Source organism: Gossypium hirsutum, chromosome D11 (assembly GCF_007990345.1).
Source record: "Gossypium hirsutum isolate 1008001.06 chromosome D11, Gossypium_hirsutum_v2.1, whole genome shotgun sequence".
NCBI lineage: Eukaryota > Viridiplantae > Streptophyta > Magnoliopsida > Malvales > Malvaceae > Gossypium > Gossypium hirsutum.
In genome coordinates, this window is record NC_053447.1 from 10,464,503 (window position 1) to 10,572,506 (window position 108,004).

At 35.2% G+C, this 108,004-nt stretch overlaps 4 protein-coding genes, 2 long non-coding RNA genes and 1 pseudogene across 7 annotated transcripts; 3 read left to right on the plus strand and 4 right to left on the minus strand.

Annotated features, from left to right (window-relative positions):
* Positions 1-24,984: 24,984 nt before the first annotated feature.
* On the plus strand, positions 24,985-26,551 carry LOC107912305 (transcription factor MYB108-like). The gene is made up of 3 exons (NM_001327067.3): positions 24,985-25,245; positions 25,346-25,475; positions 25,565-26,551. Exons 1-3 carry the CDS (start codon positions 25,086-25,088, stop codon positions 26,154-26,156), a joined length of 882 nt encoding a protein of 293 aa, NP_001313996.2. The 5' UTR covers positions 24,985-25,085; the 3' UTR covers positions 26,157-26,551.
* Positions 26,552-38,549: 11,998 nt separating this feature from the next.
* On the plus strand, positions 38,550-39,151 carry LOC107910930 (probable pectinesterase 56). Its single transcript, XM_016838846.1, has 2 exons — positions 38,550-38,876; positions 39,029-39,151. The coding sequence occupies exons 1-2, from the start codon at positions 38,550-38,552 to the stop codon at positions 39,149-39,151; spliced, it is 450 nt and encodes a 149-aa protein (XP_016694335.1).
* A 214-nt stretch (positions 39,152-39,365) lies between these two features.
* On the minus strand, positions 39,366-42,690 carry LOC107912306 (uncharacterized; annotated as a pseudogene).
* A 2,641-nt stretch (positions 42,691-45,331) lies between these two features.
* LOC121223738 (uncharacterized) lies at positions 45,332-46,243 on the plus strand. The gene is made up of 2 exons (XR_005921079.1): positions 45,332-45,582; positions 45,856-46,243. It is a non-coding gene; the product is annotated as an uncharacterized lncRNA (long non-coding RNA).
* Positions 46,244-64,353: 18,110 nt separating this feature from the next.
* LOC107912307 (WRKY transcription factor 23) lies at positions 64,354-66,327 on the minus strand. 2 transcript variants are annotated; one of them, XM_041106004.1, is made up of 3 exons: positions 65,662-66,327; positions 65,290-65,547; positions 64,354-65,151 (listed from the first exon to the last, which is right to left on the minus strand). In XM_041106004.1, exons 1-3 carry the CDS (start codon positions 66,048-66,050, stop codon positions 64,746-64,748), a joined length of 1,053 nt encoding a protein of 350 aa, XP_040961938.1. In that variant the 5' UTR covers positions 66,051-66,327; the 3' UTR covers positions 64,354-64,745. The 2 variants fall into 2 exon arrangements, with proteins under 2 accessions (XP_040961938.1, XP_016695902.2); XM_016840413.2 differs by having other exon boundaries at positions 64,447-65,151; positions 65,290-65,433; positions 65,662-66,315.
* Positions 66,328-81,913: 15,586 nt separating this feature from the next.
* On the minus strand, positions 81,914-83,630 carry LOC107912308 (uncharacterized). Its single transcript, XR_001688119.2, has 2 exons — positions 82,967-83,630; positions 81,914-82,877 (listed from the first exon to the last, which is right to left on the minus strand). It is a non-coding gene; the product is annotated as an uncharacterized lncRNA (long non-coding RNA).
* An 8,035-nt stretch (positions 83,631-91,665) lies between these two features.
* LOC107912309 (pentatricopeptide repeat-containing protein At2g31400, chloroplastic) lies at positions 91,666-95,413 on the minus strand. Its single transcript, XM_016840414.2, has 4 exons — positions 93,216-95,413; positions 92,436-92,652; positions 92,121-92,305; positions 91,666-92,028 (listed from the first exon to the last, which is right to left on the minus strand). The coding sequence occupies exons 1-4, from the start codon at positions 95,135-95,137 to the stop codon at positions 91,764-91,766; spliced, it is 2,589 nt and encodes an 862-aa protein (XP_016695903.2). The 5' UTR covers positions 95,138-95,413; the 3' UTR covers positions 91,666-91,763.
* Positions 95,414-108,004: the final 12,591 nt, after the last annotated feature.

Genomic DNA, 108,004 nt, shown 5'->3' on the forward strand with positions numbered 1-108,004 from the left:
CATGCATATTCATCCATGGAAAAATGCTAGTACTTTGATAACTTTACAAATTATTCCCCGAGATAGCTAGATTAAGCTATTACGATCTCGAAAATATAAAAATTACTAAAAAATGGACTTGAATACTCACCTTATTAGGCCAAATAAGTTTTCTCTTTCTTCAATTCTCCATGGCTAGGGTTTCCATATTTTATTTGGGAAAGATGATGATAAAATGATGATATTTTCTTTATTTTATTATTTTTCATCTTTCCAATTTTATCCTTTTCGTTTTCTAAGTTTCCATGGATGGATCATCAAACTTATCTACTAACTCCTCTTAATGGTCTATTTTCCATATAAGGACCTCCAATTTTGAATTCCATAGCTATTTGATCCCTTTAGTTACTAGAATTTAACTTTTCTATTTTATACAATTTGGTCCTTTTCTCAATTAAACATGAAATCGGTAAAATTTTTCTAAACGAAATTTCTATACTATATTCCTATCATAATGCAGATCATGAAATAATAATAAAATAATTTTTCTTATGGCCTCGAATTTGTGGTCCCGAAACCATTATTCTGATTTCACTGAAAACGGGTTGTTACACGACCCACCCGCATTAATTTTTTAAGATTACTTTTTTATATAAAAATAAATTTTCAAAATAAAATACATCAAATAAACAAAAAAAACATTAAAATAAATGTTTCTCAACAAATTTAAAATACATATAAAAAAGTCTTTATATTGAAATAGCACTAACATAGTTGCAACAACAAACAAATGCATTTAAAATAGTAGCAAAACTAACAATAAAACAAGAATTATACAATATCCAAATAATAACAACAAAATAATAGCAATATAATAGCGAAATGGTAGCAAAACAATAACATAATAGTAACAAAGCAGCAACATAACAACAATAAACAACATCAACAATTTTTTTTTGCCTAATTCGGGTCGGACTCATAGAAAAAAAAGTCTTGCCCGAGGCCCGATTCATTTTCTAAACTGATCTTTTTTTTTTGTCTAAGCCTTTTTTTCAGGCTTATATTTTTGTCCACGCTCTCCCACTTTTCAGGCAGGCATTCAGGCATGAACGGGTGATCTGACCCATGATTAGATCTAATTTAAATTCAATATAGTATAAAAGTTACACTTAAACTTTACTATTAAACTAAAGTCATATTTGATTTTTATCTCAATTTTTAATAAATTTATTATATAATTGTTTTATAAATGTTTTGTAAAATTTATAAGAGTTGAAAACTAAGGTTTTTAATTTTAAATGAACCAACTCTTTCAAAGTCACATAAAGGCAAAAATATTTTTTTAGCATTTTTAAAATTTCAAATCAATATAAATATAATTAATGAGTTCATTAAAAACAAAATTTTATTTCTATTTACTTAAAGTAATTTCTAATTTTGAGAAAAAATAAAGATAAATTATTTAAAAAAAAAGAAAAAAAAGTCAGACCAAACATTAATTTTTACGTAAGTCTTTTGCCACTAAACCACGAATTTGATTAATTGATTCCAAATCCCAATCATTAAAACTATTTTTTTAAAAAATATTAATAAATTATATCTTAATTTAAAAAATTGTTTGTGAATAAAAGTTGTATTGTTCTTGCGACTTTAATTAGCATGAAAATCTTGAGTAATTTTGTATAAAGATTTTGTTAATACATGTGGCCTTTTTTGGTCAAATTTTGCATTAAATTAATTCAGATTGTTTGTTGGGAAATAGGATATAGAATTGTAAACGGGAAGTGCATGCCTTAATCTTTGTATTTAAAAAACTTACCTTGTTTCCATCAGCCAGAACAAGGTCTAATAATATAATTTGTCCACTGCTGCAATTAGTATATGCTTTTAAAAAAGGATCTTTGATTAAATTAAAATCCTTCCTTATTAATTTTCTTTTCTTTTCCAATTTGTTTGAGGGTTCATTATTCTTTCTTTTACATTTTTTTATTGTTTCTTAACAGTTAAAAATGATTTTAAGTAATGTGAACATTAATATAGTTGGTAGGTGCACCTAGTTTGGTGCAATGTCCGAGCACTACCCTGACTCCTTTTTAAGTATTAATGGTAACGTGTTCCTAAAATTATGCTGTTCTGTCATGAAAGTAAGTGTTGAAGATTGATATATATATATTTTCTTTTGAAGATGATAACTTTTAAACTTATATATTAGAAAACATATGTGGAACAAAAATGCTTTAAAAAAAACGTGCTAATAATATAATGATAAATTACAGCATTGACAAAATAGTCCTTTGTGCAGGTTTTTGTTACAGAAGTAACGACAAGTGACATGGTAGATGACAGTTTGCTTGGTGTCATTAATCGTTCAGTTGGCCGGTTAGCACCAATTTAAACACCATATCAGCAACCATTTAGGGTTTGAGCAGTAGATTTAGAAGAAGAAGAAGAGAAAAAATAGAGATGTCTGGACTGATTCCAGTGTGCTATTGTGGAAACCCAACCAAATTAAACATGTCTTGGTCCAATGATAACCCAGGTAGGAAGTTTTTTGGGTGTAAGAAATCGAATTGTGTTGTTGGGTCTTCTGAAAAAAGTGAGGACATTGGAGGATGTAAGGAAGAAGGAGAGAAAAAACATGGTTTCTGGTGCTTGTATTTGTAACTGTGTTGCTATCTTTTAAACCCTAAATCAACTTACATTGTTGTTTTTAGCATTGAAAACTAAATTATTTAGGACCTCTTATTGGCCTTATGAAGTTGGAGTGAATGTCAAGCTGGGTTTGCATGTTTGTACATAGGTCTCTAGGAACTCATTTCTTAGATGAATGACAGCCAGTGCATGCATGCAAGGGATGCCAGTGAGATCCCAATTCTTGTAGGAGCAAGAATTCTCAACTAGGTCCGCTACACACACACACACACACACACACACATCTAAAAAATAATCAATGCATGCATATTAAAAATAGTCAATAGCATATGACCATCTCCACTGACAATCATACACAGAAAAATTAAAAAACACTGCATGCATGTTAAAAAATAGTCAACAACATGTGACCAGCCCCACCAACAATCATACATAAACAGATTAGAAAAAACTGCATGCATATTAAAAAACACTCACTAAAACAGTATGTGACCAGCAACATAAAGGCATCAGAAAGATTAAAAAGGGTAACTTTACCTCAATGAATCTTTGATATTGACAGCTTTTTCCTGATCTTTGGACACAACATTCCTTTCCATTTATAGCTTCTTCTTTCTTATTGGCAATCAACAACAGAATATTGGTCCTTACTATTTCCATCATGGTCAAAATAGGTTTCCCTCTTACTTCCAGTATCATCTTCCAGTAAATAACATACAGGAATAGTGAATTTCTAATGATTAGTAAGAAACATAAAAAAATAAGGGTTTACCTTGTTAAAGGATTCAAAAAGATTATTCACCAACATGTTAGAATGGCTTATAATTGGGAAGTGAGACCTTGACTAGTAAGTAGGGTTTTTTTTCCTTCAAACAATCATAAGCATGATGATTGGTTTTCTTTAGTTCATCTATGACATCCTCAAAATCCCTTGGAGTGCTTGCTCTGACAGCTTTCCAAAGTAAATATTTCAATTCCTCTGTTCGAAAACAAGCATTCTCGAAAACAACATATATATTGCTTTTAAAAGTCCATGCAAAAAGAAAAAAAATACAATTTAATTCTTTGACAAACCTTAAACCCTAAATAAAAATAACATAAAAAATAAACAAATGGAGTTTTACCTTTTGTTTGTCAGTGTAACACCCTCAAACCCCAAACTGTCGCCGGAATAGGGTTACGAGGCATTACCGGACATATCAGATAATTTACAATAATTCTTAAATAAATATCAAACATATTAAGATAAAATCATAAATTCATATAATATTTTACTAATTGACTTCATTCATGTTTTCTTTTTCTTTTTTTAATTTTTTTAAAAATATTTGGCAGCATTTCTGCTTATTTTTACATAAAACCCCCTGCAATTTAAAACCATATCATTTTCAAATATAACCAAATCAACCAATTCATTTCACATTCACATTTTCTATTCTAAATACTTCTAATCAAACTCAATCAACATAATATCAATTTAAAATTTAACAAGGTGATAAATAAATCAAAATAGATAAACTTCTTTCATTATAAATCTTAAACTTATAATACTAACATTTTTAACCATTTATAATAAAACATAATAACCTTTATACACATCCTATGTACATGCCACATTACCAAAAGAAAATATACATCACCAAAGTTATGCTGAAGCCAGGATTAATCTGGATGCTGAACCGAGACCTTTGACTTCTATCGACCTGCGCACGGAAACAACCGTACGCTGAGTATTTCATACTCAGTGGTATTACTATAATTCAAATTATAACAATAATGAACATATAATGCATAAATCGTATATACAAATTTAAATTCAAATTCCATATTTCAACAATAACAATTCATCAGTTAATATCATACATCCACAATTTGAATTTGAACATATCATGAACCTTAGGTCCATTCCTTTATCTCATATCACATTTCAATTCACAATTCAACTTTTTTTCATTTCATTTCAGTAGCTCGTTCAATCAACTCGTTCGGTTTATCATTTCATTAATTTCCCTATTAACAAAACTCAGACTTTGGCGAATACACGGATCCAACCAAACACACCAGAATGGCACCCAGTGCCTCATCGGATAGTTCAAAGCAATAGTTGACACCCAGTGTCTCATCGGCAAAGCCGAAGAAAGTTGGTACCAGTACCTCATCGAAGTTATCCGAAGAAATATAGTGACACCCAGTGTCTCATCGACTCGAGGTCGAAGTATCCCTGAACTCTTCCAATCCTATGGCATGCCAACTATATCCGACTCAGCCCAACTAGTTAATAGGGTATTTAAGTCACATATAATCCCAATTCAATCACAATTTCTCACATTTTCAATTCAATCATTTTTCCACCTTTCAATCAATAATTAATCCACAATTCACACGTTTTCACAACTCAATACATTTCCATTCAATTTAATATCAGTCACTATTCAATTTAAATTCACTTCCCGCTTTCAATCAACAAACAATTTAAATATTAATTCATATCAACTATTCAATTTAATTTCCACTCATCTTAATAAAAAAATAATAGTAATAATAATAATAATAATAATTATCTCACATTTCCTTTACCAAACACATAAATTAAAATTTAACATTTAATAATAAATAACTTGAATTATAGTAATACAAACCGTAAATCTCCCGTTTTAGTCCTCGATAGCTTTCTCCTTTCCCTTTGATGCTGGTGCCTCGGGTTCTTTGTTAGCTACAAAAATAATAATAATTTGTACTATTAAGTACAACACTAATTAAAATAAATAATTAAATTTCTAATCGATTCCTACATTGATCTCAATTTAATCCTAACTAAGTTTTCTTACTTTCCTAATTCAATTCACACTCTATTTTTATTCAAATTTCATCCAAACTCAAATTTAACTATTAAAATTTCAGCATATTTTCCTAATTTCGAATTTCTCTAATTTTAGTCCCTAAAATATAAAACTTAAGGTTTAGTTTACAATTCAATCCTTTATTCAATTCCAATTAAAATTTCTATCAAATAAACCCTCAATTCCATCATTTATTCAACATAAACCCTACTAAAAAATTTATTAACTTTCAAATTTTCAACTTAAATCCAAGAGTATTTCACTCTAGGATTCCAAAAACATCAAATTTATGAGAAAAGGACTTGATTTAACTTACCAATTAAATTTCAAGCTTCAAAAACCCTATTTTCCCTTTTTCTTTCTTTTTCTTCTTTCTCTGTTCTGTTTTCCCCTGTTTCGTCTCTTCTATTTTGTTTCTTTCCTTTCTTTTGCTTTGTTTTTATTTCCTTTTTATTTCATTTACTTTATATTATATTAATTAATTATAAGTATTACAAATGTATGTATTTTATTAGTACACTTGTATTAAATCATCACCATACACTTGTCTTCTTTTATTTTATAATATAATTATAACTATTAAATATCTTTTGCTTATTATTTAAGAAATATACAAATAGTTTACAAATGAAATTTTATGTATTTTACACATGTTTATATCACTACCAGGGCAAAACACTAAAAAAAGCCTTTTTTTTTAAATTTTCCGAAATAGGCCAGTTTTTAATTATTTACCGGAATGGGCCATTTTCCCCGAAATCGCTGCCATATAAGCGCGATGTCAGGGTACGTGACAGGTCAGCGCGTCCACGTCAGCGCGACCTGCTGACGTGGAAGGAAATCGCGCCTACGCGCTGACTTGTCACGTAGCGCGTTTCCGGAGACGTGATTTTGACGTTGATTTTACGTTGGGTTTTCTGGGTTTTAGGGTTTAGGGTGCATGTTTTTTAGGGCTTAGGGGACCCGAAAAAAATTATTTCGAGTTAACGTTTCTGGTCAAATAGTATAAAATCGCTTCTATTAGGATGCTATCAGAGAAGAAATTGTGAAATCGTGCCCTCGTGGACGCCATTTCGGCACAGTTGGTCATGGAAGAAATAATTTTTTTTTGACGTTTTCTGAGCAAATAGTATAAAATCGCTCATACTAGGATGCTATATGAGAAGAAATTGTGAAATCACGCCCTCGTGGACGGGATTTCGCTACAGTTGGTCATGTAGGAAATAATTATATTTTGACATTTTTGAGCAAATAGTGTCAAATCGTGCCCTCGTGGACGCGATTTTGCTACAGTAGCAAGTTTGGGCTGAGGCTATAAATTAGGTAGAAAATATTCTTAGAATACATAAGTTATAGCAGAAACATTTTAGAGAGGCTAAGAAAGTTAGAGTTTCAAAATGAGTGAACGTATTAGTGCTGTTATTTACTACGATGGTGAGGTTTGCCACACCAAGAATGGTGTTGTTTTTTTGTCGGAGAATACGGTGCGACTGTCATTTAGCTAAAACATAGATTTGACAGAACTTCGTAAAAGAATTAGGTGTAAAATCTTCGGAACGACGCCGATGAAAGTTCTGTCAATCATGTATCGATTTTGTTCTTCTGTTGATCCGGTGACATATGAGTCGTTCGACATAAAAGGTCCTCGTAGCTTGGAGGCAATGGTGCAAACTCATCTTGCTAGCGGAGCAACTTATATTGAGTTATATGTACAATTTACGTCGCCAACTGATGTACTTCCGTCTAGTGTTCGAGATGTATATACAACCCTTGGCCGACACTCGGTTAGCGAGTTACAAAATACGGAACAGCTCATGTTCGGTAGCGGTGTCGAATGCACATCCCCACTAAGACACTCTGTTGGTGGATGAGACATGTACGTCGGTGGCTCGACGTTTGACGCTCGAAATATGAGATGGGGAACTGCATCAAGTTCTAATGGATGGCAATCTACATCCAATTGGGGACGTTATCAAATACCCAGAAGAAGGGATGACGTACTACCTACGACATCAACCGGTGAGGGGACGTCATACGCTGCAGATGATTTTGGGTTAGAAGATGAGTCCGATGTGGATCCACCTCGAGAGTCCGGGCCGGATGGTGCAGAGGTGGGATTATTTTCTGAGCCGGAGCCTATTCCAATAGAAGGTGAAGATGGTGATAGGAGTGCAGATGATGAAGAAAATCCACGATTCAGAGCATACTCACCTCCAGCCCATATGCATAATGTCGATCTGTCAGCAGATGATGCGTTAGAGTTTCCAAATCTACCACACCAGTTGCGCGATCGTACAAGTCCGGAGGTAGATCTCGGTGAACTTGAAGTTGGTAATCAGTTTACCAATAAAGATAGTTTTATTGGTGCATTGAAACAGAATAGCATCAAAAACAGCGTTAATTACCACATCGTTAAATCAAAATCTGATAAGTTTAAGGCGAAGTGTGCGGTGCAAGACGGCAAATGTTCATGGAAAATCGTCGCCTCGTTAAAGAAGAGGACAGGGTTGTGGGAGATCAAAAAGTACAAAGGTCCACATACATGTGCTGCAGGTACAGAATTGAATGTGTCTGAATAATATTTTTATTTTCCAATGTCATCTAGTTTAATGTACTCCCTCCCTCTGTAGGTGTTTCAGAAGATCATCCGAAAATGGATTTAGCTATATTGGCTAGATTGATACTGCCTACGATAAAAACAGATCCTAGGACTTCAGTGTCGGTGATAATTGCCAATATCCGTAGCCAAATGGGGTACACGCCCTCTTACCGTAAGGCTTGGATAGCTAAGCAAAAGGCATTGGAGAAGATGCATAGTGGGTGGGACGCCTCATATAATTAAATATGGTAATGATGTCAGGTGCTAGAGATATACGTCCTAGGTGCCATCACAAACCTTGAAACGAAACATGCGTACTACAACGACCAATTGCTACGTGGATGCCAAGTGTTCAAACGCCTATTTTGGACCTTTAAGCAATGCCAAGACGCATTTCCATACTGCAAGCCGTTGGTACAAATTGACGGTACCTTCATGTTCGGTAGGTATACTCATCGGCTATTGGTTGCAGTGGCACAAGACGGCGGTGGGAGAATTCTTCCAATTGCATTTGATATAACACCGGGGGAGTCGTCTGATGGCTAGGATTTCTTTCTCTCTAGGTTAAGGAGGCATGTGTGCCCCCAACCTGATATCTGTGTTATTTCAGATCGGGGCGCCGGTATACTAGCTGCATTTGATCGAGAGGGAAGCCTGTGGCAGCGTACACACCATAGACATTGCCTGAGATACGTTGCTCCGAACTACTACAGGCAATATCCATCTAAGATCGAACGACGACAAGTGACCAACATGGGTATTTACTATATAGCTGTATTATTTCGTTTGTCATTTTGAATTAGTTTTATTGGTAGAAGTGGTATAAAATATTCGCTATGTTCTTATATTGGTAGGGTATGAAATGAATAAAGATCATTTTCACGAGATGTTGGCAATCTTACGATCCCAAAACGGAGAAGGGGCGGACTACCTTTGCAACATACGTTTCGAACAGTGGGCACAAGCATACGACGGAGGCCTACGATATGGCCATATGACGTCGATCCTGGCAGAATGCATAAATTCTATTCTTAAAGGAATGCACCATCTACCGATAACAGCGGTTGTGCGAGAGACATATTTCCGTTTGGCGGCGCTATTTCCAAAGCGAGCGACAACTTATGCAGGCCAGATGCAGGGTGGACATGTATGGTGCAGTAAGGTAGTTTAAGAAATTAACAAGGCGAACGCGAGGGCAAACACCATGCACGCAGTGTGTCACAATCGAGACAATTTATGGTTTCACGTGACGGAGTTTGACAGACCGCACCAAGGTGTTGTTGGCGGGCAATATCGTGTACACTTGCGAAACAGGACTTGTGACTGTGGGAAGTTCGACGCACTTCGTTATCCATGTGCTCATGTTATTGCAGCCTGTCAGAAACTCCGTCTGGATCCGCAGAGTTATGTGGACGAAGTGTACAAATTAGAAAACATGTACCACGTATAGAGACACGTTTTCCCACTGGTCCCAGATGAACGTAAGTGGCCGCCCGTATCTCTTGCTCCTTTTAAGCTGTTACCGGATAGAGAATTATGTCGCAAGCCGAAGGGTCGACCTTGCTCCACTAGAATACGGAACAATATGGATATTCGAGAAAATCCAGTCAACAGAAGTTGTGCGGATGGTGTAGGAACCCAGGCCATACAAGTCGATCATGCCCTAATCGCAATAGTTGAATGTAATAAGTGATGCAATTACATTTTATTCAATTATTAAATGATAATTGTATTAATTGTTAGTTAAATTATCAAATTACTACTATTTCTTAAATGTTAGTACAAGTCAAAACATTTTACGAAATCCAACATTATGTAAAACTGTGTAAAATTATTATGTTAGGGTTTAGGGTTTTTAATTAAATTAGGTTAGGGTTAGGGTTTTTAATTAAATTAGGTTAGGTTAGGGTTTTTAATTAAATTAGGTTAGGGTTAGGGTTTTTAATTAAATTAGGTTAGGGTTAGGGTTTTTAATTAAATTAGATTAGGTTAGGGTTTAGGGTTTTTAATTAAATTAAATTAGGTTAGGGTTTTTAATTAAATTAAATTAGGTTAGGTTAGGATTTTTAATTAAATTAGGTTAGGGTTAGGGTTTTTAATTAAATTAGGTTAGGGTTAGGGTTTTTAATTAAATTAGGTTAGGGTTAAGGGTTTTAATTAAATTAGATTAGGTTAGGGTTAATTAGATTAGGTTAGGGTTTAGGGTTTTTAATTAAATTAAATTAGGTTAGGGTTTAGGGTTTTAAATTAAATTAGGTTAGGCTTAGGGTTTTTAATTAAATTAGGTTAGGGTTAGGGTTTTTAATTAAATTAAATTAGGTTAGGGTTTTTAATCAAATAATATCAAAATAACTTGGAAAAATTTCTATGTGTATTACATCGTCATTACATCAAATGATAAATTTTAATACGGTAATCAATGTCTATGACCGGGGGATTCGGTTCCACATGACGGCCGTCGACGGTTACGCGTTGGATTCCTCCTTCCTCTAGCTTCCGGCGGCGGTTGTTCTTCCTCCGGTGGTGATTGTTGTTCTTCCGGTTCGGCATCTGGTTTTCGGACTTGGGACGATGATCCACCTTCAAAGAATAGTGTATGGTGAGGTGTTTGCATCATGAACAGCGACGGAGTTTGAAAGCCATGCGTTGCTGGCGATTGGTAAAAAAGAGAGCTCCCTGACAGCCCCCCTTACGACCTCTCCTGCGCCGCTGGCCTAGTTATCGGTGGTCCGCTCGGCATTACAGGAAATGGAGCTGATCCGGGCATTTGGCTCCAACCTGCCATAGGATTCGGAAAAGGATACATGTACGGGTTAGGGTACATATAAGGGATAGGAAACATACCTGGCATCATAGGGAAATGCGAATGCGTGGGTATCATCTGTTGAATTGTTGCGTCAGGTGACTGCATCGGTGCTCTCGTTGGGGACGGTGATTGCATGGCCGCTGATGATGAACCGGGTGAATGTCTGGGCCTCGATGAGGGGCTGCCCTCGTAATCTTGTCCCCTTGGATTTAGAGGCGGGCGCCTTTCCCTTCCGACACGTATTTGCCGCAGCCTCTCCTCCGGTGTAAGTAAATACGGCTTCCCATGGACCCTAAACCATGGCATGTATTCTGGAATGCACGCTAACTGAGGAACGATGATTTGTTCCCGAGTAGGTAGATATTCATTCCGATTTTACCACATTTCTATGTACTCTGACCAGTATATAGTCCAATCCGTACTTAATAGCCGAAGGTCGATTTTGTGGTGCTCGTCAAACACCTCAGGGTCCGCAGGGATCGTTTGTCTACATCCAAACTGTCGTAGGACTCTGTCTGTCTGGTGGGGCTCCACGGTTGCATAGTTGATCAACACCACTTTCACGTGCTAAGCATTCGGATTTTGTAAAAACTCTTCCGGGATTACTGCCCGGACTGCTGGATCCTCGTATGGTGTCCATTGAAACTACATGAACATGATAGAAATATTACATATATACATAATACTAAATACTAAATATCAATCCACTAGCGAATGTATGGAAATATCTATTTGCAATAATACTTACTTCTGCTTTCTACCGTTGCTCCAATAGAAGCCGTATATCTTCAAGTTCAGACGATAATCCACGATAACTTGTCGGATGGTTCCACCTAATTAAATAAATTTTTAGCATACTTTTATTCTTACAAAATCTACATAACAATTTCAAAATGTAATATAAAATTTACCTCGTTACGAGTGGGAATGTATATGGGTGGTTCACTCGAGGACGTAGAAATGGAAGGTGAAACCGTACCCATGATTGCAGTAGTGACAGGCAACCTCTGATTTTTGCTCTCCTCGGTTTGGTCGCCCCGCACATCTCCCGATATAATGTTGCCAAGACGGCAGACCCCCAACTAAATTCACTGGCTGCTCTAAAATCAACGAGTTTTAGCAGCCACCTTAGATGTACACGGCTCCGTGACGTGTTGGCCATCAGATAGCCTCCAATTATTTGAAGAATGTATGATTGGGCATATCGAATTCTTTCAATTTCTGATGAATTTGCATTCAGATTGGGGAAGGTGGCACGTAACCAGCCCATCTCCACCTTACCTCGATCCATTTTATCCGGAACAGCGCCCAAAAGCTCATAGCACACCGCCTCCCAATTGCTAGATTGGGCAGACCCGGTGACTGGGTGCCCGTCCACCGGTAATCCCAAATGCAGATGGACATCTTCTAGAGTGATAGTGCACTCTCCACATGGAAGATGAAATGTGTGCATCTCGGGTCTCCACCTCTCGATGAGCGCACTGATCAGTTTCGGCTCCAACTTGCATCCCCGGCCTACCATCGCCACGTGCCAAAATCCCGCTTCCCACAAGTAGTTCTCTACTAACGGTGATGGAGGACCATGCATATTCCGAATATTGCATTCCAATACCCGATCTTCAGACTTTTATAACAAAAAATAAATTAATATTTAACTAAAAATACATAAATAAAAATATCTTAAATAAAATTTAAAATTTAAATTTAATACTTACCATTTTCATTTGCTCCACCGATATGTGATTCCTATCAAGACGAATCAATGATTCGACCATTGTTGAAAATATTAAAAATTTTAAAATTATTTTAAAAAATAAAAATATTTAAAATTTTCTTAAAAAAAATGAAATTGAATGGAAAAAGAAATTTAATATGGAGTTGAGAGATTTTTTGAAGGAAATTGTGAGGATTTTGGAAGGAATTTGAGAGTTTAAGAGAATTTTGGAAGGAAATTGAGAGAATTTTTGAAGGAATTTGAGAGAATTTTTGAATGAAATTGAGATGAGATTTGTTTGTGAAAAAATAAGGGGTAGGGGGGTTTTATAGTAAAAAAATCTGACCGTTGGGGGGGCAACGGTCAAAAATTTGACCTGGGGAACTGTTCACGCACGCTTGTTAGCGCGTCCACGTCAGCGCGACCTGTCACGTACCCTGGCATCGCGCTTATGTGGCAGCGATTTCTGGAAAAATGGCCCATTCCGGTAAATAATTAAAAAACCGGCCTATTTCGAAAAATTTAAAAAAAGGGCTTTTTTTTAGTGTTTTCCCCTCACTACCATACATTTGTCTCAATCTAACTAATTTATCAAATAAAAATATCATAATATTATTATTTAATTAACAATTATCTTTTACTAAATTTTCAAGTAAATAAATAAATGTAGTACACTTGTATTTTATTTTTACCACACACTTGGCAAAATCATAATTTATTGTTATCCAAAAATCTTATACTAATTATTTAATTATTAAATATCTTTTAACTTAATAATAACTAATAACTAATAATAAATAATAAATATCTTATACTAATTAATAAGCAAATTAAATCTATAAACTACAAATATATACATACTTTAATTACACATGTATTATTTATCATCATACATTTGGCATATTTTGATTTATTTAATAATATAATATCATTATAATTTAATTATCATAAATTCATATAATATAAATTATATTTAAATATTATTAATTATATAATTAAACAAATAAAATCTTAAATTTTATTCCTTTATGTCGCCTCAACCATTTTAAATGGCTTAATTGCCATTTTAGCCCCTTTTACTTTCTTTCAATCTATGATTAAACTTTCACTCTTTATTCAATTTGATCATTTTCCCTAATTATTCTTAATCAGACTAAATTCACCTATCTAAAACCTATTTAAACACACAACTAGTCTAGTAAATATTTCTAATAATTATTTTTAAACTAAATTTACTAAGATGGAGGCCCAATATTATACTTTTCCGATGCCCATGAATTTTGGGTCATTACAGTCAGACATGAAAGATATCTGGTATGAGCTCACAATTTCCAAGTCTATTCCGAGCAACTCCAAGAACCAAAGCCATGATGCTTGGTTTTCACTTTCGACAACAACATATGCAATAGGATATATGCCATTATTTGCATTTATCCCAATAGCTGCAAGTAAGTAGCCACCATAGTAGCCCTTCAAGAAACATCCATCTAAACCCACTATCCTTCTACAACCACGCCTATGGCCATCTTTGCATGCCTGCAGATAGACATATATCCTTTGAAACAACCTATTATCCAAATAACAGATTGTTGTTGTTCCCTCATTTTGGGTCCTAACCTCCAACAAATACTCATAAATCTTCTCATATTGAGCCTTATGAGCTCTTTCTATTAATTCCAATACCCTAAGTTTAGCCCTCCTACATTTGGTTAGTGAGACTATGCAACATAAATCTCTTTTGACATCTTGTTGTAATGATTTTAGAGAATAATCAGGATCAGCAATGAATTTTTCTTTATCATGTTGACCTATCCAAGCTGTGGTTACATTCTTATTTTTATAAACTTTAGAAAAAAATATGGTTACGGTTTGAACTCTTAATTTGCCAAGTCTGGTCAATAGGGTTATTAGGGTTTAATCTAGCGACCCATATGAACCAAGAACATTTTTCACTGCAAACTGCCTTTAATATTTTAGATCATTTTTTGGAAACTTAATAAAATAATTATTCAACCTACCATACTACTTGGTAACTTCTTTTAGACTGTCTTTGGACTTAAATAACATTCCAACCTTAAGTCTAGAATTACTCATGTCATTTTCTGGGTTAAACTGAAGCCAATTTTGGCCATCTGAGTCAGATTCATGTGCATTATCTAACCTCCCATAATTATCACTATCACACAGTTCACCTACTTCTATATCATCCATGTTTAAACCATTTAAATTAACTTTTATCCTATTAGATACATCATTACCAGACGCATCAATTTCAAACATTTCTTCTTCACTCTCATTAAAATTGTCATCAATTAAACCTGCTAAACAAATTACTCATCAATAAAGGTAGACAACAACCAAACCATTTAATACAACATAGGCAAACACTTTAACCATTTCTATCAGAAGATAACCAATACAAAAATAATTTAATACAAACACAACCATTTCTGTCATGCACATGACAGACAATAACCAAACACTTTAACCCTACACGTAGGTAATGGCAAACAATAACCAATACAATCTAGAAGGTAAATAACAAATTTGGTATTGTCATTCATACAATATAGCAACTAGGTTACAAACAATGGCAGATATAAGCAATAAACATTAGTTTGATAATGCCATTCATACAATGGTAGATACAAACAATAAATATCAGTTTGATACAAACAATAAACATCATGCACATGGCATACTATACACATTATATGCTATTCACTTTAATAACCAAACCCTAATCTGTCATGCACATTAATAAAAAATGAAACCAAAATTGAAATAACCCTAAATTCAAAATTAAAATAACCCAAAATAACCTTACATCGAAATAACCATAAATCTAAAATCAAAATCAAAATAACCCTAAATTCAAAAAAATAAAAAAAAATAAATGTAGAAACTTACCCGTTATAGTGGATGTAACAACATTGGCAGCTTCTCTTCTATTGACCATTGTCGCTGAGAACCAAAAACACTGATAGGTTTTTGGTTTTGCCTTCTTTTCTCCCCAAACAAAAAAGACCAAACCCTATACCCTGTTAATCGATTATCGAATCAATATCTAAACCAACCTTGTTAATCGATTTTCAAATCAGTTTCAAACCCAAACCAACCCAAATCACAATCAATTTTTCCCAAATCGAATTTTTTTCCTCCTCTTCTTAATCACAACCAGTTTCTAATTTTTTGCCGTAAACCAACATATCCCTTCAATTTTTTCCCTAAACCCGCCCCAAACCAAGACCCATCAGCTGCTTCACCAACGTGGCAAGTTAACTGGCCACATCAGCTAGTTAACTTGCCACATCAGTGGTCCCATTAAGGCACTAACGGAAATTATTAACCAGTGATTATTTTGACACTTTTTTATAATGTTAGTGACTGTTTTGTCATTTTTCAAAAGTTGAGTGACTGAAATAAAACTTAAGTGACTGTTTTGTTAGCTACTCTAAAGTTGAGTGATTGTTGGTATAATTTACCCTAATCCGAATTTAACGTAAAATTAAATTTTAATGTATGAAGGATCCTTTATTTTATTAAATTAAAGAATGTGGGCAGTGGTAGAGGTAGGTGTATGTATCATTTTCTCATCCATCACGGGTTGAGAAATTTCCATCTCTGCTCTTAATTACACAATCTGAAGCACTTGCTTTCAACAAGTAGTTCCAATCGATTCACAACAAAGTTTGAATAGAACTCAGTTGTGCACGGAAACTCTTGCCTCGTGTCTAGTCCCCCCGTATTACACGCGAAACCATGGACCATTGGTGAGTGATGTGGCAGCTTATGTGTCTAGTTCATTCCATCCCACCCATCCATTTTTCCTACTTAAAAATTACAATATCCGTCTCGAAGGTTGTTGTCTCTATTTCCATATTCAACGTCTGGCTGGTCTAATGCAACGATTGACATCGGCGCTTCATTGGTTCTACTACTACTACTAGGGACGCTTATACTTGAATCATCAAATAAGTTACGGTTTGGGACATTCCATGGCGTATCGTTCTTGATATGATATTTGTATAACAACTATCCACTTTCTTGAAATTACTTTATAAACCTAGTCGCCTACCTACACTTGAGATTATTGGGAATTATCCATATTTATGGAAAATCAAAGATATGGGTATCAAATAATAGAAAGTCAAAGATGTGGGTATCAAATATTAGAAAGTCAAAGATATGGGTATCAAATATTGGAAAGTCAAAGATATGGGTATCGAGATATTGGCATAATAAAATCTGAGATATTTGCAACATATGGTCCCTAATTGTAAAGTGACTTTGCAAGTTGATCCCTGAACCTCAACTATAAATAGGCATAACCATCTCTCATTCTGTATCTCAAACTTGCCATTCTCTACTTAAGGCATTGTTTTCTCTCTCTCTTTTTGTAAATTCTCACTTGTATTTTGGAGTGAAATATATTTGGTAATGCCCGAGGACGTAGGCAAAATTTGTTGAACCTCGTTAAATTCTTGTGTTCTTTATTGTATTATTCTGCATGAATTGTGTGTGTGATTGTAGTGATTTATTGTGCTATTAAATTACGATTGAGGGATATTCTGGCTAGGAAAGACCTGGTACTTAAGCGATCCTTGTGATCCACCTCTCTTTCCTGGGAATTGAACTTAGTGTGATTTTTTAGTACAATAATTTTACTCTTTTACACGCTTCCGCACAACAATTGGTATCAAAGCTAGATTCGTACTTGGGGAATACGATCGTTCACGGCACTGTTCACGTACTGTAGTTGGGATTGAGGAGAAAAAAATGGAAAAGTCATCGTCAAAGACTACTGTGACCAATGCGAAATTTGAAGTAGAGAAATTTGATGGTACCAATAATTTTGGTATGTGGCAATGTGAGATCCTGGATGTCTTATGTCAGCAAGAGCTGGATATAGCCCTTGAAGAAAAACCTGACAAGATGGATGACAAGGAGTGGGCCAAGATCAATAGACAGGCATGTGGAACAATTCGCCTATGTTTGGCCAAAGAGCAGAAGTACTCTGTCATGAGGGAGACATCAGCGAAGAAGTTGTGGGATACACTGGAAGAAAAGTTTCTAACAAAAAGTCTTGAAAATAGGCTTTATATGAAAAAGAAACTTTATCGATTCACGTATGCACCCGGTATGTCGATGAATGACCATGTGAACTCATTCAATAAAATTTTAGCAGACTTGCTAAATTTGGATGAGAAGTTTGAAGATGAAGACAAGGCATTACTGTTGTTGAATTCTCTTCTTGATGAATATGATCATCTTACCACCACATTGCTTCATGGGAAGGATACAATCACATTTGATGCAGTCTGTAGTGCGTTGTATAGATCTGAGACTCGAAAGAAAGATAAAAAAGATCACAGAGATACAACTACAGAAGTCTTAACAGTAAGAAGTCGTTCGCGCAGCAACAAATCTGGTAGAAGGAGTAAGTCCAAAGGGAGACCTGCCAAAGATGAATGTGCTTTTTGTCGTGAGAAAGGGCATTGGAAAAAGAATTGTCCTAAGTTACAAAAGGGTAAAGCTATTTCTGATGCATGTGTAGCGGAGCATGATGAGGAGTCAGACTTTAGCTTGGTTGGCATGGCAATGGCATGTCATACAGATGAGTGGATTTTGGATTCGGGATGTACTTACCATATGTGTCCTAATAAGGACTGGTTTCTAGTCTTAAAGAACTAGAAGGTGGAGTTGTTTTTATGGGCAATGATAGCGCTTGTAAGACAATGGGAGTAGGTACAATCCAATTGAAGAATCACGACGGCTCAATTCAAGTCTTGACAGATGTTCGCTACATACCTAGCTTGAAGAAAAATCTTATCTCATTAGGGGTCCTAGAATCTAAAGGGCTCACAATCACATTGAGAGATGGATTACTAAAGGTAGTAGCTGGGGTATTGACGGTGATGAAAGGCACAAGAAGGAATAATCTGTACTATTTAAATGGAAGTACAGTTATTGGATCAACATCAACAGCTTTTACGAAAGATGCAGATTCAGAGGCTACCAGGTTATGGCATATGCGATTGGGACATGCTGGTGAAAAAGCTTTGCAGAGTTTGGCGAAGCAAGGCTTGTTGAAAGGTGCAAATTCTTGCAAATTGGAATTCTGTGAACATTGTGTTCTGGGCAAGCAGACGAGGATAAAATTTGGTTCAGCAATTCACAATACAAAAGAAATTCTGGACTACGTTCACAGTGATGTGTGGGGACCTACTAAAGTGGCTTCTTTGGGAGGTATACACTATTTTGTTACTTTTGTTGATGATTATTCAAGAAAAGTATGGGTGTATCTAATGAAAAGGAAAAATGAAGTTTTGGATGTATTTCTGAAATGGAAGAAGATGGTGGAGGCCCAGGCTGGTCGAAAAGTCAAACGACTTCGATCAGACAATGGTACTGAGTACAAGAATGATCCATTTCTACAAGTATGTCACGATGAAGGTATTGTACGACACTTCACTGTTCGAGATACACCACAACAGAATGGGGTGGTAGAACGTATGAATCGGACTATACTGGAGAAAGTTCGATGTATGTTGTCCAATGCTGGATTGGGCAAAGAATTTTGGGCTGAGGCAGTTTCATATGCGTGCCATCTAATTAATCGGTTGCAATCAGCTGCAATAAATGGAAAAACTCCTATGGAGAGGTGGGCTGGTAAACCTGCTATTGATTATGATTCTTTACATATTTTTGGTTCCACTGCATATTATCATGTAAAAGAATCTAAGTTAGACCCAAGAGCAAAGAAATCATTATTCATGGGTATAACTGGTGGAGTAAAAGGATACCGTCTCTGGTGTCCTGATACAAGGAAAATAATTTTCAGTAGAGATGTGACTTTTGATGAATCAACCATGATGAAGAACAATGATTCACAAAAGGATAACACAACCAGTGGCACTTTGCAGCAGGTGGAGCTTGAAAAGGTTAATGATGATCCAGCTAATATTGAAGGAACAAATGATGAAGAAGTTTCGACCCAAGAACTTCTACAACAACATGATTCAATTGCATATAGAAGGCCAAGAAGAGAGATTCGTATGCCTGCTCGCTTTGATGATATGGTGGCCTATGCACTTCCAATTGCAGATGATGATGTTCCTTCTACTTACACAGAAGCAATAAGTAACTCTGATAGTGTAAAGTGGAAGCAAGCTATGAATGAAGAAATGCAGTCTCTTCATAAAAATAGGACTTGGGAGTTGGTGACACTACCTAAAGGAAAGAAGGCAATTGGATGCAAATGGGTATATGCAAAGAAGGAAGGATTTCCTGATAAAAATGAAGTTCGATACAAGGCTAGATTGGTAGCAAAGGGTTACGCTCAGAAAGAAGGAATAGACTACAATGAAGTATTTTCTCCAGTTGTGAAGCATTCGTCTATTCGGATTTTGTTAGCCTTGGTTGTGCAATATGATCTTGAACTAGTTCAGCTCGATGTGAATACCGCATTTTTACACGGTGATTTGGAAGAGGAAATCTATATGACTCAGCCAGATGGATTCAAGGTTGCTGATAAAGAAAATTGGGTTTGCAAACTGACAAAGTCGTTTGATCAGTTCATGAAAGGGCAAAGGTATACAAGAAGTAAATTTGATCATTGCGTGTATTTTCAGAAGCTACAAGAAGGATTTTTCGTATACTTGCTCTTATATGTTGATGATATGTTGATAGCATCTAAGAGTAAAGTTGAAATTGAGAGATTGAAGACTCAACTCAACCTTGAGTTTGAGATGAAAGATCTAGGTGAAGCTAAGAAGATCCTTGGCATGGAAATATGTAGGGATAGAGCTCATGGCAGAGTTAGTTTATCTCAGAAGCAATATTTAAAGAAGATACTACAGAAGTTTGGCATGAACGAGCAGACTAAAGCTGTAAGTACCCCGTTGGCTTCTCATTTCAAGCTTTCTGCACAACTATCTCCTTCGACAAATACGGAACAAGAATACATGTTACAAGTTCCGTATTCTAATGCAGTAGGTAGCTTGATGTATGCAATGGTGTGTACAAGACCCGACATTTCACAGGCAGTTAGTATAGTGAGCAGGTATATGCATAATCCTGGAAAAGGACATTGGCAAGCTGTGAATGGATTCTACGGTATATTCATAAGACCATGGATATTGGATTACTGTTCAAGCAGGATACTACACTTGGTAAAGGTGTTGTTGGGTACGTTGATTCTGATTATGCCGGTGATTTGGACAAACGAAGATCAACCACTGGTTATGTGTTTACTCTTGCTGAAGGACCAATAAGTTGGAAGTCTACACTGCAGTCTACAGTTGCGTTGTCAACCACAGAAGCTGAATACATGGCTGTAACAGAGGCTGTAAAGGAAGCTATTTGGTTACAAGGTATGGTTAAAACCTTGGGATTGGTCCAGGAGCATATTAATGTGTATTGTGATAGTCAAAGTGCTATTCATTTAGCAAAGAATCAAGTCTATCATGCACGTACAAAGCATATCGATGTACGTTTCCACTTTGTGCGGGAAATTATTGATGAGGGGAAAATTCACCTTCAGAAGATTAAGACTGCAGATAATCCCGCAGATATGATGACCAAGGTGGTAACAACAACCAAGTTCGAACATTGTTTGAACTTGATCAATATTCTGCATGTTTAACAGTTGAAGAAGGCACTATCAAGTGTTGTTGACAAAGGCAGAGAGAATTGTGTGAAGATAAGATTACTCGAATCAAATCTTCAAGGTGGAGATTATTGGGAATTATCCATATTTATGGAAAATCAAAGATATGGGTATCAAATAATAGAAAGTCAAAGATATGGGTATCAAATATTGGAAAGTCAAAGATATGGGTATCAAATATTAGAAAGTCAAAGATATGGGTATCGAGATATTGGCATAATAAAATCTGAGATATTTGCAATATATGGTCCCTAATTGTAAAGTGACTTTGCAAGTTGATCCCTGAACCTCAACTATAAATAGGCATAACCATCTCTCATTTTGTATCTCAAACTTGCCATTCTCTACTTAAGGCATTGTTTTCTCTCTCTCTCTCTTTGTAAATTCTCACTTGTATTTTGGAGTGAAATATATTTGGTAGTGCCCGAGGACGTAGGCAAAATTTGCTGAACCTCGTTAAATTCTTGTGTTCTTTATTGTATTATTCTGCATGAATTGTGTGTGTGATTGTAGTGATTTATTGTGCTATTAAATTACGATTGAGGGATATCTGCCTAGGAAAGACCTGGTACTTAAGCTATCATTGTGATCCACCTCTCTTTCCTGGGAATTGAGCTTAGTGTGATTTTTTAGTACAATAATTTTACTCTTTTACACGCTTCCGCACAACAGAGATCTTGATCCCTATGTCAATTAATGAAAGATGAACAGTCCTGAGGTCCATCGAAGGCTCTGCATTTCATTCTGTATGAAAAGTTTGACCCAATTAAGGATCAAGTTCATCGCTAGCTTTCGTCTCACTGCAATGGCCTATACAGGAGTGTCCCAAAACCCAAAGTTGTAGGGGCCCCTTTTCTTGTTCTTACTTGTTGGGCTTGGGTTTATTTGTTTGAGATTGAGAATGCAGTGAATGCTGCCTGTGACCTTACTTACCTTGTTAAACTAATATTCCCCCATTTTCTTGCTTGAATTTTTTTTAAAAATATGTGATTGTAATAATATATTCAGTTTTGTTTCTCTTTTTTGCTTTTGGTAATTCAGTACTGCTATTACCATGCATTCGTTTTCTAGACTGCCTTTCACTATTGCCATGAATGCACTCAACAGGGGGGCTTAAATTATTTAATTGGAACTATTACTTAGTGCCTTTCTCCCTTACATTTGATTAAGGGAACTCTATTGTTTAATGCTTTTCTTAAGTCAAAAGGAGATAGCATTAACATTATTGTAATAACTAATGGTCTTTGTTTTCATATATTTATAGTTTTGATGACTGGTAAAATACCTTACATGTAGAACAGGAGGTTTGAAATAGAATTTTAGTGCACGAAGCAAGAAGCTTCTATTTTGACTGCCAAACTGACTAGCAGTCAACCTACACGTCCATCCCTTGTTTTTCTTCTATCTATAATCGTATCTTTAAACGCAAACTTGTATTCTTAATACATGATTTTTATACTTGTGATAGAATTTATAGTAATTTATAAAAGCGATTTTAATATTACGCGTAAGAAAAATTGAAACTGTTAATCCGGGGGTTCTTCCATCTTCCTCTTCATTTAAAAACTGCAAAAGGCTTAGGCTGGGGAGCAGATAACTGATTAGATACTGATAATTTTATATGAAATGGTAGGACAATTCATGAATATTATAGTCAATAGCACCCTTACTGGTCTGAATTTACAAAATCATCCTTCTTCTGCTGATAATGACGAGGCAAGCTTAATTCAGGATTTTCAGTACAGGGATGAGGGAGACTCCCTGTTCAAGTAGGAGTAGTTGGTGATTTGTGTTATCCTGTATCAGATGTTGAACCACACTAATTACGACCAATATCTCATGATTGTATGGTAACACCTTCAAACTACTTTACGTGTGAAGAATTGAGAAAAGTTACTGTAGATTTGGAATTGTTGAACGAAAATGATGGGTGGCAAAAACTAGAAGAACCAACCCCATCATCCATTTATCAACGTAATTTTTTTTGGGGGCAAAAACAATATTTCATTTTCAGTTTCAGTTTGAAAATGATACTTGCATGTATAAAACTTGATAATTTAAGAGAAAATCGTGGGGTTTTTTTTTGTTTTTTCTGTCAGCACACCATTCGCAGGAAAAAAAGTACACATTTTGCACCAATCTTGCTGATCCATTTCAGCTTTCAGTTCATCAGTGAAAAACAGTTTATACAAGTCACAATCCTTTACCAGCTACCAATTTGACTTCCCTTTGCTCTATCACCCTAAAATTCTTCCTACTACCCTAGCTCACCTAACTCATTTTTGTTTTAGGATTACTGGTTTCAGAAGCAAACAAAATTTCGTTTGCAAGGCCTTTGGTCATATAATTAGGATACAAAATCCTGTGTGTTTCAATTTTCGAAGAGGCTGATCAATTGGCACTTAGTTTGCTTAGTAAGATAAAAAGAAAAAAAAATGAAAAGATTGTAATTTGAGATAGAAAAAAAAAAGAATAAAAATAATTTCTTTTTCATTCAATGCTCGATTAAGTTGATAAAGAAAGAAGAGAAAAAGAAAGAAAATGGATGCAATTATTCTTCCAACACACCGTTTACTAGTTAATACCCATGCTAAGTTTCATGTTTATGGAATCAAGAACGGCATTCCCAATCCACGCAAGTCTCAATCAGACTGTTTCTTTTATCCTGTTAAGCACTTGGGTTGAGAGAAAAGGAGAGTAAAACTCTAGCTTAATTCAATTGGAAGAGGATGGATGTTTGAAATGTGATCCCAAGTTTATGTTACTACTCCAGTAGGGAGCTGTCAAACAAATAAAGATGAGGTGCATTGTCGTCTTAACTGTGGCAGAAACAGACTTCCCACTCCATGTTGCAAAGGCCTGCTATTCTTCTCACCAATCCCAGTCTGCTCCTTTTGGCATCCACGGAGTTAACCACGTTAATAACTTGGATACTGTCACTCTCAACCATTACTTTGCGTTGGCCTCAATCCCCTGTAATCCTTGGCATATATATATTTATTTAATATTAATTATTACTAATCAATATAAATATAAAATTAGGATAAATTTATTTTATTAAATATAAATATAATTTTTAATAGTTTTTATTATATATAATCATTTTAATATAATGTTGATTATTTTTACGATTAAATTCAAACACATATAAAGTAATTTGTCCTAAAATAATTAATTTCACTACTTCCTTTATTTTTAATTTTTCGTTCAACTCAACCGTTAAACTAAACAGACCAAATAGAATTAGACGTGATTGCAGTAATACTTGGCCCTTAAAAAAGGTGTAAGCAAAGTCGTCTCATCATCTTCACATGTTGCAAACCATATAAGAACAAAGTGAAGAAGACTATAGACATATGCGTAATAATAAACAAAGACAACTTGTCCCTATAAGATGACCCTTTTTTTTTTATCTATTTGCCATTAGACTGTCGTTTTGGTCTTCACAATTCATACTCGTATGATTTGTCCAATTGTGCTCGTGAAACAGATATGAAAAGTCAGACAGTCAAATGCCAAAATAAAAAATAATAAAAAAATCACAAATGGGTCCAATAAAATAGTAGTATTCTGCTATCAACTTAATCAGTTTGATTACTATGATTAATCTCGTGGATCGTCAAACATGACCTTTTTTCTTGTTTATTAGGAGAAAAAAAACTATTGTTTAGTTTCAGTCTAAACCCATGTTTGCCGCTGTCTATATAATCATCCTCCTACCTAGTATACTCGTAAGCTATCTTCATCACAAATTCAATTCTCAAATCAGCTTAGAGGTTTATCCTTGCCTCTCCGACTGTAATTAACCTGTTTTAAGTTGAGAAATGGATGTTTACAAGAGAGGTTTCATATCTGAAACTTCAAGAAGTGAAGAAGAGATGGAGCTAAGGAAAGGTCCATGGACTGAAGAAGAGGACTCCATGCTTAGGGCGTATGTCAATATCCACGGCGAAGGTCGCTGGAACGCTGTTGCTCGCTTATCAGGTTAATATATATAGCGTAGTTTCTTTCCCTGGTTATTGAAACAAATTTGGTTTTAGCTTTTATTCGTAATTTCTCACAGTATGAAATGAAATGTGCGCAGGATTGAGAAGAACCGGTAAAAGCTGCAGATTGAGATGGCTGAACTATATGCGACCAGAAATCAAACGAGGAAACATCAGCCTCGAAGAGCAGCTATTGATTCTTGAACTCCATTCTCGCTGGGGGAACAGGTTTTTTTGCTGGCTTTCCTCCTTCCTGCAATTCAATAAACATAAGAATGATCTTAGGCTAATCTTTTTGACCTTTTGAAACTGTGAAGGTGGTCGAAAATTGCACAACACTTGCCTGGAAGAACAGACAATGAAATAAAGAATTATTGGAGAACAAGAGTCCAGAAGCAGGCCAAGCAGCTTAACTGTGACGTTAACAGCAAACAATTCAAGGACGCCATGCGTTACGTTTGGATCCCCCGTTTAGTTGAACGGATCCGTGCTTCATCCGAGTCTCCCTCGAGTCAACCTTCTACCACCACCAACACCACCTACAATGATCGTATCAGCAACATAAGCAGCAGTCAAATGAGCTACGCAAATGCGAGTGGGTCGGTCCAGGTTGACCCAAGTCTTCTGCCCGAATTATCAGGCACGTCATCAGACTCCCTTGACACCCAAGTCTCTTCCGTTTCGGACCTGACCGATTGTTACAATCCACAAAGCCTTTCAAACTACTTACACAAGGGGTTAGGTTTGGAAAAGGAGGGAGCGGCCACATGGGGCAGAGATGAAGAATTCCAGGCGACAGAGGAGCATAGCAATGGTTGGTTGGTTGGTGGTGGGGAGTCATCGATGGACACTGTGTGGAATGAAGAGAATGTTTGGTTTTTACAGCAGCAGCTTCATGATGGGATCTAACCACATGAATTCGCTAGCGTGACGGTTCCACTTTTTCTATTTTAAACCATTGTCCCCATACTGTTATCGGATGATGGAGAATATGAAAAACACAAGTTTCGACTAACATCGCCAAATGCACTGCCTTTAGAATGTAAATGATTCACGCAACATTGTCCAGGTTTATATGTAGCATTAATTATTAGTGTGTTCTGAAGAAATATCTTTTGCTCTGCTCTAATCTACTTTGTTTTTTCTTTTTATCATTATTCGAGCATTCATAGTTTAATTTTTATTGAAAACAAATTTTACTAGTGTTACACAATTTGTCAATGGAAAATATTTTAAGATATGATGGTAGTATTTATAAATACGTATTTTATTATATATTTAACATGTATCATACAATAAATTAAATAAAATTAGATAAAAACACTCATAAAATAACAATAATAGTATTTGAGTAATATGGCAGTTTAATTTTTTCGAAAAAGAGTGCTAAATAATCTAGTTTCTATTATAGGCAGATGAATTGGAATTAGTTGTATGAAAGCTTGAAAAAATCTTTAGAAACTTGATAATAATTAAAGAAGAGAATTGCATAGGTGTGGAATATCCTGGAAGTACAATACATATATATCATGTATGTATGCTTGTTTTCTTGGTTTGTCTCTATATGCAAATGCATGGTTTGACAGTTTGGGTGAGAATGTGGGATGAAAACTCTCCCTCCCCAACATTGTCTGTGGAGACAGATCCCATGGATCCTTCTTTTCTTTTGGCACATTTTCTTAATGTTTATCCAAGCAAAGAATTAGATCTCGTGAGTCGTGACTGCTGCTGCAACTTGGAGATTCTAGAAGAGGAACCTTTGTCATTGGTTTATTTAATTTAAAATTGGAATCAAAAAGAAGTGGGCCTAAATATTCAGAGGGGAAAAAAGGGTTCATTTTGCATCGGATTTTCAACGGTAGCCGTAGGGTTCCAAGCACTAACTGCCGAAACCGTTGAAATCATGTCCAATTCCAAAGGTCTAACCAGTCACCCCCATTGAATCAGTAGTCAACTCTAACTCCCATCCATGCCACCCTGCCATTGAATCTATTCTTATTCAAATTTATATATCTAGACTCATTCCATGTTGGAAACAATCACACATTCTCCACGCTATGAGTCATTGCATGATGGAAAATTAAGTAACTAAATGTGAACGTGGATCGAAGAGAATGGCAAGTTGGGAAATACTATTTATCGGACAACAAAAACTCTTCAATGCATACACTAAACGAGCTGATTATTCCAAGCCAAAATTTAAACAGTAGGCAGGCACCCATTGGTGCTAGGCTTGACTCTTATAGCCTTTCCCCTAATTATAGGGTGAGATAATTATTAATCATATTGAAAATTGAAGGGAAAGCCAAGGCCTTGGTCTTTTTTCCCCCAGATGCAGTAGCCAATTGTTTTATAAGTTGCTTCCTTCCAAGTAAACGTTTTAGTGGAGTTTAGAAATTGAATTGTGGGCTGAAAATGATTCTCTCTTTCTATCACGATGCTGTCACTGCTTACCTCAGCCTGCTGCCCGCGTTTTTGTTTTAGAGATAAATGTCATATTTTATACCCATATTTTTTTAAATGTTGAATTTTCAATTTGTATACTATTTGGTACTTATGTTTTCATAAAATATTTAATATGATACATGAAATATCAATTTCTATATTATTGTGGTATCTAAAGTTAGCATTGTTAGTAAATACTAAATCAACCTATTAAAATTCAACATGTGAAAACTTTCTTCTTTTCGAATCATCAATTCTACATAGATAATATATTATTAAATAAAACAAAAAGATTAACCTATATTAAATTTTAAAAAATAACTAAACTTAAACCTTTTAAAGTTAAACCATGTTGTTTATGTTTAGTTATTTTTTAAATTTAATTTCTAACATAATATTATATTATCTATATGAAATTGATGATTTGAGAAATCAATCCATGTGTCGAATTTTCATTTAGTAAAAGTGGTAACTCCAAGGACAATGATAATACATAGATTAATAGTTCAGGCACTACATTAAACATCTTCAAAGTACAAGTATTATATTAAACATTTTATAAAAATATAAATACCAAATAATATATAAAATAATAGTTTAAGTACCACATTACGCATTTTCAAAGTGCAAATAACATTATCTTATTATATTTTTGTTATCGGCCCGTTCGCATTTGGGCGATTATTGAGATTGAGCCCATTAATCTGCCCATCAAAACGCCTGCCTTTAAATTGGGTTTCATGAGCTTGGATCATCAGACCTGACCCTGCTCATTCTCTACTCCGTTATATCACTGACTCACTTCACCAGCAATAAACTCCACTTAACTCGCCTCCATTTATATAACTAATTATATGGAAAATATTTATATATTGTATATTACTATTATTATCATTAACACGTCTAAGACCCATTATTTAATTCTGAAAATTAAACTAATTTTGATTACTAATAATAATTCAAAAGTTTTTAATAAAACATTAACATGTAGCCGTAGGGACATACAAATTAGACCTGTCCATGGGCCGGGCGGCCCAGCCCGAAGGCCCGCCCGAATTATGTGAGGGTTTTGGTAAAAATATAGGCCCGAAATATGGGCTCGGGCAAAAATTTAGGCAAGCTTAAAAAATGGGCCGGGCCTCGGGCAAGATTTTTTTGGCCTGGGCCCGGCCCGGCCCGGAAAATATTAAATATATATATTTTTATTTTTAAAATATAATAGTTTTTTATTTTAAGTTTATTTACTTTCATTTCCTTGACTAGTGTTACAAAATAATAATAATAAACCATCAAGTTTGTTTTATACAATTAATAATTTGATAAATTTACTAATCAAATGTTAGATTTTATTACAACAATTAATACAATTAACAATTAATAATTTGATAATTTTACTAATAATTAATTTTAATTTAATTAAAAACGGGCCGGGCCGGGCCGGACTCGGGCCCCATATTTTTTCTCCAGGCCGGGCCTGGGCAAAATCTCAAGCCCATGTTTTTGGGCCGGGCCTGTGCCTAGTAAACGGGCAGAAATTTTTTTTGAACCCGGCTCGACCCGGCTCATGGACAGGTCTAATGCAAATTAAGGTCCCATGGTGGCTAAGAAAGTTCATCTTTAATTTTTAAGACTTTCCAATATTTTTATTTACTTTATTTAAAACATTAATAAAATGTTTCATAATATATAAAAATCACATACCGTCAGTTTCAAAAAGAAAAATGACATGCTGTCAAATGTCAATGTAAGCTTATATAGGGACTGGGAACAACTGAATCCTAATCTAGTTATGATCAAGGGTTAGATAAAGGCTGTGTTACTTCTTTCGGGGGTCTTTGTTTATATTTCAGCTTCTTTTTTCTGTTAAAAACACATACATCAGCTACCATCTGATCTGAAATTAATTAATTTTTGTTTCCAGGTTCCTTGTTATAAATTATACAAGAATGTCATACACTTAATTCTTTACTCAGAGTAATGCAGAAAGGAGAAAAAGGAAAAAGACCAAGAAAGTAAACACCATACGTAGGGCTGGGTTGTCAAGGCCATATGCAAGGGTGATGAGCTATTTTCCAAGTGTGGGCATCCTCCTCCTTGCCCGTGGGCATCCAAATGCAGCCTTGGTGTCTCACATCATGGTTACTGTCTTCAATCTCTACCTTGTTCGACAAAAGATCATGATTTTGGCATCTGATCATAAGCGCCTTCGCTAACAAAATTAAAGAAGCCATGCTTTCCTCAATTGCGTCCCGGGCATATATAACACACTATCAACCAACGTCATTTCTAATTAGCTTCTCAGCCACTCCCCTAATATAAAATCCTTATCTCCTTAACTACTCATTTGAATTTGGCCAACCATATTAGTGCAAGCAAATCCGAATTTATTCCCAAAAGGAAAAGACTGTGAATCAAATAATTTGGTTGGCTGGTAAGAAATAGTTGGTAAACTGTTTATGTACTGCTTTGCTTTGTTTAAAATTATAAGAGAGCTACTTTTTCATAAACAAATTGTAAGTTGGACGTCAGATATATTCATGCCATTGGTGCCAGTGTCAAGGGTTCTGATCTGATCACGTAATTTACATTAGTCAATGAGCGTTGGACGACTGCCTCACACAACTTTTTGTAGTTTGAAAATATATATACAGGTGGGAATCAAAATTTATCATGGTTCGCCTACTCACAAAATTACCCTACATAAATTAAAATTAAATAAGCATATGAGTCCCATGCAAGATAATTAACATCATATTGGTGGGTATATCGTTTTTTTTTACTAAAATCAGTACGTATTAATATTGATCTATTTCGATGTTTCATTTTAATTTTATCGATATTTAAAAAATACTTAATATATAAATATATTTGTAAATATCAAATTAATGATAATAAATTTCAAATATAAAACATTATCAATTATATAAATGGCTCATTAATAAACTTAACAAATAGAAATCTATCAAATTCAAAATTAATAATAAAAATCCATCATTCAATATGAAATTTTAAGGATTTAGCTCATTTCTTTTATTTTTTTGATAAAAGAAGTGTTGGCCAATATATATTTTTTAAATTGGGTGAATAACTTTTTATTATATTTTAAATGCGAAAGAATGTTTTTTTTTTCAAAACTTTACATGCCGGTAGTATGTTATTGGCTACATCCAATTAAGTTTTTAGCATAATAGTAAATAATTAAAAAAATAATTTTTAATATTATTCATGCTTTAATAGGTACACCATATTTCAACCAATGTGATTGAAATTAACCGAAACGAGTCAATGTAATTGATTTAGACTGCAAATTTTACCAAAATAGAAAGAAATATTAATGATTTCGATTTAACACCAAAATAGTCCACAGTGATCAACAATACTAAAATCGATGTGAAACCTACCACGATGACCATAAAATCATATCATAATGGGTATGATCATAGATTTTTGTCATTTTTATTATGAAGAAAAAGAGCTAGCTGTTTGATAAGTTAACTAAGTGATATAGTCACTTAGCGAATGTCTATCAACTATATCCTCTCTCTTTTTCATGAAAAACCATCAGGGTTTTGTAGGCTTTATTATTATTATTATTATTATTATTATTATTATTATGAAATAAAAAAATTTATTTAGCAAAATAGATTGATTGAAACTATTTAGCATCATGGTTGAAATCAGCACCTGAAGTACCCGACTTCAAAATTAGAATATGCTATACAAATTTTTTGGTGCTCAAATGAAAAATGACACCCACAAAAGAAATTGATTTTGAAATCAAAATTTAATAAAAAAAATTGATTCTGTTACTGACTCGAATTTAAATTAATTATTTTTTATTCTGTTCTTGAATCGAATCTAAATTTAATAAGAGTATTTTTGAAAATACTTCAAGTTAAGGTAAAGCGATTGAGTCAGAACCCATTAGATTCAAGTCTTTTTTGCCAGTTGAATAATTTAGCTCAAATGACTTATTATCCAATCAAGCTATATGTCTAAATTAAACAATGAAATCAAAGTTTAGATCTCCTTCAATAAAATGTCCAGCAAAATTAATTTTTCTAATTTTTTTTTATCATTAGAGAAGGGATGATTAGATAAAAAAATTTTTATCAAAGTTTAGAAGATGAAGCAAGTTGATGATGGGTTATGAGCTTCGAAGTGTGGGGCACCCAACCCATAGGAGGCTATATATTCCGCCAAGCGATCTAATCGACGGTGTCTTTCCAACGGTGAACTACGCAGGCACAATGCTTTGGAGTAGATATTTTGATGATCATTATACTCCCACATATCCGCAACAACAAACATGTACTACTTTCCTCTTAATGGACCGGGTTTAGATTGAATATATTAGTTCTCTATGTATAAAATTTATTCGGTTTGTATCACTCAATTATATTCTTTTTTACGTTTTATATTAATAAAATAGAGTTCGAACCAAATTAATTTTTTATTAAATAGATTAATCTAATCTTTTTACTATTAAAAAGAGATTAATATTTATTTTTTAGTTTAAATTCAAATAAAATATTTTATTTATAAAATCATAAAAATTTTAAGAATATTAACAATTAAATAATAAATGATATATTTTAAAAATAATAAAGGTTAACTCTACAGATTGATTTCTTTTTAGTGCTAGCTGCTAGAGAAGGCTATCCTCGTAACCTTCCAAAATAGAAGTTGATGCTGAATATAAAGATCTCCTTTTCATATCATTTTACTTTGGACAGTAGGTAGCCTAATTTTCAAGTACACTTCTTACATGAAAACATATCCACTAAGCCAACCTTTACATTAATACCGCCTGTTGTCCGTCCATATAAAGATATCAGAATAGCCAGGTCTTGCCTCACATACATATATAGAGGTTAAAACATGTTGTTAGTCCTGTATTTTGATAAAATTTGAGGTTTAGTCCTTAAGCTAAAAAAGTTAAAAATTAATTACTACCTTTTTTCATTTAAAATTTCAGTCCAGTCATTAATATAATAAGTACTTTCTATCAAAATTTGTCAATTTAGAGTTTGATTTGGTTGCCCTCATATAATGTGGCATATGGTTGATAAAAAATAAATATATTAAATTGACAAAAACTACCAACGAAGATTATGATTGGACTAAGATTTTTAAATTGAAAAAGTAGGAGAATTGAACTTTTAATGTTTAAAGTATAGGGACCAAATCTCAAATCCTATACAAGTACAGGGACTAACAACATTTTTCAACCATATATATATGTATGCTTGTGTGCGAGCGATGATCAGCTTAAAAAATGGGTTTATGCTAAATACATCTAGAGGATGCCAAAACATTGAAAAAACTTGTATTAGTCATTTTATTGAATAAGTTCTCCTTTTAAATCCTTTTGACTGTTCTACTTTTTGTTAATCCTTACACAACAACTATATGGAATAAACAAATACACAACCATAGGTCTATAAATGAAGCTTTTAACTTCTGTCTCTCAATCTGATCAGTTTTTAGATGAGAAATAATTCAGCTTTAGATCAAAATTCATCCACTAGTTTTATCATTTTGTATTTGTTCTACATTATGTTAAGAAAGAAACCGACATTTTAGAAAATTATAAAAACAAAAGAACAAAAATGGATATTCCAACCTTACATTTTGAAGGTTTGAATTACTATTTCCAGGAAGGATTCTTATTAAGCTTTGGCCTGCATTGCAACAGGAAACCAGCAGCAGTTCAGCACAACACCAGCAGTAAAACTTTTTGAAGTGCAGTAATGGAGCTGAACCAAATGCAACAATATGTTTTGATCATTTTGTTCCTATGTAACTTTGGTTAGTTCATTTGTAATTTGTTCACAAAGTTAGTAGGATTAGTTTATGATTTGAGTTGATGTAATAGCTGATCAGCTATCTTTTGTGTGTAATTCAAGCAAATTTTAGTCTTGTATTAGTGGGAGCAGTTAAGTCATTAGGTAACTGCCCATTACTTTGTAACTCATATATTATTCAAATTTTGAATGAAAAATTAAGGTGAATTTTTCAGTTATCATTCTCCCAATTGTTTTCATTTTGTTTATGCTTCGATTTCTTTGCTTGGTCTGCTGCTTTTGTTTTTGTTTTATTGCTTAAGTTCCAACAAATGGTAATTAAAGCCTGTCATCTTTGAGGGCCTCTGTTGTTGGTTGCTTTTAGCCACAACAAAACTTGAAAGAGAGAGAAATCAAAGCTATTGGGTTTGTTTCAGCAGGATGAGCTTCACACCACCTCCACCACCTGTGTTCACTGGAGAGAACTACCATATTTGGGTAGTTAAGATGAGAACATACCTTCAAGCGCACGATTTGTGGAATGTGGTTGAAAATGATACTGAACCACCTCCATTGAGGGCCAATCCCACCATTGCTCAGATCAGACAACATAGTGAAGAGTGCTCCAAGAAGCATAAAGCAATGGCCTGCTTGCAGAATGGAGTATCATATGTTATCTTCACTAGGATAATGGCCTGGGACTCACCCAAGTGGGCATGAGAGAAGTTAAAGGACGAGTTCATGGGGTCAGACAAAACAAGGCAACAACAAGTAATTAATCTCAGGAGAGATTTTGAGAATTTGAATATGAAAGAGTCAGAGACTATCAAGCAGTACTCAGACAGAATAATGGCCACTGTTAACAGCATTAGGCTCATTGGAGAAGACTTCAGTGAGAGCAGAGTTGTTGAAAAGGTCATCACCACTCTCCCTGAGAAGTTTGAGTCAAAGATTTCATCACTTGAGGACTCGAGAGACTTGTCAACTATCTCATTGTCTGAGCTGATAAACTCTCTGTATGCACTTGAACAAATGAGGGCCAATAGGCAAGAAGAGCATCTTGAAGGAGCTTTCCAAGTAAAGGCCAGAGTAGGCTCAGGTTCAAATTTGAAAGGGAAGAAGCCTTGGCTCGATAAAAGGGAGAAATCAAGGAGAGATGCAGGCAAGAAAGTGTTCCCACCATGCATTCACTATAAGAAGACCACACATTTGGAGAGGTACTATTGGTACAAGCCAAACATTCAGTGCAGAAGCTGCAAACAATTTGACCATGTTGAGAAAATGTACAGAAGCAAGGGGAAGGAACCTATTCAGTAGCAAGCTCAAGCTGCTAAGGATCTTCAAGATTAAGAGGAGCATGTTTTCACAGCTTCCTGCTTTGCAAGCTCAAGCTCTAGCAAAATCAGATGTGACTAGCAAGTAGACAGTGGTTGCTCACACCATATGACAGCTGATGAAAAGCTGTTCAAGGAGCTTGATAGGAGTTTTGTTGTAAATATCAGAATTGGTAATGGCAATCTGATTTGAGCTCAAGGCAAAGAAGATGTTGTGATCAACATATGTTCAGGTAACAAAATCATTTCTAATGTGTTTTTTGTGCCTGACATAGATCAGAATATGCTTAGTGTTGGTCAGTTACCGGAAAAATGGTACTCATTGGTCTTTAAAGATGGTTCCTGCATTGTTAAAGACTCATTTGGTCAGGAGTTAGTCACAGTAGTAATGACAGATAGATGCTTTATGCTCGGTATGAATCAACTCGAGAAGAAGGCTTACACTAGTCTTGCTAATAACACTGTTCTTTGGCATAGGAGACTGGGCCATGTCAATTTTAGATCACTTGATTTGTTGCACAAGCTAAATTTGGTAGATGATTTGTCAAAATTTGAATCAAGAGACATTGTTTGTGAAGTTTGTCAGCTTAGTAAGCAGGCTAGATTGCCTTTTCCAGCTAACAATGCATGGAGAGCGCGAGAAAAGCTTGAATTAGTTCATTCTGATATTTGTGGACCAATGAAGACTCCTTCATTGAATGACAATAAGTATTTTGTTCTGTTCATAGATGACTTAACCAGGTTTTGTTAGATTTATTTCTTGAGGCAGAAATTTGAAGTGTTTCTGATAGATTTAAAGCCTTAGTTGAAAACCATACTGGCTGTAAGATCAAAGCCTTGAGAACTGATAATGGCATTGAGTATTTGTCTGATAGATTTCAGAAGCTGTGTGAGCAAGTTAGGATTCATCATCAGCTAACTACAGTTTATACTCCTCAACAGAATAGAGTATGTGAGAGGAAAAATAGAACTATGCTTGATATGGCCAGATGTTTGTTATTTCAGAGTAAGTTTCCAAGCAAATTTTGGGCTGAGGCAGTCAATACCTCAGTGTATTTGCTCAACAAGCTGCCAACTCATACTGTCAAGGACAAGACCTCCTTTGAAGCTTGGCATGGACTCAAGCCAATTGTATCACATCTGAAAGTGTTTGGCTGTGTGTGTTATGCTCATATTCTAGTAGAAAAGATGACCAAGCTTGAAAGAAGAGCTGTTCTAGGGAGCTTTGTTGGCTATAGCAGCACTAAAAAAGGCTACAAGGTATTTGATCTTTCAACAAAAAGGATTTTAGTGAGTAGAGATGTAAGGTTTGATGAAGAAAAGGTTTGGAGTTGGAATAATGCAGATGCAAGATTGATTGAAGAAGATCAGATGAACTGTGACTTTAAACCTGCTGAAGTAGAGTCAAGAAATGAAACTGTTGATGATGCTCCTGTGAGAGGTACCAGAACTATTGCTGACATCTACCAAAGATGTAATGTTGCAATAGTTAAACCCTCTGACTTTGAAGAAGCTCTCAGGGACAAGCACAGGAAGAAGGCTATAGAAGCTGAAATAGAGATGATCTACAAGAATGATACTTGGGAATTGGTGAGCAGACCTGATCATAAGAAGGTCATTGGTGTCAAGTGAGTGTTTAGAGCCAAGTACAATGCTGATGGCTCATTGAATAAACACAAGGCAAGGCTTGTGGTGAAAGGCTACAGTTAGCAATATGGCATCGATTTCATGGAAACATTTGCTCCAGTAGCTGGACACAATTAAACTTCTGTTTGCCTTGGCTACTCACAAGCAATGGAGAGTTCACCAGTTAGATGTTAAGTCAGCATTTCTAAATGGTTTCCTTAATAAGGAAATTTTCATTGAGCAACCAGATGGGTTTAAGGTCCTAGGAGAAGAGGACAAAGTCTATAAGTTGAAAAATGATCTATATGGCCTAAAGCAGGCACCAAGAGCCTAGTATGACAGGGTTGACACATACCTATCTAGGCTCGGGTTTGAGAAAAGTGTTAGTGAAGCTACACTTTATGTGAAGAGGTCAGAAAATAAGACATTGCTGATTGTTTCTCTCTATGTGGATGATTTACTTGTGATTGGAAGTAAAGATGAATTGATTAGTGATTTCAAAGTGCAAATGCAAAAAGTGTTTGAACTGACAGATTTGGGAGTCATGACATATTTTTTTGGTATGAAAGTAAATCAATCAGATCAAGACATTTTCATTAGCCAACATGCCTTTGTTTTGAAGATTATCAATAAATTTTGCATGCTAAACTGCAAGATAGTCAGTACACCTGTGGCTCAAAGGGAGAAGCTAACTAGTAGTGGGAATCAAGAAAGGGTTAATGAGAAGGAATATCGAAGCCTAGTAGGTTGCTTGCTCTATTTAACAACAACCGGGCCTTATATCATGTTTGGTGTTAGTCTTTTGTCAAGATTTATGCACTGTTGTGATGTGGTTCATTTCAAAGTAGCCAAGAGAATTCTCAGATATGTCAAGGGAACTTCAAGTTATGAAGTCAAGTTTGAGAAGGGAAAGGAGCTTAGGCTAGTAGGATACTGTGATAGTGATTGGGTTGGCTTTGTCGATGACATGATTAGCACCTCTGGTTACTTCTTTACCCTTGGATCAGGAGTTTTCTGTTGGAGTTCAAAGAAGCAACAAAGTTTACAGCTGAAGCAGAATACATTGCAGATGCTGCATCTGTTAATCAAGCCATTTGGCTTAGGAAGCTCCTATATGATCTTAATGAAGAACAAGCTGAACCAACTAAGATTAGGGTGGATAACCAATCTGCAGTTGCCATAGACAAAAATCCAGTCTTTCATGGTAAACATTTCAAGATCAAATTTCATTTTGTTCGAGAGGCTGAGCAATCAAAGGAAGTCAGTCTTGTTCATTGTAGCTCAAAAACTCAATTGGCTGATATTTTGACCAAGCCATTAGGAGCTATTAGATTTAAAACTTTGAGAAGGAAGATTGGTGTTTGTTGCATACAGTCCAAGGAGGGGTGTTAAGCTTTGGCCTGCATTGCAACAGGAGACCAACAGCAGTTCAGCACAACACCAGCAGCAAAACTGTTTGAAGTGAAGAAATGGAGCTGAACCGAATGCAACAATATGTTTTGATCATTTTGTTCCTATGTAACTTTGGTTAGTTCATTTGTAATTTGTTCACAATGTTAGTAGGATTAGTTTATGATTTAAGTTGATGTAATAGCTGATCAGCTATCTTTTGTGTGTAATTCAAGCAAATTTTAGTCTTGTAGTAGTGGAAGCATTAAGTCATTAGGTAACTGCCCATTACCTTGTAACTCATATATTATTCAAATTTTGAATGAAAAATTAAGGTGAATTTTTCAGTTATCATTCTTGCAATTGTTTTCATTCTGTTTATGCTTCAATTTCTTTTCTTGGTCTGCTGCTTTTGTTTTTGTTTTACTGCTTAAGTTCCAACAATTCTCCATGCAGAAGTAGCAATATTAATAATGGTAAATGATATTGACATGAAACTAAACAAACAATTACAGAAAAAATGTCATCATAAATAGAAATTTGTATGCCTTTTGGCCTGATTGCGGGAACAAAGTTCTTAAAATTTTGTTGTCTATCCCCCTAAAAAAAAGAACTTATGTAAGAAGTGTCTTTATAATTACACTTGCACATATGCCTGGTTTGGTTAATTAAAAGGGATTTCTTTGTCATTTCAAAAATCTTCTTCCTACACTTGAGTAAAGATGGTAACGGCAAGGAAGCATATCATGTTTATAGCTATCTTGGCAGTATGGTGGGAAGGCCAAGGTCAGTTGGCTCCACTCTTCGACATGATCATAGCACAGGATGAATCAGGAGATTTGATTACCACCACCCAAGGAATATCATCAGCTCCGAGCTTCGGTTCGAGCCGGTTCAGGATAAAATTATGTGCAGGTATTTACAATGAGAACATTGTCATTAACAAGGAAAAGACCAATCTGACAATCATTGGGGAAGGGATGGAAAGAGGTATTATCACAGGCAGCAGGAGTTATGGTGATGGCATGAAAACATTCGAGACTGCAACAGTTGGTAAGTTAAAAAATCTTTTAGTTTTAGATAGAAAATAATTAATTATATAAGTTTGGGTTTAATTTTTTGTTTTACTGCTCTTTCTTGAATCATCAAAATGATAGAGATAAATGGTGATGGCTTTGTTCCTTCGGGTATAACTTTTTAGATTACTGCTCGCCTTGAAAAAAAGCAAGCAGTGGCATTGCTAACTAAAGCCAGCTACCCGGCTTTTTACAAGTGTAGAATAATCGGGTTCCAGGATACACTTTATGCCGAAAAAGGGTACTAGTTTTTCAGGGAGTGCGAATAAAAATAAGGCATGGAGCGAATGAAACAACTCGTTTGAAAAGACTAAACAGATGCGAGTGTTTCTTCTCTCATCAACCACATTCTAATAATGGCTTGTTAAACCCCCTTAGCTTATCGATATTTTAGGAAATTAGGATTTTATATTGTCACTTTCTGCAGGAATATCCCAGTTTTGAAAGGATCAAATAATAAAATTTTGTCCCAACAAATTACATTTCTAACTAAACTTGTACTGTACAATAACTGGAGTGCTTGGCATTCAACAGCTCAGATATACAGAAATCAGCAAAGCCAGGTATCGCATCAAAATTTGTTTACTTAAAGATCAAGAAGATCAATTGTACGTGACATGCAAAATACCACAACGACTGGCAACTTCACCCATTTTTTTTGCATCATCAGTCAACTTTTCTAGTTTCTTCTCCAAGAATTGAACTAGAACCTTGCTGCTCTAACAAGCTGCATTATCAACATGTAACACTCAGAAAAACCATTCATTGCATTTTATGGTCACCATGAACAAAAATGGGCATCTCTTGAACTCATGTATTGTTGGGAATGAATTTTTTAATCCAAAAATGACGAGAGGAATTTGTACCTAGGAGGATCATGGTCATGTTTTTCAGTTGTAGGAAAGGTTTTGTAAAATTAAACAGAAATCAAGCCTTCACCAACCGCTGGTGCAGCAGATCCCTGTAACATCACAGTTGTGCCGCGTCTATGACATATACCTGCAAGCAATGTCTGAAATGCCAGAAATTCCTTCAAATGGTAGATGTTATGGATTGTGAACCTCAAATTTTCCAACAAAGAAGGGTCTGGTACATAAATGGATAACTGGAGAGCATTTCTAACATACATTAAATGCTTATCACATTCCATATGATGAAACAAGCTTCAGGTTCTATTTCTATCATGAAAGGTTTATGAAAAGAGCTAGAAGAGTTACTTCAGAAATTATACTTTGTCTAGGAATCAAATTGTCAAGCTTAATGATAATGGCTTAAAGAATTAGTAAGATGACAAAAAATGATACATGGAGGACCCAAAGAATGCCCAAAGCTCAAAAGCTGATTAGGATCTTTATAAGCAGATAGAGATCTCTCAAAATAAAGCAAGATGATGAATCGACTGATGTCAACTCACTAACCTGTTCATATAGCATTCCAAAAATAATCTGTTTACAACATTCTCCGCAATGTAAGGCTTTTCATTCTGGACAAACAATTTAATAGATAGTTGATGTAGCTCTTTTCCATTTTTCTTTTCATATTGAAGGCTTATCCAACATAAGAAGTTAGAATTTGAAATGTGCAAATACAAACTTCCTACTAGAGATGATTAACTTTACAATACTTTTGGAGGAGTTGACATTGTTCCATGTCAAGACACAATAAATTGATGCAGTTGAAACAGAGAAAGCTCGTCAACAAAGTTTAAGCTTCAAATACATGTAATTATACTGCCTAAGTTGTATTCAGCATGCTAATCTTTCTGAAAGAGTTGGAACTTGATAGATTGACTAAGTTTGTGATTGCCAAACTAACATGCTTCACCTCTGAGACTGACTTCAATCATACTTGATTGCTCATGAAAGCTTATACTAGTAGATAGTACATTTTAATTACTATTACTAAGGGCTAGTTTTTCATTGCTTTTGGAAAGTGCTGTGAAAATGTGCTTGTGAAAAGTGTTTTTGAAAAGCTTGGTTTAAAATATAGGAGCCAAAGATTTATTCTTGTTAGGAAGAGAATAATTTTTATCTCGGTTCTTTACTGGAACTCAAAAGATATCAAATACCTTGAAAGAGTATGACAAGGCAAAAGATAACTGTGATGACCATAGCAAAAAGGCTACTGCTTGATGATGGCGCAGCATTTGCAGCCTTCATCTTCTTCATTGCATTAATTCGTTTAATCCTAGCACGTTTTATCATGGAAAGTTCAGCAATCTCCCTCACCAACTGCTGGTCAGCAGCATCCAACTAAGGAGCTTTCGATGGCCGTGGAGGCTTGGGAGGCTTCCTAGAGTTTTTATTCTTACAATTATCATCTGCAAAGTTCTTCTCCACAAGCGCCATGAGATCATGATTATCTTCCCCTTCTGAACTCTTGTCCACCCAGAATTCCATATTCTCATTCTCAACTGAGCCAAACCTTGAGGAACTACTACAAGAGTTTACACCATATTTGCCCTTGCCAACGCTACCAAATCTCAAAAGATCACTCGAAACTCTACTAAAAGTTCTATTTGTTTGCAAATTTGATGAACCATGACCTTTGGTTCTTTCATCTTCATTGACTGTTCCACCACTTTCAAGATCTACTTCAATACTTGTTTCTTTTAAATACGAGTGATACATTCAAAGAAACCTTCAGTGCCTCTGAAACCTTAAGGTACCTATATTACTGTTAAACTACTTCAGTCCTTGCCTACATGAATTAATCTTTCACTTCAAATGAAAACAAAATCCAACTAAAGTTTGACACTTTTGATCAAAGCATATCCTCGACTTTGAGCAAGCAAACGATCCTGAGTTTGTTAATGAAAAATCACATATTAGTTGTAGAAAATATAGGGAAATGGACGGTCAACAGAAATGTTAACTTGGAGAACAAAAGGAAGGAAATTTTAAGAGTGGACTAACAAAACGTCATGACCAGAGACCCAATGGAACAGACCAAAAGAGAAAATTAGTCGAATAAGTGAATTTTCACTTCTCCAGAAAAAAAATTAAGCTTGATTTTTTTTCTTTTAATTGGCAACCAGAAGCAGGACAACAATTAGCTCCTAACTACTACCTTATATATAATTTATAATGCAGTTCCACAATTGTAAATAATAAAGAGGTAGAATAATAGAAACCGGAATAAACCCCGTAATTTTATATTTATATATTCAGAAAAAAAAGAAGAGCAGATAACCTTTGAAATTAAAAGCCAGAAAACAGGGGGAAACTACACCCTGACCTTGACAAACACTTGAAGGTGAAACATAGCTATGTGGGAATGTACCTCAACTAAAACCAAAACGAGCCCAATTGGATGTCTACCAGGAATCTCATATCTTTGAAGATTTCACCAAACTTTTTATCTTCAAACCGGGGCTGGTGACCATCTCAGCAAGCGCATGTTATTCAATTTAATTTAATCCTTTGAAAAAAAATGGCCTTTTTAATTATTTTTTGTGGGTTTAAAATTTAAAACTTGGAAAGGTTTTTAATTGTTTATAAACAGAGTAAAGCACTAAAAACTAAAAACAGGAAAACAAAAGGTGATTTTGAAAAGTAGATGTTGGTGAAGTTGGAAGTGTCAGGTTCTTCGAGGATGGGTATGGGTTGTTGCCGGTTGATCACAAGACGTGTACTAGTCCAGAATATTCAAATATTTTTTAGGAAAGAGGAAACAAAAGTTGATTAGATTAGATTAAGATTAGATGACAAGGTATATTGGGTTATTAAGAGTCTTAGGGTGAACTTGGATGGGCAATTAGGTACGCACTGCCTATCCAAACTCACCCTTAGTTTTGGAGAATGCTATGCTTTTTCTTTGACTAAAGCTAGATCAAAATTTCAACCCGGATTTATTTAAACAGCTTTATTTCATTTGATGATTCATTTTATCTTATCCACTAATGGAGGATAATTGTTATACGTCAATTCAAACCGGCATTGCTTATATAGAACCAAAAAACAAAGTGGGCATTGCAACTAACGAAGGTTCCACTGACAGTCCACATGTCACAACCACCTTTTGTGTTTAATTGATATTATCAAAGGGGACACGTGTTTTGAGTTGGATAACAGAGCCCTTCTCCATGTTTGTTTTAATTAAAAGGATTAAAGTAATTAAACACAGCCGCTCTGTGATCACTGTCGTTTCTCCATTCATTAGTCAAAAGAAGACTGCATGCATATGCATAAACAAGCTACAACCTCCATTCCCAAAAGCAAAAGCAAAAACCATTCCCAAATGAGCATGCACTGAAATTGATGGCCAGTTTTGATGCATTTTCATGTTTAGATCATATCTTCTAATATATTTGAATTTTGGAGCTGAAATTTCTGGAAAATGACTCGAAAGATGATAAAGAAGTGGGCTTAGAAATTTATTAGTAGTAAGTTGTTTGCATTGCCATTGTCCCGTCACAAACCTCTATAATTATGGTCTTTGTTTCAAAATAGGAGGAGCTTGAAGTTGAGATCAAAACCATTTTTTGTTAAGTGTTTGTCAATTTCTTTATTCGTGTAAACTCTTAAGTTTCTTATATCTAATATATCTTTTTCATCTAAGTTTGAGTTATTTAATTTTGTTATGTTCTTCTAAGTTTTCAATGTTAAGGTGAAAGGGTGAAACTCTTGACAAATATTAAGGCAAATCCCATACTTGTAAAGTAAGATCTTTTATTTGTTATAGACAATAGGTGGCACAATGAATGCTTGGATAAATTAACCTTGATTTGTTGTAGACATATAAAAATTGGCATAAACATTTGAAATCTTTGTCGAAACCACTTTTTTGTAAGTTTGAAAATGGGAATCGACTTTTAAAAATGAAAATGGGAGTCGCCACCGATCTTTTATTAAGGTGTGATCGGTTCACCATTAAAATAAATTTTAGGTCTGCGAGATTTGAGAAAATAGGTCCGGGAGTCGGTTACGCACGAGGAAGGGTTAGCACCCTCGTAACGCCCAAAATTGGTACCGAATCGATTGTTTAATGTCTTAGTGTCGAAACTTTGAAAAGATTTTAAAATACGATCCTTTGAAAAGAAAATTTGAGTAAAATGAATTGGACGATGAGATTCACTTATTTCAAAGAAATAAATCGTCACACTCAGTAAGTTAGAGTGCAACATTTTAAATCCTCAAAATTAAATTTATCTCTTGACTTTTAAAACCTATGCATTTTGAGAAGGATATCCGATTATTTGGTTCAAACGGAAATTAAAACCCAATAAGTTAGGGTTTAATTTCCCTAAATTCTTAAACATCAAATATTGTCTTTATTTTAAAATCGAGGTAACAAAATGTCATATCCAGTAAGTTAGGATCCGACATCTAGAAATCTCAAAAATTTTATTTTGAAATTGTATGGTTTTAACAAAATAAGTACTTAGCCATCTAAATTCATGGAAAAGAATTGAAACCCAGTAAATTAGGGCACAATCCAATCGAAAACGATGAACACTAAGCCTTTCTTTTGAAGATTATGAAATAGCATGATTGTAGCATAAATGATATGAGTAATAACAATGAAAATAAATTAGATAAAAGGATAAACCAATAACATACAAAATAACAATGCATTTGAGGAAATAAAATTGGAACATTCATTCAAAATAATAATGAAAATAAATAAAATCATAAAAAAAAACATGTGTATGAATACAACAAAGTTTGAAAAGAATAAAAATATATAAACAGGTAAATAATGATAATGTGTATGTGTGTATACATATACACGTATAAAGTTGTAAAATATATAAAATATAAAGGGTAGGTATAAATATATATTTATGAAAATTAAAAATATATATATAGGCATATGTACACTATAACAATATGTATGTACATATATATATATATGTAAATTACAAGGTGTATAAAAATGTTAATATGTACATATAAGAAAATTAAAAACATGTAAGTGTGTGTATATAAGAATATGTATATATAACAAAAATTAAAAAAATATAAATGAGTAAATGATCATAATAATAACAATAATAATATAGCTAATTAATTTAATAATAATAAAATAAAGGGACTAAATTTAAAACAAAACAAAATCCCAGGGAGAAAACAAACATAAAATAAGGTAAAAGGTCAATCCATGACGCGCATAGAAGGAGAGGGACCGATTGGGAAATTACCCCTAGCCCTATGCGCAATGTTCCACGTGGGACTGAAATGAAACAGCTATAAAATTATATGGCTAAATTAAAATAAAAGAAAAGAAGGAAAAAGGGGCTAATTGTAACACGCTGCAAAAGCGAAGGGACCCCGCGCGAAAATAACCCATTTCATGAAAACGCGCGGATCCCCCCTGGAGCGGGTCGGATCACGCGCGGGTCATGGGGGCTAAAACGGCGCCGTTTAGTTGTGTATAAAAGCTAAGAAAAAAAACCTTAAAACATTTTAATCAGCTACAAAAAAAAAGAAAAAAAGAGCATCTCATTGCTCCATAGCCACATGAAGTCCGGCCTAGGGCTCCGCCCTTGCGCCGCTTGTCTCCACCGTGCATGTTGGTTGGCGATACGCAAAAGGGCACTTTTAGCCCGTGGCTCGCAAGATCTTTGAGGGTCAAGCCCTCTTAACCCTGAAGAACCGAAAGGAGGAGGCTCTCGGCGGTCTTTAGATTCGGCTCCGACAACGGAGGACTCTCCGATGGCACGAGAACAATGTAAACGGTAAACTCGTTTTCCTTTTTATTTTCTATTTAATGTAAAAAAATAAAAAAAATAAAAAAGGAACTACGAATCTGATGAAAAAATATAACCTTGGATCTGTTTTTTTATTTCTTGAAATCGTGAAAAAGGAGGCCCCTCCCCCGACCCCTTACAAATGTTTGATTGGCTTTATAGCCAGAATTACAGAAAAATGAAAAGAAAAAATAAAATCCATCCCAAATCCCCTTTGTTTCCCATTTTCTGTCATTTTTTGCTGCTGTGTGTTCGTTGCAGGTGTACGGGTACGGAGGCGCGGACGTGGCACGTACGTGGGGAGAGGCCTGTTCGTGCGGAGGTGACAGAGGCTAGGGCAGGAGCAGCAGCTAGCTAGGGTTTGCTCTAGGGTTTCCGCAATCTCTTTGTGTTGGGCTTGTAACACGATTGGGTAGGGATTGGGCCATTCGGGTTTAGTATTGGGTCAGATTAGGTTTGGGCTTAATTGGGTTTGGGTTATAATTTTGGGCTAGCTGAAATTTGTAAATGGACTGCTAGTTCATGAGACTTTTTTAATTTGGTTTATTTTATTGTGTGGGCCCGGGTCAAAATTGGGCATTACAATCTTTTTTATAAGTTTTGAAGTTATAAGTGATTATAATACCATATGTTATATTTTTAGACTGAATTTAAACATTTGAACTTTCATATTGCACCATATTTTACTTATGCATTCATTTGTTAAACTCTTAACTTATTGGACAATCATATTGGACACTCATTTGATGGACATACCTTTGCTCATGGATTTATATGCTTAATTGTTGAACGTACATTACTAGATTCTCTGATTAGGATCTATATTTTGTGTGGATTCTAATTGAGTAATAACATTGAGTACTAAAATTTAATCGACACCAATAGTTGATCCTCTAACCTTAACATATTTTCTTCCACGTATTTGCTTTTATTATTTTTAATTAGTTTATTTCGTTGATTTTTATTTTTATTTACGGTGTTTCTTACTCCTACTTTCGTTTTCGACACTCATTCCAAAGCTAAGTGTTAAATATTTGATCTAACATAATATTTGTAATTTTGTAAGTTTTAGTCAACTTCCTTGTGGATCGACCTCGGACTTTCAAGATTTTATTTCTTGAATATAACATGCACTTGGATTATACACCTAAAAAGTCCATGTCAAAGGGCTCTTACTAGATACTAACTTCTTCCCTATCTTGAAATATGTACAAGCATTTGCCACAACAAATTTGATCTGTTTCATGTTAAGGCGTTGCTAACCCCGTCACTAAATACAACGGAAGTCGGTTTGTTAAGCTTCCGTGAGTCGACCATATGATATGAACCAGAACATATACTCCACAAGAAGGTAAGTTAGGTATTTGCATAATGTTGACGGCCAATTGTCTCTACTCCACTACATTCTTGCATCCAACTCCATACTCTTTCTCTAACTTGGCAATGCTTTTTAGATCAAAATGCCGTCAAATATGAAATTTGGTAGTTGAAGAAAATTGAGGATAGATTTTGGTATGGAATCAAGATAAGAAAGCTGAATTATAAGACATGAAGCGCCATCACAAAATTGCAAAATTCCACTTCACTTCTCATTTCTGAATTATCAGTCCCAGATCGTTTTTCTTTGGTCATAGCTGTTCTTATACGACCCTTTGTAGCAACCTTCATTTTCTTTAGAACCTTCAACTATTGCCTATTTGACGTCTAAGTCGATCACTTTCCAAACATTGTCCCTATCAGACAGGAAGTTTCGTATGTGGCAATCCACATTTATTCACACATTGTGACAGTGGTTTCAATCATAGCCTCACCTACGTTAACAAACATTTGAGAAAGAACAAGGATTGACAAATTGGAACGAACTTGGAACCTCATCAAGTGGTCACTTGATATATATATGGACTTAGAGACATCAGTACATTCAACTAGAATTAGGACCATTTTCTCCATCGCATGAATGAACATAAATTTTATTCATGACGTTGTTAGTGGTCTCAAAAGCCTTCGAATATGGATAGGGGATAGTAACCTTGGATCTTTTGGAATCTCTCAACACTGCTCGCATTCATCACTCAATAATAACTGGTTTTTGGCATCATTCATGATGTTAATGATCTTGAAAGTCGAGCATCCTAGCCTTCGTATATGGGTAGGTGATTTATAACCTTAGGTCTTTTGGACTTTCCTATCACTAATTTATTTGAGTGACAATCACTAATTTATTTACATCTCAATCTATATAATTCGAAATTAAGATTCGCTTTTTGTATTTGAAACTAGACCCAATGAGATATATACCATAAAAATTTCATAATTTCTAGATAAGTCAATTAATACAGTGTTCTTCTTCAAGTCTTCTCTGTTCTGCTGCTAGGCAACTTTGACCCTTTTTCTCTAAAACTTAAATATCTTTCGATATAAATCTAGTATGATGTTTCTATTTGTTTCCCTTGAAAATAGCATTAATATCTTAGGCATATAAATTTCATTTCCTAAACATTTTTATACAATTTAAAATGATTTTTCCAAGTTAGAACAAGCGAACCTGAAATCATTCCGACCTTGTCTCATAAAATTTATTATATATCATAATCTACAATTACATTGCTTACAACTTTTCTTTTCTGAAAAACTAGACTCAATAAGCTCTAATTTAGTATTTGATTCAACCTCTAACTCGATTTCAAAAATATTTGGTGAATTTTCAAAGTTAAACCACTGTTGTTGTCCCGAAATTGTTTTAATGCTAATTTTTACTCTTTCATGATTCTTTGTATTAACTTTCATTTAGATATACATAATCATTATACTTTTAATTATTTTTCAATTTAATCCTTAAAACTCACTTATATCAACATATAATTTTATCATAACTTCTCTTATTTCAATTATAAATTTCATAAGCTTACAATTTAATCTCTAACATTATGAAGATTCATTATTTACTATAATTTTACCTAACATTAATTCATTAACACTTACCACTTCATTTTAACCCTTTATCCTCATACTTTACTTAAATCAAAAAAAATTTCACTCTTTACAATTTAGTCCCATTATCATAAATTCAATGTAACTTGGAAATTTCATCACACATTCACTTTTTATGAAATCACTATATCATCACACTTCATTTATATTCTCTTTTCAACATTCCATTCCATATATCTTATTTTTTTATTTTACAATTTAGTCTTTTTCTACTACTTCAATGTAGTAATTTAATTTCATACATAACATTTGCACATTCATAATTAATTCAACAATTTAAAATTCTCTACACTTAGATGAAAATTCTCGAAGTACTTATCTTGTCTCTATAATCTCTTCATGTTTTCCACAACTTTCGCCACTTCCACTTCCACTTCAAATTTATTTCTTCTAATATTATATTCTAACTAATTTTGGAATAAAATTTCTCTAGTTTACTTCTCATTTTGGGTGGGTATGGAAAATTTCAAAGAATTTGGGAGAAAAGTGGGATTTCATGGTAAAGGACCAAATTGTAATAAAATAAAAATCTCTTTGCATGTATATATAAGTGACGTTGGAAGCATGAGGACTTTTCTTCACGTTTCCATGTAAATATCTTAAAATATTATAATATAAAATAAATTTATGTCATAATTTCAATCTAATGGCTAAGATTTCTTCTCACTTTTCAATTTGATCCAATGGTCCATATTTTGCCAACAACCATGATATTTTCTCATAATTATCCAATTTAGAAAATGATAATTTTATCCTTCATATTTCTTTAAAATTTCATCCTTAAATCACTGCTCACTTTTGGTAAAATTGAAATTTAGTCCCTAATATTTCTTCACTTATTCAATTTGGCCCTTGCACACCAATTTCATGTCATAAGAAATTTGGTAAATTTCAATTTTATTCCTTCAACTTGCTTATTTTTATACTTTAACCTTTTAATTTTGAATAATTGTTCTTAAACCTCAAAATTTTTTACATATTTACGATTTAATCCTTATTTAGTATACCACAACATACTTTTTAATTTAACTTTCTTTGATACTCCTCAATCTTCTATTTTATCACTTTCATTTCCTTATTTTACTTTATTGAAAAATCAATTATTCATAATCTCAATTTATTATCGCTTTTATAATACAATAATTTTAGGGGTGTTACAAAAATTACCAAGCTACCAATCGATTAAACTTGCTGCCATGGCACAAAGTCATGATATTTATTTTATTCCTTTTTACCGTATCTTGTACCTTGGTAGACCAGTGTATTCATTGTAAATTTTACTAGAAATCATAATTTATGTCTAGGCCTAGTCTGTTTTCCATTAATATTACAACAAGCTAACCGTATATAAATTCCCAAGAAAGCAGTTGTATTCATCAAGATCTAATTTTCTACCCAGCAATTGAATCAAAACATATAGGGAACATTTATCTAACAATGTCCAGTATTGTTTTTAGCTTTTGAATTGAGATTCCATCACTGTTTTTAGCTTCTGAATTGAGTTTCCATCAATCTATTTTATAATAATGTAAAACCACAAGTGTAGATTATAACAAAAGAAAATCAGAAAGTACTAATAAGCAAAGGAGTGGTTGATGATTTGGTTCCCACAAGTGCAACATGCATAATTAATATTTTGCATAATACTAACACGTTTGTCGTAAGTTTGTAAGTCATATCTCCACCAACTAAAGCGCTTCTTAAATTCCGTGAACTCCTTTGGCCTCTCCTCCGAGTATGAGAGACAAAACCCCGATAACAGTGCATTTGATAGACAAGAAAGCATCTCTCCAATTAGGCTTGATAGATAATATATTAATCTTTCAATTGATTTGCTCATTTCTGATTAGACTAAGGACATGTTTAGGTTCATCTATTAATATAAGTTGTCTTTCCGTATTACGATCCGACTATGTAATACTGCTTAGTATTAGTTACACATTAGACAACAAATGAGCTAATATTTGTTTCTATTTTGCTTTACATGCAAAATTCACGTGAGGACAACATAAAAAAGGTACTAATATAATTCATGAATAATTTTATTAACCAATATGTTCGAAAAAATTACAAATATACAAACGAATATACTATACTTAAGGCACTAGATCCAACATCTTGTTCATTTGCCATTTAAGGCACTTAATAATTTAAAAATCAATTTTCATTCATTTTGCTCACTTAACAATTTAGTCTTTATACTATTTTTATTAGTCATTTTAATTTAATATAACTTAATAATTAAATTTCATCCTCCCATACTCGACACGTAATTATTCGATTCTAATTTCTTATTAACTTGATTTACAAATTCGACCCTAAAATTGATTTTTTTCGACGTCGTTGAAAATTGGGTTGTTATACAATTGTTATGGGTTCAAATCTCAGCATATACATATTTTTATTAGTTTTTTAGTGAAAAGACTAAAATACCCTTAAATAATATTACTTATTTTAATTACAAAAGGACATTCTCGTAATTTTCTAACCGAGTTGTTACTCGGTTAAGGGTGACACCGACTCAATAAAATAGTTAAATAATAGCAAGTATAGATATACAACTGATAAATGTAGTAAAGTGTGCATAATAAAATTAAAATGTATAAAAATATAAAAAAAGTTGTAGTTGAATGGTAAATTAAAGGTTTAACTAAAGTAATTGGTGTGAATTCAAATCTCACTAAATTCATATTTTTATAGTTTTTTAAAGTGAAAAGACTAAAATACTCTCAAATAATATTACTTATTTTAATTACGAAAGGGCATTCTCGTGACTTCCTAACCAAGTTGATGACTCGGTTGAGGGTGACAATGACTCAACCAAGAGCTTAAATTATAGTATAGAAGTAGAGATATACAATCGATGAAGGTAATAAAGTGTGCATAATAAAATTAAAATGTATAAAATTTTTTTTTTTAACTTTAGTTGAATGATAAATTAAAGGTTTTATTAATGCAATTGGTGTGGATTCAAACTTTGCCATATGCATATATTTATTGGTTTTTTAAGTGAAAAGACTATAATGCTCTCAAATAATATTACTTATTTTAATTAAATATTATGAAAGGGCATTCTCATAACTTCTTAATCGAGTTTGGTGACGCGATTAAGGGTGACACCAATTCAATCAAGAGCTTAAATAATAATATAAATATACAACTAATAGAGGTAATAAATTGTACATAATAAAATTAAAATGTATAAAAATATTAATAAAAAGTTTTAGTTGATAGAAGTTTTATTAATGTTATTTGGTGTGAATTCAAATCATACTATATGCATATTTTTATTGATTTTTTTAGTAAAACTGACTGATATTATTACTAACTCGGCTCAAGGCAGAAACAATAGCTTAAAAGCCACAATACACGGCAACATGAAAAGACAAAATAACAAAAGAAAAGGGGAACAACTGTCTAAGCAGACAAATCAATTAAAACTCCTAGAAACTACCAACCCAAAGAATCAGAAAGGAAAACGTCTTAAGCCAACAACAACCAGCACCGCTTCAGAAACCAAATATCAGCCAAAATCTCTCCTCACCATTTGAAAAAACTGAAACAAGTAAAAAGGAGAGAACGATAGTTTTGAACTCAAGCACTGGAGATTCATCGAACCTTCTCTATTTTAAAGCAAAACAAGAGGAACCTTAGAGACAATGGTTCCAAGCCAAACGGTCCTTCATCACCACTATCATCACTGATTCAGGCACTCCATTAACCCAGCCACCACAAACCTTTCTTCTCAGGCCTTCCAACACTAGAGTGTGAGCCGCTCCATTAACCGTTCGGGGCACAAAAAGGTAAGATACCTCATCAAAATGCAAACTCATTTTACAATTATGATGTGTAATCGGCCTGAGAACCGATTTATCTTCCCCCTTCTTCTTAATACTTTTGATAACTGTCAGGGAGTCTCCTTCCACGATCAGACGCCAAAAGCCCATCATACTCGCAAAGATTAATGCCCTTTCGCAAGCCCGTGCTTCTGCCACAACTGCGTCAACAACATCCTCAAAAAGATAAGTTTCTGCCCCTACGATTTCTCCTGTAGAGTCTCTGGCTAAAATTGCTGTTGCAGCGAGTCCTTTTTCTTTTTGGAAAGTCGCATCAAAGTTTATCTTAATAACTCCATACTCTCGGGGTCTCCAAAGATCCTTTACCATAGATCTAAGAGAATGACGGAGATTCTCTTGATTTTGACTAAGATCTTGTTCATATCCTCGAATATGTTATAACTATAATCAGTTAACTAGTTAGTTAATAAACAAACTATTACGTCTGTTGTTAAAGTCAGTTAGTGCAGTTTAACCTTCCTGCTCTATAAATAAACAGCAACTTTGTACTGAAGTTTTCAAGAGTTTTAATAAAAGATTAGTTCGTATCATATCTTAACATGGTATCAGAGGTTTATTACTTCTTGTAGTTTTTTTTTTCTTCTTTTCTTATTTTTGTGTTTGATGGATCTGCCTTCCCGTCCTTCTGGTGTGCAATCCGCTGCTTATACAATGGTGTCTAATCTTGCTGATGGAATTGTTGATAGTCGTTTTTTTGCAACCAAGAAAATCAGCGTATTGCTTGATGATAATAACTATTTGCTATGGCGTCAGCAGATTCTTTTGGCGCTCAAAACCCATCGTCTACAGCATTTTCTTGACTTAAGCACGACTGCTCCGCCTCAACAGGTTATGGATCAAAGTGGGGTTCCTCAGGAGAATCCGGAGTTTGCCAGGTTTGAGCAACAAGACTGCGCTCTTGCCTCCTGGCTGTTATCTTCTGTAAGTCCGGGTGTATTGCCACATCTTATTGGTATGGATTCCAGTGCTCAAATCTGGAATGCCATTGTTACTTTGTATGGTAGCAAGACAACATCTAGGTTGATGTCGTATAGGAGAGCCTTGCATGCACAAAGGAAAGGAGATCTCTCTATGAAAGATTTTCTTGTGAAAATCAAAACCTATTGTGATAGTCTTGCGAGCTGTGGGGAAATTATTAGTGATCATGAGCACATCACTGCCATTCTTAATGGCTTGCCACCTGAGTATGAGTCCGTCATCACGATTGTCACCTCCAGCCAGGTTCCGTATACGCTCCAAGGAGTTACAACCATTCTTCTTGATGCTGAGACACGACAACAAGTTATCGTATGTGAGGTTCCTAGTTCGGCAAATTTAGTATCTAGTCAGGTTCCGAATGTTGTGAATGAGAATGTATCCACACCAGATTATCGACCTTCTTCTAATAACAGAGGACGTGGGCGTGGTCGTTCGTATGGGTCAAGAGTGCAATGTCAGTTGTGTGGGAAGACCGGGCATCTTGTTGATCGGTGTTACCATCGCTTCGATGCGTCATATAAAAGTATAGGTTACAGACCTTCTTCAGCCCCTCAAGCAAATCTCAGTATGTTTGGAGCAGGTTATCCGACTCCATTTTGGGTCGGCCCTACACCTGCAGTGAATCCGAATGTTTCCCCAGGTTGGTATTGTCCACCTACTCAAATTTCTAACTGGTCTAATCCATTTCTTCCTGCCTCTCCACAGCATGGTAACGTGTCTCAGGTCTCTGCATCCACTCCAACTCTACAGTCTCAAGCCTTTCTTACAACTCCTGGAACGGTGGCGGATAATGCCTGGTACCCCGACTCTGGAGCCACTCATCATCTGACCAATTCAGGGGCATCAATCAGTGAAACTATACCGTACAACGGTCCAGGTAAAGTTTATGTGGGTAATGGATCCGCTCTTCCTGTTATGTCAATGGGTCAATCATCCTTAATTACTCGATCACGACCTTTGCTTATGAAGTCGTTGCTGCATGTTCCCGGCATAACAAAGAATTTGCTTTCTGTTTCCAAATTTACCAAGGATAATAATGTGATGTTTGAGTTTTATCCCACACAGTGCCAAGTACGTGATCTACAGACGAGAAAGGTTCTTCTTGCTGGTTCTGTAAGTGACGGGTTATACAAGCTACACTCGAATGCTTCTGACTCAAAGATGAACTCTGCTCACTGTTTAACTGCCAGCACTATGGTACCACTTGATGTTTGGCATTATAGACTAGGGCATCCCTGTAATGCCACGCTTAAAAAAGCGTTGACTCAATGTAATATCTCAGTTGTTGAAAATAAAAATACTGCTTGTTGTGTTGCTTGTCATTTAGGGAAGGAACGCAAGCAACCTTTTGCACACTCTAATTCTGAATACACTGCCCCATTACAACTAGTAGCTGCTGATGTTTGGGGACCTGCTCCAGTCACATCAAATGGCTTTCGCTACTATGTTGCTTTCACAGATGCCTATTCAAGATATACGTGGATATATTTTCTTAAAAGAAAGTCTGATGTTCTGAGTGTGTTTCCTCTTTTTCATAGACAAGCTGAACGGCTTCTTGGGTGCAAGTTGAAAGCTTTGCAAACTGATGGTGGTGGAGAGTTTCAATCTTTGGCTGGTTATCTGTTACATCATGGTATTATTCGACGTGTCACATGCCCATATACGTCTCAACAGAATGGTCTGGTAGAGCGCAAACACAGGCAAGTTGTTGAAACCGGTCTCTCTATGATGGCTCACGCAAGTCTACCCATCACCTACTGGAATGATGCGTTTTCTAGTGCTGTTTTCTTGGTGAACAGGTTGCCTACTTCTCCCTTAGGGGTATCCCCTTATGAAAAGTTGTTTCATGAGCGTCCCAACTATTGTTTTCTACGGGTATTTGGTTGCTTGTGTTTTCCTAATCTACGGCCATTTAATAACTCCAAGTTGCAGTTTAGATCCAGTCCATGTACATTTCTAGGGTATTCCCCTAGTCATAAAGGCTATCGTTGTCAGGTAGTTGATGGTCGGGTGTATATCTCTCGCCATGTTACTTTTCATGAAGGAGAGTTTCCGTTCAAACAGTCTCCCTCCCAGACAACAGTTGCTCAACCTCCTGCTTCTGTTTCTAGCTCCAAGTTGCTGGTTCTTCATTCCAGCCCAACTGTTTCAGCTCCATCCACTACATCAGTTTTACCTGAGCCTTGTAATACTTTAGCTCGACAGCACAGTCCAATGGTCTCCTTCAGTAATAATTTGCTTTCTGACAGCACTAATTCAGATCATGGTTCTCGGTTACATACCAGCTTACACCAGTCTTCAGTTGGCCCTACTATTCCTACTGAACCTAGTTCGTTGCCTGTAAACTCACATGCAATGACTACCAGAAGCAAAGCGGGTATTTATAAACCAAAGGCATATCTTAGTAGTGTTAGTCATGAGGTTCCAGAGACTCCTACTAATATTCATGATGCCATGCAACATGGCTGCTGGCAAACTGCTGTTCAAGAGGAGTTACAGGCCCTACTTCGCAACAAGACGTGGGATCTCTGCCCTCTCCCTGACAATCGAAAGATTATTGGCTGCAAATGGCTTTTTAAGGTCAAAAAGCGGGCTGATGGCACTGTGGAGCGGTATAAGGCGCGGTTGGTGGCCAAAGGGTTTTCTCAACACCCGGGTTTTGATTTTCGAGACACATTTAGCCCCGTTGTTAAAGCAGCAACAATTAGAACTGTTTTATCTATTGCAGTCATGCATGGCTGGGTTCTAAGGCAAGTTGACGTGAATAACGCTTTTCTTAATGGTGATCTGACAGAGGAGATATATATGGCTCAACCTCCTAGGTTTGAAATAAAAGGAGCTAATGGGCAGACACTTGTGTGCAGACTGACCAAAGCGCTTTACGGGCTGAAACAAGCCCCTCGTGCTTGGTTTCAGACACTCAAACAGCATCTTGTTTCTCATCTTGGTTTTCGGGCTTCAAAAGCAGATCCATCTTTGTTCATTCGCTCATCTGGTGGACATCTATTACTGCTTATGGCATATGTTGATGATATTGTAATCACAGGGAGTTCTGATGAGGAGATAGACACTGTTGTTCGCTTACTGCACGAAAAATTTGCACTCAAAGATATGGGGCAACTGAACTACTTAGGGATTGAGGTTCATCACACAACTCAGGGACTGTTCCTCAGTCAAAGAAAGTATGTTTCAGAGATTCTTCAGAAAACGGAGATGACAGGAGCTGCATCCACTCCAACACCCATGGTGAGTAACCAAAAACTTGTTACATCTGATGGTCATTCATTGTTTGCTGATGGTCAGCTATATCGAAGCATAGTTGGCATGCTTCAATATTTGTGTGTTACACGTTCCGACTTGGCCTTTTGCGTCAACAAGCTAAGTCAATATATGAACTCTCCTAGTGATGATCATTGGAAAGCAGTAAAACGTGTTCTGAGATATCTCATTGGGACTATGGACCATGGTTTATTTTTTTCCAAAGGGCAGTGCGAGTTAGTGGGTTACTCGGATGCAGATTGGGCTGCCTCGGTTGAAGATAGGCGTTCCACCACGGGGTACGTAATTTACCTTGGTCCCAATCCAGTTGCATGGTGCTCTAAAAAGCAATCAGTTGTATCTCGGTCAACTTCTGAGGCTGAGTATCGCAGTTTGGCTAATTGCGTTGCTGAGTTATTATGGATTAAACAGTTACTTGACGAGGTCGGGGTCTCTTTGTGTCAAACACCAGTTGTCTGGTGTGACAACACGTCTACTGTCTCCATGGCCGCCAATCCAACCCATCATGCACGCATGAAGCACGTCGAGATTGACCATCATTTCATACGAGAAAAAGTTACTGCAGGAGCTCTCCAGGTCAATTTTTTCCCTCTGCAAGACAGATAGCTGATGTTCTCACAAAACCCATACCTCCAAAGCAGTTTGCTGGTTTTCGACAGGATTTAAAAGTTCAACTATGTGATCAAAGTGAAAAATTCAAACCAAACCAGGAGAATGTTATAACTATAATCAGTTAACTAGTTAGTTAATAAACAAACTATTACGTCTGTTGTTAAAGTCAGTTAGTGCAGTTTAACCTTCCTGCTCTATAAATAAACAGCAACTTTGTACTGAAGTTTTCAAGAGTTTTAATAAAAGATTAGTTCGTATCATATCTTAACAGAATAAACCCCAACAATTCTTGCAATGAAAATTTTACCCCTTCATAGATCAATTTATTTCTACGAAACCATAGGCCCCATATGGAAATTACAATGATTCGTTTTTGTTGTTCATTTGCTGCAGAAAACGTTCTAACAAAGTGATTCTTGTAACACAACGAAGCTTCAAATGACGGAATCTTTACTTGTAAGGAAGCCCACACACACTGTAGAGTACCACAAGACAACATCAGATGATCTGAATCCTCCAGATCTGCCTTACACAGTGGGCAAACGACTTCCACGCACAAAGTTTTGCGCGCCAGATTACCAAAGTGGGGCACCAAATTATTGAACAACCTCCAACTGTGTATTTTAATTTTTTTTGGAATATTCAACAACCATAAGGCTTTGTAAAATTCTTTGTAATCATCATCATTAGAGGAAGTGTGCGTAGTGTTCTGTAAATATGCTGTAGTTACGGCCCGATACCCACTCTTTCTGTGTATTCCCCAGAACCTTCATGTTTCCAAACTATCATGTCCTCCGAGCTACTTCTAGAAATAGGAATAGAAAGAATTCAAGCTTTTGTAGTTTCGTCAACTAAATTATAAACTAGCTCCCCATTCCAGGTATTAGTCTCAGTCTGAATTAGTTGATTAACAGTCATCTAAGTAGGCCTAATCTCCTGAACAGAAATTCTGTTGTTCTCCCTTCCAGGTAGCCAAGGATCATTCCATATGTTGATGCGATCACCATTACCAACCCGCCACAAAATCGCTTCTCCAATCAACTTCTAAGCACTACAAATGCTTCTCCAGGTAAATGAAGGGTTAGAACCAACTTTCCCTGATAGTATATCTGAAAAAGGGAAGTAACGTGTGTAACACCCCCAACTCGTATCCCTCGCCGGAACCGAGTTACGGAGCATTACCAGAGATTACAGATCAAACAGTCAGAAATCTCAAACATTTTATATCATCAAAACAAGTCATCAAGCATCATTTTAATCCAAATTATAAACTCTCAAAAATATATCTTATAACTTCATTTACAATCAAACCACAAAATAACTAATATTTAGACACTTTAGGTACATGTTGACACAAAGAAATGAACATCACAATATTTGAGTTCGGGATCGTTGTTGGATGCTGAATCAGCGATCAAACTTAAGTACTTAACTTGCGCACGGAAAACAAAACTGTACGCTGAATAAAAACTCAGTGGTATTTCTATAATCCAAATATTTAAAAATAAAACAGTAAAATATGTATATTAAAATGTTAAGAACAATTGAACATTTAAAATCACACAATACTCAACTTTCATCACTTGCTATATATAATATGTTTCCATAATTTATTCACGTATCATTTAAACAATAGCACTATCCATTCCACAATCAATTTATGAGTATATAACTCGTGTATTCTATGTATTTACAACATATTTCACATTCTATTTTCAGTTTACTATCTCATATTCTTATTCTTAGCCCAAAGTAGATTTTATAGAACACACCGGATATACAGAACAAATACAGAGGTGCATTGTTATGCACTAATGAACAGAGAGCACCGAAGTGCTATACAGAGAGCACAGATGTGCTAATCAGAGAGCACCAACGTGCTAATAATCAGATAGCACGCTAAAGTTCCTTAATGGCATGCCACTAATATCCCAGTAGTTCTAAATTCCATTTACTTGGGCATTAAGGTTGAACTTTATACATATCAAAAATAATTCAATTATCATATTTGCACAATTTCACATTTACACATATATATTCATAATATATATTCCACTTTAATTCAACCAATATAATTTCATCACATATCAAGACAATCCATTTCAATTGTAAAAAAAAAACAATAATTCTCACCTCAATCACTTACCATAACATTTAATTAAAAATACAACAATTAATAATTAGATTCGGATTATAGAAATACAAATCAAAAGTTCCGAGCTATTCCTCGTCGACTATATTTTTCCCTTTTTAGTCGAGAATTTCGGTACGACGATTACTATGGAATTAAACAATTAAAAATCATCAATACAACACCATTCAATCTCACATTAAATATTTTAATTTTTACTCAATATTTGCCTAAATTCCAATTTAGGCCCTGAATCGAGACTAACTTTTATTCTCAAAACTAATTTAATATTTTCATTCCATTCCCACTTTAAACTAATTTAACTCTCTAATTTCACCATAAATCCTTAATTTAGAAATTCTCTCAATTTAGTCCCTATTAATTCAAAACCTATAATTTATTTTACAAATCAACCCTTTACTAACTTCTAACTTGAAATTCAATCAATTTAACCCCTAATTCGTCAAATAATTCAACATAACTCATGTCTAAAAATCAACTATCTTTCAAAATTTCAACATAAACCATGAAATATTTTGTTCTAAAACTCCAAAAACTCAAAAATTACAAGAAAATAGATTAAATTGACTTACCAAATTAACTTTAAACTTTGAAACCCCAAATTTTCCTTTTTCTTTTTCTTTTTCTTTCTTTCCTTCTCCCCTGTTTCTTCTTTGTTTTCGTTTTTCAATTCTGTTTCAATTCTCTGTTTCTATCTTTTATTTCTTTTATAATATAATATAATATAATATATAATATATAACTTAACTTAACTTTTAAGTAATATTATTATAATAATATATTTTAACTTTAGATTTTTTTTAAAAATCTACTTATGCCGCCTCAACTTTAAAAAAGGCATAATTGCCTATTTGGTCCTTTTAACTTTTCTTTAATCTTTAATTAAACTTTTATCTCTATTGCAATTTAATCCTTTTTAATCAATTAACCATCGAAACGTTAAAATTTCTTAACGAAACTTTAATACTACCCTAATGACACTCTGTAAATATTTATAAAAATATTTACGGCTCAGTTTATAATATCGAGGTCTCGATACCTCGTTTTCGACCCAATTTACTAATTCAAAAATATTTCTAAAATCACGCTTAACTTATAATTATTAATTAATAAATTTTTCTAACTTTTTCATCGAATTTAGTGATCTCAAATCATTGTTTTGACACTACTGAAAATTGGGCTGTTACAACGGGCTTTTAAAACTCTGGCTAAAAGACAATGAGGCTGAGATAAAATACGCCAAACCTGTTTTGCTAATAAGGCCTTATTAAACAAAAATAAGTTTTTAAAACCTAACCCCCCTAATGCTCTTCGGTTTGCATAACATTTCCCAACTGCTCCAATGAACACCTTTCAATGTCTTGTTGTTAGTCCACCAGAACCTATTCATAATGCCTTCAAGCTTACGACATAACGATTTTGGCAAAAGAAAGTATTGCATAGCATAAAGCGGTGTTGCCTGCAAGACCGATTTAATAAAGATCTCCTTACCCCCCATTGACAGATAGCGCAAACTCCACCCTTCGACTCGTTTTCTGAACCGATCAGCAAAATTAGCAAAAGCCCATGTTTTTCTCTGACCCACCATCATAGGAAAACCTAGATACTTCTCAATGTTTGAAGCCAAGAACTCCTAACAAATTGATAATATCCTCCTTGACACTAGAGGCCACATTTGCTTCAAAATAAATAAAAGATTTGTCAAAATTCACCCGCTGCCCCGAGACCATCTTATATTCCCGAATGACATCACGACCCACTATGGCCCCCTCACACGAGGCATCTCTGAAAAGGATGCAATCATCTGCAAAAAACAAATGATTAATAGATAATCTCTCCCTACCAATAGATGCGCCCAACATCCAACCTTTCTGTTTGGCATCCTGAATAAGCGTAGAAAAACCCTCAGCACAAATCAGAAACAGATAGGGCTAAGAGGGTCTCCTTGTCTTAAGCCTCTTGATGGAGAAAACCATTCACTATTAATCCCATTAAGGTTAACAGAATAGGAAACAGAACAAACGCATCTCATGATGAGAACGATCCAATCACCATGAAACCCAAATGCTTCATCATTCCCGCCAAAAAATCTCATTTTACACAGTCATATGCTTTACTCATATCTAGTTTAAGCGCAAAATTCCCACACCTACCACTCTTCTTCATTTTGAGAGAATGAAGAACCTCATAAGCGATCAACACATTATCCGAAACAAGTCTTCCTGGGATAAAAGCACCTTGAGCTTCATTAATACAACTACCCAAAATAGCACTCATACGAATTACCAAGACTTTCACAATAATTTTATAAACGATATTACAAAGACTTATGGGTCTGAATTGTGACATATTTTTTGGTTTATCAACCTTGGGGATCAAAATAATGCGTGTTTTATTAATATCTCCTACTTCAGACTGACCATTCAGAATAGATAAACAATAACGGGAAATCTCTGGTCCAATAATATGGCAGTACCTTTAGAAAAAAATTGCGGGGAACCCATTAACGCCGAGGACTTTCAAAGGCGCCATTATCTTTACTGCATAGGCGATATCCTCCTCAGTGAACTGGTTTAGCAAATTATCATTCATGCTAACAGTAACTATTTTCTCTACTAATAAGTGCTCATCCAAACCTATATCAGAAGCTGAAAATAGTTTTCCAAAATAATCCGAAACAATCTTTATAATCTCCTCGATCAATGTAGTCATTCCACCATTCTCATCTTCTAACTCAGAGATTCGACCACGAAACTGACGTTGAACGGCAATCTTATAAAAGTAACTGGTGTTCCGATCACCATTCTTCAGCCAGTTGGCTCGGGCTCGTTGCTCCCAAAATAACTCTTCCTTATCAGCCTCCAAATTAAGCCCTAATTGAACCTTCGTAATTTCAGCTAAAGTCTTATCAGAAAGTTCCAAATTATAAAGACAATTCAGTCTGTCTTCTAAATTTACCCGGTTTCTCTTCTCCTCTCTACTTCTGGATTTACTCCATTTTTGCATTTGGTGACCCATTCTCTCAAGCTTACTCGGTATACTTCGAGGAGTATCTTCCCACTATCTTTTAATCATCTCCTCAAAAGAACTTTCTAAACACCATTTGGCCTCAAACCGAAACATTTTTGCATTACTACACTGATCATTCCATCTCACTCCCATGGTATCTAGAAGAATGGGATAATGGTCAGAAAATGAATGACTTAAGTGTTCAACCTGATAACTTGGGAAGAGATTCACCCAATTTAACGTAGCAACTCCACGATCCAGACGCTCTCTTATATTTGTAGATATGAACCTTCCTCTTTCCCATGTGAACCACCGGCCGATAAAACCTAAATCATTGAGATTGCAATCCTCTAACGCCGTACGGAATTCCATCATCTGACGTTCTGACCTAAGGCGACCTCTTTTCTTCCCAAAAGAATTTGCAATCTCATTAAAATCCCCCAAAACAACCCAAGGAATAGAGTGGTCGTAGCTTAGCTGTCTAAGCAAATCCCAAGAAGCACCTATACACCTTTCATTCGGATTCCCATAGAACCCCGTTAACCGCCAAGTGTCACCGCATTTATTATCATGAACCTCAACGTCAATGCGAAAAGAGGAGAAACTCTTAAGCTTGACCAAAGAATTCCCTTTCCAGCCCAATGATAACGCTCCTCTAGAACCTATCGCCCCAATGTCCCATTCTCAAAACCGCACTTCAACCTGACCAATTCCATCTTTTTAGAACTTAATTTTGTTGATTTTTATTGATTTTTAAGTGAAAAGATTAAAATATCCCAAATAATATTATTTGTTTTAATTATGGAAGGACATTCTCATAACTTTTTAACCAAATTGATGACTCGATTGAGGGTGATGCCGACTCAATAAAATACATAAATAATAGTATAGTATAGACTTTCGAAGTGAAATTGAATTAAAGAGCTGTTGGTCTATGTTCGCTGCTGTCAGGCCAAGATTGGTTCCTCATATTTTAGGTTGTTACAACATAGCAATTTCTTATTGCGCCATAAACATTAGGCAACGTCATGTTTTCACCCTTTGGTAACATATGAAATGATTGCAGCCCAAGGATAAGTTTAGGTTTCAACTTAGATGACCGAATGGCCGAGGTTAATCATGTTTCCAACATTCAAGACTATAGCTTACCTGTTGTATTCGCTCCTATGTTGCTGCAACAAATATCTGTTAAGCAGGATAAAAGTGGGGATTATGTCCTGGGTTGGGGGGCGGCAGTAGGCCCTAGCGATCACGGAATGGATTATCTCGACGTTATTCTTTATGCTATCTATACCCTAGAAAGGCAACTGATTTTCCCTTTTGTATTCAGTACCATTTCTTTCCCAATAATCAACCTGGCACTGGCGACAATATTATTCTTTAACAGTGACTAATATTCACATGCCCAGTAGACATCACATATACAACCGCGAAGAAGCTGTCGATAGCGATGTTCAATTCAGACCCCATAATATAATTAGAATAAAAGAATCATTGCTCCATATATATGTGTAATGTATAGTGCGTGAATAGGTAACATGACTTCAATCTCCCTTTAATTAAACAATACACTGAATCCCCCCATCTCACCATTCAATGAACCAAATCTTTGAGATGTAGACGCAAGAAAAGGAGAGTTATTATTATGCAAGTCGATCTCGAGTTATTGTTCCATCTGCCCCAACCCAACTCAAGCATATTTAGCTACTGCACATTCATATTCTTTCTCACTAAATTCTAACCCCGCCCCCCCCTTTTTTTTTTTTTTGCAGGGCCTCATTAGTGCTACGACCATTTTGGATTTGGCTGGTTCCCAGACAAATAGAAAATAGAAAGCTTTCTAGCTTCTGCATTAATTGTTCTCTGAAGAACCCTAGCCCTCAAGCACTACTTTGTTTCATACGGGAATCAATGCATATTCCTTTGAAAATAACAAAAACAAAGGTATAGGACAAACAAAGGGTCAGAACTCAGAAGAGTTAAAGAAAGAACCATTTCCCTGGTGCATAATCTCTACATATCCAGAGCAACTAAATGTGGCAAAAAAAACATTTTAAAAAAAAAACCCAATTAAGAAACTAAAACCAAGTCCAATTTACAGTAATATTAATCAAGCTTTGCATAAAAGGGGCATCGGGCTCCTTGTTCAATAAAAATGCCACCTCTCAGCAAAAAAAAAAAAAAAAAGCTACATACCAGTGAACTGATCATTTCGCTATACCTCTTTTCATCCCAAGTGGAGAATTACATATAAAGGTAATGGATGTTCTAATCTACTCTTCCTTCAGCATATGGGATGGCAGAATGTCCTGAAGAAGTCCATGGTCTTTAAGCAAAGATGGTCCTGGTCCTGGCCCTGGGGTGCAAAAGCGCTTCTGATGAAGAAAAGTGGCGTTAAGGGACCCATTATGGCCAAAGTTCAAAGGAGACAAGTTATCGGTAAAAGGCTGTTGAAAATGCTGGTGATAGTGAGATGGAGTAGTTTGCATTGACATGCCAAAACTTGCGGCGGAGATGGCTGAATTCAGATGAGAACCAACAAGGTTGGGACGAGGCATGACCGGACTGGGGTGAGTATGTTGGCCTTCGTAAGTGGTTACCACGATGCTTGGATCACTGAAACATCTCTCAACTCTTTTCTTCACATTACATGAGATGGTGGTGCAACGATAATAACTCCTAAGAGAATTAAACAGTGTAAACATTATAACCTATGGAAGTTGCCTGTCTCTGTGATTTTAACTAAATTGGTGAAAAGGATAACATACAGAATGAGGGAACTAAAATAGGTTGAAGTTGGGACATTGAAGTTAGTACCTAGGGAAGGGGCTGTTTTTTACAGCTTTTTGTCCGTACTTTCTCCATCTATAACCATCTTCCAAATGATCAACCTCGCTCTTTGTCATGAACGCGAATCTCGGCTCTCTCTGTCTCTTCTGATTTGTCTTCTTGGGTTTCAACCTAAACCCACAAACGCCAAAACAACAAAAAATAATCTTCATGATCAGCTTCAAATCACTTTGATGGAAATCAAAACCCTGATTTCTTATCCAAATTAGTTTCAAAATGGGACACCTGTTTAGCAGTAAACAGGAACACTGGCTCACATAGACGGAAAATACCCATCTTCGTCTCTTTCTCTCTCTTCTTAAGAAAAGAAAATAGTGTAAGATAAAGAGTTGAACTCACTGTTTCTTGGTTTTTCGCTGGTCCTCTTCTTGGTCATCTAGTTTAGCAGGTTCATCATGAACAGCCTCACTTGATGCAGATGAAATCGTGGAAGAGTTAGGAGTGGCAGGCTGATTGAAAACCTCATGAGGAGGTCCGATCTTCGTGGAAGAAAAAGCATTGGGTGGTTGGGTTGCCATTCGAGAGGGAACCTGCTGTGCTGCCATGATCTCCAATAAAGGACTACTGATCAAGTCTTGAACACCCAGCAAGTCCATGAACCCTAACGACCGGATCTTCTCTTCTTCGTTGCTGCTCAAATCAAATATACTTTGTAATGGGAAATCATTCACCGAACACGATGAGTTTCCCAATACATCTTCCACCTTTACACCCTCTTTTCTCTCCATGTATCAATCAAACACTCCAGTTCTTGTTCATCAAAAAGAGCTTGCACACCACAGAAGAAGAAGAAGAAGAAGAAGAATGCTTTGTTTAGTGAGAGAAAGAAAGGAAGAGAGTTTTAAAGGAAAGTGAGATTTTTGGCTACTGAGAAAGGGAGAGAGAGAGTTATTAAAGGATCGACGGGCAATTGTAGGTCAACCACTTGTACGGATATTGAACAGTGCCGGTTGTCATTTATTGCATGAGGCATGAGCGCCCCATTGTTGGTCGGACAGTGGGGTGGAGGCTTTCATACGTAGATTTTTGGGCGGTCTTTTAACTGGTTCAAGTGTGAACGGAGTTCACCCCCATGTGATGTTCTTACGGCATAACCCATAATGATAAAGCTCTTGGCTTTGGTTTGGGTGTATAAATAATTAAAATTATGTTTTTTTGTTTATTTAAATTAAATTAAACTATACCTATCTTTATTGTGCATGTGAATCAAACAATACTTTGGATAGCAGGAATAAATTGAAGAAATAAGTTTCGGAAATACAAAAGAAAATTATTTATATACAATTCAAAAATTACATTTAATTTTTGCATTACACTCGTACTTTTTTTCTTCAGACTTCTTAGCACACTTGTAAATGAAATAAAAAAATATTTTTTAGCATGTACTCTTCTAGTCTATATTATTATATAGGGGGACGTGTACGGTTGTGAATTTGGCTTAAGAAGATAAGATAACGTATGTATTAATGTAATGCTTAGATAATTAAATAATATATAAAATTAGTGAGGGGACTTTCATTCGTGATGTAATTGTAGGTTTATTTAATTGCATAGGTAATGGGAAAAATAGTAGCCTTCTTCCCAGCGAAAAAGAGAAGGAAAAGAAGATCGGAAATCTGTTTGTTTGGGGAGAGGAAAGAAATTATGAGAAAGCTAAAGTAGGTGCACGTGGGGGTGGTGTAGCATATTGCAGAGGCACACTATAATCGTTAACCAATTGCAAATGCAAATGTAAAATCCAAATGGAAATTAAATGAATGGGAATGGGAAGCTGTGATATGATATATGTAATAATTTGCGTGTAAGCTGGACTTAGCTTTGCATGCTTCCATTATTAGGTTCCTAACTCTTTTGGGTAAGGAAATTAAGGATTCATTTAGAGGCTTCTTTTCACACATCATTTCCATCTTTTTCCTTTTTCAGTCATTGATTCTCACATACACACATCTTAATTACTAACACCCCCATCATCTCAACATGGATAAACATGAGATGAGACTGTTTTTATTCTGATAAATAAAAATAAATTTTGAAATTAAAACTAATTATACTCTAAACACATACAATTAGCTCTTCCACATTCATACTACAACAACCTAATAATTCTGAATATAAATATACAAATTTCTTCTTCTGCCCCGAAGTTTATCTAAGATGGAGATGATTAAAAGTTAAGATGGAAAACCCAAAATGATGTTCCTTCACTCGATTCCATGTCAACTACTCCCACCTACCATCTCGTGAGAAGCATAAGACGCCTAGCTTCCCCAATGAGATCTGTACAAATAGGACCATATAATTATGCTTGTATAACGCAAACTAGGCAAATGATTCTATGAAAAAACCTTTTATATCCCTTCTCCAAATAAAATATTACTACCTTATTTTCACATGAAATTCTCCCTCTAAGACCCCAAACTAAACGACAGTCTTATCCACTTGTAGCTTTCACTAGAGATACGGCATTAATTTTCATCTACTACCATATCCAACACGATTCCGTATTATAATCAACTTTCTGAATCCAACAAGGATAGATATAATACTTGTATGTAAAATCCAAGCTAAAGACTAGAAGCCGAGAACTCTTTTTCTTGTTTTGTTGTATTACCAAAGCGGCGGCCATGAATCATGATGATAAAGGGCCGGCCTGGCCGTCTGTGCCCATAGAGGACCGCACACCGATAGCATGCGACCGTTGGAGCCTTTCGCCACCTTTCTCGATCGCACACGTGGTCTTTGCCTTTGTGCGACCGGACCTCCTTATTTTCTTTTTATTTTTTGTGGGAGGTCACCGCTAGCTTCCACGTGGCTGATCCAACGGGTGAGATTTTCGTGAAGATGATGACATCAGGAAGCACGTGGCCTTGATTGTGCCGTGACTTTGGCTTTTTGGCCGAGAATGTATATGTTACATTTCATGCCTTCTCCTCCTATCACGTTACAAGATTTGGGATCATTCATTTTAATTGGACCGTTCTTGCCTTTTTCCAAAAATTCAAAGCCTTGTTTTGGAAATTTATTTCTCAGTTTTTTTTTCATTTTATTTCTCTTGATTTAGTAATAACAATAATACTAACTTAATGTTAATACAAAAATCCAATCTGATTCCAGAAATTTTATCTTTTATTAATTTATAACTTAATCCCTTTTGAAACAATTAAATAAAAATATTTTTTATTTTTGAAAGATTAAAGTATAATTTTATTATATAATAATTTTTCTTTCGGTAAAAATTACATAATAATTTTTAGTTTTATAATTTATGGAAAGATTAAAGCCCTTGATGATATTATTTAAATAATAAAACAATATTGATCCTTTTTTTTAACTTGATATGAACTTTGGGAGAAGTTTAATCTAAGTTTTTATTCTTCTTTAAATGGGAACTTGAACTTACTTTTTAAGAACGTAATTATTGACATTCTAGCCCTAGGAGTTCAATATGTAATACCAATCATAATTAAATAAAGAAAATGGATAATCATAGTGACCATCAAATTTATAATTTTGTCAATATTTTTTTAGAAATATTTTATTGGGTTCAATAATATTAATTGCATTTTGTAATTTATACAATTAATAAAATCTCTGATTAAATTGGTATCAATCGAGTATTAGATCAGTTAGTAAAATACAAAAATGATTTTTTTTGTATTTAAAACAAATTATATTATTCAATGATACTTTAATCTTTTTAATTTTTTTAAAAAATAATAATAATATGCATATGGTGGGATTTCAACTCATGTCTATTACATTGAAGAAACTCTAGTCAACCAAGTCTTTATATTGACTTATTTATACATTTTAATTTTGCTATACACATTCTATTATTTTCATCACTTGACAATTATATGTTATTTTAAACACACATCAATCTTCTGAAGCCATGGTTTCCACGTGCATACATGTGTGATAGGATTTCTAGTTGTAATAAAGCATTTATTTTTTTTATTTTTTTCACGAGTGTTAACAAAACAATATTGATCTTTTTTTTTTATCATCCATGTTCAGTTTAATTCGAGTTTTGTGGGTAACTTTCCTAGCAATATCATCTACAAGGTTGAAACTTGCGTTTTGTTATTGAGAGTACGATGTGTCTTACTGTTGTATTTAACATACTTTCTAAAAATAATGCATAATTTTTTGATAGAATAAAAACAATGCAAGTAATTTATAATATTATTCACATCTCCTATTTAATGTTTAAATTTGTAATTTGTAATACGTAAGAGTGATGTGAAGGAGGTTTGACACTGTGATTATGACTCCTAAAACTCTCTCAACATATACTTTAGCTCAGCCTTACAATTCACCATTTCTTTTACTGTGTTTGCTTCAATCTTCCTCTCCATCTTTTTCATAATACATTTTCACTTGTTTGTAATAATTTTCTCAATCCTAAATAGTGATTCATGCATCTACTCTGGAACTCTTAATTTCTGGAAAACATGTTAAAAAGACTTGGCATATAGTTGTACTTCTTTTTGGACTTGAATAAAAAGAACCAAGTGCTTGGGAAATTCAAGGGAAGTCAAATTTATACGCGGCATGGGAATATTCTTTGCCAGGCTGCTTTGTTTTGTTTTTGCAACACATTCATCCATATTTGATGTAATACTAAATTATTTAAATTATTCACAATTTACCAAATTGAACCATACACGATATATAAACAACTTAATTTACGTTTTTCATGATCTACGGGCACAAGGTTAGCTGCACTGTATGATTAACTATTTTGGGTATTTCTTAAATGAATCCTTTTACATATTACTATTATAATTAGGGCCCAAAAATTACTCCATATTTACACGTTTTATGGAAAGCAAGTTAAAAAATCTATATAATTAATTTTAATTTTTTAAGATATAAAATATTTAAAATGGTAAAAAATAACTTAAATGTTTTATAGAAAAATATTGTTTTTAAAATATTTATTAAAAGGACCTTGAGAATTTATTAAATAATATTCAAATGTCATAAAACAAAGCTCATTTTATAAAAATAAATTTAAAAAATTAAAAACAAACAGTTAATATAAAAAAAATCTAAAAAAACTTCACCTCACGGATAAGTTTGGGAGCTCAAGAAACAGGCAAGGTATATGCCTTACTCTTGCATATTTTTTTTTTTTGAATTTATTAAAGTTTCTTTTGCCAACTCATCATCGTCTATTACCTTGGAAGCCAATAGACTCAACACGGTTTTATTAATGATTTTCATAATTAATTACTAAATCTTACATGTGAATTACAATATCCATCTAATTAATTGATATTACACTTTTGTTCCTTTCAAATCTTCTTTTTGGTTGGTTTTAAAGAAGTTAATGAGTTACAATTAAGAAAAAGAACTGTTGGCTTGAATTTAAGCTATTTATTTCCCCTTCTTCTTCTTATAATAATAAGTATATTAATGGCTCTCTAAAGATACTGTACAAATAAAATCATTAATGAGACGTCATGAGAAGATGATCAAGAAATTTGTGATCCAACGTCAATGAAATTGTTTGTCTGGTTAATAATTTAAAAGTGCTAATAGAGTGTACAATAAGGAGGATAAAAAGGTCAAGAGTTGAAACAAGAATAAAAGGACAGGTTGATTGTTGATGGAGTATTTGCTCACAATGACTTTAAGATGAGAGGTCTTCTTGTCCATTAGTGTGACGTAGTAAATTGTTACGAAGAAAGTTATCCTCATCTAATCCATGAAAGACGTGCATCGTGAGCCTATTTCTCCATTCATTCAATTAATACGAAGTTGTTACGCTTAAGTAGGTACCTATGACCTTGAGGACGGTTCACATTTGAAAAGTATTCACCCTTTCTGAGAAGAGTGAAGGGTCAATGACGCAAGAGATTGATGCTACTTTAATCAAAAGACATTGTTTCAGATGGAGGGTATAACAAAAAAAAAAGTATAGTACATTATATGCGTATATATGGTTTTGCAAATTTAAATTCTAATAAATATATTCAATATAAATATGAGGATATTTAAGCATTTAATATACAGTTGACTATTTGTTAATTGAGAGGATGAATATGGACAACGTTTTAAATTAAAAAGTTAGGCAAGATTCAAATTAAAATATGATCTGTGTAACACATTTTTGTACTCATGTGATAATAAATTAAGTATAAATATCCATAAAATGGCAATTAGCCTTCATTATCGGCGGGCCAAGGTGTTTATATAAACAGATTTGCTAACTATATGATTAAAAAACTCACCAACTTGGAAAGGAAGCCGTGAACTTATCCTTCTTCGTTACCATGTTATATAGGTCGTGAATGAGAGTGGAACATTTTTCAGTTTCATCTTTTTGTGAATCATACATTGATTGTTGACCCATTTCAAGAGCAGGAGAGTTGCACATGGCAATGGCATGGGCATGGGCAAGTCAAAGCCGAAAAGGGTTTTGGCATGTTCAACATGATCTTCTTTTAATAATAGTAGAATAATAAAATGTATTGAGGACTGGAGGGACCGACTCATATTAAAATCTGTTTGGAAGAGAGAGAAGGAGGCAAAGGGAAAGAGACAAAATGTCGAAAATTTACCGTGGTGTGGCAGAAATCTGGTTGATGGGATTGGGATCCTATGATCTGCTTTCCTTTCTACTTTCTACTGTCTGCATGTGTGCGTCTAATGTCTCTACCAGAGAGATAAGACTGTTCGGAGTCGGAGGATGTCTCTATTTGACTTTGACCCAAATTGAATCCCGCATTTAAATGTGACGCTGCAAGCAGCCAAGCACCAACATGTTTCTATGATTTTTATTTCAACCAAAAACATAAACCTGTTACTACCACCTTTTACCACATACCAGACAGTATCCCTTCACTTTTCTGACAAACCAAAATAAATACAAATTTACCGACAAACACAGTAAACATTGTCTTTGTAGTTTGATGCTGCTGTCTTGGAAATTTTAGAATGGAATCCCAAAATCTGAAACTTTTGTCATAGAGATCGGTGCTTTTTTTATTTATTTAAACTCATAAAAATAATATAGGTCATAAATTAATTATTGAATTTCAAAGTCACATGTTTAATGAGTATTGTAATAAATTTCAACTGAAAGATTAAAAAGAATGAATCTGCAACTATCACAGTATATAGAGTTTTTATTAGATTTCAACGAGGTTGTGAACTGAAGAAAGAAAGCACGCCCCCCGTCCCCTCTACTTAGTGAAGATTGAATATATAGAGAGAAAAAGAAAGCAATAGCTTTATGGCCGTAAATTACACTACTGGTCACTTAATTCTTGCTTTTAATTTTTTATCATTTAATTATCAATTTTTTAAATTTGGTCACTCCACTATTTTTTTTTACCAAACTATCAATCTTTTTAATTTCATCACTCGATTTGCTTTTTAGTTCATTTCTGTTGATGATCATATCAAGTTATGGAACACCCATCATCATCATGAGCTTTGCCTCACCGAACAAGCAACCACTTGCCAAGAAAGTGACCTAAAATATCCGACAACCTGCTCTTTGTTAACACCTCGGTGACCAAAGGATCAACTCCTTTTTGTGGCTTTAACATGAGTGCCTTCTTTATCGTTCAAGTTCATTGAAGAGAGGAGCATAAGTAAGGCCTTTTTTGTTCGCTTGGTATGGCGATCCCTATAGGTGTTTGGTCCAAAGCTGAAATAGCAATCTCAACCAATTTTTGGCAATACCTAACGGAGTCAACCCCACTGGCAACGGCGTTACTAATGTCCAAAGCCTTAACGGCGCGTTCTAGGAATTCAGGGATCAAGCGATCAAAAGGAGGCTTAGGGAGCTGGGAAGAGTAACAATCCATAATGAGAATAGCCTAGAATTCAGCTTCGCAGTAAAGGAAAACATCGATGAATCTGCGTAGCCAGGAAATTGAGTGAAGGGCATTGTCCTCTGGTGGTGATGAGAGTTCGGTGAAGAGATGAGAAACATATTTTATTAGGGTTAATTTTTAAAAATTACGATTAAATCAATATAATATATAAAAATCGAAAGTTAAATTTATTATTATACCTATTTCTTAATTGCCACATCATCCGTAAGATATTTAACGATATTTATTGAAAATGAATAAATAATAATAATTTAGATTAGTTGGGTGACCAAGTTAAAAAAAATCAATAATTCAGTAACAAAAAAGAAATAGGACAATAAATGAGTGATTTGTGATATAATTTACCTGAGGTTTTTATTTACATAATATAAAAATATTTTTTAAAAATAAAACGAGATGGGTGAAGTTGATAATCTATTAGCTGGTCCAATATGATTACCTTGTTTGTAATTTGGTAGGTGCCGACGCATTTTGCACGATTTCTTCTTCATTGGAAATTTCGGCTGTGACGACTGACCAGAATGTCGGTCTTGTTTGATTCTTTCCACATCCAGTTTTGTTTCTCAACTAAAACGTGTTGGTGTTCGTCATCAACAACATCATAGAGTTTGCCAACTATTCTGTTAGCTTCGAATTCCAGTTTTATGCGAAGTTTTAACTTTATCACACACTTCGTCCAAAGGCAAAAGGTTAACAAGTTTAAAATTACTTGATATTGTTGCGTATTAAAAGCTTAGCAAGGTGATGCTCCCACAATGATGCGTTGATACGGCAGTGGAAAGGTTCCAAATCTTGAAACACTGCCTGATATCACGAGGGAAAGATCCTGTCCTGTCTAAGCCTTTACCCTTTCATTCTACTTTGCCGGGCCATCCAAATCTTTTCTTAAACTTAAACTTTGTTTGAAAATGCATCCACATATCACCCCCTCCAAGAAAAGAAAAACAAAAATTCCTACCAAATTGTCATCATTTCATAGAGATCAAAGACAACTTTCCTCCGGCTCATGTGCACTTGGATAACCGAAAGTTCTCAAATCCTACCTGGATCCTCGTCTGAGCGATACCATGGTGACCAGCTTAAGAGTTGGGTGGTCGATGTTACTAATCATACAAAGAGGGACACACAAGGGCAGATAGAAATTTACACACCATGTCCATAGTTCAATTTTTCTGCATTGCATTGAAACCCCTTATTAGAATATACCCATACCCCATACCTTGCCCATACCTTTCCCATACCTACCCATACTTTGGAAAGGTCAAAGTTATGGGCACCAAATATTTATTTAGTGTTGGGCATGGGAAAATAGCAATTTTTGGTCCCTAAGTGAATAGTGACTTTGCAAGGTGGCCCTTGAATCTCAACTATAAATAGGCCAACCATTGCTCATTCTCATCATCCCACATTTGCCATTCTCTACTTAAGGCATTGTTCTCTCTCCCTATTTGTAAAGTTTCACTTGTATTTTGGAGTGAAATATATTTGGTAGTGCCCGAGGACGTAGGCAAGATTTGCCGAACCTCGTTAAAATTTTGGTGTTCTTTACTATTTAATGTTCATATTTTGTGAGTGTGATTGTAGTGATTTATTGTGCTATTAAATTACGATAGAGGGATATTCTGGCTAGGAAAGACTTGGTACTTAAGTGATCCTCGTGATTCACCTCTCTTTCCTGGGAATTGAACTTAGTGTGATTTTTTAGTACAATAATTTTACTCTTTCACACGCTTCCGCGCAACAATTGGTATCAGAGCAAGGTTCGTACTTGGGGAATACGATCGTTTACGGTACTATTCACGTATACGGCATTATTCACGTATACGGTACTATTCACGTATACGGAACTATTCACGTATACGGTACTGCTCACGTATACAGTAGTTGGGATTGAGGAGAAAAATGGCAGCAGCATCGTCATCAGCAAGGACTACTGTGACAAATGCAAAATTTGAAGTAGAGAAATTTGACGGTACCAATAATTTTGGTATGTGGCAATGTGAGATCCTGGATGTCTTATGTCAGCAAGAGCTAGATATAGCCCTTGAAGAAAAACCTGACAATATGGATGGCAAGGAGTGGGCCAAGATCAATAGACAGGCGTGTGGTACAATCCGCCTATGTTTGGCCAAAGAGCAGAAGTACTCTGTCATGAGGGAGACATCAGCGAAGAAGTTATGGGATACACTGGAAGAAAAGTTTCTAACGAAAAGTCTTGAAAATAGGCTTTATATGAAAAAGAAACTTTATCGATTCACGTATGCACCCGGTATGTCGATGAATGACCATGTGAACTCATTCAATAAAATTTTAGCAGACTTGCTAAATTTGGATGAGAAATTTGAAGATGAAGACAAGGCATTATTGTTGTTGAATTCCCTTCCTGATGAATATGATCATCTTACCACCACATTGCTTCATGGGAAGGACACGATCACATTTGATGCAGTTTGTAGTGCGTTGTATAGATCTGAGACTCGGAAGAAAGATAAAAGAGATCACAGAGATACAATTGCAGAAGTCTTAACAGTAAGAGGTCGTTCACACAGCAGCAAACCTGGTAGAAGGGGTAAGTCCAAAGGGAGACCCGCCAAAGATGAATGTGCCTTTTGTCGTGAGAAAGGGCATTGGAAAAAGAATTGTCCTAAGTTACAAAAGGGCAAGTCTATTTCTAATGCATGTGTAGCGGAGCATGATGAGGAGTCAGACTTTAGCTTGGTTGGCATGGCAATGGCATGTCAAACGGATGAGTGGATATTGGATTCGGGATGTACTTACCATATGTGTCCTAATAAGGACTGGTTTTCTAGTCTTGAAGAACTAGAAGGTGGAGTTGTTTTTATGGGCAATGATAGTGCCTGTAAGACAATGGGTGTAGGTACAATCAAATTGAAGAACCATGACGGCTCAATCCAAGTCCTGACAGATGTTCGCTATGTACCCAGCTTGAAGAAAAATCTCATCTCATTAGGGGCCCTAGAATCTAAAGGGCTCACAATCACTTTGAGAGATGGATTACTAAAGGTAGTAGCTGGGGTATTGACGGTGATGAAAGGCACTAGAAGAAATAACTTGTACTATTTAAATGGAAGTACAGTTATTGGATCAACATCAACAGCTTCTGCGAAAGATGCAGATTCAGAGGCTACCAGGTTATGGCATAGGCGATTGGGACATGCTGGTGAAAAAGCTTTGCAGACTTTGGCGAAGCAAGGCTTGTTGAAAGGTGCAAATTCTTGCAAATTGGAATTTTGTGAACATTGTGTTCTGGGCAAGCAGACGAGGGTAAAATTTGGTTCAGCAATTCACAATACGAAAGGAATTCTGGACTATGTTCACAGTGATGTGTGGGGACCTACCAAAGTGGCTTCTTTGGGAGGTATGCACTATTTTGTCACTTTTCTTGATGATTATTCAAGAAAAGTATGGGTGTATCTAATGAAAAGAAAAAATGAAGTTTTGAATGCATTTCTGAAGTGGAAGAAGATGGTGGAGACTCAGACAGGTCGAAAGGTCAAACGACTTCGATCAGATAATGGTACTGAGTACAAAAATGATCCATTTCTACAAGTATGTCAAGATGAGGGCATTGTGCGACACTTCACTGTTCGAGATACACCACAGCAGAATGGGGTGGCAGAACGCATGAATCGGACTATACTGGAGAAAGTTCGATGTATGTTGTCCAATGCTGGATTGGGCAAGGAATTTTGGGCTGAGGCAGTTACATATGCGTGCCATCTAATTAACCGATTGCCATCAGCTGCAATAAATGAAAAAACTCCGATGGAGATGTGGACTGGTAAACCTGCTACTGATTATGATTCTTTACATGTTTTTGGTTCCACTGCATATTATCATGTAAAAGAATCTAAGTTAGACCCAAGAGCAAAGAAAGCATTATTCATGGGTATAACTGGTGGTGTAAAAGGATACCGTCTCTGGTGTCCTGATACAAGGAAGATTGTTTTCAGTAGAGATGTAACTTTTGATGAATCAACCATGATGAAGAACGAGGATTCACAAAAGGATGACAAAACCAGTAGTACTTTGCAGCAGGTGGAGTTTGAAAAGGTTAATGATGATCCAGCTAATATTGAAAGAACAAATGATGAAGAAGTTTCGACCCAAGAACTTCTACAGCAACAAGATTCAATTGCATATAGGAGGCCAAGAAGAGAGATTCGTAAGCCTGCTCGCTTTGACGATATGGTGGCCTATGCACTTCCAATTGCAGATGATGATGTTCCTTCCACTTACACAGAAGCAATAAGTAACTCTGATGGTGTAAAGTGGAAGCAAGCTATGAATGAAGAAATGCAGTCTCTTCATAAAAATAGGACTTGGGAGTTGGTGAGACTGCCCAAGGGAAAGAAGGCAATTGGATGCAAATGGGTATATGCAAAGAAGGAAAGATTTCCTGGTAAAAATGAAATTCGATACAAGGCTAGATTGGTAGCAAAGGGTTACGCTCAGAAAGAAGGAATAGACTACAATGAAGTGTTTTCTCCAGTTGTGAAGCATTCGTCTATTCGAATTTTGCTAGCCTTGGTTGCGCAATACGATCTTGAACTAGTTCAGCTTGATGTGAAGACAGCATTTTTACACGGTGATTTGGAAGAGGAAATCTATATGACTCAGCCTGATGGATTCAATGTTGCTGGAAAAGAAAATTGGGTTTGCAAATTGACAAAGTCGCTTTATGGATTGAAGCAATCTCCGAGGCAGTGGTACAAGCGATTTGATCAGTTCATGAAAGGGCAAAGGTACACAAGAAGTAAATTTGATCATTGCGTGTATTTTCAGAAGCTACAAGAAGGAACTTTCATATACTTGCTCTTATATGTTGATGATATGCTAATAGCATCTAAGAGCAAAGTTAAGATTGAAAGATTGAAGACTCAACTCAATCTCGAGTTTGAGATGAAAGATCTAGGAGAAGCTAAAAAGATTCTCGGCATGGAAATATGTAGAGATAGAGCTCATGGCAGAGTTAGCTTGTCTCAGAAGCAGTATTTGAAGAAAGTACTACAGCAGTTTGGTATGAACGAGCAGACCAAACCTGTAAGTACCCCGTTGGCTTCTCATTTCAAGCTTTCTGCACAACTATCTCCTTCGACGAATACGGAACAAGAATACATGTTGCAAGTTCCGTATTCTAATGCAGTGGGTAGCTTGATGTATGCAATGGTGTGTACAAGACCCGACATTTCACAGGCAGCTAGTATAGTGAGCAGGTATATGCATAATCCTGGAAAAGGACATTGGCAAGCTGTGAAATGGATTCTACGGTATATTCAGAAGACCGTGGATGTTGGATTACTGTTCAAGCAGGATAGTACACTTGGTAAAGGTGTTATTGGGTACGTTGATTCTGACTATGCCGGTGATTTGGACAAGCGAAGATCAACCACCGGTTATGTGTTTACACTTGCTGGAGGACCAATAAGTTGGAAGTCTACACTACAGTCTACAGTTGCATTGTCAACCACAGAAGCCGAGTACATGGCTGTAACAGAGGCTGTAAAGGAGGCTGTTTGGTTACAAGGTATGGCTAAATCCTTGGGGTTGGTTCAGGAGCATATTAACGTGTATTGTGATAGTCAAAGTGCTATTCATTTAGCAAAGAATCAAGTCTATCATGCACGTACAAAACATATCGACGTACGATTCCATTTTGTGCGGGAAATTATTGAAGAGGGGAAAATTTGTCTTCAGAAGATCAAGACTGCAGATAATCCCGCAGATATGATGACCAAGGTGGTAACAGCAACCAAGTTCGAACATTGTTTGAACTTGATTAATATCCTGCAAGTTTAACAGTTGAAGAAGGCACTATCAAGTATTGTTGTCAAAAGCAGAAAGAATTGTGTGAAGATAAGATTATCCTAATCAAATCTTCAAGGTGGAGATTATTAGAATATACCCATACCCCATACCTTGCCCATACCTTTCCCATACCTACCCATACTTTGGAAAGGTCAAAGTTATGGGCACCAAATATTTATTTAGTGTTGGGCATGGGAAAATAGCAATTTTTGGTCCCTAAGTGAATAGTGACTTTGCAAGGTGGCCCTTGAATCTCAACTATAAATAGGCCAACCATTGCTCATTCTCATCATCCCACATTTGCCATTCTCTACTTAAGGCATTGTTCTCTCTCCCTATTTGTAAAGTTTCACTTGTATTTTGGAGTGAAATATATTTGGTAGTGCCCGAGGACGTAGGCAAGATTTGCCGAACCTCGTTAAAATTTTGGTGTTCTTTACTATTTAATGTTCATATTTTGTGAGTGTGATTGTAGTGATTTATTGTGCTATTAAATTACGATAGAGGGATATTCTGGCTAGGAAAGACTTGGTACTTAAGTGATCCTCGTGATTCACCTCTCTTTCCTGGGAATTGAACTTAGTGTGATTTTTTAGTACAATAATTTTACTCTTTCACACGCTTCCGCGCAACACCCCTTAAGTTGGAAGAGCTGTACCAAGCTCAGTCTTACTGCTGAATTGGAAGAGGAGAAAATTATAAAAGTGAGTCCCCCTCTAGTCAAGTGATCGTAAATAGGATTATAAGAATGCTCACTCTAGTTGCCAGTATCAGTATATGACATAATTGACATGTTCAAAACTAGATGTTTTTAGGTTATATATCCTTTACTTAAATTGACTAAAGTAATAACATTAAATTTATATCACCTATTCTGTTCAGAAGCTCCCTAATCAGGAAAAATGACACCAGGATTAATACCAAAATGTAAAACAAACTTTATGAATGAGGAGAGAGGGAGAACCTGAAAAGGTGACCCTAACACCCTAGATTATAGAAGCCATTTCTGCTGCAACCAAAGATTCATAACTCTCCTTTTTCATATGTCAGGTTCAAGTATCAACGGTACAGAATCATGTGGTGCTCAATGTTTGCAAAAAATCACCAACCAGAAGATATGTTCAACTTTCTGCTTCCTTCATCAAATAAAGGCAAGGAGCAAATCCTAGTGGAAGCAAACTATAGAAACCAAAAAGCAAGTGTCAGCTCTTGTTTTGGAAATCTTACTAAAAGTTCATATTTAAGCAATTTATAGAAGAAAATTTCTTAACGTCGTTTGCAGAACCATTAATTACTGGCACATTGCAATTGCACTAAGCTTGGAAAAGAATCTATAATTAATGAAACATCGACAGAGCTTATAATAAATCTGCCTTAGATGGCTACCCATAGCATAGGTGATACAAGAGTAAAAACCAGTAATGCCATAAAAGGGTGACAACATTCCAAAATAGAAAAAACAGAGTAGTTAGTTTATGCTATTGGTTACTCCTTATGAGGAAAAGCATTTCAAATACGACAAGAATAAGTTAGCAAGTCTTTTCCTTTAGTACGTAGGAGTCAAAATGCCATATTTCTATCAAAGATGACTCTTCAAAGTTCAAACCAAGGAAAAGACTGCAAACTGACCAATTTCAATCAGGTTGTAACATAAAATTGAGTTTTCTACTGGTATTACTATTAAAAATCAGAACAATTAATTCCATGCAGAAACTTATTTGTGAATGCTGATGAATGATCCGCGAGTAAAATTCAATTCAATTTGAAAAAATCGAAAAAAATAAATAAATTTTAAATTATTCGAATTAAATTAATTAAGTTAATCGAATCAATTCGATTTTTTTTCAAATTTCGATTTCGAATCGAAAATTTTCGAATTCGAATAACTCGAATAATTTGAATAAATCAAATACCAAACCAATGTGCTTCCCTTTTGTTTTTCCCCCAAAACTTTCCTCCAAACTCCAAAAATTTATTAACGATGCCTTAAAATTTTCTGTTAGTATCAATTTTACAATTTATTTTTAAAGTAACTTTTATTAAAAAATCACATTTTTTACATTTAATATATTTTTTAGTTTCAAAATACACGGTGACAAATAAATAAATTACGAGGGGATGAAAGTTAATAACAAATTTGATTTTGGTGGATGACAATGATTACAAGGACCCAAAGCCATTTTTTAAATTTAGCTCGAACAAATATTCAATTTGGTTCGAATCCCATCTCACTCGACTCGATTCGAGAAAATTTCAAATCGATTAAAGATGATAAAATAGAATTCGTCAACTCGATCAACTTGAAATTTTTTTATTTGATTCGATTGAACGCTCATTTCTAATGACATCTAACGGAAGGTAAAGAAAGTTGAAGAGACAGAATATGGATTGAAAGATCTAAAAAAAACTCTGATATTACCAAAGACCCACCAAAGGATGGCTAAATCAATTTACAGAACTTGGCGATTAGTAGCCATCTGGTGAGAAAGATAAAAATAGAACGGAGAACACCGAATACAAGTGTCCCAGAATTCTACTTCTGTTAGGGGCTCTTGATGGCATCCCTTATCAATATGGTCCTTCTACTTAGACATACAATCTTCCTCCTAGAATTGTTTAATGTGGCAAATGAAGCTTAACATTTGCGTACGTAGAAAGATTTGCCTCGGCATATTGATTTTTTGGAAAGGAGAAGCATACAAGTTTGGTTTTTAAACACATACATCATATTACATGTATCATGGACTAGAACTTTAGCCTGACAAACGATGTGACCTAAGTAAATTTTAGTTTCGAAAAATGAGAATTGGATTAAGAAGTCACGAATGAATAGTAAAGCCATAGAAAAATAATGCACATTAGGTGTTTGAGTAAATGCTCGAGTGTTATAAATGAGGAAAATGTCTCTATTTAAAATTAAACTTCCTTATATTCAATGGTACAGATCGAATTATATCGATGACTAAGATTAATGCTTATCTACAAGATGCGAGTCCCAAAGAATTTAAAGTCTATATATCTTTATCTTTTTAAGATTTACAACAATTACTATGATAGAGCTACTGATGAATTTTTCATATGTTACACGAATCGGATCATTTCACGTGAATTAAACGAGTCTCATTTGATCAGTTGACCTTCATGAGAGATTCCATGCGACGAATTCCATGTGCACTCGTCACAGGCTTTGATCTCGGCCCATGACACAAATATCAGTTTCCCTTCAGAGTTAGTTTTGAATCCCAAGCCCTACTTCAATGAAGCTGGTTTGCACCATTCCTATATAGTTCCCCTCAATCGCAGTCCCAAAGGAACAAGGAACAAATGTTATCCAAAGAACGGGTTTCTGTTCAGGGTTTAGTTTTGGATGCCCAGAACTACTTCAATGAAGCTGGAATGCAATGGGCTATATATTTCACCCTATCGCAATCCCAAAGGTCAAGCCAATACAAATATTCATCGAAAACTACTTGACCACGACTGCCATACTCAAAAGGGCATGAAATTCTTTAAGATTTCGTGGCAGAGGATTTACACATGCTGGTCAACAAAATTTTAAGGAATTACATAACTAAAATGAATAGAAAGGAATTGTTTCTTCAATTCGTGCCAGCTTTCAAAGAGAAGTAGTTTTTTTTAATCAGGTTGAAAAGGAAATTCGTAGCGATATCTAATTGATGATGCAAGATCAAAAAAGGATGAAAATAAAATATCAAAAGTTTTCAACAACTTCATCTACCTAGTTTGCATTGAAAGAGTATGGTGTTTTGCTGGACACAACTACTAGAAAAGTCGAATCAGTAATCTCGTTTCCAATCACCATTTTTTTACCTTTTTTTCCTATTATTGTTTGATTCAAGTCACTTCACCAAACTGAGATTAAAAAAAAATCAAATCCTACAATAATTCCCAAAAACAACCATTAATTATTAAATAAAAGTAGTAAAATTAGACAACATTACCCTGAAATTTTAGAGAGTCGACGCCTCTTTTAACTCAACATGCAGGCTTGCATCAACTATCTGTTTCCCTTTTTGTTCTCCACAATTAAAGAGCTAAAATTGGCAATTCATGGAAGAGGGGTAAAAAGAAAAAGGATGTTGACAGATAACAACTTGAAGAAACGATGAGGCGGTGAAATGAAAAGACAGATTACGAGTTTGTGCGTGAATCTAACATGAAACAAATCCACCTTTCCATCTTCTTTTTCTAGCTTATGGTTTTATCAGATTCATACACAAACCTGAAATATGCCTCCTCTTTTTGCGTGTGTGTGTTTTGCTTTGAGTGACAAGGGAAAGCTGGAAAGGTTTATGCCTTTATATAATAGTGTATTGTTTAGAAAGGTGGGTGTGATGAACCCTAATTTAAGGTTTTTGAATGTGACGCCACACCAGCAATATCCATCTCGTGAATTATTTTACAGTTGGTGAGGTGAGGTGAGAAGTAAGAGCCGGGAAAAGTATTGCTCTGCACCTCCCGCCGCTAAGACGATTAAACCTATTGCTTTGGGGCTAGCTAACTGAACCCAGCTGGGCCTGCTATGATCCTCTTCTGTTGAACCAAGCGCACATGGGCCAGGCCTTAGATAAGATGCTTTTCATTCTAGGCTCGCTTCAGCCAATCTGAGTCTATAATTTATGATATGTATAACAACTATATAAGGGTAGCAGTAGCACCGTAGATGTGACTAGAAGGGAAAAGAGAGGAAAACGAAAAGACAAAATTGAAAATATTGCAGTGTAAAGTTATTAATTTAAACTTATAAATATAAGTTGTTATTTTTATATTTTCATTTCATGCTCAATTTTATTTATATTTTTAGAAGTAAAAATACTGTATGCATTAATTTATAAGGCTAGTTTACCAAAAAAAGCCAATTTTTTTATAAAATTATCGAAATGGGCCGATTTTTTAATTATTTACCGGAATGGGCCATTTTCTCCGAAATCGCGTCCACGTCAGCGCGATGTTAGGGGACGTGACAGGAGGTCGCGCTGACGTGGACGCGACTCCTGTCACGTAGCGTGGTACGGGGGACGCGATTTTGACGCTGATTTTACTTATGGCTTTTAGGGTTTAGGGTGCAGGCTTTTTAGGAGTTAGGGGTCCCAGAAAAATTTTTTTCGAGTTGACGTATCTGGTTAAATAGTGGGAAATCGCTTCTACCAAGATGCTATTTAAGAAGAAATTGTGAAATAGTGGCCTCGTGGACGCGATTTCGCTACAGTGGTCATGTAAGAAATGATTTTTTTTGACGTTTTCTGAGCAAATAATATAAAATCGCTGATACCAGGATGCTATATGAGAAGAAATTGTGAAATCGCGCTCTTGTGGACGCGATTTCGCTACAGTTGGTCATGTAGGAAATAATTTTTTTTTTGACGTTTCTGAGCAAATAGTGCCAAATCGCGCCCTCGTGGACGCGATTTTTCTACAGTAGCAAGTTTGGGCTGAGGCTATAAATTAGGCAGAAAATATTCTTAGAATGCATAACTCACAGCAGAAACATTTTAGAGAGGCTAAGAAAGTTAGAGTTTCAAAATGAGTGAACGTATTAGTGCTGTTATTTACTACGATGGTGAGGTTTGCCACACCGAGAATGGTGTTGTTTTTTTGTCGGAGAATACGGTGCGACTGTCATTTAGCCAAAACATAGATTTGACAGAACTCCGTAAAAGAATTAGACGTAAAATCTTCGGAACCACGCCAATGAAAGTTCTGTCAATGACGTATCGATTTTGTTCTTCTGTTGATCCGGTGACATATGACTCGTTCGACATAAAAGGTGCTCGTAGCTTGGAGGCAATGGTGCAGACTCGTCTTGCTAGCGGAGCAACTTATATTGAGTTATATGTACAATTTACGTCACCAACTGATGTACTTCCGTCCGGTGTTCGAGATGTATACACGACCCCTGGCCGACACTCGGTTAGCGTGTTACAAAATACGGAACAGCCCATGTTCGGTAGCGGTGTCGAATGCACATCCCCAGAAGACACTCTGTCGGTGGATGGGACATGTACGTCGGTGGCTCGATGTTTGACGCTGGAAATACGAGCTGGGGAACTGCATCATGTTCTACTGGATGGCAATCTACATCCAATTGGGGACGTTATCAAATGCCCAGAAGAAGGGATGACGTACTACCTACGATATCAACCGGTGAGGGGACGTCGTACGCTGTAGATGATTTTGGGTTAGAAGGTGACTCCGATGTGGATCCACCTCGAGAGCCCAGGCCGGATGGTGCAGAGGTGGGATTATTTTCTGAACCGGAGCCTATTCCAATAGAAGGTGAAGATGGTGATATGAGTGCAGATGATAAAGAAAATTCACGATTCAGAGCATATTCACCTCCAGCCCACATGCATAATGTCGATCTGTCAGCAGATGATGCGTTAGAGTTTCCAGATCTACCACACTGGGTGCGCGATCGTACAAGTTCGAGGGTAGATCTTGGTGAACTTGAAGTTGGTAATCAGTTTACCAATAAGGATAGTTTTATTGGTGCTTTGAAACAGCATAGCATCAAAAACGGCGTTAATTACCACGTCGTTAAATCAAAATCTGATAAGTTTGAGGTGAAGTGTGCAGTGCAAGACGGCACATGTTCATGGAAAATCGTCGCCTCGTTAAGGAAGAGGACAGGGTTGTGGGAGATCAAAAAGTACAAAGGTCCACATACATGTGCTGCAGGTACAGTATTGAATGTGTTTTTAATTATATTTTTATTTTCCAATGTTGCATTACTTAATGTACTCCCTCCCTATGTAGGTGTTTCAGAAGATCATCCGAAAATGGATTCAGCTATGTTGGCTAGCTTGATACTGCCCACGATAAAAGCAGATCCTCGGACTTCAGTACCGGTGATAATTGCCAATATCCGTAGCCAAATGGGGTACACGGCCTCTTACCGCAAGGCTTGGATAGCTAAGCAAAAGGCATTGGAGAAGATGCATAGTGGGTGGGACGCCTCATATAATGAAATATGGCAATGGTGTCAGGTGCTAGAGAGATACGTCCCAGGTGCCATCACAGACCTTGAAACGGAACATGCGTACTACAACGGCCGATTGCTACGTGGATGCCAAGTGTTCAAACGCCTATTTTGGACCTTTAAGCAATGCCGAGACACATTTCCGTACTGCAAGCCGTTGGTACAAATTGACGGTACCTTCATGTTCGGTAGGTACACTCATCGGCTATTGGTTGCAGTGGCACAGGACGGCGGTGGGAGAATTCTTCCAATTGCATATGTAATAACACTGGGGGAGTCGTCTGATGACTGGGATTTCTTTCTCTCTAGGTTAAGGAGGCATGTGTGCCCCCAACCTGATATTTGTGTTATTTCAGATCAGGGCGCCGGTATACTAGCTGCATTTGATCGAGAGGGAAGCTTGTGGCAGCGTATACACCATAGATATTGCCTGAGACACGTTGCTTCGAACTACTACAGGCAATATCCATCTAAGACGGAACGACGACAAGTGACCAACATGGGTATTTACTGTATAATTGTATTATTTCGTTTGTCAAATTGAATTAGTTTTATTGGTAGAAGGGGTATAAAATATTCGCTATGTTCTTATATTGGTAGGGTATGAAATGAATAAAGATCGTTTTCACGAGATGTTGGCAATCTTGCGATCCCAAAACAGAGAAGGGACGGACTACCTTTGTAACATACGTTTCGAACAGTGGGCACAAGCATACAACGGAGGCCTACGATATGGCCATATGACGTCGAACATGGCAGAATGCATAAATTCTGTTCTTAAAGGAACGCGTCATCTACCGATAACAGCGGTTGTGCGAGAGACATATTTCCGTTTGGCGGCGCTATTTCCAAAGCGAGCAGCAACTTATGCAGGCCAGATGCAGGGTGGGCATGTATAGTGCAGTAAGGTAGTTCAAGAAATTAACAAGGCGAAGGCGAGGGCAAATATCATGCACGCTGTGTGTCACGATCGAGACAATTTATGGTTTCAAGTGACGGAGTTCGACATACCGCACTAAGGCATTGTTGGCGGGCAATATCGTGTACACTTGCGAAACAGGACCTGTGACTGTGGGAAGTTCGATGCACTTCGTTATCCATGCGCTCATGTTATTGCAGCCTGTATGAAACTCCGTCTGGATCCGCTGAGTTATGTGGATGAAGTGTACAAATTAGAAAACGTGTACAACGTATGGAGACACGTTTTCCCACCGGTCCCAGATGAACGTAAGTGGCCACCCGTATCTGTTGCTCTTTTTAAGCTGTTACCGGATAGAGAATTGTGTCGCAAGCCGAAGGGTCGACCTTTCTCCACTAGAATACGGAACAATATGGATATCCGAGAAACAGCCAGTCAACAGAAGTTGTGCGGATGGTGTAGGAACCAAGGCCATACAAGTCGATCATGCCCTAATCGCAATAGTTGAATGTAATTATAGAAGAAATTACCTTTTATTCAATTATTAATTGATAATTGTATTAATTGTTGGTAAAATTATCAAATTACTACAATTTCTTAAATGTTAGTATCAGTCAAAACATTTTACGAAATCCAACATTATGTAAAACTACAATTTCTTAAATGGTTAGTAAGATTATCAAATCCGCTGAGTTATGTTAGGGTTTTTACATTAATTAAATTAGGTTAGGGTTAGGGATTTCAAATAAAATGATAAATCAGGGTAAGAGTTTTTAATTAAATTAGGTTAGGGTTAGGGATTTTAATTAAAATAGGTTAGGGTTAGGGTTTTCATGTAAAATAGGTTAGGGTTGGGGTTTTTAATTAAATTAGGTTAGGTTAGGGATTTCAATTAAATTAGGTTAGGGTTAGGGTTTTTAATTAAATTAGGTTAGGGTTAGGGTTTTTAATTAAGTAGGGTTAGGGTTTTTAATTAAATTATGTTAGGGTTTTTAATTTAATTAAGTTAGGTTAGGGTTTTTAATTAAATTAGGTTAGGGTTTTTAATTAAATTATGTTAGGGTTAGGGTTTTTAATTAAGTAGGGTTAGGGTTTTTAATTAAGTTATATTAGGGTTTTTAATTTAATTAAGTTAGGTTAGGGTTTTTAATTAAGTTATGTTAGGGTTTTTAATTAAATTAGGTTATGGTTTTTAATTAAATTAGGTTAGGGTTAGGGTTTTTAATTAAGTAGGGTTAGGGTTTTTAATTAAGTTATGTTATGGTTTTTAATTTAATTAAGTTAGGTTAGGTTTTTTAATTAAGTTATGTTAGGGTTTTTAATTAAATTAGGTTAGGGTTAGGGTTTTTAATTAAGTAGGGTTAGGGTTTTTAATTAAATTAGGTTAGGATTAGGGTTTTTAATCAAATAATGTCAAAATAACTCGGAAAAAATTCTATGTGTATTACATCGTCATAAACTTCTATTTCATTACATCAAATGATAAATTTTAATACGGTAATCAATGTCTATGACCGGGGGATTCGGTTCCACATGGCGGGGGTCGACGGTTACGCGCTGGATTCCTCCTTCCTCTAGCTTCCGGCGGCGGTTGTTCTTCCTCGGGTGGTGATTGTTGTTCTTCCGGTTCGGCATTTGCTTGTCGGACTTGGGACGATGATCCACCTTCAAAGAATAGTGTATATGGAGGTGTTTGCATCATGAACGGCGACGGAGTTTGAAAGCCATGCGTTGCTGGCGATTGGTAAAAAGGAGAGCTCCCCGACGGCCCCCCTTGCGACCCCTCCTGCACCGATGGCCTAGTTATCGGTGGTCTGCTCGGCATTACAGGAAATGGAGCTGATCCAGGCATTTGGCTCCAACCTGCCATAGGATTCGGAAAAGGATACATGTACGGGTTAGGGTACATATAAGGGCTAGGAAACATACCTGGCATCATAGGGAAAGGTGAATGCATGGGTATCATCTGTTGAATTGCTGCGCCAGGTGACTGCGTCGGTGCTCTCGTTGGGGACGGTGATTGCATGGTCGCTGATGATGAACCGGGTGAATGTCTAGGCCTCGTGGAGGGGCTGCTCTCGTAGTCTTGTCCCCTTGGATTTTGAGGCCCGCGCCTTTCCCTTCTGACACGTATTTTCTGCCGCCTCTCCTCCGGCGTAAGTAAATACGGCTTCCCATGGGCCCTAAACGATGGCATGTATTCTGGAACGCACGCTAACTCGGGAACGATGATTGGTTCCCGAGTAGGTAGATATTCATTCCGATTTTCCCACATTTCTATGTACACTGACCAGTATAACGACCAATCCGTACCTAATAGCCGAAGGTCGATTTTGTGGTGCTCGTCAAACTCCTCAAGGTCCGCAGGGATCGGTTGTCTACATCCAAACTGTCGTAGGACTCTGTCTGTCTGGTGGGGCTCCACGGTTGCATAGTTGATCAACACCACTTTCACGTGCCAAGCGTTCGGATTTTGTAAAAACTCTTCCGAAATTACTGCCCGGACTGCCGGATCCTCGTATGGTGTCCATTGAAACTACATGAACATGATAGAAATATTACATATATACATAATACTAAATACTAAATATCAATCCACTAGCGAATGTATGGAAATATCTATTTGCAATAATACTTACTTCTGCTTCCGACCGTTGCTCCAATAGAAGCCGTATATCTTCAAGTTCAGTCGGTAATCCACGATAACTTGCCGGATGGTTCCACCTAATTAAATAAATTTTTAGCATTCTTTTATTCTTACAAAATCTACATAACAATTTCAAAATGTAGTATAAAATTTACCTCATTACGAGTGGGAATGTATATGGGTGGTTCACTCAAGGACGTAGAAATGGAAAGCGAAACCGTGCCCATGATTGCAGTAGTGACAGGCAACCTCCGATTTTTGCTCTCCTCGGTTTGGTCGCCCCGCACATCTCCCGATATAATGTTGCCAAGACGGCAGACCCCCAACTAAATTCACCGGCTGCTCTAAAATCAACGAGTTTTAGCAGCCACCTTAGATGTACACGGCTCCGTGATGTGTCGGCCATGAGATAGCCTCCAATTATTTGAAGAATGTATGATCGAGCATATCGGATTCTTTCAATCTCGGTTGAATTTTCATTCAGACCGGGGAAGGTGGCACGTAACCAGTCCATCTCCACCTTACCTCCATCCATTTTATCCGGAACGGCGCCCAAAAGCTCGTAGCACACCGCCTCCCAATTGCTAGATTGGGCAGACCCGGTCACTGGGTGCCCATCCACCGGCAATCCCAAATGCAGATGGACATCTTCTAGAGTGATAGTGCACTCTCCACATGGAAGATGAAATGTGTGCGTCTCAGGTCTCCACCTCTCGATCAACGCACTGATCAGTTTCGGCTCCAACTTGCATCCCCGGCCTACTGCCGCCACGTGCCAAAATCTTGCTTCCCGCAGGTAGTTCTCTACTAACGGTGATGGAGGAGCATGCATATTCCGAATATTGCATTCCAATACCCGATCTTCAGCCTTTTATAACAAAAAATAATTTAATAAATATCTAAAAATACATAAATAAAAATATCTTAAATAAAATTTAAAATTTAAATTTAATACTTACCATGTTCATTTGCTCCACCGATATGTGATTCCTATCAAGACGAATCAATGATCCGGCCATTGTTGAAAATATTAATAATTTTAAAATTATTTAAAAAAAATAAAAAATTTTAAAATTTTCTTAAAAATGAAATTTAATGGAAAAAGAAATTTAATATGGATTTGGAGATTTTTTGAAGGAAATTGAGAGGATTTTGGAAGGAATTTGAGAGTTTGAGAGAATTTTGGAAGGAAATTGAGAGAAATTTTGAAGGGAATTGAGAGAATTTTTGAAAGGAATTGAGAGAATTTTTGAAGGAAATTGATATTGAATTTGTTTGTGAAAATAAAAGGGGTGGGGGTTTATATAGTAAAAAAAAAATTTGACCGTTGGGGGGGCAACGGTCAATTTTTTGACCGTTGGGCACTGTTCATGCGCGCGTCCATGTCAGCGCGACCTCCTGTCACGTCCCCTGACATCGCGCTGACGTGGACGCAATTTCGGGAAAAATGGCCCATTCTGGTAAATAATTAAAAAACCGACCCATTTCGGTAATTTTATAAAAAAATTGGCTTTTTTTGATAAATTAGCCAATTTATAAAGGTACATGTTATTATTTTTGTATATCCTGCCTGATTTATTATTAAAATTAAATACATCATGAAAAACTTGAAACCCCAGACAATGGAGATTCAGTACAGACAGTCGGCCGTGTTTAATTCGTATAAAATATTTTTTGATTACCAACTCATAGTGGCACATCAACAAATCTAATAATGCTAAACTTCAATTTGAGATTAGCTAGAAAGATCACAGTCCTCCAATAATTAGCTATTACTGAACCATCAAGCCAAGAAATGTAGGTGCTGTATTATAGGAGCCAAGCCATCATGAAACAACATTTTTCATGTTTTATTTAGGGTCAACACTGTTACTTTCAAAGTTCCAACTTATATCTCTTCTTAAAAATGTAATGCACTCTAGTGACACGTGATTAAACATGCATGGCACATGAAGTTGAAAGCTTGGTTCTTCCATGAACCTTGGATTTGACCAAGCTAACTCGAAACAGTACAACAAATACCCAGTTCAAAACTGAGAGCAAACGATGCATTAGTGCCTACATTAACAGGCGAAAGGAGATAGCAAGCGAGATAGAGACACGAACGTCAATTCTTCGATAATTTATAAAATTTACATGAGGAAAACTCTTTTTTAAGTTTTAAATAAAGGGTTCATTATATTATACATACTACTATAAAGTAAGTGTCTGTAAATTTGAGATTTCTTCAAACCTTGTGTTTTCAGGCTGTGTTCTATTATCATGAAGAACAAGCAAGTTTTTGGTGCCAGATTCTCTTAACCAGGCTGTAACTACAGGACCTGTCGAGACGAATCTACCTAAGTTACACTTAGCAAGCTGAAAGGGTGCACCCATGCCAGTAATGAGTGCCTCAACAGCTCGCCTTAGTGCACCATCACCGACTACTTTGCTATGTTTGCCCCAACCTGTCAAAATGCTGGAAAAACAAGGAAACAAATTCATTTTTGAATCAAGAAGGTATAGGGAACAAGTTAATCAGTTCATTAAATGCAAAACCACTTTGGTTACCTTAACAGCTTCGGCAATTCATGCCCTTCAAAAACAGTAGAATGTATGTTTAACAACCATGAATGCACCATTGCTCTAGCCGCACCAGAGGACATAAGATGCAAATCTAAGCAAGAATTAGACCATACATTGTCCCACACTTGCCGGCGTTTTCCTTCAAGCACAACCAGCTGGGCTCCCCGTTTCTGTACAGCAAAATAGTAATAGTGTCAAGCTATTAAATTATACAAGTTTCAGAAATCATAAATATAGCGGAAGAGAAGTGAGCTACAAGTGTATCAAACTAGCGGAGCAACAGCATTACAAAAAGCTAACCTGACCAAAGTGCCACAGCATGTCAGTCAGAGCATTATAAAAGGCAGAAGCAGTTGAAGAGTCTATCAACTTCACTTCATCAAATAGGGATTGAGCTTGGGTCCAACCATTCTCCCTATAGCCCATAAGAAGACCATAGGCAACACCATAGACCTGATTATCAAACAACTGGAGCTCTTCCAACAACATTGAAGCATCCTCAAAGGAATCACAGCGACTGCATCCAAGGCAATAAATTCAAATGATCATCCATGTTTTCCAGATCAATATTATTTAATACGTACAACAAGAAAAGAGGAAAATTCACAAATAAACTCCCACTATTTGCAAATAAAATAAACCTGAAAAATCAAGTAAATCTCGAGGCCGCTTGATTTGTTCAATGCAAGTGGATAATGAGTAAGCTAATGGAACGAAAATCAAGTTTCAGACAATATTATTTTTCTTTAACAGCTAGAACATAGTCAGTAATCATAGTGCACATATATCATTCCTGCATTAGGCAATGACAACTCAGGCTCTAGACTTTAATAACAAGCAATTGCCGTGCTCATACATAGCTGAGAAAATTTTAAGCACAAGTATAAAAAAAAGAATGAACCTTTCAAGTCACGGCATCAAATAGATTTAAACATACACATGAAATTGCCAAAAATGCTCAATGGAGCTAGAAAGAAACAGGACACTGGGACTGTTGCACTAAGTCCAGATTTTTCACTGAACAAGATATGAAAAGGAACAAATGAATTGACAGGCAAAGGAAAAAGCAAATAATTATACCTGCATGCGTTTAGGATGGCTGAGAAGGTGACAACATTTGGTCTAATTTCTAGCTCATGCATCTTCTGAAAAATTCCCAAGATGCACAAGATTTCCCGCTTGCCACCACAATCCTTCTTTGCTTGGCCTCCTTTTTCAGCGGCCAGCTGCCCAAAAATTTTTACAATCCGGTTATCCTCCCTATCTACTGCCCTGCCATGAATACATTGCTTGATGACCAATGAAGAAGAAGAGTCAGCTAGTGACTCACGGATCCCACCAGCATCAAACACATGTTCTGAAGTTGCAGACCGACCAAAAGCATCAATGATAGAATTGTATGTAACAACATTAGGCCTAATCCCTTCCTTTGTCATCTCATCAAGCAAGGATACAGCATATTCCACCAACCCATTCTTGCATAAAGCATCGATTAATGCACTGTATAGTACAACATCAGCCTTCAATCCTGCCCGCTTAAACTCCCTAAAAACATCCATAGCCTCGTCATACAAACCACCCTTCGAATACACATCAATCACTGTGGAGTAAGTTAATAAATTAGGTGACACCTTTTGAGCTTTCATTTCATCAAACAGTGCTCTAACTTCATCATACTTTCCTTGTTTTCCGTATCCACCCAAAAGTGCATTGTAAGTAACAACATCCCTCCTCATCCCTGAATCCTCCATCTCCCTGCAAATATCTAGAGCCTCCTCAAACCTACCAAGCTTTGCATAAATAGAAAGCATAGTATTATATGAAACTCTATCCAAACCAATACCCAAAAATTTCATTTCATTGAACAAATTGAGTGCATCATCAAATCTACCAGCCTTTGCATACCCATCAACCATGGTACTATAGGTAATAACATTAGGGAAAATGTTTTTAGCAGGCATTTCTGCCATAATCTCAAAAGCCAAATCCATTTGTCCACCTTTACAAACTGCATCCAAAAATGTATTATAAGTGAAAATATCTCGATCAATCCCTCTATCAACCATCTCACTAAACAAATTACTAGCAGCCTCCCATAAACCCCCTCTACTACAAACCGCAAGCAAGGAATTAAAAGTGATTCGATCTGGCTGCACACCGCTCCTTAACATCTCATCAAAAATCTCCACGACTCTTTTAAACTCCAATCCTCCTTTCCCACAAGCATCAATCACAGCATTATAAATAACTAGATTAGGCTTCAACCCATAGTTTTTCATGGAATCGAAAACCTTTAAGGCCTCATCACAATACCCACTTCTTCCGAAAGCACTAATTAGAGCAGAGAAACCATAAACAGTCTTTCCATAACCCTCATTTAAAGCAGTATGGAAGACACCCCTGGCAAGTTCCACTTTTCCTAATCTACCAAGAATACTAATCATGGCAGTAGCTAGTTTCCCTTGTTCAGTTCTCCTGGTCTCCCTTCTAACCGCGAAGTTAAAACATTTAATGGCTTTTTCATACTCACTTCTGTTTCCAAGCTCTCGAAGCAAGAAAGTGTAGTCATCGGAGCCGCTAAGCTTAGATTCGAAGGAGACGAGAATGCTTTCAAGGCCAGCTAGAGCGTTATGTAAGGCGAGTTGAAGGACTTCTTCAGCTATAGAGGTGTGGCGGGTGTTGATACTGGTTTTGGGACGGCCCAAGTGCATTTTTGAGACAAACCGAGTCGACCGGCGGCCAGAGAAATCGGGATCGAGGGAAGGGAAAGGGGTGGAGACCTGCGAGAGGGGAGCGCGGACGGTGGAGGCGGATGCTGCGGCGGCGGTGTGTTTCGCTGCATTGCAAGGTGAAGGAAGGGGGTTGGAAAGGGAAAACTTTCGGGGAAGAGGATGATTCCGGTGGTTATTCTGGTGGTTTTTGAAATGATTTTTTGGGTATTGATGGTTCTTGTAGGACTTTGTTGAAGCTGTGATTGAACAGTGCGGTGGCGTTGACGCCATTCAATGATTTTCAATTTTATGAGACAAAAAAAAGAAGACTTAAGTGGTATACTGGAAAGCGAGGGTGAAGGAGAGATTAGCTAGCTATAACGGATTCGATAATGAAAAGGAAGGGGGGGGGGCAAATGAAAGTGGGATGGAGGAGACTGAAGGAGAAAGTATGGTGTTTTCGTTTTGCCCTATGAGATAAGAAGAGCCGAAGTGGGTTATGTATCTATCTACTTCAGACATTGATATCTACGCGCACTCGTGTCAGTACTGTTTGAGTTCTACTCCACTTTGTAGTTTTGTTTCTAGTTTTAGGCTTTTCAACAATAGATATTTTCGGTTTAGGGGTTTGTTTAACCTATTTGGTTCGGACAAAAAAAAATAGATGAATGAATCAATTGGTGTTTGGCTAAAATATCGGAGAATTTGATCCAATCACAATATCTTTTTCTTTTTCCTGTGATTGGTTGGATTTAGTGGGTCCATTTGCTGATATGGACGACCATGTCTGAATCTGATTCGTGTGGGAATCCAAGTGGTTGAATTGAGGGAGCAGGGTAGGTGATGATGTTTCAACCAATAATAGATTCGGAACAGATAATAGAGAGAGGGCGGAGTTTGACTCTGGCCTCTGCTTAGGTCAATGACTTTTTTCTAAAAGGCAACGAGGGATTTTTGTTTGTAAACTGGAGTGGTGAGCACGTAAAGCACACGGCTGGCACTGGAACTGGCAAATTTTAAAGTAAATCTGAATAGTTGAAAAAAAAATCAATTTAGCGATGAATTTGCAGTTAATTGAATTTTTAAATAATTAAATTTTTATTAATGTGGTTGATAGATTAATCGAGCGGTGACAAGTGACTGTCACATATATATTATGCTGATGTGATAAAATGTCGCATTAGCAAATATTAAAAAACTAATAAATAAATGTTTTTTAAAATAAATTTAAAAAATCGAATCTATAAATTCAAACGACAATTTACCTAAACTCATCCTCGTAGTGATTTTTTAGATAATCATAAAAACATTTAAAATATAAAAAAAAACCTAGTTTTCTTACATGTATAGTGCACGGTGTAGACACAAATTTCGAGTTAAAAGTTTATTTGAAAATTCGAAATTAATTTTATTGACAATTTAAAAGAAAGTTACAATTTCTGAAATTTTCTTTACAAAGAAAATTCCTCTTTAGTTTTGACTTTGATCTAATAGTCGTCTGACTTGATCTTGAATGGATGTAAATTGTTTTAAAGGTCATATTGGCATGCTCTTGACATGTTCTTAAAATGGATTTGGACCTCCTTCAATTAATTGGATCGAAAGGCAACTTTAGAAACAATTATTGGCTTCTTCTCTTCAGTTGAATTGGGTCGAAAGACAACTTTTCTTCAAAAAAGCATGACCCCTTTTCATAGTGTCAATTACTCAAATAAAAAAGAGTTTTTTATAGAATTTAATTGTTTTATTTAATTATTCTACAATAATTTAAACTGGTTAATTTATCAAAATATGCTAAAAAACACATTTGAGAAAGTATGTTGAAAATTTTAAAATTTATTGATCTACGTTGTTTTTGGAGAGAGAAAGGAAAACACATTCTATAAGGCACGTTTTCACTTTGAAAAAAATTTGTTTTTTTTCTTTTTTTTTTCTTACGGTTGGAAATTAAAAGTTTGTAAATTTATTTTTGTTTGGATTTGAGATATAGTTTTAAGGAATGTTTGAATTTATGGTCATGTCATGGAGTTGGGTGACTTACAAATTTCATTTGCTATGTGAGTATGGCGCCATCACCTAAGAAATCGGATTGTCTTGCAACTCAATGTCCCAATTGACGGTGATTATACGATTTGAGGTTGAAATGTAACTAGGGCTTCAAGGTTACAAAGGTTATACTAACAAGATGGATCATAATTGGGGCCCTAGTTGACGGTGATTATGCGAGCACGACAACCAATTTTTCCTCGTCAGAAGAGGATGCTTTATAAAACCCAAACAAATATACAAAGAAGAAAAATGCAGTGGTCTTTTAGTAAATCAAGTATTTCGTTTTATCTAGATCCAACAAAAACGGTGGCCCAGTTATTAAAACCTATGACATAATTGGGGTGTAACAGGTTTTACTAACAAGGTCATTGCCTTTAGTGGACATGGATATGGAAGGCCTTTCTATTTTTCTTCTTCGCAATTCCGTGTGGGTTTTATAAAACATGCTCCTCCGACGAAAAGAAACTAGTTGACGTGCCTGCATAACCATCGTCAACTAGGGCCCCAGTTATACTCCATCCTTTGACAGCATAACTTTTGTAACCTCGAGGCCCTAATTACACTTCAAGCTGAGACTGTATAATCATTTTCAACTTGGATCTCGAGTTACAAAGTGATCTCGGTTTCTCAGGTGATGGCACCATACTCATATGACAAGTGAACTTTGTAGGTTACCGAGCTCCATGACATCACCCTAAACCCAAACGCAACTTAAAACTATGACTATGTCTCCCTTGAAGCGAGAGAGAAATAAATCTTTAAACTCGAAAATTTCAACACGCAAGAAAAAATTAAAAAAAAAAAACAATTTAGGATATTGAATTAAAAGGGATGGGAATGTGCATTTATATAGGGGATGATGCGAGGTAAAAAGGGAAATTTTTTATCTTGGGAATCCTAAGTTGTAGGGGTTCAGAGGCAAAAGCAATCGAGTTAGCTAGGAGGTAGAAATAGCTAGAGAGAAAACGCTCCCTATAGGAGGTATTTTCATTTGACATGTCAGTGAAACTTGTAATACTCCTAACCCGTATCCGCCGTCGGATTAGGGTTATAGAGTATTATTGTAAAAAACAGAACATTCAACTTAAAAACATAAACAATTATGCAATTTAAATATTATCATTTAATATCTCAATTCAATTATAGTGAAAATACACTTATAGGCATTAAATCGAGTCTACGAGGCCCTAAAAACAGTTTGAGAACATTCAGGGATCAATTTGAAATAAAACAAAAAATTTTAGAAAGCCTTGAAATTTTGGAGACAGGGGTCACACGGCTGTGTGGCCAGGCCGTGTGACATAGCCCAGACCTTGTGGACATTCGAAGTATAGACACACGGCCATGTCCAAGCTTGTGTGTTTGCCCATGTGGGTATTCGAAATAGGGTCACACGACCATGTCATAGGCCATGTGCCAAATCGTTGTGCATTCAATGTTATGTCACACGGCCGTATCATAGGTCATGTCTTAGAACTTGTGAAACCTACACCTAAAACGATAATGGCACACGGCCCTATGTGGCACACGGTCGTGTGATAGCCCGTGTGCTTAATAAATTGTCCCCAAAACAAGCCATTTCAAATCCAATTCTTGTAATACCCCGAAAATTACTACAGTAAGAAAGTAAGATAATATTCTTGATATAGTAAAATAAGGAAATAAAGTGATAAAAAGGGTAATATTGAGTTATGTCAACATTGGGAAGTATATTATGACATATTAATTCAAGAAAGGATTAAATTGCAAAAGTGAGAAAATTTTTGTTGCCCAAGAGTAAATACTCAAAATTTGAGGGGTTAAAGTGTAAATACAAAAAAGTTGAAGGACCAATAGTGTAAATATTTAAGGGTGGAATAATCTAAAAACTAAGGAAAATGGATGAATTAGGACCAAATTAAAAAGGTGAAGAATTTTGAGGGACTAAATTGTAATTTTACCAAATTAAGTGATGACTCAATGATGGAATTTAAAAAGATTATAAAGGGCAAAATGGTCAAATAGAGTGAGAGAATTCTAGAAGGTAATGATTATATTTGTGATATTTTTAATTAATTAATCAGATAAATATTATTTAATTAATATTTTATTAAGATTTTTAGTATTATTTTATTATTAAATGATTAATATAAAAGGGAGGAAATATGAAGAAAGTTTTGCTTTATTTACAATTTGGTCCTTTCACCAAAAATTCACTATTTTCACCTAGAAATCAAAAGAATTTACATAGCTTCCAAGAGAGAAAAATAATAAGGAGACAATGCGGAGCTAGAATGTCAAGTTGAATTCAAGAAATAGAAGCTGGAGGAGAGAGAAAATCTAGTTAAAGATTGAAATCAATAGCATAAGGTAAGAACATCAAGATTTCAATATATTTTTAAGTTTGTTATTGTTGAAAAAGTATGGAAATGATGTTATAGTAGAGTTTTCTTAAATAAAGTTTTATGTTCTTTATATATTAGTGAAGGGAAATAAGTGAAAATGATGGGAAATATTATAGAGAAAGGGAATAAGGGAGTTATAAATTTAGTAATCAACATCTTGCACTAAAACAATTTTGGACAGCAGCAGTAGGTTAACTTTGAAAAATCACCATAAATTGTGAAAATTTAATTAGAGAATGAAAAAAATATGGAATTAAATCTTATTAAGTCTAGTTTCTCATAGAAGAAACGGTGTAAGTAATGGAATTGTAAATCATGAGATATAATAAATTTTGTGAGACAAGGTTAGAATGAATTTAGGTTCCCTTGTTCTGACTTTGGAAAATCATCAAAAATTGAATAAAAATAATTAGAGGCTTAAATTTATATGTTTAAAATCCTGAATGAGTCTATTTTCAATAGAAACAAACGGAAACATTATCCAAATTCTGTACAAAGAGATAATTTATTTTTATTGAAGAGGGGTCGGAACTGTCAAACAGTGAAACAGGGGAAACTTTAAAGAATAAACTGTACTTATTGGCTAAACCAAAAATTCTGAAAATTTTATGGTAAGAAGACATGTGAGTCTAGTTTCATAGGAATTTATAAGATCTTAATTCAGAGTTTTGTATCTCAAGATATAAATAATTTAGTGACTATGACTCAAGTGGACAGCTTTGAATTAATATATAAATAAATGATAGAATTATAGATAATGTTACATATAAGCATATTATACATTAAGGATGTGGAATGGAGAGGAGGAGGAGGAAAATAAATGATTATTCAACTAGCATGAGTTTTCATTAAAAATGGCCAATTTGCATGTTTTAGGTTTAAGGACTAAATTGAATAAAAGTATTATTTTAAGGTAAATTGGTAAAAATGTCAAAAAGTGACCAAATTGCATGAAATGAATTTTTTTATTATTTAAATTAATAAATTGAATGAAATATTAATTTAGATCATGATTGGGTGGAAATTCAAGGAAAATAGAAAATTACCAAAATGTCCCTGAATTTTTGGTATTTCTGCAATTTAGTCTGGTAAGTTCGTGTAACTTGAATTATATTCTTAAATGCTTGAAATGTATGTTATTGATGTGAATATGATTTGAATGTTCATTGTAAGAAAATTGATGAAACATTGATATATTTGATAAAAAGGGGAATAATGCATTGAATGGATGTATGAATGTTTATCACACTATCCATTAATTTTATCGGTAATTTTGGATGTTTTGATTCTGATTATAATGACATGTATGAGTTAAATTGGCCAACGTTAGCTCATTAATGTTTTGATTTTGATTTATTTTAAATATGAATGCTTGATGAAATGAAATGTCTGTAAATTAACTTGTAAACTCCGATAATGCTCTATAACCCTATTATGGAGATGGATACGGGTTAGGGGTGTTACAATTCTTGCACACCAAGACACACCATTTCCACAAATATTTATATGACCAAAACACATTTTAAACACACTTAAAACATACCAATTCCATCAATCTATAAGACTAACCAATGTACCAACAAAAGTACCACAATTACAAACCAAACATAATCCCATTCAACATTACAAGTTCATCCAATAAACTTAGATCAAACATATCAACAACATTTTAAAAGCATACCATTCAACCATGACTTGCCTAATATAAAATAAAACATGTATAAGAACAACTTCACCTATTTACATCACACCATTTACAACACAACACCAACTAAACACTTTATCATAATAAGCTTATCATAAACTAAAAACATTAATGGAACCAATATTACATTTAAGCCCTATACATGCCATATATAACCATAAGCCAAAATAATCAAAAACTACCAAAATGGTCGACGGATAGTGTGATAGAGCTTCGACAAGATTCCAATCGATCGAGCTTTTGATGATTTACAAAACAAAAAAAAAAACAAACTAAATAAGCAACTAATGCTTAGTAAACTTGTATAAAGTGTAACGACCCGATAGTCAGGGGTCTCAGAAAGTGTATTCCCGAGACCCTGTTCCCGTAAATCAGACTCGTAAATATTTATTAAAAATATTTACGAAGCTAGTTGTGTAGTTAATTAGGTTTTGGTTAGGTGAATTTGCATGAATTAAGAGTAATTAAGTATAAGGACTAATTTGCATAAAGGGTGAAAGTTGAATTATAAATTAAAGAAAAATTAAAGGACTAAATAAAAAAATTATGCCATTGCTTATAAATGAAGCGGCATAAGATAAATATTTATAAAACTTAAAGTTAAAATATATATTATAATATTATATCTTAATTATTAAGTATATATATTATATTATATATTATAATAAGTAAATATAATAAATAAAAGAAACAAAAAGAAAGACATAAGGTTAAACAAAATAGAAAGAAAAAGAGAAAGCAGGAAGTCATGGCCAAGGGTTTCAAAGTTTCCAAGTTCAATTGGTTAGTCAATTTAGTCCATTTTTCTTATAATTTTTATGTTTTTGGAATTCCAGTGTTAAATACTACCCTACCTATGCCGAAATTTTAGAAATTATTGAGTTTTTAAGTGTTGTCTATGTTGAATAATTTTAGTATTAGGGACTAAATTGATAGATTTTTAAGTTAGAAATGAAAAAGGATTGAATTGTAAAATAAATTGTAATTTTTGAGTATTAGGGACTAAATTGTGAAAATCAAAATTTAGTGATTTTAGTGAAAATAGGGAGTTGAATTTAATTTAAAGTAGAATTTGTATGAAAATATAAGATTAATTGTGAAGAAATAAAATTAGTCTCGATTTAGGGACTAAATTAAAATTTAGGTAAATATTGAGTAAAAATTGAAATATTAAATATGATATTGAATTGTATTGTATTGATGAATTTTAATTGTTCTAATTCCGTAGCTAACGTCGTACCGGAATCCTCGACTAAAAAAGGAAAAGATAAAGTCAACAAGGAATAGCTCGGAATTTTCGGTTTGTATTTCTATAATCTGAATCTAATTATTAATTGTTATATTTTGATTTAATGCTTATGGTACAGTGGCCTGAATTTTCAGTGGTGTCGGAATGGTGATTCGAGATCACTAAATCTGACAAATGAGTAGAAAATATTATTAATTTAGTGAGTATAAGTTAAATGTGAAGTTAGGAAATTTTTTGAAATAGTGAATAGTGTACTAGGAATAAATATTAAAATAATTAGAATCGAAAATGAGGTATCGAAACCTCAAACTCATAAATCAAGCCATAAATATTTTTAGAAATATTTATAGAGTGCCATTGAGTTGGTATTAAAGTTTCGTTAGAAAATTCTAACTTTTGGGTGGTCAATTAAATAAAAAAGACTAAACTGAAAATAATGTAAAATTTGTTAAAAGTGATTAAATAGCTTAAGTGGTAAATAAGGAGGGACTTAAGGCATAAATATGCCAATATGGAATAGTTGAGACGGCATAAGGGAAGAAAAGGGCAAATTACACATAAAAGCCCTATTTTTTTTAAAATTTACCGAAATGGGCCCGATATTTTATTATTTACCGGAATGAGCCATTTTCCTCGAAATCGCGTTCACGTCAGTGCGATGTCAGGGGACGTGTCAGCAAATCGCGTCCATGTCAGCGCGATTACTTACGTGGCAACAAATCGCGTCCACGTAAGCGCGATTTGCTGACGTGGAAGCAAATCACGCTTACGTGGACGGGATTTGCGCGGCATGTGAACAGTACCCACCGGTCAAAAAATTGACCGTTTATGTTTTTTAGCTTGAAAAACTTTGAAAGGTCATAACTTTTCGCTCGGTTGTCCGATTGAGACGATTTTTTTTATTTCGAATAACTTTTCGAGATCTACACACTGACAAATAGCCGAAGGTGGTTTGCCATAGTTTTCATCGAAAAAGATCCTTTTTACCTCTAAATTTTGATTTTTTCGGTTTAAAATTGAATTTTGAAACATTCAAATCATTATTTTCCTTATTTATTTGAAGTAAACACCGGATTTTTTTTTATAGAATTGTTGTATTGTTTTTCTGATTTGACACGTGTATGGAATAGGTCCGATAAATCGTTAGAACGTAAGTAATATAATTAAGATAATAACAATATTTTTATAATATGTCAATTAATTAGTTTAGTTTGGTTTAGTTGGTTAAGATGCTTGCTCTTTTCCCTTAGTACCTTGGTTCAAATCTTGTTGGTAATAATTTTGAATCTTTTTTGTACTTGTTGTATTTATTTTTTTAATCAATTAACTATTCAATATTACATTAATATATATTATTAGTACAATAGTATAGACGGATTGACAATTTGAGCTACAATATTATGAATATTAACTACAATACATAATTTGAGCTACATATTACAATAATACATATTGGGGCAAAATACCAAAAAAGCCCTATTTTTTAAAAAAAATTACCGAAATGGGCCCGGTATTTTATTATTTACCAGAATGGGCCATTTTTCCCGAAATCGCGTCCACGTCAGCGCGATGTGTCAGCAAATCGCATCCTCGTAGGCGCAATTTGTGTCCACATAAGCAAAGTGCTCTAACGTGGACGCGATTTTCTGACACGTCCCTTGACATCGCGCCTGCGTGGACGCGATTTCGGGGAAAATGACCCATTCCGGTAAATAATAAAATACCGGGCCCATTTCGGTAAATTTAAAAAAAATAGGACTTTTTTGGTATTTTTCCCAGAAGAAAAATCTGAAAAGTGATGTAATAAGGGCAAAATTGGAAATTTTGTAAAAATTAACAAATAAAAATCTTAATTAAAAGAGTTCTAGGCAATTCTTCATATTTCTCAGCAAAAAAAGGCCATTGAAGGGTCCCGCCAAGCTGGTTTTTCATATATTTGAATCATGTAAGTTTAATTCTTGATTATTCCTTCTAATTTTTGTGATTTTGATACTTTTACAATTAGGTCCAACTAATTATTTCATTAGTTTTTGATTTCATGGCTGATTTTGAGAGTTACCATTGATGAGTGCTAAATTTTTATGATGAATGAACATGGAATTAAAGCTTTAATTTTATTATATGATGATTTTATTAAGTAATTTTGAAAGAAATTGATTTTAGGGACCTAATTGTGAAAAAGTTTGGAATTAGGGTTTGGTGTTGCGGTTTTGAATATCAAAGGCTATATAGTAGTCTAAAATAGTTGGATAATGTGTTAATTGAGAAAAAATAGATCAATTGAGAGGTTAATTGAGTAGGGATCAAATTGTAAAAACTTTAAAGTTTGGGGTAAAAGTGTAATTTTGAAAATTAAAGGGGTATAAATTGTGAAATGAATTAGAATTGAATTAGATGCTGATGAATGAATAAATTTGTATTTTAGATTAAGAACCCGAAGATAAACGAGGAAAAGAGAAAATTACCGATTAGTCACTAAACTTCTACAACTTTTCTAAAGTAGTCAGGTAAGTTCATATGGCTGAAATTTAACGATTAAATGTTAATTTCATGAATTATATAGTGTATGATGATATATATTTGTTGATGGATTAAAAATAAAATAATAATACGAAAACCGAATAAATGATCAAATTGAGCGAAATGTCGGATTTGAATACTTCTGATCAGTGATAAGTGGTAGCTTTAGCTGCACTTATCTGATCAGTGACAAGTGATAAGTGGTAGCTTTAGCTTCACTTATCTGATCAGTGACAAGTGACAAGTGATAAGTGATAAGTGGTAGCTTAGCTACACTTATCTGATTAGTGACAAGTGATAAGTGATAAGTGATAAGTGGTAGCTTAGCTACACTTATCTGATCAGTGACAAGAGATAAATGATAAGTGATTCCATGTAAGACCATAGCTGGGCTATGACATCGGTATGTGTTATGTGATTATGTGTAAGACCATAGTTGGACTATGGCATCGAGGAAATGAAGTACTCAATTCCGTAAGACGTTCACTAATTTGATAAAGTCGGTAAGTGTTACATAGACTCATATTCAAGTGGTAGATTTATCGTAGTTGTTGAAATTGAGCTCAATTAAATGATTTCATCAATTGGATATTGTGTATGGTAGGAAGTGTAGTGAATAATAAGATGTGAATTATTATGATTAGTTCGATAAGATTTATCTTAAATGCCTATGAACTTACTAAGCTTTCTATAAGCTTACTTTTGTGTGTTTATTGTTTCTTGTAGATTGACATATAAATACATTCGGAGGATCGGATCTATATCAAGAATCACACTATCCAGATTTACTCTGATAGATTTTGTTAAACAACTTTTTGATTTATATGGCATGTATAGGGAATTGAAGTAAAAAGTAATAGTATGAATGATTAAGAATGCAAAGTAAATCTGAATGTGATGGTTGTGTTAGAAAATGAAATATATATATGTTTTTAGCTTGGAATGGTTGATTGGTTGAACTTTATTAGTATTTAAATAAATTAGTTGAAATACTGAAATTGGTTGTAATTTGAAATTTGCAGGGAAGGTTAAATAATTATAAAGGGGTTATATTGAATTTTTTTTAAATAATAAAATTTCAATGGAACAATTTTTGGACAGCAGCATTGTCGTAACTTTGAAAAATCACCAAAAATGGTGGAAATTGAATTAGAAGCTGAGCGAGATATGAAATTAAAACTGAATGACTCTACTTTCACATGAAAGAAATAGAGTAAGCAGAAGAGTTATATATTTTTAGATATTTGAATTTTAGTGAGACAGGGTAAGAATGTTTTTTGAAGTCCCCTGTTCTAACTTAAGAAATTCATTAAAAATTCTACATAAAGAATTTTGAGTTATAATTTATATGTTTAGATTATTTAATGAGTCTATTTTAAGTAGAAATAAGTGGAAGCACCATATGAAGTCTGTACAATGAGATAATTTAATTTTAGTGACGAGAGGTCAGGATAGTCGATCAGTGAAACATGGGAGACTTTAACTAATAAACTGTACTAATTCGCTGAACCAAAAATTCTGAAAATTTTATGGTAAAAAGATATATGAGTCTAGTTTCAGGAAAGATTTACAGATTTAAATTTTGATTTTCTTAGCTTGATTTATAATTAATTTAGTGACTGCTGCGCAGGTGGACAGCCTTATTATGAACAGTGAAATAACTTTTAAAAGTAAATTTTTATGCCCCGAACTTTTAAGTTAAGTCAAGTAACGCCTCATGCTCGACTCTGAAAACGGTCTCGGGTAAGGGGTGTTACATATGGTAAGTGACTGAGGTGAGTATTTGGCATTTTGATATTGAATTGAATTTATATGTATATATGATTATGTGAAAAATTGATATTGGATATTGATTATTTTTTTTAAATTGTGAAATTAAACCCTATTAACTGTATCGGGTTGATTCGGATATAGATGGCATGCCATAGGATTGGAAGAGTTCAAGGATTTCTTCGACTTCAAGTCGATGAGACACTGGGTGTCAATTTATTACTTCGGATTAATTTGATGATGCACTAGGTGCCAATTTACTTCGGTTTAGCTGATGAGACATTGGGTATCAAATTATTACTTTGAATTATCCGATGAGGCACTGGGTGCCAAACTGATTTGTTGGTTGGATCCGTATATCTGTCCGAGTCATGTTACATTTGAGAACATACCAACCAATGAAACATGACACATATCATGGAAAGAATTTCACTATATAAATTACTCATTCACATAATTCAATTGTTACATTTTCAATCCAAATACTTACATTACATTTTCCATTCTATATTCTCAATAACATAACTCATTTATATATGTACCTTTTCATTTTAAACCTTAATTGTCCGTTGAACCAAATAGAATAACATTGGATACTCGGGAAATGTTTACATAAAGTGTGTCTTTACATGTAACCGTAACCATCATTTATAATACTCACACGAGCTTTGAAATGGGCTTGCTCACACGAGTTGTGGGTCTGGATGTTTGCTACACTATGCTTCTCATAGGAGCGGTGGAGAATCCGCAACAAATATGGGACCTTAACCATCGGTAGGACATCTAGGACCAACACCCGAAATCGTGTAATCCCTAATGACATGTCATTTTTATCATAAGTATTCACAAGGTTCAAACGAGACATTTTCCATATCCAACATTTAACTTCTTTCCATTATAATATTTCTAATACACACATCTGTAAATTTCCACATTCTTCATAAATATGCATCAATTGAATAAACATTACGATTTACTCCAAATTACAAGTTAACAATTTATATTCAATAAAAGTTAAAGAAAGCATAACCTTAATTAATCGTTTATCCAAAATAGAAATGAACCAGTTTACCATTATACAAACTTACCTTAACAAAAACTGTTGTAAAAACGAAGCTGACGACTAATCTGACACTTTAGCTTTTTCTCGGTCTAGATTCGTTTGGTTCGTTTCTTGAGCTAAATAATAATTTTCATTCAATTAAACCATTCAAATAACTTAATATAATCAATAAGAAAATTACAAAATTACTCCAAATGTTTTACCTTTTATGCAATATAGTCCCTAAACCCGGAACTCACAAATTAACCACAATCAATGGAAAACCAAGCTAGCCGATTTTCCTAGGGTCCATTATAGTCTATTTTCTCATCATTTCACACTATTTTCATGAAATTTTACTATTTTCACAAATAAATCCCTAAATACTAAAATCATAAAAATCACTTAACAAAATACTTATACTTAACTACCAAACTTA

What these genes read in the sequence shown, in the direction of transcription:
- LOC107912305 (NM_001327067.3), top strand. Translation starts at nt 25,086, where the DNA reads ATGGATGTTTACAAGAGAGGTTTCATATCTGAAACTTCAAGAAGTGAA. An exon ending in CGCTGTTGCTCGCTTATCAG is followed by an intron (nt 25,246 to 25,345) that starts GTTAATATATAT and finishes AAATGTGCGCAG; the next exon opens with GATTGAGAAGAACCGGTAAA. An exon ending in CATTCTCGCTGGGGGAACAG is followed by an intron (nt 25,476 to 25,564) that starts GTTTTTTTGCTG and finishes GAAACTGTGAAG; the next exon opens with GTGGTCGAAAATTGCACAAC.
- LOC107910930 (XM_016838846.1), top strand. Translation starts at nt 38,550, where the DNA reads ATGGTAACGGCAAGGAAGCATATCATGTTTATAGCTATCTTGGCAGTA. An exon ending in AAACATTCGAGACTGCAACA is followed by an intron (nt 38,877 to 39,028) that starts GTTGGTAAGTTA and finishes ATAACTTTTTAG; the next exon opens with ATTACTGCTCGCCTTGAAAA.
- LOC107912307 (XM_041106004.1), bottom strand. Translation starts at nt 66,050, where the DNA reads ATGGAGAGAAAAGAGGGTGTAAAGGTGGAAGATGTATTGGGAAACTCA. An exon ending in CAGCGAAAAACCAAGAAACA is followed by an intron (nt 65,548 to 65,661) that starts GTGAGTTCAACT and finishes ACTGCTAAACAG; the next exon opens with GTGTCCCATTTTGAAACTAA. An exon ending in AAAAACAGCCCCTTCCCTAG is followed by an intron (nt 65,152 to 65,289) that starts GTACTAACTTCA and finishes TAATTCTCTTAG; the next exon opens with GAGTTATTATCGTTGCACCA.
- LOC107912309 (XM_016840414.2), bottom strand. Translation starts at nt 95,137, where the DNA reads ATGGCGTCAACGCCACCGCACTGTTCAATCACAGCTTCAACAAAGTCC. An exon ending in GCCATCCTAAACGCATGCAG is followed by an intron (nt 92,653 to 93,215) that starts GTATAATTATTT and finishes CCTTGGATGCAG; the next exon opens with TCGCTGTGATTCCTTTGAGG. An exon ending in TGCTGTGGCACTTTGGTCAG is followed by an intron (nt 92,306 to 92,435) that starts GTTAGCTTTTTG and finishes TTTGCTGTACAG; the next exon opens with AAACGGGGAGCCCAGCTGGT.